At 42.2% G+C, this 144179-nt stretch overlaps 4 protein-coding genes across 7 annotated transcripts; 1 reads left to right on the top strand and 3 right to left on the bottom strand.

Annotated features, from left to right (window-relative positions):
* Positions 1-41239: 41239 nt before the first annotated feature.
* arhgef37 (Rho guanine nucleotide exchange factor (GEF) 37) lies at positions 41240-68708 on the bottom strand. 4 transcript variants are annotated; one of them, XM_041944759.1, is made up of 16 exons: positions 68656-68708; positions 64329-64506; positions 63864-63971; positions 61012-61505; positions 58429-58558; positions 57123-57270; positions 56786-56985; positions 56433-56563; positions 55104-55208; positions 53277-53390; positions 52922-53091; positions 52060-52207; positions 51665-51793; positions 49840-50035; positions 48627-48796; positions 41240-45261 (listed from the first exon to the last, which is right to left on the bottom strand). In XM_041944759.1, exons 4-16 carry the CDS (start codon positions 61492-61494, stop codon positions 45043-45045), a joined length of 2343 nt encoding a protein of 780 aa, XP_041800693.1. In that variant the 5' UTR covers positions 61495-61505; positions 63864-63971; positions 64329-64506; positions 68656-68708; the 3' UTR covers positions 41240-45042. The 4 variants fall into 4 exon arrangements, with proteins under 4 accessions (XP_041800693.1, XP_041800692.1, XP_041800696.1 ...); XM_041944758.1 differs by having other exon boundaries at positions 64329-64509; positions 68656-68707; XM_041944762.1 differs by having other exon boundaries at positions 63864-63966; positions 64329-64509; positions 68656-68707.
* A 1055-nt stretch (positions 68709-69763) lies between these two features.
* On the top strand, positions 69764-82919 carry elp1 (elongator acetyltransferase complex subunit 1). Its single transcript, XM_041944848.1, has 36 exons — positions 69764-69858; positions 70712-70913; positions 71008-71160; positions 71290-71371; positions 71763-71843; positions 72143-72228; positions 72356-72546; positions 72766-72889; positions 73009-73102; positions 73198-73428; positions 73509-73679; positions 73913-73991; positions 74143-74298; positions 74449-74555; positions 74918-75021; positions 75119-75172; positions 75270-75375; positions 75541-75656; positions 75854-75927; positions 76317-76395; positions 76677-76756; positions 76875-77012; positions 77450-77535; positions 77654-77802; positions 78584-78707; positions 79057-79154; positions 79818-80019; positions 80105-80166; positions 80316-80378; positions 80596-80656; positions 80784-80897; positions 81356-81455; positions 81557-81684; positions 81947-82098; positions 82485-82566; positions 82772-82919. Exons 2-36 carry the CDS (start codon positions 70764-70766, stop codon positions 82837-82839), a joined length of 3945 nt encoding a protein of 1314 aa, XP_041800782.1. The 5' UTR covers positions 69764-69858; positions 70712-70763; the 3' UTR covers positions 82840-82919.
* A 1768-nt stretch (positions 82920-84687) lies between these two features.
* Positions 84688-97926, bottom strand: LOC121612100 (probable carboxypeptidase X1). The gene is made up of 15 exons (XM_041944849.1): positions 97614-97926; positions 96108-96260; positions 92954-93063; positions 92708-92847; positions 92537-92621; positions 91272-91431; positions 91084-91175; positions 89866-89989; positions 86979-87175; positions 86690-86869; positions 86297-86494; positions 86108-86204; positions 85671-85810; positions 85288-85390; positions 84688-85018 (listed from the first exon to the last, which is right to left on the bottom strand). Exons 1-15 carry the CDS (start codon positions 97924-97926, stop codon positions 84714-84716), a joined length of 2397 nt encoding a protein of 798 aa, XP_041800783.1. The 3' UTR covers positions 84688-84713.
* Positions 97927-99213: 1287 nt separating this feature from the next.
* On the bottom strand, positions 99214-105044 carry smu1a (SMU1 DNA replication regulator and spliceosomal factor a). The gene is made up of 12 exons (XM_041944046.1): positions 104928-105044; positions 104185-104395; positions 103533-103685; positions 102962-103072; positions 102651-102779; positions 102381-102500; positions 102140-102256; positions 101837-101964; positions 101558-101684; positions 101246-101413; positions 100786-100938; positions 99214-100066 (listed from the first exon to the last, which is right to left on the bottom strand). Exons 1-12 carry the CDS (start codon positions 104951-104953, stop codon positions 99968-99970), a joined length of 1542 nt encoding a protein of 513 aa, XP_041799980.1. The 5' UTR covers positions 104954-105044; the 3' UTR covers positions 99214-99967.
* Between the last annotated feature and the right edge of the window lie 39135 nt (positions 105045-144179).

Raw genomic sequence — 144179 nt, 5'->3', positions numbered from 1 at the left:
ATAATCTCTTTTACAGGCAGGCTAGTAAATCTATTGTTTAATTTGATAAACAGGAGATAAAGTCCTCCAATAATGACTTGACATTGTTTCACATATAAACACTTACACCACCCTCTTTAACTCCTCAGGTGAAATTTTGTTTTTATTTTGCAACTTAAAGATTGCAAAGCTGTTACTCACAGGGTTTTACACTATTCCACTGACCTACCAGTGGTAGTAACGCACCACGACAATGCACCATGCAATTCACCAACAAAGAAGAAGACTGCAGGGTAACCTTGGATAAACAATGCTGGATTGAAAATACTGAAAAAAAAGGTCTTGCAAATGTTATGTAAAAAAGGAATGCACTCAACACGTTTGTTAGACCTCAAAGTTACACTCGCTAAGTTTTAGTGTGTAACACTGAATGTAAACATCCACCCGTTGGTTTTTCTTCCTCTTCCACCGTCCAGACGTCCCTCTAACCTGCAACATTTTCCAATTCCTCCTGGGGGATCCTGAGGTATTCCCAGGCCAGGTAACATATATAATAACTACATCATGTTCTGGATCTACCCCGGGTCTCCCACCAGTTGGACGTGCCCAGCAAACCTCCAAGGGGAGGCACCCAGGAGGCATCAGATCAGATTCCCCAACCACCTCAACTGACTCCTTTTGACGTGAAGGATCAGGGTCTCTTCTCCATGCTCCCTTTGGATGTCTGAGGATCCTCACAGACATCATGCTATCTTTAACCCAGCCACCCTACTGGGAGACTCATCTCAGCTACTTGTATGTGTGATCACATTCTTTCGGTCGCCACCCAAAGCTTGTCCCCATTGGTGAAGGTCGGAACATCGCCTGGTAAATCAAAAGCGTCACCTTGCAGCTCAGGTTCAACTCCCTCATTTCTGCTGACTCTGCACCAGTCCGCCTGTCCGCCTCACGCTACATTTTGCCCTCACTCGTGAACAGGACCCTGAGATACTTGACCCCCTTCGCTTGGGGCAGTAACTTGCTCCAAACCCAGAGGGGGCAATCCACCGTCTTCCAGCGGAGAGCCACGGCCACCATTCTGAACCCAACCGTTTCACACTGGGCTGCAAACGGCTCAGTGCTCGCTGAAGGTCACTTACATGGTAATGTAAACAAAACTGTTTGTTTACAAGGAAACACCTCAGGGATCCTTTTATTATCTCCTCACTTGGTTCAGCTCTGGGTTTCTTTATTTCTCATTGTTCAAAACATAGTCATGGCTACTATTGTATATTGTGTACAAGTACTTTATTTATTACAGTACATTTTATCTTTTGTTTTCATGTTCCATTTCGTATACAGCAGATGCTCATAATGTAGAGATTTTTCTAATTTTTGTTGTTCTTTTCTTATATAAACAATGCATCTGTTTTGTAGATCAACGTGATATAATAAATGTAGTTTTTACTGACCTGTTGGCAGTTGTTGGTGGTGTTTATATACACAACTGAGTGTAAAACACACAAAGCACACTGGAGTTATATAAAAATGGCGACACAGCCGATATGATTTTAAGGTTTTCAGTTTTGTTCTATCCTACAGAATAGGATGATTGAGAACAGGTGGTAAGAAAAACTGGTGGGAAACAGAACAAAGACAGGAAGTAAAACATACTGAATGCATGAGAAGGCTTCTACAAGATAAAAAAGGAAAAGCAGTTAACACGAGTCCATACATGACATCACACAATACATTGCATACTGAGTTCAGGGTCATTGCCCATTCACAAAATTATTTCCATGTAACATTTGATTTATGGGTAACTCAACATGACTGTCGGCAAATACAGAACAGGAAGTCACATTCGTGGCACACTTCCCACATTGTGGTCACTCAGCGCTAGTTTCTTGTAGCCTTTAGAGCCAATATCAAAGTTTTACAGCTTGTTTTTAGGGCATGTGAAGGACCGGCGCCTTCCTACATTGCTGACCTTTTCTTTCCATATGTTCCTCTTCACACTCTGAGGTCTGCTGACCAGTTGCTGCTGACAGTCCACAGTGCCTGGCAGGACACAGTTAGCAGGACGCCCCCGAAGATTGGAATAGCTTCTCAGGGCTTCTTTTGAATCTCTAGTTTTTCTCAGGTTTTAAATTGGCTTTGAACTAGTTTTGTGTGTGTGTGTGTGTGTGTGGTGGCAGGTGGATCAGTGTGACAGGTCAGACACTCCACTGATCTTAAAATTAAACTGCAACACATGCCATGCTTTGGTCGTTGTGACAGCACTCATAGCACTTCGTCTCTCTCTCTCTCTCTCTCTCACACACACACACAAATATGCACACACACGCACACACACACACACAAATCACACCCAACTGGCCATCTCATCACCTGCCCTTGGCTCTGATTGGCTGCTGCAAACACACCTGTCAATCTAAGGAGGGTTCATTTCTTGCTTGGTTCCCGGGCAACAGCCTCAGCCAATCAGGGTGAGCCAATGCGTCCCGCTCTGTACACCAGTGGTTTTACACACATTTCCACTGCTAGAATTCCACAGACCACTTGGTTTGCATTACAGTGCTTATATGGAGAATTTTTGTTTAATATCGGCTTAATTGACTTGTTTACTTGCTTTATTTAAGTGCTTTTTACTTTTACAATACAAATATTCTTAGATTAATTAAAAAGTGTGAAAAAGAAATTGTGAATTAACTTTTAAAACTACTGAAATGAACAACTTCAGAGTGAAGGTAGCAAATTTAAGAGAAAAAACACGACTTGTACAGTTTACCTTGGTATGATCGTTCCTTGAGTTACTGCAAAAATAAACTATTTAATATTTAATGATGATGTTGGAATTCTGAGCCCAAAATAAAATCCTCAGTGTGTGTGTGTGTGTTTTTGTGCATGTGCATGAAAATCCTGCATTCCTAATGAGAGACTTGTGTTACAGTATTACTCTCCAGAGTTTGCTGCAGTTCGACTGCACTCATACACACTGAATCAGATGCACAGCAGCAGGATGAGCTGCTCTGCGTCCTCGCCAGTCTCTCAGCACTGTTGCTTCAAAACTGTGAGTTCATATTTCAGACATGAAAGCCTGACCTGTGCAGTGTGAGCAGTTAATCTCTCTCTTACACACACACACACACACACACACAGTCTCCACCCTCCGTTCCATTCACTAAGCTTATCTTCGCTCTGTCACCTTGATAATGTCAGAAGTCCCCTTTTTAATTTCTCACTTAAGGGGCTTCAAATTTAGATAAAACATAGTTTGTATATACAGTTTATCAACTGCACATTTGGGTGGACATGTTTTCAGGAATGCCTTGAAACTTTCATTTAAAATAGATTTCTTTGGGTTTGAAAATGCTTCTTCTTCTCCTTCTTCTGGACCCAGTGACGGCTCTGATGTGTTGGCATGGGCGTGATGGCTACCCAGCATTTCCTGCTTTCCTTTGGACTCTCTGCCTCTTTGTGTTTCTCCCTCCTCCTCTCTGCACGTTCCTTTCCATTACAGCTGAACTTTATTACTCTAAATATTTCATCTGTCTCTTCATCTGTCTCTCACTGACTCTGGGGTTTTGGCTGCAGAGACTCTCAGCACCATTTAAATCCTGGTACTGCTTATCTCCTCTTCAGTGCAGCAATGACTCACACAGTAAAGCAGAACTTCCCTGTAAATCTCAAATGACTAACAGATACACAGAAGCCATGCTTTTCCTCTCCACCTCCTCCTCCTCCTCTTTTTCCTCACCTCAGCTCCCCGTCACCTGCTTTTTCCTCTCTGCTCCTCCTACGCCCAATTCAGAATGACAGTGACAGACAGAGATGCACAATAGCACGAACTACAATTCATTCCCTTTGTTGAGAAGTACAGTGAAAGCTTTTCCTCCAGCAAATATCAAGCAACCTCAACTGGCTCCTTTCACTGTGAAGGAGCTGTGGGTCTAGTCAGAGCTCCTTCTGGATGTTCCAGCTCCTCAGCCTCTCCCCCAGGCGTGAGCCCAGAAAAGCTATGAAGGAAACTCATTTAGCCTGTTTGTTGCAAGCTGTCAAATCATCATTAAAACAAGCAGGAAATTATTTTTATTATTTTTCAGCCTTTGTTGTATCTTAATTATTTCCTTCCTGACTATTGGTCATGCTAACTTTGTTGTGAAGATTTTGGAAATGCAGAATTTATCAAAATCCTCTCATGCACCGTCTCTGAGCACGAGCAAAAGTAAACATTAAACCCTGGATCAGCTATTGTACTTTACTGGATAAGGATCAGCTTCCAGGGCAACTTTCTAGCTAGCCAAGCTGACTCCACATTCATCTGCACGTGCCAGTGTGTTTACATGTGTGAGACTGTGGGTTGCAGGAGATGGTTTGTGCCTGTGAATTCCTGACATGCAAGAAAAACATGACAAGATACACAATGTGGCATCAACTGCAAGTCCTGTGCATGATTAAATGAGTTGGAGCTAATTTAGAACATAGATTCCCTCTCTTCAGTTATATCTTCATTTAGACCTACAGGCCAGGGGTGGGGCTTAGCTCCCTGAAAAAAGACCTGAGCTCCCCTGAAACAAAGTTCAAGTTAGGGGGGGATTTTGAAGAACTGCTAACTTGTCTACCATTATCTCATAATGTTTGTAGTGCTGTAAAGAGTCGTAGTTATAGATCTAAACCTGTGCAGCTCTGCACTGGTCGGTGTGTGTGGCTGTTATATTCGGTCTGGACATGTGATTATGTGTGGATTTGGTGTCAGACAGACCAGTGATTAGCAGCCACCACACTGCAGACTGGTCCATGCAGTCATGTCTACCACTATGCAAAGATGTTATCACAGCTATTGGATGTTCATAGCTAATAATCTGATATTATAGACTTCTCCTGCCCACTCACCACCATGATCTGCCAGTGCAACCAGTAATTGAAAACCTTACTGCTCTTCCCAACCACGCTCCTCTTTTAATAATTACTCTGCGGTATGAAATATTAGTTGCAAAGAAACAGGCTCTATAAAAGTTGGTATGAGGCAGCAATAGCCTCCCTCCCCTCCTGAAGCTGTCCATGGTTCTGACTCCCAACCCTCCCACCCTGTACAAAACAGAGACCCCCTTCCCAAAAGAGATCCTCGCTGTAATTCAAACACAGCAGTGGACCAGCACTTCAGGTACTTTCCCACAGCAATTCACACTGAAGAAGCCTTTACCTCTTGTCCACTTTCCCTGCTCCTCATGATAACCCCTCCTCCTCCTCCTACTCACTTCAGCTCCTCCTCATCTCGTCTGCAGCCGCCTTCTCACATCTTCATCACCTCCCCATGCACCTCTCTGCCTCTTCAAATTGTTCGCACCTCCTGTGGAGAGAAAAATATGCAGCATGTGTATCAAAGCTATGAACTCCTGCTGCACCTCCTCACTCACGCTGGAGATGCTGCAAAATGTAACATACAGGCGGATGCACAAACACACAGACTCAAACAGACAAACACAAATCACACACACTCACAAATGTGCTTATTAAGACTTATATGGCTGTCATTTTCTTTCACTCTCTCTCTCTCTCTCACACGCACACACACTTTTCCCCATAAGTCCAATCTATTATTGAGAAGGCAGCAGTCATTTCAGGGCCTGAAGGTCACCAACATCAATAACTCTGCTGGTAGCCACTAGACGACCCCACTATCCACACACACACACACACACACATACAGCAGGTCACATGACGGAAACTCTCAGCGCCAGCAAATCCTGATTCAACAAAAGCCCACTGTGACAGTAGGAAGCGAGGCTTCACCAAATGCAACCAAAATGTTTGAGCCATTGCTCAAGGTGATTTTATTTTGGACTTAAAATGGTGCACAGATTAAAATGTGTTCATACTGCTGACATGCTTTTCTGTGCTATTGGATTATTTTGAATAGCTTCAGCTCGGACCCTTTTAATGAGGGAAAACTTTTGGGGAAGAAGTGCTTTTCCCAGTTTGGTGTGGTCCAACTTGACTGACCTGCACAAAGCCCTGGCCTCGGTCCATCCAACACCTTTGGGATGGAAACCAGCCAGTTTCCAGTATCTGGTGGACAGCCTGAAACCAGAAGATTGGAGGCTGTTATAGCAGCAGATCAATGCCTTGGATTATGTTAATCAATCACGCACAGTAGATGCGGGTATTATGGTCCATATACTTTGTTCAGTGTCCACATATTTTTGGGTGGATGGATGTACAATAAATAAAATGCAGATTAAATAAATGTAGCTTTGTCGACACTAACTGACAGGATCAACATCATTCTCTGAGATAATGCTGGTGATTTGGACATTCTCCGCCGTCTTCCATCTGGTTTATTGTCGACAGGTAAATCATCACACTGCTCGTGTACAATAAATCAAATAAGTGAATAAAATGAATGAATTAAAAATGATCGAGCGCAGTCTTGTGGTGAGTAATGCTGATTCCTTTGGCTGCTTCTGTGTGACTTTGATACTTGTTTGAAGGCAGCTCAGGTCGATCGCAGCTCCTTATCAAGACCACACTTGATCTTTTCAAAGAGTCATTTGTGTGTGTGTGTGTGTGTGTGTGTGTGTTGGAGTTTTAACAAGGTGTAGCTCAGTTATCAGGCAAACACCGTGTGCCATGATGCTGTGTTACTGTTAATGGTTTGCCTTTGAGGAAACAGAGTGCTGCAGTAAGCATATCAGCAGCACGATGGGTGAACGACACGCGGCAGCAACGGCATGAAGGACAAGCAGGAGAGTCATAGAGGTCAATGGTGTGTGTGTGCATGTGTGTGTGTGTGTGTGTGTGCATGTGAGCACATGTGTGTGTGAGAAAGAGAGAAGGAGGTGGTTTGTTCATTAACTGCGTTCAGTGTAATGTAAGTTAACATACACACAGTAGATTAGTCTGATTTGTCCTCATTTACCTGAATTTTCTCAGAAATTAGTATTTTAAAAACAAATGATCAATAGATATTATAAATACTGAAGAACATGTTACATATTATTGCAAAACACATATTTGGAAAAAATATTCAAATGTAATTTTCAGATGCGGAAATGTTTTGTCTCCTTCCAAAAAAAATATGCTGCTCAAAGTGCTTGACATGAACGTGCCTTAAAAATACTTAAATTAATTAATAGGTTGCAGGCACACACTTCAGAATACAGTGCAGTAAATATAGTGAGACAGTGTGTGCATGTAAAGCTGAATATAACGACTACATGTCAAAGACTATCTGGATTCGTGAAATGAGTTATGGCTTCTGTGTGTGTGTGTGTGTGTGAGTGTGTGTGTGTGTGTGTGTGTGTGTTCAGGTTTCAGATGTGGGATTACAGCATCATCATCTGGCTAAAAAGGACAGAAGGTGAAACATCTGACTACTGCAGGAAGTCTGCAGATTAACAGCCCGACATACCGTCTGCTGTGCTTCCATTTAATACTGATACTACTGGTATTACTACTACTACTACTTGTAGTAGTACTCTACCACAACTACTAACACTATTACTTTTCCTACCTCTAATATTTCTAATACCAGTGCTAATGCTGTTACTACTACTATTACTACAACTACAATACACACAGGTTAGAGTTTGACGAGCTAAATAAGACAATTTCGGTTTTGTTCATTTAAATGAAGACAGTTTTGCCTTCTAATATTACACATCCTGGAGATAGTCAATGGATGATCTAACTGTTGTTTTTACTGTCACCTGTCTAATGGGAGGTATACCTGCATGTCATCTGCACAGGATTGTTAGGAGATATTGAATTTTTGAAAGATATATCCTCAAGGGAGCCTGCATAAGAACAACGATATGGGTCCGAAAATAGAGCCTTGAGGTACTCCACACACTACACTACACACTACAACTGCTTCTTTTTACTCTCCTACTAACACTATTATTATGGCTACTGGATCTACTGTACTAGTAATAGTATTAGTACTAGCACTACTAGTACTACTTCTGCCACTTGTTTCACTATTACTGTTGCAGATATTGATCCTGTGAATATTATGTCTGCTAATACTGTATGTACTGTTCAGTTTTAATACTGTAATTGGACAAATTGGAATTAATTTACTTAAGAAGGTGTAAACACTCGTCATGATCATCATCATTATCACCGTTGTCATCGTCATCATCACACCAGCAGAACTGGCCATACAGCAGACCAACACCTTTCGGTTTCAATCTTTGGTCGTGACACCCAGCCACTCGTCTGTCCGTCACGGCTGTCAGGCCGGAAGCTGTGCACACGTCTGGCCTGAGCTGTCAGCAACTGCAACCTTTGGCCCTGAATGTGTCATCCATCATCAGCACTGCAGTCCTCTTGTCAACAAGAAACACAACAAGACAAGAGCTTTAACACCTTCTCTCCTCCGCTTTTATTTCCTCTTCTCCCCTTTTTCAACATTACATAAACATTTTACTCTTCTCTGTTATCTGGGTGCTGAACTTTTAAGTGAATACTAGTCTGCATTGCTCAGTTATGTCCTCATTACTTGTACTGCATTTGCTTTCTCAGTATTTGATTTTCTTCTTCACATATTTGTTTTCTCTATTTTGTATTTATATTTCCTTTGCTGTCATTGATCAGAGTCTCACAATTAGTAGGATGTCTTAGTTTATTTTTGCACATCATCCTCCACGCACTGTAGTCCGAATCACTGCTAATTCTACTGCTGACCTGTGAAGGGCTGCAAGAAGACGTGCATCGTCTCTATGGTGCCACCTACCAACGCACAAGGGACTCACAGGAAAAGACGCACACATGAAATCCAGCATAATTGAATTTTATCCCTCACTGATTAGTGTTCACTGTCCTGCAGCTCAGAGATGTATTAAATTACCGCTAACGCCAACACAATTACTGCTTGTGGTTCACATTCAGCCAGCTAAACACACGCAGCTTTTATTGTGAAGCGGTCACAAGAACCGGGATGTATTTGTCACAGCAGTTAGTGCTGACTGTGACTGTTCATCAAAAATGTGTCGCAACAACAGGACAATGGTAGTTTTGTGCATTTTTTGACAGTGAATCATTTTGGGGAGGGAGGAAGTAATGGAACAAGAAGGAGCCGCCTCAGTGAGCTGTTAGATGAAGAGCTGCAGGAGACAGGCTGCACATGTCCAGCTCCTCAGCGAGGTAGCCAACTCCTATTACAGTGTAATGCTGCTGTGTGAAAGGTACTCACACCATGTACAGCATGGAATCACATCACATTATTGACTGACTTCTTATTTAACACAACATGAGTTTGTTTGGATGCACTATAAACAGATACACCTGCTCCTCTCTGACAAAGTCGCTGCAATCAGTGTTTGCTGTAGCATTAAACCACAAAGTTGTCCCCAAGTCTGATATTTAAAGGAATATAACTTCAAAAGATGATATAGGGAGGCAAGATTATCTCCTAATGGATAAAATACTTTGTAAAGTCTCTTTCTACAAGTGAAGAACTTAATTTAAAAAGTTTTTATCCCAGTTCTTAAGTTAATTTTTAACTTAACTGATAAGCACTCAGCAGCAGTTAGTGTTTCTGCTTAGAGTTTAACCTGATAAGACAATGAAACGTAAATCCAGTTCACATATTTAACACTGCAACACACACACGCACACACACACACGCACACAGACAGTAACACACCACAAAATCCATACACACAAAAACTCACATGCACACTTTGACTTAAACATAAACAAACATGCATGCACATACAGCACCACATAGAGATGCACACCAAACACACACCCAAACACACATGCACGATGCGCACACATTACAATATGTGTGTATATATAGATGCATGCTTATTGAACCAGGGTCACCATCCTGTTTCAGGCCTCACGTCAAATTTATAACAATATTGATCTTTTGGGAAGTAGGACAGCACATGCACACACACGCACACGCACATCTACAACATGTCTGATGTCACTGGAAAAACATACATGTTTATGGTTATGTTTGTGTGTCAGCATGTGTGTCCCATTCATAGTACATGTAGTAGAGTAACCCCCCCCACCCCCAGTCATCATCAGCCTGTTTACAACCAAACAAGGTCAAACAGAGCATGAAGACAGGCGGGAAAACAGCTATGAGTGATCCACTCTTTGAAATAAAGGCCAACCATATTTATATTAGAAAGAGCAGTGATGGAAAGTTACTAAGTACATTTCAACAACTACTGTAAGGACAATTTGAAGGCCTTTTACGTTTTATTCTACTTCATACTTCTGCTCCATTACATGTATTTGACAGCAGTGGTTGCTTACTATTTGCTGCTTTACAAATTATGATTTATATTTGAAAAAACCTAATCAGACTCTTAATAAAAATACGTTTGACCAGTAGTTCCTGCAGGGTAAGTACGTAAGATTTGACCAGTTGTTCCTTAAAATTTTTGGCATGTTGATATGCATCAAAATTATCCAACACAATGAAGTGTTTGGTTATTGTTAAGAGCAATAATCGAAACAACAGCTGAATTTGAAGACATTTTAAGGACATTTCTGGTTTATTACAGCATGTGACCTATTTTGTGTCATTTCTCTCACTAATGAGAACATATGAAAACACGACTGGGAACACGCCAACATGGCTACAAGTCTGATGAGTCAAGAAACATGAGCAGTCAGACAATTGGACGGGCTGTAAACAAGCCATCAGTTCATCCAGATTATATATAAACCAGTTTATTTTCAGGCAAAAACAAAAGTGAGCACACCTGACATGTGAGTAACGATCCTTCATCACACAGAAAATAATGCACACACAACTGTCATTGTGTGAACCGTGTAAGATGTTTATGATGGACAGATTGGGTGATCATTTTATTGTTCGCCTTCGTTTTCTCCTCCATAAAGTCTGTTTCAGCTAAAATACTCACTAAGCTCACAGGCCAACAACAGATCTGCTCTATAAGAAATTAAACGTGATTCGATTGGGTTGCAAACAGCAAACGCAGCCTGTCAGCAGCAAGAGTGAAGCCTCCTTTGGCTTTTCAGGAATATGAAGTAAAACCTGTCTCCGTTGTTTGTTCTTGCTGTTTTGATAAAATATGACAAAAAATAATAATTTTTCACTCTTCTCAACTCCGAATCACCTCATCACCAAACACAGCGTGGCAGCAGCTGGCAGCAGCTTGCCAGCCAGATACTGACGCTCATGTTTAATAGACGACCAGAGAGGAGCAGCATGAATTCAGTCTGAGAGACGAGAGAGCTGTTAGCATGAACACACACACACACACACACAGAAAGAAAATGTGTTCTGGGACGGCAGTGTATTGACTTTGGTTATAAATCTTGGCATATCGCATATCCACACACACACTTACACATGAACAAATACATGGACACACACCTACAGATACTCATAAATACCCAAACATACTACAGATCAGATGGATGGCATTTATCAGGGGTGAACTTCCTTGGCATTGAAGAAATATATATACGAAACAACAAGATGTGTGCACACAGCAAAAAAAGATGAGAAGCTAGGAAGTGAACGAAGAGTTAGGAGACAAAATAGGAGTAAAGGAGACTAAAGACAACAGAGTTTTTAGCCATCACCAGCAAACTTGTGAACACACCTTATCGTCACCTTTTTGTGGTGGACTGAGTCTAATACTCACTGTCTTGTAGCTCTGTTTTTGGTCTCTATTAAGATTTGGTTGATTAATTCAAACCAGCTTAGCACAAACACTGAAAGCAGAAAGAAAACTGTTGGCTTAGCTCAGTCAAAAGTTGAGAAAAACTCAAAAACTGCAGTAATAAAGGAATACTTAGGCATTGTGTGAAATATGCCCATGCGATTTTCCTTTGTCCTAAACTATGCCTGGTATAATAGCTTAGCGCTATTGACCTACAGACCAACACTGAGTCGAACTATGATGCAAATTATGAATGACCATCATCTGCTTGTGTAAATGTTTCTCTCTCCAAACACACACTCTGAGACCTTTGGCTTCATCAATGCATTCGCAACACTTTGAAACATCCTTTCACCTTTTCAAGATGAAAAGCACAAACTGGATTTTCCATCTTCACCTCACCCTACTGGCACAGCATCCTTAGTTTCCAGCTACACACACTGTGTGTGTGTGTGGGGGGGGGTAATAGCTCAGAAGACTGAAACATTAAATGATGCCTCCATGTCTCATATCAGGAAGAAACAGACACACACAAAGTACATTGTTTGCCGGCATACATCAATCTGTTAAGGGCAGGAATTTACAACTCCCCACAGCCCCCTAGTGGTGACAGCTGGGCACAGCAAGTGGACATTAGAGGAGCCAGACAGTCACATCAACTCAAGTAAAAACAGGAGGATAAAGAGATAGATAGACAGATGGATGGATAGCATATCAGACTATTTCTTTTTACCAACTCTTTGAGTAGGTCTGGTGCTGAACAAGCTCATCTGTCAATGTCGAGCCACTGTAAACACACTCACACACACACACACACACACACACACACACTCACTCTCAAAGACAGAGAACAGAGGGAGCAAACTCCAGCATCGTCTGCCTGTGCTGAAGGCCTACCAAGCAAGGAAATGTTTGTCTTGTCTGGTATCTGCTGATACTATGTGGAAAAACACAAGACTGGAATCACAGGCATGATGTTTCCACAGCAACTGTGTCCCTGCTGGATAACAAAACAACATATTCGATACCATGATGGCATTAACTTCGCACAAATACATCCTGTGGATGTGCGATGACTTCTGGGTTCCCAAGGGGAAAAATAAACACAGAAACTGTCTGTTGAGACATGATAATACAGTCTCAGTTCATTCTGAGCTGTGCCGGGTTCATTCAGTATGACTGTCACATTACGATCCTTGTATTTACCTCGTACAAAACCTTTAAAGCAATTGGCAAATATTATGGCCTCATACAAAACCATTCTTTATGATGATGTGCAGTTGGCCAAAGACCCTCTATTATATCTTAAAGTTGGAAGAAGCGTGCTGTATGACACATCATTGGGCCAACTTGTGGCTATATCCCTTTGGGGTTCAAATTGTTTTGACATGTCTACAGAAAATACATTTTCAACAGAACATTAAATATTGAATTTCTATTTGCTGGAATTCCCATTTGTGTGCTAATAACACAGTCTAAGTAGATGAAAATGGTCTTAGTTTACACTGTTTTGTTTGTATGATGCAAAACTTTCATTAAGCTCTGATGAGTCTGTAAACCAGTAACTTTCCACTGTCTCCCACACCAGGAAGCTTCCATGTTATACTTACACAACATGCAAAGACTTTGTGCCACAAATACCATCCACAGCAAGACCACTGCTACAACAGTGAAACATGGGATGTTCCCACCAGCCTGCTCAGCTCCAGTCTGTTGGTGTTGTTTACTTGACACATAATTAGCAGGTGGAGAACACATGAAATAATCAGAACAGCCAGCTACAGGTGTGGTGAGACGCACAGGTATGCTGCAGAACTGCATCAACATCTTATTTAAGTGCATGATGTCAGTGCTGCAAAACACAGCCATAAAACCTCAGTTTGACGCCGTTTTGATTTACATTCAGACAACTTCTTATCTAAGTCATTATATAAAATAATCTTTGCTCCATCTGGATCGCGAAGGCATATGTATCAGTGTCATAATGTCAGCAGAGTTTGGCAGTGCACACAGCAACACTTGGCTAGTTTCCGAGGATCATCTTTACATTTTTGTGGTTTTGCTGACACAAACAGCTTTACGGCTTTACAACCTGAAATCATCTTCACAACCTAGATGGAAAAACAATGATGTAGAGTTCACACTGTAGAGGTCGCAGCACTTTGGCACACTGTAAAACACATTCTAGCCTCTCTAAAGTCAAGATAGGACCTGAGCAATGAAGGTGCAAATTACTCTTAAAAGGAATTAAATAAGCGGGAAGCCTGGCAGCCACAATTCAGGTCCTTTGAAACAGGATCACTCTGTAGCAGAGTCATCATGTAATATTTGCTTATTTTGCCATGAGAAACAAAAAAAAAAACTCAAAATGTTGAGTCAATATTGCAGTGCTGCTTCCCATGGACTCCCATTAGATCACCATCTCCCCCATCAGGCTCAGCACTGTTTGGGTTTTGGTTGAAATCCTTTATGTTGGCTGCTTACACTGTAAACAGTTTTGCTGTTTAGAGACAGCGTCACTGTTGACATGTAAGCCTCATTATAACAGACCCTGGAACAGCAACCATGGATGTGTGTCCTCACATCTACAGTACATGTAGTTAAACAGATTTAGAGGAAATATGTTCCTAAGAAAGCAGCAGAGTTGAAACAGGTTGTTTGTTTTGATCAGAACATGTGGGTCAAATATTCTTGAATGTCTCTCATCTCTCACTGTTTTCTGGTGGGCAAGACTCAGTTAGAAAAAATGTCATTTAGAATGAGAATCGGATGTCAGTTGTTGTGTTTTGTTAACTGTTAATCAAATCTGATCAAACCACACCCACAGTCCTCATGAAGCAAATAAACTCAGGTTTCCAATGTTAAATTCTGATAAACGATACCAAAAATATCTATAATTACTTAGATTGTTGTTTATTTAGTCAAAAATTCTCAGTGTTATACTTCAACCTGCAGTAACTGATGTGTTTGGCCATATTCCCACTCTGTTTTTGGTCTCTACCGACTTGTGAGGGAAATATCGGGCTGTTCAGCTGCCTGCTGCACCGACATCAACGCTATGTCTCTGTTGGTCCATCACTACGAGCTAGCTGTCACATTGTTTTCATCTTATCATTAACATTATTATATGTACTATAACTTTATTGATTATAGACACTTTTGGTTTGAATTTGGGGAGTAAAAAGTTTCTCTTTATTTTGAAAATCCCTTTTTAAAAATCTACTGTATTTGTTTGTGTTTTGCTCTGTGTGTCTTCTTAATGTCCTTCATGTAATACAGTATGTGAAGCCGTTGAACCTTGTTGTGTATAAAATGTGCCACGCTTATATAATAATAATTTTTCAAATAATTTAAAGGACAGAGGTCTGGGTGTATTTTTCCTTTTGGCGGAAGCACTAAAATGCTACGAAACACATGAGCATGTGTTTATCTTAATAAAACTGTGTCTGTGTGCTGAGGTGCTTGCAGTATATCTATTTCCATCTGTATGGGGTCACATACCTACATGTATTGATGTGTGTGTGAGAGTGTGTGTGTGTGTGTGTGTGTGTAGTCTGGCCAGCAGCCAGTGGAAGCATGTGGCGCGGGCTTGTTCCAAAAAGCCCACCGTAAGGAACAGGCTTAGCTTTAAACACTTTGAGATCCATCTCAGGGATTATAGTCACGGTCTAACAGCTCCATCACCATCGCATCCAATAAACAAATTCCTCACTGGGAACTAAGACGCATCAGAGGGAGAGGAGGGGGGCGGCTTCTAAAGTGTAACTGCTCAGTGGGAGGTTATAAATGAATCTTCCTAACTAAAATGTAAGCTACTCTTTTTTTTCTCCCCCTTAAATAAAGAAACGAAAATGCAACAAAACAAAACATTTTTAACCAGTGTCACTTTGCTGAGTAGCACTCAGTGGGAAAGTGTGACTGCGTGCTGCTGAATCCAGGTGTAAGCAGACAGAATATGCTGACACACTGTCTGTGCTCACTGGCGTCAATCTGATAACATCCTTTAAAAGGGTGCAATGAGTTTAAAGAGTTTGGTTAAAACTGCAGTAGGCACTGAAGAAAAAAACCCTGTCTCATCAAGATAAACCCGAACAGGAAAGTTCGCCTTTTGTGGATTCAAATGAAATCCTGATGGCGTGTACGGTCACTTTGTACCTACAGTGAGTGACAAGACAAATCTCGTGAGCAAATTACGAAATGGAAACAATGAGCAGCAAAAATATATCTCCATCTGTGAACAGATGGAGATATATTTATGTCCCCAGGTGTCTGTCAGAGATGTGTCAAAAATTAAAAAGAGTATTTGTACATCAAAATCCCCGTCTCTTCTCTTCTCCTGGTGATGTTAAAATATTTTTGCTGACTCATCCTCAAACTCATGCACGCTACCATAACCATATGAGTCACTATATAGCGAGCACAGGTGACATGGGTCAGAGGTGACTCTTGCTTTACTTTGGTTTGTTAAGGCTAGTGTTAAAGCTGTCAATCAAACTCAGGTGCTGACTAAACTTCCGGACTGAGACGGCCTGGAAAGGTGCATCTCGGCCCACTTTCACGTCACCTGTGGTGCAGTTCGCTTGTGGCGTGAGAGCGAAGCAGGTCACTCACAAGATCTTACGATATGAGATTTGTGATTCTGGCCTGAATCCAAAAGTTAAACTACCACTAAATCCATCTTCTGCTCGTTACTGTCAAGGAGGCGATTGTACATATTTATGCATTTCATTTGGTAACCATGGCAACGTGTATGTGCATTCGGAAGTGAGCGCAGGGATTTACCATGATCAGTCAGATGATGAAAAGGAACAACAAAGGGGTGTTTTTCTGATTGTTTCCATGTATTTTTTCAGGCTCCTCATTAAAAAGTCCTCTTCCTCCAGTAATATGACTATAAAAACTGCCTTTCCTCCTGTTTCTACCTGGTTGTTGTTCGGCAAAACATGCGGTTGAGTTGCAGTCTTGACTAATAAAGATCAGAATCAGGTCAGACTTCCTGCCAGTCACCAGAATTAGATTTCTCCATGTGGGTCTATGTAGCGCTGATGATGCAGGGTGACGCCCACCAAAACTGTTCAAAAGAGTTCAATCTAGATGTAAAATACATTAAAAGACGCTTTTTGAATATAAATTTGGCATCTAAAGACACACCCAAAGCCACAAAGTAGAATGGAAAGACATTTCTGATGAGACCTATGCTGTAAATCCACAGGCTGCAAATGCTTGGTAGACCACGACCCACCAACACCAGGAATAAGAGCCCCATCCAGTTCAATGCTCAGTAAGAAATAGATTTTTTACCATTGTTCGATTTTTATAGTCTGGGTCACATCATGATACTTTTAGGGGAGCTTTAAGAGGACGGACACTTGCTCCGTCTGCCTGATGCTGAAGGTGCATCGAACAAATAAGCTGCTGCAAAGCCGTTTCTCTTCACTTGTTTTGTTTCTTTTGACAGCTTTTGCACTTCATATAATTTTTTGGCTGCATTGTCTCTGCCTCATCCTTACCCTTCTGTGCCTCACAGAAATAGAGCTGCTTGTAAAGAACCTTCAGCTGCTTTCTCGGTGTGAAATGTGCGATAAAAATAAAGTTTTATTACTACCCGGTGCATTAGGACAGTACACCGGGCACTTAAGAGCTATGCCGAAGCAGTCTGGGATCCTGTGTCCTGTTCAAGGGCAACTCAACAATAGATGCCGAGGGAGGAAGGAAGCGTTCCTCCTCGCCGACCTTGGTATTCAACCCAGCAATCTCACAGTCGTAAAACTACATCTACTGCATCTCCCCAAACTCGAGCCTGCTGCTGTTTGCTGATAAAACAAAGATTTTCTATGATGTATACAAAGCAATTTGAGCCACAAGCAACAAGATGTCTCTGGGAATCACAGGCGATCACAGGAGGACCGATATGAGTATATTATCGGGGTGTTTGTGGCTCTCCTGGGCCGGGAGCCAAAGTAAACAGCACATCCTAAAATGGCATGAATGCAGCTACTGTGACTGTTTTCTGCCCTCCTGACCCCCAGCTTCCTCAACACCTCAGCACCTCTACATGCACACTGGAGCATGCCCGTACCCATGCCAGCAGAAACCAGCAGAAACACACATGTGATCTACACACGTGACACCTGCTTCACGGACGCAGCATTCTCCACATGTCAGGCCTCTTATGGACTCAACCTTCGAGTGCTTGTCGACCTTGAACAACCTGCTTACCAGTTGACTCTCTAACTGGTATGTTGGCTACTTGTCTGTCAGACTGGGTGGGTGTTATGCGAGTCGTGGGCTGTTTGACTGGTTTTCTAGGAACTGGTTGGGTTAGACAGTCGCTTATAGTTACTGTAGCTTCTTTTGCTGGTAGCAGGACGTTGGTTTTAGCATCTGCAATTTTATCCCAGCCAAACTGGACCCCAAAGGGACTCGACGGTTCTGACCAATTTAGTCTTGGTTTGGGTATCTCATTAGCTTCACATGTTTTGTTTATGTCACCGAAAAAGACAAAAATAACTGTAGTACTTCCTCCATTTTTGTCGTTGATGTGTGCTTTCGATTGGACAGCAGAGAGAAATCTGCAAGGATGTAGAGCTTTTATCGAGTCAGAGCTGAACTTTTTTTTTAACTCAGGGTTCTCGGGCCCACTTCTCCAAAAATGCAAGAGGGACACAACTCAAAGTCCCTATAGCTACTGAAATAAATGAGAAAAAAATCACTGTTTCAAAAGGCAGATGTCCACATCCATGTGCACATCCTGCACAGGCCTGCCATCCAAAATCTGACCACACTGACTGCATACATGCAATACAGTACTTGCAGGATTGCCCTATAAATGCACTGCTGGCTTTGTCTATTTTGTAGTAGTAGTAGAATATCTATTGGCTATCCTGACCAGTTGGGTAATGATTTGGCTGTTTGGGTATCTGGTAATCTAGCTGAGTGGCATGTTGGGAACAAATTTTGCTGACTGATTATCTGTATGGGTCAATAGTTATTTAGCATTGTTGACTCAGCATTTAATAATCTTACTGTGAGTGAAGCTATTTGGTTTGTTCGTCGGCTAATGTCATGGTGCATCGGCAGATTGGGTATTTCTGTGCGGGGCTGGCAGGTTGGTTGGTGTCCTGTATAAGGACGCCGGTGGGTGGGCGGGTGCTGGTCTGTCAGCTTGATGTTTGCCGGTTTGCTGGGTGACCGACTGGTTGACTCGATGGCTGGATGATTCGACAGCTGGCTGTGGTGGAAGAAACCAGAGGGAGGAGGAGGAGAGAGAGATGCCTAAAATGTTCATGACTGCAGCGATGCAGTTTGACATGTGGAACACTAAGTGTATTAATCCAGCGCACTGCAGCACTGTCACCATGCATCTGTCTCCTGCGCCGACGCTGGCTATGTGTGTTTGAGAGCATGTGTGAGTGCATGTGTGATAAGTGCTTTTGTACAAGTGTGTGCAGTTTTGTGCTCGTCTGTGTGGGTGTGTGTGTGCACAAAAATGCCAGCATACATTTGCAAGTGTGTGTGAATGTATTCCAAATCAGTTCCACCACAGCTTGAGTGTGTAATGTACACCATGTACCCTTGGCAACCTCAGACATGAAACAGACACATTCTGTCTCTCACTGTCACACACAGACAAAAACTGTATGCTTTTCACCATCATTGTTCCGATCTGCGTTAACGCACGCATGACGTGAGTCATACACACAGTAGATCAGGTTACTGTTTTGCATCTCTAATCGAGGATTTAAATAATCAACATGATGACGAAACATGGCCACGTTATGATAACTGATGAAGCTATGAAAAAAAGAAACTGGAATACAGTGATCCCTCGCTATAACGCGGTTTACTTTTCATGGTTTTGCTACTTCACGGATTTGCATCGGGCATTGTGTTCTGCATTCTGATTGGCTAAAAAGTCACTCCGCTTCTTCTCTACCTGTGCGTCAATAACGTTGCAGTTTAATATGTACACGTACGTAAAAACAGCTTGCCAAATTTACATTACGTACGTGCAAATTCTCTTGCAATTTCGAGTTTTGCCTATCACTGTGTTCTTCTCCCGAACAAACACACCTGCACTGCAGGCTTCAAAAGAAGAAAACACCGCAGAGCGGAGTCAGGATGCAGCGGCTCAGTCTGAAGAGCAGTGAAATACACCTGAGTCACTATTTGTCCGACTGTACTTTGTATTTTTTCATAATCATTTTTAATTTTCTCCCGTTTAATCCAATTACTCGGGTCGCGGTGGGCGGTGCTAACCCCCGCAATTTGAAGCCTTCTGTTCACATTGATGATTAAAATTATTATTTGACAGTACAGTACAGAAGTTATTTGTTAGAAAAAAACGTTTCTAAAGTACTTTTATTTGTGAAACAAATGCTTGAGCCTGTAAAATGGTTTGTTCTTTCTTTTCAATGTATAATAGAGTATTTAATTGTATAATAATTGTAAAAAAAAAAAAAAAAAGGTTTCTACTTCACGGATTTTGCCTATCACGGGTTCTTTTTGGAACGTAACCCCCGCGAAAAACAAGGGTATACTGTAATCCCTTAAGATCTTTACTTGTAAAAACAGCAGCTGTTTTTGAGAAGTCAGCCTTGTTTTTGATCATTTTCCGGCGGCACTGTGGCGAGCAGAGCATCACACGTGTGCACTGCAGAGGCGTAAAGGTGGAATGGCAGTCACTGGTTTTATATGTCTGTTATATGCAGTAAAACGGTTTGACCTCCTCTCTTTCACCAGAGAAACGTGTCATTTATCTGCTGCTGGTTAAAGGATAAAAAACGATCACCGAAGCAGTCGGAGAGGCAGCTGTGAGTCAAGGCCAGCAGAAGAACATCTTATTGACAAAATCACTTAAGCCCCCCCACTCCCTCTTTCATATTGATATACTGAAATCCTTTACTGAGCTCCTCTGCTCTTTCTTCTTACCTTCCAACCCATTGAATCTCTTTCTTCTCTTGCCCTCCGTCTGCCCCCATCTTTACATTGACAGGGTCTTTATGGGTTCAGTGATAAACGTGACCTCCTCTTTCTCCTTTATCTTCTGCCTCCCTGTCATTTTCTCCTCCTTCTGCCTCATTTTACTCTTTTTTTCCCCCTCTTTTGACCACATAGTCCTTCAACTCCCCTTACCCCACTCCTTTATCATTACCTGTTCTTCTATTTCTTCTACCCCTATTAATCCTCACATTCCTACTCTTCCTCTTTGCCTTCTTCTATGCCTCCATCCATCCTCCTCTTCCTAATGTTCATCTCCCTTTTTTCCTCTTGCCATTTCTCCTCCACACATTTCCAAAGCATCTTTTCTTTTCAGCCAAACTCCACCGTCATCTCTTTTACTCTATCTTCCTCCCATCTTCCTTTCCTTCCTCTAAGCCAGATAGCAACTTATCGTTTCTGATTTCATTTTTTTTTTTTTTACAGCTCAGCGAGGTGGAGCTCAGAGGTGAAACAAGCAGAGCAAGGTCACAGCAGCTCTTTCTGGGAAATAAGGGGGAAAACAAAGGAGTGAGGGGAGGTCTCAACCTCTAGTTATTACCTTGTTGTCTATTTGCAGGCTTTACAGACTACAGGTAGCAAATCACGTCCGACTGTCCTCACAGGAAAAGTAAAAACATTGGTTGTTTCTTCAGATTTATTTTGCTGAAAAGCAACCTTTTGGTGGTTGTGCAAACGTTGACTGTCCTCTCTCTGTAGCAATGAGGTAGCAATGGATGCTTGGGTGGGTAAAGTGTGTGAGATGTTTCTGTCATTTAGAATTTTATCTTCTTATAGCAGGTGCAGCATAATTGCACTTTAAAAGTGTGCTTTTCAGATCGTTTTGCTGACACAGATTTTACTTCGCAAGCAGCTGCTTCATGTTACTGAGCCAAAACAATCACATCTCATTGGCAGTTACTGAGGATGCAGACTAACAGAGGATCTCTGTCTTTGTTGGTCTTAGAAATCTGACATGTTCACGCAACACAATCGATTTTGTGTTTACATCTCAGGCATTTCGTTGACACTCACTCACAGTACAGTGTGTGCGGTAGTAACAATGCGATAAGGAGGTCAAGGGTCCTGTTTCCTGGCAGTACTCCTTTCACCCTCTCATTTTTGGCAACTAAGAGACAAAGAAAAGACATGCAGAATAACAATAGTAACACACTTGTATAGAGCACCTTTCATACAAGAAAAGTACTTTACAACAAAAGTGGGAGGAGGGATGATTGGAATAATAAGCAACATAAAATAGATGCAAGCTGAACTAGATGACACTCACTGCACAAGTGTCAAGACATGTCAGCTCCACATGACATTTTCCCTCCAGTTAATTAGGTCTTTGTCGCCATCTGACCAACCTTTTCCAATGAAAATGTTTCTGATATTTTCTGCTGGAGTACCGACAGACAGAAATGGGTCTAAACCATGGTCTCTTTTTCTCAAGAGTTTTACATTTAGCTGATGCTCCCATCTGGAGAAATTATATCTTTATCTATCTGTATTCCAAATGTCAACACGTGTCAAGGGTAACTTGTTGTGCTCAGTTTCAGTTTGACGTTTTGAAGTTGAATTTAGATCAATTTCAGAGCAGATTTTTCTCAGCTGAGGTCAAAGTAAACAATGCGCCACACTCCAACGAGCAAAAATAAAGTTAGACTGCAGACAAAGTGGTGCACGAACATTCATTCAGTAATATCAAATAACATAACAACATTAAGCTCAGACTGTTTTTAGTCTCCTACATATTTTAACTGAGCCGCCATTCAGCTGTGCTCAATGTCTGTATAATGTAACACACAGCAAGCAGCTAATGAAGAGCGACAGTTCAGGCTGTAAGATGAGAACGATAAGTCTGTGTGTGTGTGTGTCTGTGTGTGTGTGTGTGGTTGTTTATGCCTTGCAGAGAAGCAGAGGAGGAGGTAGAGAATTTACATTAGTGTGTGATTGTGTATCCCAGTATGTCTGTGTGTCAGCAGGACACTTGTGTATACGTGTGGGAGCATGAGGGTCTCTGCCTAAATATAAACTGCACCACATCATCAGGCTGTTATGTTTTCTGGAGTGTGTATGTGTGTGTGTGCGTGTTTTTATCACATGGTGGGAACTGCAACGAGTTAGCACAGTCACGGTGTGGGTACCAAATTATTACCAAACCCACACAATGCCCTGTTACATTTTCAGGGTTTGCCCCACAATGCACCTGAACCAACAGTTTGTGCGTAGGTGTGCTTTGGAGACATAACTCAGTACCGGCCCGAGTGGATGAGGATGGTATAGCTTCAACACATACTTTTCAATTAAAGAACACACACTGGGCTAAACTGAACATGTGCAAGCAGCCAAATTCCTTGGAGGCTACTGATTAGCTGCCGATTAAGATAATAAGGTAAGGTTTAATGTTTTTAAATGAATGGGATAGCTGCAAAGACTGGCTAATTAGCATCAGTACTGGCCTAAATGTGGGTTCATTTTAAATCCATACAATTCGACCATAAAACAAATTATTTTTTAAGACCCTAAACTTTTGAATAGTTACCTGTAATCCATTCCTAACCCACATTTTCTGTCTACACATATTGCAGAGAGTCTTATGCTAAGCTAAAAAATTAGCCATTCTTTGATGACTGCACTGAACAGCTGCTAAGACGAGACAAGCTGGTGATTAATCATCTTAATATTAATAATGTAAGTAATTTAATAGATGAATCTTGTAAACATGTATTAATGAATTAAAAGCTGATTATAATCTTTATTTATGAATAAATGGCCGTGCGTACATGCCAGAATGACCACACTTAAAGGACGTGCTGACTACACATAACAAGTGCTAGAAGCACTCGATCGCAGCACTTTTGCACATGATAAAGTTATAAAGCAGCAGTATTTTTTGTTTTTTTCTTAATAAAATGCTCTCTGGGAGTTGTAGGTCAACTTCTCATATTTTTATATACACAGTCTTATGCCTTTTCATTCTTTTAATCAAGAACCAGATATTTTCTAACACTGTTGGTCATCTGTTTTATTAACGATTTCACTGAGAGACTTTTATGCTCACCCAGGCCTTGGACGTGATCCAGGGAAGTGATGGGCAGATCAATACCAGGAACATAAATACGGAGATGCCAGGGTATTTGTAGAAAGCCTGATGTTTCATAGGAGAGGGGCTCATCATATCTAAGCACTACAGTTTACCGTTTGTGTGTTGTGCAAATAAATTCTTACCCTATCACCTGCTTCCAGATTGCTAGATCCACTGTGTCAAAGGTCATGGATATGATAACTGCTGCAGCGTCAAACAGAAATTATGATAAAAATATCCTAATAGTGCAAGCAGCAAAATGCAAAAAGTACAATTAATGTTAATTAGAACAACGTCTATTTTATATACTTGCAAAAAACATGTGTGGAGCTAATGAGCTTGAGCTGTGTGAACCCCCCCAACACACACACACACACACACACAGAGTCATGTTTAAACTTAGTTGGCGTCTTGGTGCCACATGTCAGGGATGGCGAGAGAGAAGAAGATGAAGGTAGAGAAGCTGAGAGGAGACAGATGATACAGCAGAGCGGAGCCTCTGGAATAAATACGTGCGAGTGTGTTTATATCGGTTTCTGTTTTTGGTTGTTGCGTGTGTGTTTGTGAGGGAGTGCACTGCAAACACACACACACACACACACACACACACACACACACACACAGGAAAATAGTGAAGGTGAGAACCACTAACTTCATTTAACTAATGATTATTGAAGGGCTGTGTCACTTTCTAACATGTCACCACCCGTCTGGCCACAACAAATGGCGAAACAAACACACTGCAGTTGCTATGAATGTGTAGAGCTGTGACACTATGAGGAAATCAAACTAAAACACTGGCAATATAAAGGTTATTATGCACAGCTAGAGGTCCATCGATATTCGTTTTGAAGGCTAATAATGCCTACACCGTTTTCACAGCAGACATCATGTCACAATATGCTGGTGAGTCAGCAAAATATTATGTAACGCTTAATGAAATGCAGCCATAATTAGTGGTATTAGTTACACCTAACCCTCACTCTGGGTGTTCATATGCACTGATGTTCTGTAGTTGTGCACACAGTTTAGGTCTGTGGCGTCAGCAGCCTCATCAGGACAGCTGAGCAATCAACAGGTAACAAATCTGTGACTTATTTAAAATAAGTCTATTCTAATAAGTCCTGATTGTTAGTGGTTGTCTTGGTTTACACCTGTGGTTTCCCTGCTATGGCAAATCAAAGTGTCTGCAGTCTGCAAATGGCCTGTTTGAAGGTGGGGTGAGTCATTCTGGAGGGGGACTGGTGATCATCTCTCCTCCTTCACAATGCGTTCACACATTAGCATCCCAGATTCACCGTCCCTCTCGCTCCCTCGTCTCCCCTCCCTTTGTCCTGTGCACCAGCACGACCCCCACCTGTTGTTGACTGGCTGGAATAGTGTTGAATGGCTTTGTTCGTTTCATATTTTCAGAGCCAGGGCTGCGTACAAAAAACAGATTTGTTTTCAGCGCGCTCACGGAACAGACATCTAGCGGACCGAGAGGAGTAATCTGCTGAATTTCAGATTCAGCGAATGTCAAAAGTCTTTGTCCAGAATAACTCACCCCACCTTGAAAGCTGCAGCTTGGTCCAGGGACTGACAAGGACATTGTGCTTGTCTGCTCAGCTTTTATCATATATTTTATGCAGAAAACAATGTGCTTGGTTAGTTTCACAGGCCTCTTAGAATACTGATAAATGTTGTTTCTCCTCTAATAAACTGTCTGGAGCATAAAACCTGACTTCTCCATGAATCAGTTTTTCAATGCAGAAATGTTCACTTGTCAAGCACAGGTGTAAGTAATAGCACCAACCAATCATGGCTGCACTCAGGGCATTAAAGTGTCGGGTGTTGAACATGCTGGTAGAAGGGAGCCATCATTAATGTTATTACATCCGTGCATTTCCTGCTATGGCAACTTCAAATGTCTGCTTTGACAATATGTGCTGAAAGAAAAAACAAAGCCAGGAATCAAGATCAGGTGATCCACAGAGCTGTCAATCATCACAGCCACAGTCTTCAAAGGTTTTATCAGCCAATCCGCCGTGTGTGTGCCTGTCTAATGACTTTAAACTGAATCACCATGATAGACGGATGTGCACAAAACTCAGCCTTAAAACAGGCTGCTTTCTACTGAAAGGGGGACAAAATCTGAGCCACATTTCTCAGCACACTTTGAGGATTCTTTGAAAATGGGACAGGCATCTTCATCCCACAATGGTGTATTCATTTTTAAACAAACCCAGCCCATGAAATCCGTCTTTAGCATTTCTGCAAGGTCACATAAACACACACACCCTCTCGCAACTTCAGCGAGTGTAACCTCAAAGTGATTTCTCCTGAAAACAAACGAGGAACAAAATAAACAAGACAAAACGTGATGTGATACACTGATGATTTATTCATGATAAAGTGCTGCATGACGCGTCTTTAATTCCTGGTGACACAGATGTGGGAGACAGGATATCGGTGTGTGTCTGTGTGCTCTCATGTGTGTTTATGTGTGTGTGTGTGTGTCGTGCCAGCTCAGCCCAGCACCTCTCCATCTCCTCAGGGGGTTTGACTTTGGCTGCTCCTAATTTCAGACGTCAGCTGTCACCTCAAGCACACGCACACGCACACGCACACACGTACACGCACACGCACACGCACACACACACACACACACTTTACACCTCACTCTCACATGTGTGTTGTGACAGAGTTGTCTCTCTTGTGCTCCTCTTTAGTTATAAATCATAATATTCGGCTGTAAATATGGCAGCAAATGTGAAACACACACATTTGCTCTCACTCTTTATCTGTCACACACACACACACACACACACACACACAGACACACACACACACATACTTCTTGCATGCAGAGGCGCAGATGGCTTGCTCTCACCCTGAGGCTGCCATTAGCAACATGAACAGTTTGGTTTGCTGTTGTAAATCTGCACACACACACACACACACACACACACACACACACACACACACACACACACACACACACAAACATGCACACACACACACACACACACACACAGCATCTAAACCAGGATGAAGACTCACATGCTGGTGTGATGAAGATCAAACTACCGTCGTTAAACAACAACAAACACACAAACACCGAGGCTGTTGTTAACATGATGTGTGCCAGACAGGCCGTGCACAATAAGACGTGCACGTGCAGATGGGGAGACACTGCACGTAGATGGGTTTCCTGGGTGATCTCCACTGCACCTCCTCAGCTAAACTGCTTCCAACTTTTCCTCTGCAACAGAAAACACACCCACGCTGCACCGCTGTCTCACCCTGCTCAAACGCTGGGATGCATTTCTCTACTGAAATTTCTTTCCTGGCAACAAAAGTGTAAACAATAGCAGCAGGATTTTCTCTGATTGATTCACTGATTTGATTTAAAATCTCTTATATTAACTGTGTTTCCAGTATCACTGTCCATCCAAAAATGAATACAGACAGACCAGGTGATTTCCTGTCACTCATCATATGAAGGCATGAAATGTCCCAAAAATGATTGAAAAGGTATTCCCTTAAATTTACCAGCTTACAAAAGACTTCCCAGTGTTATAGTGATGTCTATGGTACTGTATCTATGCTGTCTTATGTCAGTAGCCAAATGGCTAATAACTATTTCCAGAAAAAAATAAAATAAAAAGACTTATCAACTCAAAATGTGTTAGTTGTATTAGTTGACAAAACCCCTGATGGCCACTTCACTGACAACTTGACACAACCAGCTGAGCCATAATGACTTTAGCCAAATGTCAACAGACGCTGCTATTTTCTGGCGCTTGAGGAGTAAATGTGAGCCAGTTCTGGCTCCCAGATTTGACCAGATTTTGAGGGTGTGATTTGGGCTGAGAATCAGAATTTGCAAATTTTATGACTTGGGGATGCTCGAAACACGCCTTTTCGTTGTTGTTGTTGTCATATTTGTACATTAGGTCTATTTTAAAGTTCCCATAAAGTCAAAGTCCATGATTGTTTTCATCACACGTCTTGCACTATACATCACCTATATGGCAGTATCTGGCCCAACAATGGCAAAAAAAAAACCTCATATCATAGCTTGGCCTATTACTAACAGTATTTTTAGAACTTGTCATTTTATGGAAAACAATTTAAAAAATGCTAATGACTCCTTCTGCACTAATTTGGCGTCCAGTGAAACCCTCTCTGCATTTTTATGATGCCATTGTGGGTGTATAAAGAGATGATTTTGGTGAAACTGGATCATATTCAGAAAATATTTTCTGGTTTTCCTTCTTATGTCCTCCAGCTGCTCTGGACAAATAGCCTCAGGGCTACTTGTTGCTAAAGTAACAGCTAACTGCTGATAACTGACAGCCTCCCAGTGAACGCTGCTGAACCAGGACCAAGCACAGTCCCCAAGACCAACAGAGGCCAGTTTGATGACACAGAGTAACAAGGTGATTTACAGCCAGACAACAACCAGACAAAGCAAACTGTAAGTTGCTGAAGCTGAAAACATGAATGAATGAAACACAAGCTGTGTTTCTGGAGATCTCACACCTGGGTGCAGTTCCGATGCTTTCCTCTAGGAGGCAGTGTGATCTGCACGTCTATTTATAGCTCAGCTTCAGTCAGCGACTAGCTATTTATAGCCTGAGATGTGTTCACTGTTACGCTGCTGAGGCTCAGCCACACACACACACACACACACACACACACACACACACACACACACACACACACAGAGAGAGAGAGAGAGAGACCAGTGAGATGCAGTCATTCACAGGATATCAGATGCCTGAAGTTGTTTTTCTGCATCAAACGCTTTGCGGTTGTAAGCATTAATGAGCACCACACACACACACACACACAATCACACACACAATCACACACACACACACATATGTTCATGCCACATGTGCTTGAATGGGCACTGAAGATGTTAACATGCAATTCGCACAGGAAATGTTTGCATCCACATACACATACTCAATCATAAGTTATTCATGCATGCATGTCCATTTTTAAACTGATAGACACAAAACTAGCCGTCCAAGTGTCCACGCTCATGCAAAGCACGCTCACAGCACGCCTCGACGTGCTTCCACACAAATACAGAGGCAGCATTCGTTCACTAAGTGGCACTCTAAAAGCCCCCGAACCACCTCTCCAGTTCACACTCCAGTGCCCACCGAAGCCGGCTAATGCTCCCTGTGGAGACACTCAGCGCGCACACACTCACACACACACACACACACACATACACACACACACACCCATCTCCTCAGATTCCACAGGCAGCTCCAGCCTTAAACACAGCAGACAAAACACACTCAGCAGACATGATGCTACAGCTGCAGTCAGCATGCAGCAGTGCAAAACACAAATATATCTGTCAGACTCAAAAATGAGTACTTCTTTAAATATGGATATTGATTTATTGGCTATGTTTCATTGAGATGGGAGACTAGAGACTGAACATGTTTCACAAGCTAAGCTGACATATTCACTTCCATTTTCAGACACAGTGTACAGGCGAGGAAGAGGAGCTTTTGAGAAGTTGATTAGTGAGGTAAGCACAGAAGATGAAGGAGAGCGTCTGAATCATTGTGGCCCAAAATAACCCTCTGAGTGATGCTCATGTTAAATGAACTGATCATTCGGAGAGGCACTCTGGGGCACCCTGGTACCTCAGGTCCTCCTCATGTGATCACAATGGGCCCAGACTGGCTATTGTTGTGTGTCAAATCTTCTGCCTCTCTGATAAAACGCCCCAAAAATACTCAAACAATAAGTGGTGCTCTGGTGCTCTGTGGAGTCACTGTTAGTGGCTGTATGAGCAATGTTTTCACGAGTCTGTCGCTGTTTGGTTTGTATATTGAGCTCTACTGGCATGTGTATGAGGACGCATGAGTGGCGGGGTGCGTTCGTACTGACTGAAGAGTGCATTTTCACAACGAAAGGTAACATCAGAGCACTGAATACAACACAGTTTGTCAAGTGTGACCCATTAAAACCAATATCTTCAGGCAGCTAACCAGGACGCCGGACTTTCTCATTTTCTGCCATGCTTGAGATGTTTATGAGTCTCGGTAAGATTGAGTCCATTACTTCATGAACTTGGAGATGCACAAAATTAACTTCACCTTCATTCCTCTCTGAAGTGAAATTGATGCTGTCCGTCACACCTCCGTCTCCCGCCACTGTCGAACTTTGGCCACAAACCCTGATGGGAAATCAAGACGGTGTGTGCCGCTTTCCCTCGAACAGCTGCCCGACAGAGTGCAGCCGCCCTCTCAGGAAAATAATTACTTTGCTCTGCGAAATGTTGCACTTGCACATTTGACAGCGGGAACGTGTCAAGAAAGCAGCAAATGCAACGGCGAAAGGCGTCGAGGGAGAAGACTGTTAGTCGATGTAAACACGGACGTCAAATCAGAACAATGCAGGTTTCGAAATGAGCTCTGCAGATGTTCTATGAGGAGGACGAGTGCTGAGGCCGAGGCTCTGTCCTGCCAGCAGTAACATGAGAAGATTGATATCAGTCACATGTGTATGAATTATGGAGCGGCAGTCAGGAGCGGATTAGCTTAGTGTAGCATAAAGACCAGAGGAAGGGGACACAGCCAGCCTGGCTCTGTGGGAAGTAAGCTTACTAATCAGCGTGTTGTATCCAAGATGTGGGTGGAAGGTAAGTCAGGTGGGCTGCCAGCAGAACATACAGGTGTGACCACTATTTTACTGCAGAATAGAGGCTCTGTGGCAATAATGACAATGGCACACACACACACACACACACACACACACACACACAGTGCCGACGTCCCGCGGGCGGACATTGGGAGACTTACTTGTTTATATTTCTTTCTGATACGAACGCTGTGTTCACATTCATACTCATACACCTCTAGAAAGCTACGATTGATGCAATTTCAACATACTGTCACAACAAGAAGCGCCAACGGACAGAAAAACAAACGCTTTCAAAATTGAGCAACATTGAGGCGACTCACAGATTCTGTCCCTCTGTGATCCACAGGTCGACAACACTCCGACAAAACGGTCCAGTACCATGACGAAAGTCCAGACGATCCACTGCTGTAAAAACATTTAGTCCAAAACATGATAACAATCCACAGAGAGAGGTTTTTTCCCTTCAAACTGCCTGAAGATGTGAATCCACTCCTCTTCTGTTGTCCATGCTACAACTTCCTAATATGTTTACATACAGCGCCATTTTGTCTCCAGTTAACACACCTCACTTGACCAATCATGATCTGTCATATGAAGCCCAGTAAACAGAGAAGATCCAGCCAATCACAATCAATTATGCAGATGACTGACGCTTCTAATAGCTACTTAAATTCTGAACAGGCCGATATGCAACTTTAGTGGCTTATTTACACTTCAAGAGATAGATAGATAGATAGATAGATAGATAGATAGATAGATAGATATACTTTATTTATCCCAAGCTGGGAAATTGCAGTTGGTATTTTATTATTATGTATATAATTTTTTACTGCTTGTTATTTCGATATTTTATTATATATAGTTTGTTCTTACAGTCACGGTACACTTTATTTTCACTGTCATTTGCTTTTGATATTCTTATTTTGATATTCATTTGCATTTGATATTCTTTTTTGTGCAATACTTTTACTACTGTTTACTATGTGGCTATTTTATTATTATTGTTATGTATATAATCTTTTTACTGCTCGCTATTTTTATATTTTTATTATGTATAGTTTGTTCTTTATAGTCTTATTTTCACTTATTTCACTGTGTGTAATGCTGCTGCTGCACTGCAATACTTCAGCTCAATGATTGAGTGCTAATAGAGATGTTACTAGGGGCTGCAACTAATGATTATTTTGTTGTCGACTAATCTATTGATTATTTTTTCGATTAGTCACAATTATCTTCTTTGTTTACAAACACCTATTTTGGGCTTCTGTTTAACCTAACTTGCTTAATAAACCTTGACAACTGTGAAAGTTACCCTGTTGTACATACATTTTTAAATATATTAAAATAATGACACATAAAACATGTATCTGTAACAGCTGATATATTTTTGAACATATAATATCACTGTGACCACAACAAAAAATAAACTAAATAATACAAACTTAAAGTGCAAGTGGTAGTAAATAAAAAAATCTCTGTAAACAACTAACTCAAAAAAGCTTCAGTATAAACGCTAGTATCGACAGGGCCTGAAATTAAGTATGTCAAAGCAGCTTCGCCTGTGATTCATTGATTTCTGCCGTAAAATACGCATTAACGTAAGTGACCTAGCGTTCCCTCAGCAAGCTTCCGGCTGATTGACGTACGACACAAACCTATTATGTACGTGCATCATAGGCGGGCGGTTAATTAACCAGTTAGCATTGTCTGGTTGCTTTATGATTTAAATAAATTTGCTAACCTCTACTACAAACCTGTCTCACCATTTTTTGTCATGACCTTCGAGCCAGGTCGTGATAAAGTAATTTAATAATAAAAAACATCTACTCGGCAACGTGTCGGCGTTTAAGGCGTTCGTGCATCGCCGTTGTGCTGCCATGAAATGATAGTTGAGCTTCACAGAATTTACATTTCACGTGTTTCGCTGTATTATTTTCTGTGAAATGTTCAAACTTTGGAAAGTTTAGGTCGGAGTTTTCGAGCCTCTCCTTCTGTTTGTTCAGCCATAATTCATTCATTCTTCTTCTCCGTTTCCTTGCGCGATGTAAAAGGCGAGCGATACTGCCCCCAGCACTTCCGGTAGTGCACTGCAGTTACAGATGAGCACGAAGCGGACTGTGTTTTAATCAGTCGACGCTTAAATTTTCGCGTTGACAAATTTTTATTGTCGACGTAATCGATTACACACTTCTCCTTCCATGAGGAGGGGGGTGTGATCCGTCTTCTTGGACCTCCTGAAATCCAGGAATCCAAAGTTTTTGTACTATAAGTTTAATAGTACAAAAACATAAAAATGAGCAATATATACAAAGAATGGTGAGGAAATAAACAATATACACAATGAAATGTACTGTTGGCAGTGACAGCGAGTGATACATGTACATGTTCAACTGCTCATTCATGGATGGAAATGGCCAGTCACTGGATGTTTTGCTGTCAGAGGGTTAGTGACACTGTGTGACTGCTAACTGTTCATCAGGGTGACGGCTGGTGGGGAGAAAGCGGTTGTTTTGGCGTTCAGTGATCTGTAGCACCAATCACAGGGGAGAGGCTGGAGCAGGGTGTGTCCAGGATGTGAGGGTCTGCAGTGACACTGTACTACAAACTGGACACACTGGATTACAAATACTTTCATAAACCAAATTACACATTCATCGAACATGCAGGTCAACATTTGTACCTGAAAATGAGGGTATTTGAATGAATCCTTATTTACTTTTTACTTTTTAAACTTTATTGTGAACATAAACACAGAACAAAGACAGGTACAAGAGATTGGAAGATGCCAGGGGGTGCATCAAATTAAAGTATTACATTACAGACAAATATTAAATGAAAACAGGAGTGAAATTATGAGGCCTTTGCAGACCATGTAGTATCTGGAGGATTCAGTTTCACTTTTTGATGTTGAGCTTACCCAATAAATGTTTCTTTTCTCAAAATGATCTCAAACTAATTGATACAGATCAAATCTGGGTCTGTGTAGTCTTCATCACAAGACAGTGGGGCAAAGAGGGGTCAGTAGAAGGCAACAGGAAGGCGTCATTCTTATAATCTTATAATTCTTATATCATTCTAAGTCTTATAATGTCTTTGGTGGCTTAATCAGCCATGTTCACTTTTCCCTCAGCTGCTTTGCACAGTGATGAACTCTCCTGGAACATCACAGCTTCAGACACGATGATACTGTTTCTTGGTACTGTCATTGCACTTCGAAATGCTTTTAATGTGCCTCTGAGTGACCCTGTTGGGCTGCTGTTCATTCAGAGTAATGTCACAAATGCATCCTCCACAATCTGTGGTGTTCCTGCTGCTGAACAGCATTTTATTCCAAGGTGCACAGAGTGACACACGAAAAATGGAATCAGATGTTCACAAAGTTTCACACTAGACTTTCTTTCCTTCAAACTTTTCAGTGCAAAGGAGATTTTTGCCCTCAAAGAAATGAGTTTAACCCCCAAAGACTGAATGATTATTATTATGAAGCATGGTATTAATAGTATGATGCCAATGTGTTATTTGTATTTATGACCATATCTGAATCAGGTTTTCAAATTAAACCTCGTACATGATGTACATAACACTGTATTTATATGTTGATTGCCATCATTTCTTACTTAAAGAAAAAAAAGTGTGATGATCATTGGTGCTCGTCAGTCATGTGTCTACAGCAGTGGAGAAATGTAACACAGGACTCTTACTCTGGTACTTCTACAGTCCAGAGTTGAGTTAGTTCTACTTAATCGAAGGATTTCCTAATGGAACTGTGTACCTTTACCTTTACTGCATCTCAGAGGCAAATACAGTTTGCCTGCTTCTACTCCACTACATCTGACAGCTTTAGTTACTGGTTACTTTTCAGACTAGTTTTTCATACCCTCCCTGTCCAGCTATTGTTCCTTTATGGCTTGAGAAACTTCTTGTTTTTCTCCAGCCAAATAAACTGTTCAAAAACCTTCTTGGATTTGCTGGAAACGACATTGTCACAAAGCTGGAAACAGGACTGTTTTTCAGAGCTCATGAAAAGAAGACTTTTTAGAGTCAACACTCATGTTGATCTTATAGAATATGATGCATTGCTGTAGATTCAACTACCACACAGCGTATAAAGGAGTTGAAATTAGCACAACTTTAAACATCTACAGCCACAAAAAGCGACTTAACCAGTAATAATCTTCCAGAAACATGATAAACCACCGACAGGGATCATTTTTTCTGCAATCAACCAGCAGGTGGCGCTCAAGTCCACTACATTTTATTATTGGCCTCATGCACCTTGTACTCGCCATAAAGGTTTGGTTTCTTAAATTGTTGCACTATTTGTCAGTGCATTCTGTCACAGAGTGGTGAACCCCTCCCCATCTTTACTTCAGAAAGACTCAACAAAATTTCTCAGTTTCAACATTTCAAATCTTAACTTCACAAACTGCTCTGAAAAGTGAATCACTGTTAAATGTTTAATCATTGGCTTGTACTGAGCTGTTTGTTAATACAGGAGGATTGGACCAATGTTCGGGGAGTGCGTTTGAACTTGACTTAATGTTTTCTCGTGTTGCATTTGAGTGTGTGAACAGTGGAGACATACCTCTCCAGACATAGAGGTATGCTTTATTTTTGCTTGATAAATATGGTTCTGATCTGTGAAGGTAAATCAAAGTCAAAACACCTGAATTCGGCTTTAATTTGTTGTCGCTAAGATATTAGAAAACATATGAATTCATTTTTTGAATACAGGAAGTTGGTGGGGGCTTTGGTTGACATTCTACACCCTCAGAGTTCGCTGTGTTCCACCCGTTAGTGGTACTATATAAGAGTCAGGTGTAGACTTTCTAACACTGACACGAGTGTAGAGCAGGGGTCCCTCACCCTTTTATCACCGCGGACCGGTCAACGCTTGACAGCTTTACCGGGAGCTAATTATTATATTGTAAATATAATAATCTAAATAAAGCTACACAACTTTATTTTTTTTATTATAAATGCCAGTGGTGAAGCAGTTTTGAGGCTTCATCGCCTCATCAGAGAGCCGGTCGCCGCATATGATGCAGAGTGGGCTCGGTGTGTGGGAATCGTTTTTCAAAATAAATCATCGTTTTTCAAAATAAATCATCATATCACATTTTGTTTTTTTCTGCTACAAGTGCAATAACTGTATGTCAGGCTTTCACCACCAACTGATTTCATTCCCTCACGCACACTTTTTGGGTATAATGTGGTGTTTCATTTCTCGTAATTCCACCTTCTTCAATTGTAATTGGAGTGTTTTTCATCCTTCAGCTTCATATAGATGTTTATAAAGTATATAGTAGCTTAGTTTTTCGACAAGGTCTTTGAAATGACTTCTGTCTGCGTCTGATCTTGTACTTCTGCTGCTGTGACATGATCCCTGCATGGGATCAATAAAGTTCATCTATTCATGAAATTGTAATTTTATTTATTTATTTGTATATTTCAAAAGTTATTATACTTCTAAGATCTCCTTCTTGAAGATCTCCTCCCTTGGGAAGTCACCCCATGTCGAGTGGGTCTTCTTCCCAGTGTGTTTATCATAGGTGGTGTGCTGGGAGAATCCGCCATGTCGGGGATGCTCCGTGTTGACCCGGCTCCTCTCCTCTCCTCCTCTGGAGGCTTTGAGTTCATCCTCTCCGATTCCTCTCTCTGAAGGCGGAGGCTCTGTTCCAGAGAGGTGATGTGCAGCTCTCTCTTTTTCAAGTCCTCCTCTGCTGTTTTGCGCTCATGCGTCCAGGAATTGATGGCCGCATCGAATCTGTCCAGCAGAGCAACCAGACTGTCTTGTAGAGAGTCGATCTCTTTGTTGGCTTCCTGGAGGTCGGCCTTCAACTTCCTGTTCTCTCCTTCGGTGATGGAGAGCTTCTCTCCACATGACTTCTTGAAGATCTCTCTGTCTGAGATCTCCTTCCTGCAGATCTCTTCTGTCTCTGAGAGCTTCTTCCTGAAGCTCTCCTCCCTCTCTGAGATCTCCTTCTTGAAGATCTCCTCTCTCTCTGAGAGCTTCTTCCTGCAGCTCTCTTCCGTCTCTGAGATCTCCTTCCTGCAGCTCTCTTCTGTCTCTGAGAGCTTCTTCCTGAAGCTCTCCTCCCTCTCTGAGATCTCCTTCTTGAAGATCTCCTCCCTCTCTGAGAGCTCCTTCCTGAAGCTCTCCTCCCTCTCTGAGAGCTCCTTCCTGAAGCTCTCCTCCCTCTCTGAGAGCTCTCTCTGGTGGCTTTGTTCTCTCTTTTCCAGCTGCTCTTGCAGCTTTCCCTCGACAGCCACACAGGTCGCTTGGCTCTGTTTTAGAGCTGACACTGTTTCGTTCAGCAGGGCCAAGGTGTCGATGTGAGCATTTGTGCGAGCTCGTCTTTTTTTAATTTCCCTGCTGACCTTCTTGTCTTTCTCCTCCAGGAGCTTTTTCAGCTGGCTGACCTCTGCCTGCCACCTCTCTTCCACGCCGCCCAATGCTCTGGAGGCTTTGAGTTCATCCAAAGAGGCTTTCAGCCTCTCTGATTCCTCTCTCTGAAGGCGGAGGCTCTGTTCCAGAGAGGCGATGTGCAGCTCTCTCTTTTTCAAGTCCTCCTCTGCTGTTTTGCGCTCGTGCGTCCAGGAATTGATGGCCGCATCGAATCTGTCCAGCAGAGCAACCAGACTGTCTTGTAGAGATCCAATCTCTTTGTTGGCTTCCTGGAGGTCGGCCTTCAACTTCCTGTTCTCTCCTTCGGTGATGGAGAGCTTCTCCACCAAGGTCTGTCTCTCTTTATGAGGCGCCCACTGCTGCGGGACCTTCGCCTTTGATGGGGTCCTCAGGCTCTCCTCCATTACTCGGGGTTCCTCCTCCACCCGTCTCCTTGAGTCCTCCATGGCTCTGTTGAAGCCCTGTGCAGAATGAGCAAAAAAATGCATTAGTCGTGCGTTCAGGACACTGAGTGGAAATACAGCAGGTCACATTTACATACAAGGAAAAATAATATTTTGTACAATCTGGTTGAATTTCATAAACATTTTCTTTAACGTTTGAAGATCTAATAATCACTAAAGCGCATCTCATGCAAGAGAACCAGTTCAAACTAATGGAATAGTCAGAGTCGTCATATTGACATTTACTGTGTGCTGATTGATTCAGCTAGAGGGATTTGGACCAGCACGGAGATATACAGTTTTTTGACAGTGCTTGCTTTGTAACACCTGGAAATTGTTTTTGAAGACTTGTTTTGTTAACCTTTTTCATTGGATAAAGTTTTTTTTTTTTTTTTTTTGATTAAGAACCCAGCTTGCTCGCGTCCATTCTTTCAATAGTGCTGGACTGAACGACACCGATATTGATCGGCTGCCGTAACAGCATGTTTGGCTGGCTGCGCCGTAATATCCTCAACACGATCAAACTATTCATGAAGTCAGTCTAACATCTGATCGTGAGCTCAGTTCTACTTGTCTATTATCTGTAAATCTGCCACCATAGAAATCAGCGGTTTCATCACCTTGAAAATGAGCCACAACGTAACGCGTCGTAGGTGCCGCAGTGCTGATGGAGCAGCTGTACACCTGCGAACAGGTGTGAACAGAAAGCTACTTTAACCGTGAAACAGGTCATTTCTTGATTGTGCATGACTTCAAATACTGTTTATCTAATACATGAGTTGTTTGCTGTAAACAACAGTAATCTTGTGTGTGAGTGCAGCAGTGAATAAAATGTGTCAGGTGTCTCTGGTTTGAAGTTCGTACCTTCCTGCCTCCGATCGCTCTTCTTGCCATCGTGGTCGATGTTGTATAACAGGATCAACGGTAAAATCACTAAACACAAGTGCTGAAACAAATCTGCAAACTGATATTCTCAAAACAATAAGCAACTCAACTCTCTCTCACTCCAACTGGTGAATCCGCGACCAGTGTATTCATGCTGGCTTCTATGACGTAGAAGATCAAAGCACAGAACTGGCTAATGACATCATGGATGTGTGTCCATATATGGTGTGTGCCCATATATGGAATTGGACTCTGCTTTTTAAAAAATGCACTTTTGAAAAACAAACAAACAAAAGACTGAACAATTCAATATTCAAGATTCTTTATTGTCATTGAGCATGGCATGTCAATGAAATTTGCATTGCAAATTTACTAAGATTAGAAAGAATAAAATTAAGATAACTACAATAAAATAAACAAACATGCAATAAAAATATTCGAAAATGCAATTAAAAATATACCAGAATGAAAATATACTAAGGCAATAAAATATATTAAACAGTAAACAATAAAATATACCAGTCAAATGTACCAACAGAATAAAATATACAAACAGAATAAAATATACACAGTGAAATGTACCAACAGAATAAAATATACCAGTCAAATGTACCAACAGAATAAAATATACCAGTCAAATGTACCAACAGCAGCTGAAATATACTCAAATGTATATGAACAGTAAACAATAAAATATACCAATGAAATGAAATGTGCCAAGATACTAAAATGTTTATAATTTAGTTAAGTTTGTGTGTGTACTTAAATGTTAAGTACACAGCAGGTGCAGGTGTAAAGTGCGGTGTGCAGTGGCTCATAGTTCTCACAGTCTCTCACTCCAGTGAGGGGCTGCTGGGGGTGATAGCTCTGACAGCTCTGGGGAAGAAGCTGTCCCTCAGTCTGTTGGTGGTGGTGCGGATGTTCCTGTACCGCTTTCCTGATGGAAGCGGTACAAACAGTCTGTGGCCCGGATGGCTGGGGTCCGTGGCGATGGATCTCGCCCTCTTCCTGACCCGGCCTTCATATATAAAGTCTAGGTCAGGAAGGGGGCAGCCCACGATGCCCTGTGCAGTATCATGCTACACACAATTTGAAGCATGAAGACGGTTGAAGACCAGCCATCAGTTTACTTTAGGGACGCCTTGTACAGGCGCTTTAGGCTAATTTTTACTGGACTGGAGTTAAAGTTATTACTGTTGCATGTAAGATTGTACGCAGCCGTCACGCCTGTGGTTTCATCTCATAAGTTTGATATGTACACAAAAAGAAATATAAAAAAAAAATCTAAACTGACCTTCATTTCCAGAGAGTCTGAACTCAGGCATGATGTTTCCAAAAAAAGCCAGTGACACATCTCCCAGAGGGAAAGTTTCTGTCTCCTCCTGTTTGTGCTCTCATGACATTAATGTTTGTCATGTTGTGATTTTATGTCTTTCGGCACGAATCGATACTGGGAGTTATTTGTCTCATTTTTTCCATTCAGCTTTTCTTTACTTGTCTCTTTATCAATAACTCTGCTAGAGTCAGCCTAAAAGTAAACAGAAATTATGCTAATGACAGACAAACAACCTAATTAAGCACCTGTGGCTGGATGTTTGCTGCGTGATGATGGCTGAGAGAACAGAACAGGTAAAAACAGACCTGCCAGCATCTGACAGCAGAGAAAAACACAAACTAACTGTTTATGTTTGGCTCCAACAAACACATGTTATGTAGAGCCCATAAAGAAACTGTCACTTTTTTCGCTCTCATTTTTCTGGGAAATATTTGTGACTGAGCTGCTTTACATTCACACAGCAGGTGATCGGTTCACTGAAGGCAACGCTGAACTCACCTGAAACACAAACAAAGCTAAACGCAGCACAGCATATAAATGTGTGCGTGTGTGTGTGTGTGTATACTCGCTGCTGCTTTCTATTGTGCATTTATTTTGCACTCGGCTGCACTGTAGGTGTATGAAGATGAAAGAGGTGCCTGCCTGCCGCTTCAAACACACACCTGCTGCTCTGGAAAAAAACAAAATGGCTAAGGTGGCTCAGAGAAAATGGAAATTTCAGCATAGTTTTTTTTATACGCCGTGGCGAGAAATAAGAAAGGGAGTCGAACGGCTGTGATTCTGAAACGATCCCAGGAATAAGATGAAGAGTTCAGGACAGTATGTGAGCAAAGACGACAGACCGAGAGGAGACGCACTAGGAGACAGTATTTCAGATCAGCTGCAGATGATGTAGTGACAGCTGCTGTGCAAAGAATCTGAACTATCTGACAGGCCTGTTCACACTGCAGGATCCAAAACATGTGAGGAGCTCTGTTTATTCTGCAAACATACAGGCTGTAAGAATCTGCCAGAACTACTACACAGTCTGTGGGGTTCTGCATCTGGCTGGAGGACGCCGCAGTGGTGGCGGTTGAGGAAGAAAAGACGCTTGCAGCTCTTGTTGCCAACTTCACAGTCCAGATTTTCTCAGCTGGTCTGGGATTCAAATTAGAAACTGGTGAGCTGAAAGCCTCCATAGTTTCTGGGAGGAAAATACGTACATTGAATTCATCAGTCGTCAAAATATGACTTTTATTAAGGCCCTGAACATATCACTTAACCTCCTCTGGCAGAAGATCAAAAGTTAGCTGACGGAGACTGAATTCTCACAAACATGGAGGTCGGTCTCAGGTTGTGCAACAGCCACGCACACCTGTGTGGAGCACATAACGTTCTTGTGCATCTCCTTGTTATTTTGTTGTCTCTAATATTTCATGTCTGACTTGTATTTTGCCTCCAGCGTTTCTAGAACTGCGAGACAAATTTTCCCACTAAGACATTTAAGTACGTTCTCTTAAATTCTTTTTTTTGAATGATTAACCAATGAATAATGAACATAACCAGCAGCTACATCCCCAGAAGCTGCAGCAAGAACACAAACAAGCACAAATTCTAGCAATATTAAAGCAAAAAAACATTAAAATTAGTTGGAAATTGTTTTCCGATGTCAGAGCTGTTATGATTTGACATTTGAACACCTGATCTGACCCACAAACCTCTTCGAGTCCGAGCCTCCTGTAAGCTGCTCTTCACGAGGGCAGGTCGTTGTTTACATCTTAATGTTTGGGATTTTCTAGCAGTGTGAAGTGATTTGAGGACACTGAGCAGGTTTCCTGTTCAGTTTTATTGAAGCCACACAGTCAGTTCACAGCTGCCCTGACAGATACTACTGCTGCATCTGCCATCTGCTGCGTGAATACGTGTGTGTGTGAGCGAGTTCAACATCATAACTTTGGCAACACTTCAAAGACGATTCATCTCAAGTCACAGAGCCGTGCGGCGTCTAATAAGTTAAAAAAAAAGAAAGAAACACGACCCAACACAGTAATAAAACAATAAATTATAATCAGAAATGCTGTCCAGACTCAGTGTACAACCAGATCATCCGCAGGTTAAAAATGTTACACCTCACTTTGTTTGACAGCTGGTTAATAGAAAAATCACAAAAATGAACAATATGAACAGAATGTGCAGGATTATGTTCAAGCTGTGATCTCATGCAAGCACTAATACTGCCGACGGTAAAGAGGTCTCACACACACACACATGCACACACACACACCAGTTCAGGCTCTCTCATCAAACACAACCGGTCTCAGTCTCTGACTCCCTCTTGTGGTGGAGAGTTGAAAATCTCCTGCAGACACACTCCTCTGTGTCATCAAGCTGAGCCTAAACTCTATCCAGTTTTAAAAACATCCACCCATCGCAACATGCACGTGGTCATATATAACCAGAATATCTCTCAACCTTTTCCAGGAGTCTGCAGTGAAGTAGTTCAGTTTTTACAGTATCAAGGTTTTTGGCCAAGTTAAGACAATACAGCATGCAGCTTCGCCAACAGCAGCTTCACACTGTTTGTCAATTATAGGAATTAAAAATACTAATTACTAAATACTGAATGAGCAGCCAACAGATCCTAAAATGCAAATTTTATTGCCATAACCTGTTTTAACATTTACCGGTTGAATTTGCTTCAGCCTTAAGTGGCCTTTGAGGAGGTGAGAGCAGGTAAAATGCTGTCAGGTGGGAGTGTTTGTTCTTTATTTTCCCTCCATCTTAATAACCTTGAGGACATTTGGTATTTTGGTCTGTTGGTAGCATCTCACACACTCTCTGGCCCTCCTGCTGCTCTGCTCCGTCCTGACATTCAGGCGGATGGGAACAGCTAAGCTCCAGCTGAGCAGCCCCGAATCCCAGCCCGCCTCCCTCTGCTTCACATCCGCAGCAGCTGATGCAGCACAAACCGGTGGAACACGGCTCAGTGTTAGCAACAACAACCCACTGACCATGCCTTTATCCAGATATCAATTTAGTGACTAAACAGCCTAATCTTTACATGCTTATGTTAATCTCTGTGATGGTTTTATGTTGAGCTGCACCAGCACTTTACATTTCATTTAGCCCATCGATGCTAAAATCAAGCATACGCACACATGTGAGGCAAATCTTTAAAACGTCCTTGATATCTTGCTAATCTGACGAGGCATTGTGCCGCGTTCATGTCATCTGGAACAGATGGTTGAGATGGGAAAAACTCCCACCATCATGACTTGCAAATGGTTGTATGATTACAGAGGATTAAAACACTGTTCACTGACATTATTACACCAGATCCATTAAATTAAGGTTTGATATTATGATATTGAACAGTGGACTTTGGCCAGTGTGAGGCCTTTAGGCTTGTTTGGTTTTCAGGCATGTCTGTATTAGGAATTGGATTACAGAAAAAGAGGTGAGGTGAGTCTTAATTACAACTTGAATGTTGGTGTGAACGCTGTTTATGAGCCGAATCTCGTAAAAGGATAACTCTGATATGACATGAAGAGGGCTTCTGTCTTACTTTTCTCCAGAGAAGTTGTTCTGCTGTGATTGGAGCATTAAGTGAAGGGGTGGGGCTCAATTGCAAAGAAACGTTAAGTGAAGTATGCGTCTTTCTTTCCGTCTCTTTTCCAACATGATGCACATTAGCAGCTTGTACAGTTTGGTCTTTTCCTTTAATGCTGCCGTGTTGAGACATGAGGCTCGTTTTTCGGCCTATTAGTTTGTCAGATATGAGATAGCTCAACATCATGGGTGGGGGTTCAGTGCAGAGTGCTTCCAGTTGTCTGTGCACCTCGAGAAAAGAAGATAGTGAAGTAGCAAACGTTCACCAAACTGACAAAAACAATTAAATTCTGCTGTCGCTGAGTGTTTTCACAGTCCAGCCAACTTGAGGAAATACCACGGGGAGACACGGCCTGCATTGATTGAACGGTATCCATGGCAACAAGCATCATCAGGTGCATGAATACTGAAGGAGGTCGCTTCAGTCATATACTATTTTACGTCTGTTTAAAACCCTTTTAAATCAAAGACCTTAAGGGGCAGTTTAGTCTCGTACTGTAACGAGGAGTGGATCTAAATCAGCTCCTGGTTAGAGAGGGAAGAGGAAGGAGGCTGAGAGAAAACACACATCCACACGGATAACTCTGCTGAGTCTGCTGCTTGCCTGCTGTTCCTCCCATTTCCCTTCCAACTCCTTCAGGTCTACTCCCTGTTCCTTCCTCTGTCTTCACGCCTCCTCCTCCTCCTCCTCCTCTCTCGCTCGGCCCTGGAGACATTTTACATTTACATCACATTACACAGTCTGAGATGATGAGAGCGCTGTGTACCTGTCAGTCCCGATACAGTACTGCTCCTGCCTCCAGGTGAGGAGGAGGAGACTCAACACACACACACACACACATGCACACACACACACACCTGTCAGCTCAATTTCATATCAAACAGATGCACACACACACACTTTTTGTTCTCTGAGTGTGTTGCCGTTAGCTCGCTAACACACGCATACTTAACCGAGAACATGCAGTCTATCGCTTTCAGTTCAAGCGTCCATTTGTCACGCTGAGGATCATGGGATATGAGTCAGCCTCCCTCTTCTCAAACAGCTCAGGTGACTCCCGTTCGCCCATCGTCTTCCGGTGCTTTGTAACAACGGCCACAAAAAAATTTGCAGTGCAACTTCAAGTGTGTCCTTCAGCCTTAGGACGCAGAGTGAAATTCCATCCCAGCAGCATCTGTCCTGTCAGTGCTCACGAGCAAGACACCATAAGACCACCAGCACCAGGGCTGCAGCTTCCTTCATTAGATCCGGTGGGTCACACATATAAACAGGAGCCAGCCCACAGTGGATGTATCAGAGGTTGTATATCCGGTTTACCGTCCACACTGAACGTATAAATGCTTTGAGGTTTCTGTCGTTTTCACGCTGCTGCACCGTCAAGTCATTCTTTGATCTTGAGCTGGAGTTTGAGTGACATTACAGTCAGATGTCTTGAATTTGTTCGTCCGCACCTTCATGTGACGCTTTTGAGAGCACTTTTGAAAAGAAACATTTTTAGTTTGGGTGGAAAAAAAGCTTAATTTCCAAATTAGTTAGTGCAGAAATGGCCTAAAAGAAGACAATAAGCCCTGACTTTGTAAGCGCAGTATCCTGCAATGACTGTAAGGCCATTTGAGGCAAATTTACGATTTCGGACTATAGAAATAAAACTGTTTAGACTTGACTTTACTTTCCCTTCCTTGCAACTTTGAAAGTCTTATTGCACTGAACTGCACAGGAAGTGTGAAGGAAAAGCAAGAAAAAGTTACATTTTCAAGCTTTCAAGCTTTTCAAAAATTCAAGCTATAAGATTGAAAAGAAGTAGTCAACAGAACTTGGCTAACACTGTGGCCACCACACCACAGTATTTCACGGCTCTAATGTCTGTTTAAAAACACTGATTTTGACACTGATGGTCACTTTGTAGATACATGCTACTGTTTGAGAAGCAGGTGGAGCCTTATTCCAGCAGTCGTGCTGTAAGCCTTCGAAAAGACAGAACTGGTGAAACCCCGTCATACTGTGCAAGCTGCAGTCTCTCCTTCCGCCCCTCCTAGCAGTAGGGCCGGAATGAGCCGGGTGGCCCAGGTCCCACTGGCATGATTGTGAGGTAGTTGGAGGGCACGTAGCCTCTCTGCCCACCCCTCGCCTCCACCAGACTCCACTCAGGGTTCCCTCGTTTGTCATGGGGCTCCAGTACACGAACGGGCTCGCCGGCTCGAACAGAGACTTCGTGGTTTCCTCTCGCTGCGAAGTCATAGGCTGCAATCACCTGGAAGAGAGGACGCAGAGTCAACAGTCAGCCAGGTACCCTGTGAGGCTGCAGTGATTATTCCACAGCAGAGAACAAACGATGGGACGACAGACAACTTTGTTTTTCCAATATTCTTTGTAATAGTCGAGGGAAAAATGTCAAATTAGGCATCAGAGGAAAGGTTGTAACATAACTGGAAAGGGTTTATCCTCTGTAAAGTGGCCGTTTTAAGGCATCTCAGGCTCAATTTGTCTTGTGGTGTTTACTGAAGTCCTTTGAGGTTTTTTCCCCTTCAGCCTGCTAATGTTGCAGCACAGCTCTCCTTTACCACAGTCTGAAAATGACCCTCGAGCACAGGTGAGCGGATCTCAACTCATACACTCAAGTCAGCAAAATAGAAACTTAACTAAACTCAGACGGCAATCATCATTAGCAAAGAGAGATGAAAAATGAACAATGTACGCCTTCTCATTTGTAGCTGCTTTCACCAGTTAAAAAGAGAAACATCGCTGGCAGCGGGTCAGAATTAATGCTAATTCTGTTCTGTTAATTGAGTCACTTCATGACTTTAAATTCAATTTAAAGTTTAAAATTAAATCTGTCTGTTGTCTGGTGAAAACGCTCCCAGCAGCTGGCGTCTGTACTCTGCCAAAGCTCCTTCGTGAGGGAGGAACCTCCACTCAGCACCAATCAGAGTGGACTATTTCTTTAGCCAGCCAATCGTGTCAGTTTCAGGAGTCTCCTTCTGCACTGAGTCTATGACTTCAGTAAATTAACTTAATACTTTTGAACAAAGACCATCAGGATTTGGATCAAATGACTTGTGGAAAATATGGTGTGTCACATGAAGGAGCCTACAGCTGTTAATCCAGTGTGTGAGACACACATTTCATCCATATTTATGGAAATATAAGCATCATTTTGGACGATTGGGACAAAACTTCATTACACAAATTCAAAAAAAAAAAAAAGAGCAAGCACAAGAGAAGGCATGCACACAGGTAGAAATGTGCACACACACACACACACACACACACACACACACACACACACACACACAAATCACTGTAATATTCTCTGAAAAGGTTAAGCCCACTAGTTGTGTCTTGACAAATCCCATCTCATCACCCCACACACACACACACACACACACACACACACACACACACACACACACACACACACGAATGAAGGCTTCCTAATGAGCCCTGTGTTGGTATGACAGAGGGGCCCAGCAGTGCTAATATCTGAGTTTAGCCGGCTGCTCGGTGTCATTAACAAACCCTTCACCTCAGCTCACCTCACAGCTTCGACACTAGCTCTGCCCTGACGGTCTACACCAATTAGCATTTAATTACCATTTTGCCAGGCAGAGACAGGGAGGAGAAAAAATAAAAAGGTAAAGTGACGGCGGCTATCTGCTGCGGGGCGATTCACGCTGTAGGAGCTGAGCGAATACTTGCTGCAGCTACGTTTCTGGCGGAAATGAAAGAGCAGCGAGGAGCGTGATGCAGCTAAACGTGACCGGGCCACAAGTGTGAGAGAACGAGGCAGAGCTAAGACGTCAACAGAAGCCAGACTGGCAATTACTGATAATATCATTGTTTTCCAGGACGTCTACAAGCTGTAATGAGAAACGTGAGGAAATGAGAGTTCCAGCAGATGTGAAAGGACAGTACTGAAGGTGTGATGTGAGACATGAGACGGAGAGGACAGACGTTTCAACAGACATGAACCTCACACTGCTCACACTGAGTGAGAGTCCACTGTGGACAGGTCAACAGTCTATCACAGGACGTCCAGACAGACAAGCATACTCAAAGAGTACTTCAGGTACGAATATGAAGGGATGGTCAACATACTGCATTCTGATTGGTCAACGGTAGGATCTTCTATAATTCGAATGAGATGAAGCTGCATTCAGTTCAGTGTTGTTTGTCTCAGATCACAGAGAAAAGTGCAGTCAAGACAAATTTGGCACCTTGAAGTCGCTGCTACACCTTCATGACGGCGATGCATCATCTGTATTTTCCTCAGCCACTAAAAGAACAGTCTGGTTTTTGAAAAACTACATTTTCTGCAGTGGAAAACAGCGGTTCAGTGTGGAAAGAACAGAAAAAGACTTTAAAAAATGCTGCCACACTGAGGACGGGGCCACACTGAGGATGGGGCCACACTGAGGACGGGGCCACAGGGTGTGTATATTTTGTATATGAGCAGACTCAGGGTCATGGGGGACGGATGGGGGGAGGAGGGGGCATGAAAACCCGCCTCTAAAAGGTCACCAGAGCAATCACTCACTTTAACAGGCAGCTTGGAGGCATATCTCTGACACACACACACACACACACACACACACGCGCACACACACACACACACACACACACACTTGATTGCTAACGCAATCCTGCTTTCTCATCCACTCACCTAAATCTTCCTCTGTCCCATGTGCACACCCACATAAACCATCACACATTTACAAGCCATGACACCCCCTCTCACACTCACATGTGTTGCTCATGTAAATCAATTTCAAACACACACACACACACACACACACGCACACAAACTATCTATCTCAGCCTGCAGTACTACGTCGCATAAATTAACTCTCAACCCTTCACACTGTAACCCACTTACAAGGTTAAAGAGCTAATTAGCAACCTTTCCATTAATAACATGCACACACACACACACGCACACACAAATCAATACACGTACACTACTGTTCCCCACACACACTCCAGTTTGCCCTTTTACAGCTGGGTATGCACATAATTACACTTACACACACCTAAAAAAACAAGGAGTGCCTCTCTCTCTCTCTCACACACACACACACACACACACAGACAGACATGTGATAGATTGATGCTTCCGTAGCAGAACGCTGTCACATTAATCAGTTAAAGCTTCAAACACACAGAGAGTGTGCCATGTTTAATTGCTGAACACACGCACACGCATACACACACACACACACACACACACACACACACACGCACACGCGCACACACGCGCACACACGCGCACACACACAGTTTGGAGTCTGACTGCAGATCATTTTAACCCGGAGCAGCGAGCTGAGGTCGCTGTCGCAGCCAGTCTAACTCTCATGTTTGGCCTGTGGTCTAACGAGCACCTGAGCTGTCGAACAACACAATAAACACTAGTGAGACCCTGAGATGTGCTGATTGATGCTTTAGTTTACAGAACATTAATGTTGAACTATTTTAATTCACATTTGCACATCGACCATGCATCTTAAGCATTCAGGGACTATGAATGAACATGAGCAATCTATTCAGATCCTCGGCCAATCAGAGGGATGATGTGGAGTGAGTGTGAAGTTTCTATCATGTAAATACACCTGGATCACTCACCTGGAAGCAAGGCTGGCTCATGACTGTCAGCGGCCGGGCCTCCGGGGTGTAGGAGTGCCTCCTGATTCCTGTCACGCCCTCGGGCACGGTCAGGTGTGGCGAAGGGGGCGGGTCCTCTGTTGGCTGGTGATAACGAAGCAGCTTGGAGGAAGGAGCGTATCCTCTTCTGCCTGCATGCATCATACACAGATAAAGCAGGTGTCGTAAAAGCTGTAAAGTGTTATCATGTTACTGCACATTCAGACGGTGAGTGACGATTATTTTCACATGGATTAATCTGCAGGTTTCATTGTTTGGACAACAAAATGATGGAAAATAGTGGAAATGCCATTATTCCAGAACCAAAGCTGAAACCTTTAACTTGCCTGTTTTGCTCAATCAAAGGTCCAAAACACAAAAGTGCTCAATTTACTGTTGTGGAGGACCTGGAACATTTGGAAAGCTTCTGGAAAATTTGCACTTTCTGAGACTTTATTTTACTCTGGCTGGGGATAAATAAAGTTTTATCTTATCTTGTCTTCTGCTTAAAAATCTGACTTCATTTATTAATCATTTATCAAAAATACAGTGTTTTTATTGACCTTTGTAACGTTCAGTCTGTAAAACTAGAACACACTTCTAGACATTTAAAACTGGATTTATAAACTTTAGTATAAAGTATGTATGCTAACTTCTCTTTTAAGTGCTTAACCCAACATATAGAATAATCTGCTGAAATGCCTGGTGTACACTACAGTGCCTTTGGCTGAATGCTGGTTTCTTGCAATTACAACAAAAACCCAAAAGATGGCGCCAAAAAACTGCATTTAAGACAAGCTGCACTGGCATCAGAATAGATTCAATAGCAATACAGTCCAGAAACAACCAAAAATCCCTTTAAACCTCAGACATCAACGAGACACTGCAGGTAATGATTCCTGCTCTCGACATCTGTAAATACAGACAATAAATGATTTCCATAATGTTTAACATGGTTAGCCAACAGAGCTTTATTTCATGTTCATTCATACCCCAAACCTCCACCTGTTAATGATGACAACCAGCTCTTTTTCTCTACTTGAAGTCCACAATCACAGATGATAATTTCATTAATGTCTCAGCAGTTTCATTGTTATTTTCATTAGTATGGTGACAGAAAAACACATTGAGACGAAACAAATAAAAAACCACAAAGGTTCTTGTGGAGTAACAGCAGCAAGATGTTGGTTCTTACCTCCCGCGTCGACCAGCCACCTTCGTTTGTCTCCTCGACTGTCTGCCTCACTGATGATGGCCACCAGCTCCCCTTTGGCCAGGTTCAGGTCCAGGTCCCGGCTGCCCACCACCGTCCCCGTCACCTGGTAGATCTTTCCAGAACCGTGCTTATCCGTTAGCTGCTTCAGACGGCGCTGAGACGACGGACTCAGAGGCTGACAGAAGAAAACACGAGGGAGAAGAGAATGTAGAGTGAAACTGAAGGAAACTGAGAATTAATTGGACGTGATAAAAATGGGCAAGACGGGCCCGAGCAGAACAGAAAATGTTAATGTAGTAACACAGAAGTCAGCTACTTTGGGTGGAAACATGACAAAAATCATGAAAACGAATAATATGAGACATATTTCAGCCTCCCAGACAATTTCACAGTCTTTCTCAGAATGACAGCTTAGCAAAATAAATTCAACGTTTCCTGGTCACTGAATATGGGAAGTGATAAAGAAAGTTGCAGAACAAGAAGAGTCAGATTCTTCTCATCTATGACTGATGTCTCGTCACGCATGAACGATGTCAAGCTGGAGAAACGATGACTCAGCTTGGACAACATGTTGGACGATCATGAGCAGAGTACAAAACAGGGCTGCAGCTTACAATCATTTTCATAATTGATTTATCTGCTGACTAATGTCACAAAAATGCTTATCACAATTTCCCAGAGCCCAACGTGATGTCTACAGATTGCTGGTTTATTTATGTAGGTGTCCTGTCAGGTGACCCAGTTCAAGACATCTGAGGTTGTCGAGCAGGAAATAGGAACAGCAGGACGACGCATCACAGAAAACAATTGGTTAACAATGACATGCGAAAACCTATTGTCAATCGTTCCGCTCATGCATTTAATAAACACAGCATAACACTGCTGCTATTCCAGAGCACTAACCAGCTAACGTTTGCATGCTAGCATCCCATGTTAGCACAGTTACACAGAAATATGGCCATTAGTTTTTGAAGTGTTTAATCCTGATCTGAAGTTCTGCACAAGGGTTAGGACAGCGGTGCAGGATGGAAAGTCAGGTATCATCCTGAGCATTCATCCTCTGGGACCATGAGTGTCAATGCAACATTTTTGTGGTAGCAGATCTGATAGCTGCTCAGATGCTTCACTGCTAGCTTGGCTAAAACAACATGTGCTAACTATGAGCTGTGAAGTAAACACACAGAGCTTCCAAAAGAGAGAGAGAGGATATTTTTAAACACCCTCTGCCTCTGTGAAGTGACGCCTGTGGTAACTGGTTATACTGGGGTGAAGGTGACCGCTACACTGGTCTGAAGTAAACATTACTGTACTGACAGACATGACCTACAGCTCCTCCTGACTCCTGCTGCAAGCACACATACGATCCAGTCATTTCATTTTCATTTTTAAGTCGGTAGAACTGTGTCAGGCAGTTTGTATGCAGTTGTTAAAGTGTGAACATCCTTTACTGGACTGTCTTATGTGTAGTACCACTCCTGCAGGACTTTGGTGTCTCCTGTGACATTTTGTCCCACCACATCTTTGTTTTGTGGAACATGAAGCTTGTGTAAATGCTGCGTTGTGAACGCGTGCCAGTTAAGCAGCTCAAATATCTCGTGCACCTGTCAGGTGTCCGATGACAGTTTGTTGTGCTGATTGTGGTTTTAATGATATTCTCTGTTGATCACCACCTCTAACTGTTAACATTTGCTCCATCTTTGATTTCAAAAAACAGGCCTGGGTTCCAGAGAGTTAATCAGATCAATTAAGCACACACAAGCCCAAAAACACATGGTCTGCCTCTGTCAGGTCTGTCTGTACCAACCTGGACAACAGGCGCATTGAGCGTGTCCTCCACACTTCGACACAAAGTCTCCAGCCTCCTCGCTCCTTCCAGCACTGCAGACTCCGCCCACCCCCAGAATGCACTGGGGCTGATAGAGCTGTGAGGGAGCTGGAAAATGAGTAGAGAAATTAAATGAAACCTTTACATCCTCAGTGGTTAGCGAGCTGGAAAACAGATACCTCATGGTGTTTTTTACTTGTCTGGATAATTGATTGGCCGTAAGATGCAAGTAATTAATTTCTCCGTCTCACTGAGTGACTAAACACCGTGCTAACATCTCAAGAAAGCTCAGCGCTGTCTTGAACAACACATCGGTTACAACCTGCATCCTTTCATCAGTGCAGAGGCACAGGTGGATAAGAGGAGGAGACTACCTGTTGCGCGAAGCTCTGGAACAGCTGCTCCATGTCTGAGGCGAGGTCTTTATGCAGACAGCTGAACGTCCCCAACATGCTCCAGATCATCTGCAGAGCCAGGCCGTTGAACTGAGGGAGCTCATTGAGGAGCAACGTGTTGATTGTTCTGAAAGAAGAAGAGAGGTTCACGTGAAAGTTAGCTACCACCATTTATTCTGACTTTTACACAACTGCACAAAACTCAATATTGGATTTAATTAACATTTGATCATTTCCTTACATGAGCTCTACAAGCTCAAACTGTGTTTTTAACACAACTCTTCTAAAGGGTGTAATCATATAGATTTCAGGGGAGGAGGCTGTAAAAATAGAGCCACTGTCTGGATTCACACTGACTGAGAGAGACTGGACTTTGTTAGTTGGAGTCAAACAGCTGAAAGAAGCTGCATTCAACAGTTCAAGCATAAAACTGAAGTGGATACATCTCTACTTAAACTTCATAAGACTGGTGACAAGGGCCAAAGCAAATTAAAACCACAGTGGAAAACTACAAAAAGCTTAGTAATGGTTTCAAAGTGTGGTGACTATGAAGGACACGTCTCCTCCTCTTTCAGAAAGAATTTAAGTGTTTTGGACAGACTGATCAAAGAAAGTTAAAAATGATCATGAGCTCATGACAGCTACATGTTTTTAGCTTTTATTACAGATAAGGTGGTATATGTGGGTTTGCACCTTTTATTTGCCAGGTGTATGTTAGGATCAGGACCTCAGTAGGACTCATATGGACTGATGCACTGACTCTCTGTGGCCTGACCCTGCGACACCCACTTCCCACCCATCAGTCCAGCCTGTGACTGTAAAACGATCCCTCCCTCTGTACCTGTACGTGTTGGCCACAGCCTGTTCGTCATAGCTCAGACTGGACTTGTCACAAATCACTTCATAGTCGAGCAGCTTGTCCAGCCTTTTCCTGATCAGGTTCCTCGGGCCCACCAGGAGGTCACGGAGCGCGCACAGCGGCTTGTGGATTAACGTCCTCATCCTCTTCTCCTATATGGAAGCAGAAATGATGCTCCCGGTTAATGCTGCTTATTAAATCAATCATTTCAGACCGGCAGGCTCCATTCTTCACAAAGAGACAGTTTACTTTTGATATCTGATGTTTTTGCCTTTTACTGTGATGTTGCTGCATTAGCTTAAGTAAAGGATATGATGAGAATGTCGGGTAGACTCACAAATGAAGGAAGAATCCACTGTCTGAGAGCTGTGGTGATCTCCTTGTAGCAAATAGGTGCTTTCTCTCCATCCATATCAAAATCAAACTCCTCTGTTTTGCAGGCCAGGAACCCCTGCAGACCAACAACAGAAGAGGAGCAGTCAAAACCTGCTCAGGTCTCTGATGTTTGTGATTCTACGAGGAGATTGTGGGATCACTGATTTCACCAGTGTTTGTTTTCAGTTTTCATGGTTCACACTGGTTGCCATGTCCAAATTAGAGCTTGTGAAAAGATGTTGTTTTGTGAAAATGCAAGAAAACTGTCAATTATCCCAGCAAGAGGACACTGTTACTGGCTTGGTGAACTGGCCTTGTTTTAGTAGGAAAATCTGAAAAAGAAGGAGGTTACAGTGCTGCTCCTGGGTGGCTGGGAATAGAAAGAGGAAAAACAAGATTATTTTAGAGTGGAAAGGTACACAGAAACTTCAGGAGCGTCTGAGTTTACACAGTGTGACTCATTAGCATCTTCAAGAATAAATATCAAGTTATGTTCCACTTGTTCCACTTCTCCACCGGTCACAAGTGACAAGAAAGTCACCAAGTCTTTGCACGGGCTGGTGCAACCGGACTGCAGGAAATGAATAAGATATGAGACAGAGTGCAATCATCAGCAAACTGTGTTCACCAACAATGGTTTTACGAAATGCAGCATCAAAACCGAAACAATCAAAGAAAGAGCAGCAGATGATTTGTTCAGTGTCTGGCTGAGATGTCTCAGTTAATCAAAATTCAAATTTACAAAATGTTAAAGGATAACTTTCATTTTTTACAACCTGGACCTTATTTGTAGCATTAAATACGACCATTTACCCACCCAGACAACTTTGGTGGCATTTGGGGTCGTTTTGAAGAAATTAGCCCCAGAGGAGCGGCCCGTATATCCGTATAATGCGAGTACTCGGGGCATCCATGCGCAGCCTCTATATAACGCATAATCTGCGGCGAAACTCGTTCATATTCCAATATTTTGTTATGATATGCTGGCGCTATTCCCCTCTGAGGTATCTTATCAACATCCAGCGTCTCAAGACAACTACCTCTGACGTGGATGATGTCATTACCAAACGCCGGGCGCTGCGAGCAGCCAGCCACAACACGGCTGACTCTGCGGCGGTCGGCTACGAATACGCAATAACGAACCATAGCTGTGCCAAACTACAGCTAAACTAGCCGACCGCCGGCTCAGAGGGGAATAGCACCAGCATATCATAACAAAATATTGGAATCTGAACGAGTTTCGCCACAGATTATGCGTTATATAGAGGCTGCGCATGGATGCCCCGAGTACTCGCATTATACAGATATACGCGCCGCTCCTCTGGGGCTAATTTCTTCAAAACGACTCCAAATGCCACCAAAGTTGTCTGGGTGAGTAAATGGTCGTATTTAATGTTAGAAATAAGGTCCAGGTTGTAAAAAACGAAAGTTATCCTTTAATGAGAAACACTTGAAAAACATGATGGTGTCTTCAGGCTTTACTTATTCTTTTCAAACATCTCTGTGATCTCATATGAGTCAAATCCTGGAATAGATACAAACACTCCAGTAAGATCTGAGCAGTAGTTTGTAGACACAGTGACCGATGACCTGCAGTGTAAAACTAAACAAAAAGAAAAAACACATTTACATTCACAGTTTCCTGAGTACCAGGGATCAGCAGCACTGCAGCAGTCTGGGGTTTAGTGACTTGCACAAAGGCCAATAATTTTTAACATATCAACAGCAAAATGTTAAATAAGAGGCATTTATCTATTAGTCCGCAAAATGTAGGAAGATTGCAACCCACCTGTAGGTGGTGCAGGTACGTCTCCACGTTCTCAAGCAGCTCCAGGATCCCGTGCTCCAGAACATAAAAGAAACCTTCCAGGGCGTCAAACTCCCCATCCACCAGCTAGAGCACAGCACACAGGGAGACAGAACAGAAAAAAAGATCCTTTTTAAGCCTTTATGTCACTTCTTAAAACAGGAATGGGATTTTGATCTGAGGGAAAATCACATCCACACTTTTGCAAGCTCTGTAATTGCTCTTATTTCTCTTTTTTGAGTTTTTATTAGAATACATTTAGGGTGGTGTGACTCTGACTTGGCTTGTGATTTTAGAGTTGAAGTATATTTTTTTAGTTGCATTAAATCACTGAAAAAGTGTCAGCTAAAGGATTCAAATATACTCTAAAAAATGCCAGTGGAAAACTTTTTCTGTGCACTTTTTATTGCTTTGGCTGTAAAGTGTCCACTTTCTTCACTCGGCTGCTGGATCAGCTGGATCAGCACCTGTGAAATGATGCTATACAAAGTTTAGGAGCCTACAATTTGAAATGCTTAGGATAATCACTTGTACCAAACCTCAGAATCCCTGTAAGCACCGCTTTCCATGTGTTGGAATACAGTCATATATTGATGCATCATTGCCAACATGGTTTGTGGACACCTCCTTCCCATTTTCTGTCCAAAGTCCTACTATGTTAATCATTCATTTCCAGTAATATGCATCAATCCTCCTAGGCTGTGGCTGCACCTGTTTTAATCACCACATTATATCAAATAGCTTTAAATGACAAGTGAATGCATAGAAATTTGGGTTTTGCAGAGCCTCAGGGTGAGATTCCTTTATATTCTAAGGATGTGCAATGCAGCTGCAACATACATACCGCACAAAAAAAGGAAAAAGATGAAGCAGCAAAATGTATTCTAGTCAGCAGCTATGAAAAATGAAATAACAGGAGACATGTGAGGATCCTCATGGAGCTGGACTCTTTGATCGGACCTGAAAAACCTCACTGGACCGAGAAGTGTAACCAAAGCAAAGCACAGTGGAGGAGGCCAGAGCAAACAGCAGGTTCAGTAAACAGTCATATCATATGTTTTCTCTGCAGTTTAATCACTTGTCGGATTAATTATTAACTAATGCATCGCTGCTGGAGGGAGTGTGTGTACTGGAGGAGATACCCTGAGGTATATGCATCATTAAACATTCCTGTCACATGTTGCTTCTTTCATTCATATGGGAGAGGTTCTCCTATCTGATGCCCAGGCTCCGTGATTGGTCAGGGTCAGTTACAGAACCGTTTGCAGGGATCCTGTTCTTTAAACTCGGACTCATAAACTTCTATCCTACCTTAGGAGCTATTCCAGTCTCATGTTTGATGTGCTGGCTGAGCCTCGCTGTCTTCTTTGCGATGCTGTGGGTGTTGAGGCGGTTGATCTTGTCCTTTATGGTCAGGGCTTCTGTCTTCTTGTATTTGTCAGCTACAATCATAGCATGAGGGACAGTTAATAGAGTCAATTAGAGAGGCACTGCTGCCTTCCTCTGTCTGTTGTGCTATAAAGGGAAATGAATCCCTGACTCTTGATGTGTCAGCGCCTTGCTGCACTTACTGGATCACACAGGTCTGCACCATGAAAGTGAGTAACTTTACATTTTCCATTATCAGCTCATATGAAAATAGGCTGAAAGGTAACTCGTCTCACCAACTTCTCTGAAGCGTTTGTATTCATTGATGCGACAGTTCAAGGCGATGGAGGTGTGAGCAGTCTGCTCCAGAAGGTCATAAGCTGGGTGACTTCTGTCCGTGTGTTTCTGGATGGTCTGCAGGAGGAGGGGGTAGCGGGCGATCCGCTGCACCGGCATCACCAAGAAGAAACTCAGAGAGGTGGCGTTTACTTCAGGCCTGGAAGTATGGAGGGCAACAGAGAACAGTGAATGTAAGGCCTATCATTTATCCACGTTCAGGTGTGGAAATGTTTTTCATTTGTTTTAAGTGCAGCTGGTCCCAGTGTGAGACAACAGAAAATGACAGAAACCTACGCTGAGGTCTTGATGACTCGCACGATCTCGTTCCAAAGTGCCTCCTTCTGTTTGTAGCTGTTCTCCACCACCGTGACGTTGTTGTAGTTGGCCAGGTATTCCCTGTAGGCTGCTTCCAGGTCAGACGACAGGCTGAGGAATGAATCACCTGTAGGGAAAAAAATCATGTATTTATTTATCTATTTACATATAAAAAATCATTCTCAGTGCACAACAGTGATAAAATAAAATATAATTCAGACACCAAAAAGATAACAACTTTAAAATGCCAACAGACGCAAAAATTAGCTGTACATTTTATTTATTTTACTTATCTATACAAACAGGAATAGTAGCTCATTAAAGAAAACTAGGATTATTGTAGAATTGAAGGCTTTGAAGGAATTTAATAAAAAAATATTATTTTTTGGTGAAATAGGGAGTTCTTATTATACTGACATGCATGATTCCAGTGAATAAGTGAGAAACATGCTGTCTTAACTTAGAGACTACTTGTCCGGAGGAGTGACAGAGAGCTTCATCACATGGTGCAACAACAATCACCTGAAGCTCAATATCAGCACAACCAATCAGCTTGTGGTGGACTACAATGGCTAAAATATGGACGCTGCTGCAGAGAAACTACAAACTGTAAAATTTCACATACACATGTTCAACCCGGCAGCACAGACAATCGAAACAATCAGCACAATTTCAAGGTGGACGCCCAAGATTAGAGTCACCAGTTCAGCATCTGACCAAATGGTCACAATCTGCCTTCTGTTCCTGAGTTATGTTGCTTAATAATGGCCAGAAAAATGTTTCTGCACAACATTATGATGTCACAGTGAAGCTGACCTTTGACCTTAAATACACATGCACAAGAAGAACATTGTGGCCCAGACAGACAATACTGCACATCTTTAGCTGGCCTTTAGCACATATACACACAGTAAAGTGTGCAGCAGACATTTCCAGGTACAAAGCACGACAGGAAACTCTGGTGTGTGTGTGTGTGTGTGTGTGTACGTGCATTAAACTGAGGATGCACCCATGACCACATCCAGAGGCCTTTCTGAGACGCTGTGAACTTGGTGACGCTCAGATGAATGCAAAAACCCCATCTGATAACAAGAGACAGTTTGTTTCCTGTCAACAAGTGTGATCAGAGCAGTTGATCAAAAAAAGCAGCGTTTCAGTGTTTTACAGAAAAAGCCTCTGGAAGGGAGCAACAATCTTAGCAAGCGCATGTTGTTAGGTTAAAAAAAAGGCAACAGCGGTATGAGGAGGGAGAATACTGGCAAGCAAAGTAAGCCTTATCTCATACAGAGTGTCTCCAGGAAGAGAGGGTCTCCAGGCTGAACCAGCTTCTGGTCCAGCAGGCTGAGGAGTCGACTTGACACGTCAATCACATCTTCTATGTAGAGAAACATGCTGTCCAGGTTGGCTGGAGGCGGCTGTGGTAAGCAGGCAGACAGAAAGCTAGACTGATTAAGACTCAAATATGCAGCTTAGACGCACATGCAGGAATCATTTAACTCCAGTGAAAGTCATCTCCCCTGACTGCAAGCTCATTTTTTTAAACTCACAAACATGTTTTTCTGATTTAATATCAATCAATCAATCAAACTTTATTTATATAGCACTTTTCATCCATTTAAAATGCAACACAAAGTGCTTCACATAATAAAAGGATACAACAACAGAAAGAATAAAAGCATAGTATGACAGACAATATGCCACTCCCAGATATATACACACATGCGCTCATACACACACACACACACACACCATGAGGAACCATGTGAGGAAACACCTATGGGAGCCAGCCACACCGAGAAGCGCCACAGCCTACGGCCACCGGGAGCGCCGCCACAGAGACCACCCCGACGCCGATGGACAGGGGCAGACTCCACACTTAATGCAGAGCCGCCCCAGTCCCTCGGGCCCAGGAGGCCTCCAGGGCAACGCCCCCCATGGGCAGACCGGGCATATATCCCAGTGTGGAATCACTGAAGCTAGAAACTAAAAGACTATGATTTAATGTGAATCATTTGTGGAATTATAATGTTCAGATGTTAAAAGACAAAACATTACATAAATATTAAAAAAAACAACATCAGTGCAAATTAAACCAAAAAAATAAATTCCCACATCTGAGTATCACAAAACTGCTGATAGCTCAAATAAAAGGAGTTAACTCTGAGTCACAACAGGTACTTCAGTTTTTATAGGATATTTAGCTGCAGAACTACAGTTCCTGGCTGAACTGTGTCATTATAAGAACATTAAATTTATTTACATATTCAAATGAAACATCATGTGCAACATGTGCAAGTGTTTCTGCTCCATTATAAGAAAAATGTGTAGAAGAAAAATGCAGAGCTGATAAAGAAGCGTTTTGTTCAGCTCCATTCTGTTCCAATGAGAGAAAGTGGGCACTGCTGGAACAATCAGCGCATTGCCCCCGAAAACAAACCAGCAACTTTCAGCCTCACAATGGCACCATTCATCCACATATTATTCCATTTCTCTGTCCAGTCGTCCTCCACTCTGCTGCTTCCCTCAGTCTTTCTCCTGCTGTCTTTCCTCCATCTATCATATTACTTGACCCACCCTTTAACACCCTTTTCACCTCCATCTTTTATTCTATTTCCACGCGTTTGCATTTTGTGTCTCAATTTTACATTGGACAAATGCCACATAACACAGACAAATGTCTTTCTGAATGTCATCAACCGTGCCTCCATTCACCACTTCAGTTAAATTCTTTCCCTCAACAGGTCATCAGACCATAATCTAGCTGCACTCGTTTCCCTTCATCTGCTGTTCCCTCGGTGTCTTATCATTTTCATGCTCATCCACAGCTCAGTCCTTCCATCCCATAAAGCCTGATTCCATTATGTTTTATGAGGCCTCATTTCATTACTGCACCGATAATAAACGACTATTTGGCTGTAATAAGGTAATGTAATGAAAAGCTAACGATAATAAACCACCAAGCAGCCTCTGCGTAACAGCTCCTCTGCGATGATTCTGCAGCGCCGGTTCAGCGTGGGGTGATTACTTTTTATTTAAAGGCACAATCAAAGGAGTCGTCCCCAATTAAATCTCAACACACAGAACAGTGGAGTCATGTGGTGGGGGATGAGATGGTACGCAGTGCGGAGGGTCCGCTCACTTTCTTCTTCCTGGAGCATTTGACAGCATCCAACAAGCTTCATTAGAACTGAGAAATGAATTCTCCAGCTGTGGCACTTGGTCGAAACCTCCAGGAATTGCTAAATGGACTTTATATTCAGAGTTTTTGCCAAAATCAAGAACGCACTGCCATCCTCCAGCTGTGATACTGCAATCTCACTATAAAATATTACTAATTACTTTATTTTATTAAAAATCAGCATAGTTTGTTTATTAAGTTCATACTGTACCTGATAATGAATGAACTACAGTAAAGGCAGTCTTGTAGCTGTGCTCCAATGTAATAAATTCAGTCTGAATTTTGCAACAGAGCAATTAAAAAAAATGCAATAAAATAATTTTATTTACAGAAATACTCCAAACATCCTGCAAACTGTCGGTCACATGCACTTTATTTGAGGAATTTTGGTAGTAAATGAACATCTTTTACATTTGGTTTCTTATCCCACTCGCCTGTTTGTGAGACTGAACTTTATAGTAACTGTTTCCCGACTCAAATATCTTGAGCAAGAATTTTGTTGTGAGATTGTTCAATTCATGCATCGACAAGTTTAAATCTCAAAATGTGAAATTTGCTGCCTGTCTTTGTTTATCATCGTACACTAAATATTATGTTTGGCATTTTGGACTGTCGACAACTGACAGCACAACTAATGTGAAGACCTCCACTTTGGGTTCGAGAGTTTCAGCCCGTTCCCAACATTCATACCTGTAGTTTCTGCAGGTTGGTCCTGATGGTCACCGTGCTGACTTGCAGCAGTCGAAGGTAGTTCCTCTCAGACTGGACCAGCTCCTCTATGGCCAGCTGTTGTCTCTGTGCTGCCCTCTCTTTAGCTGCCGCTTCCTCTTCTTCGGACTTCTTTTTGGCCTCCTTCTCCTCCTCTGCCAGCCTCTCCTCAGACACTGAGCTCTCCTCTGAGAAACCACCCTGTGAGGAGAGTACTGTGGGAGCGTTTGTATGTTCTAGTTCTGAGGCCTCTTCAAACACAACCGACTCCTCCTCTGTACCGAACGCCTCGTCTTCAAACTGATCTCCCTCCGCGGCTCCATCCCTCGTCTCCTGGAGTTTCTCTTTCATTGAGTCTTTCCTGGCGACCTTCTCCACAGCTCCGAGGGGAGACCGAGCAGACGAGGCCGGTTTAGGGAGAGGCAGTGTGAAGGAGGAGGGCTGAGGCCTCCTGGGCACCTCCATGCTAGAGATCACTGTCAAAGAGACAGGCAGTTTACATTGTAATTTTGCACTTGGAAGTAATATTATATCATTTTCATTGTCACTGCTAAGCATCTCTAATATTAAAAAAGCATTTTATTAAGATTTAGAGTTGAGCATGCTAAGTAGAAAAATATGAACCCCCTGGTTTTTAATTTGCAGGTTTCCGCTGCAGAGCACGGCCATGTTAACAAGACGTAAGCTTCCCGTCATTATTGACTGTGTGAGTGTGAAGGGAAACCGCTGCATGGTGTCACATTCTTCACTCCAGTGTGGAGCAGATGGACCAGATGTACAACAACACTGGATGACAGGATCACTCCAGAATTAACCATCAAATCGTGAGAAATTCAGTATCTTGGTCACTTAATGGTAAAGACATACATCAGCTCGAATAAGCAGCTTTAGCGTCAAACATAGAAATCAGCTGAACTTTTCTCAGTCCTCCCTCTGTTGGTGTCTTGCTTTAACACAGTTTAACGCTCCTTTGTTATCCAAACAGTGCAAGAGACATGTCAGCAGCGGCTCATTTACATGCCTGCATGAGAAAACACAGCTTGTACAAGCTGGAAACTGTCATCATGCTGTTGGAGACATTTAGTATCACGTAAAGAAGCTTTTCAGTTCATGCATGTATGTAGTATGAAGTGAATTATTGTGAAAACTCCATTTTCATTTTCTGCCTTCTGTTATCCACAAACCACCAAAGTGAAGCAAGAGCTCAAGATAAGTTTTTCTGAACATCTGGTTCCAGATTTATCTTCCACAGGAAAATTCCAAGAATTTGAAGCCGACACTGAAACAGTCCTGCTTTTGATTCAAGGTTAATCTCTTGGAAGTCAAACACGCTCATATGAGGATGGCATTCATAACTGCATACCCCTGCACACAGCAGCAGAGCTGCAGATGATGGCTTTGTGTGTACTGTTTACTCCACAGAAACTGCAGAGCGAGGAGATGTATTGTCATGCGTCATCTGGGCTGGAACACCACGTGTTGGCCCACCGGGAGGCTGGCAAGCTGCTTACAGGGCGACTAACGCCGCCACCGTTGTGACAATTAGCCATTACATGGCTCAGATGAACGGCCGTCTGTGGCTTTAAAGCTCTAATGACAGTTTTATTTTTGACTGATTCAATTCTAATGTCAGCAAGGCCCAGAGACTCTTCCAGGCATCACAGACTGAAGGGCTGTTTATTCTTCAATGCTGACGCTGGTATGACGCCAGAGTTTCACGACTGATACCAAAACAATCCTTACTCTGAGAATTACGGGACAAAACAAAACCTGTAAAATACAGTCACCTGTGGTGCAAACCACCTTTGTGAGGTTGACTGTGTCCAGATTCAGACTTCTGCATTCTGCAAAGTTCTGCATTCTTGTTTCATTCTTATTCTATTATTATTATTCGATTCTATTTGATTCATTATATTCACACAGGACACTCAGCAGCCAGTTTATTAGCGACACTTGTCTAAAACTGAGGCTGTCTAATGCAAGAGTGCTGCATGAATTCATGAAGGTTATGCTGTTCAGTGTTTGTTCTACAGTGCTGTTGATTCAGCTGTGTTTAAAGTGCACTGGGTTACGCTGACATTTGTTTCTCACATTTTCCACAAGATAAAATGTTTTCAATTCATTCTTCAGTCTCCTTTTTTGTTATGATTGCCTGTACGACTACACTGGATTGTATTTTCGGCTGTCCATCACCCGTGCATCGCTATTGAAACAGATTATTGTGACTGTCATTTGGATCTAATCCGACCACACGGATTTATCTTGAGGTTTAGGGGTTTAGCAGCACATGGTGACCCAGAGTTGGAGATAACTGAGATCTACAACTAGAGCTGGGTATCAAACCTCAACACTGTTTTGAGTACTGCTGGAAATCAATCTGCATTGCAACACTTGCTTGTTCAGCTTGTTCTTAACTATTTTGTTCAGCAAAAGTTCTTAACAGACTGTTTGTGTTCAGACAGAATTTAACATTTGAGACTTAATTTTCAGATAAAAAAAAAAGCAGCTTGTAGAAAAACATGTTCAGAACTCTAAAAATAAGAGTATATTTTGGGAAAGGAAACTCACACTGGCGCTACCCATAAGCTCTTTACAGACCATTATAATAATCATGGCTCACAAACACTCAGCAAACAGAAGACTCTAAGTCACAACCTCACGCAAAAGCTCTCTTTACATCCCAAAACAAGTGTGTCAGAGCTCCAGGCTGAGACGTTTGCTGCCCACAAGCTGCACCAAAACCTCACCAAACTCCACCATTCTGACGACAGAGGTGAGTATCGAGTGACAGTGTGTGATCGGAAAGCATTTACATGAGCTCAGACTATCATTACCTTGTGCAGAATCCCTGATTTAGCTGTGGTGAATCTCGATGTCCCCTCTCTCTCTCTGTCTGTCTCGTCCCAAGTGAAGCAGAAATCTGCTGCAGAGACGCTGCTGCACTGAAAACACACACACACACACACACACACACACACGCTGGTGTAACTTTCTCCAGTGACTCACACACATCAGTCTGCTGCTGCTGGGCCTCATGTGGCAGGAGTGTGTGAGCGATTATTCACGAGTGTGTGCGTGTGAGAGAAAAACACAGTGTGTGAGTATGTGAGGAAAGGGGGGATGGGAGTGGAAATGAGGGTGGGCCGGCTGTTTAATAGAGGAAAAAGAGGGGAGGGGGAGAAAAGGGTGGCCACACACACACACATGCACGCACACACACACACACACACACACACACACAAGCTGCTGAATAAGCTGATTGACTGCAGCAGCTGGTGGGAAGAGGAAGTGCTGCTCACCCAGGAAGATGCCGATTGGCTGGCGAGTCTTCACAGCGGAATTAAGGCCCAATCAGACGACACTTGGAGAGGTTTCATGAAACACTAAACGGACCAGTGAGGACTGAGTGTCGAAGTGATTGAAGTTTTCCTCTCACAGGAAACAAAAGCACCGCGGGACGGCCCATCCTCTTCCAATCTTCTGGTGGAAGGTAACAAAGAGAGATTTAGAGCTCACTCCTTTGGATTTTTTTCAGTCAGAAATAAAAGTCAGTCAGAAATAAAAGATGCATGCAGGTTGTATTCAAATGAAAGTTAAGGGGACAGCACAACCATACACATCCATTCAATACTGAAGGTTCACCCAAAAGTTCACCTAAAGGTATCCAGCCGTGCAAAATGATATAGCTTTACAGTATCTGGTGTTAAATAGAGACACGTGTCAAAATACAATGGAAGACAATGGAATTTCACTTGTGGCACTGAAAGCATTGATTGAAGAGATTTAGATCTATGCAGCAAATACTGAAACGATCTAAGTGTGCAGAAATCTCTTCTATCAGTTTGGACTCATTGATGCTTGGGGCAAAGATTTCCGTGGTCATCCTGCTGCAATAAGCATTTTAAAAAGGCATGTAAATGTGACAACGACGCTAAGCTAGCAGCTGTGTGAGCCTGTTCTTGGGCACAGCTGTGCCTAAATTTGTGCTAAACACTAACATCAACACTTCAACATGCAATAAAAATGCTAATATTTGCTGATTAGCACTAAAGCCAAAGTATGGCTGAGGCTGATGGGAATGCCATTAGTTTTGCAGGTATCTGGTCATAAAATAACGTGCTGGACAGATTAAAACTTTCACCTGATGATGGCACTAGGTGGAAGGTTAAGGGATCCCCAAAAAACAGACATTTATCTCTATAGTTGAAAATGCTTCCTGCAGCACGGTCAAATGCTGCTTTAATGACATGCACCTAGAAGAAGTCCTTGTGTCCGTGACCTGTGACCTGTCAAACCCAAAAACACACTTTAACTTTCAAAAGGTGTCTCAGTAAACGTGTCACTCGGCTTCAGTGGTTTCGTATAGGTCCATAACACAAGGTCAATCTGTCGTCGCTCACGATAAACCTTCCTTCAACACAGAACATCTGTTGTTTGATAAAGTGCACACACGCGATGTTGCTGCAAATCCAAAGAGTACGAGGGTGGAGATTTATTACTGACAGACAGGACAGTCTTCTTTCATCTTTACGTCGGCCATCTTTGTTTACATGTTTTATCAGAGGAGGAAGATGTCAACACTGGACTTTCATTTGATCGCTAATGACAGAATATTCTGTTTGATTATGTTTCCTCTCCTTTAAATGACTCAACTTTTTTTTTTTCCACTGTTTCTCAAAAACAATGAACACAGACTCAAATGGCCGTCTCAGTATGTGCTGATGAGTACAATGAGATGATGAGACAATGACCGAATTCAATGCAGTCAGACGCGATGAGTCTGGAATGAGGGAGGCAGGAAGGCAGCAGCTAATCTGGTTCATCAGATCAGCGAGTCGGGCAGGAATGCTGCAGGACGGGATTCTTTCACCAGCTGACTTATTTGATCTGACGACAACTTAAGGTGTGTTGCTGAAGTTTCTGCAAAGTGACGACAAACTTCAGGAATTTATCCGACTCCCTACAGTGACCTATGAGAGCAAATCTGTTCCTCAGCGCCAAAACCTGCTGTTCCAAGACAAAAAATGCTTGATCCCTAGAAACCCTTCAGCAAACCTGCCAACGCTGCGCAAAATATGTTTTGTTATTTGTGTGAACTCCTGCATGATGCATAACACAGCAGCATCAGCGTCTGATGTTTTAAAATACACATCAGGTGGCAAAACTGCTTTTTCAACAATAATAACGGTGGTTGATGCAAGTGTTGAGGTGATTTTGCCTGCTTTTTGTTGGTTTTTTTTGGTTTCTGTAGGTTAGCCGCTAACTTCTTCTTCTCCAGGTTAGATGCTAACTGCTGCTAGGAGCTTTTTTAACGGCCTGGTGGTGGGTCTCACACATTACACACACCTGTCCAGTCCTGCCAGGTAGTCAGACCAATGAAACTTATCAGCTGATATTAGCTTATTGAAGATGTACACAGTACAGTACAGTACAGTACTACATCACAGTACAGAAATTCATAACTAGGTGTGAGGTCCTTTAGAAAGACTCTCACCACCATGTTTTAGAGCACTGACAAGTTGATTTTTTTTTTTGTCCCACTCAGCTTGTGTCTTGGTCACAGTTCTCTAAAAACAAATCTAAGGAACCCATGTCATAATTTCCTGTTAATATTATGTGTTTATGTTAAATAAGTACTACCAGCTAGTTTGTTGTTGTCAGATGGTTTAAACAGTCAAATATCAACAACAGCTCTTGCCTCAAAACCAGGTATCAGTTGAGGTATAACAGACAGTATTTTTTTTTATTCTGATCTGCACTGGAATAAAAAAAATCTAAATCAAAAATGCCCTATTCATGTTCTCAAAAAAGGCATAAAGTTCCCCCAAAATACTTTTAAGAAAATCCTTGATTCACAGCAAAAATGAATCGCTCGTTCTCTGTCTGCCATCAAGTTTTTAAGATATCCTGCAAACAAACAGCACCAGCTGCATGTCATTGGTGGAGATGTTACGTGTTGTTTAGACTGTAAGACTTCACTAAAGTCCTGTCTTTGCAGTCTGAATGCAAAAATCCTTCGAAACAAAAAACAGGGACCTCAGATTATATGCCATGACTTTCTGTGGGCGAACATGCACAGACATAATGAGTGATTTAGTCTGAAAGACTGTGCAGTTTTCCATATCGAGTAGAATTGTGCCTCTTTGACAGGAGAGTTTCTGAGTTAGCAAGATGTCATGACTGCAGTGGGAAGGTCATTACAGCAATAAAGAACATGTAAAGTGTTGTGACTCAGTGCGAAGGCTAAATGCAGAACTGTGCTCACAGTAATTGCAGGGTTGGTCCAGTTCTTGGCTTGTGTGCATGTGGCTTTCACATAAAGGCTTAGCTTGACTTTGGTAGTGTGCTTAAAGGAAATTATTATATGACAGTCTTTGATATCAGACGTGTGATACCAGCTACAAGATAACAGAATCCTGCATCAGTACAATGTTGACATGTCCTGAACCGCAAACGTCCAAGTCTGTTAATAGCCCACATTAAGGTCTTCCAGCTGCAGACTAAGATGAGAAAGCAGTGATGGAAACAGTGATCCCATTCTGCCTGTTTAGTCAACATTAAACACCCTCCCAGTCAAATCTTCAGGCCGCTGCAGCATTAGCCACAGTGAGTGAGGAGTCGCTTCAGGATGACTCTGAGCGGCAGCAGATTAAGGGCGCAAACTCTGGCCTGAACTAGCAGCAAAGTGATTGTAGTGAGTTTATGCTAATGTGTGCTGCAGGGTGGACAAGAGCGGCTACATAACTCTGATTTTGAAGAAGTTAAAGCACTTAAAGTCATCTTATCCGAAGGGAAACATGCTGCAGGCGAGAGAACATAGGAAGTCACCGACAACTCAGTGTGCATCACAAATGCAAGCAAGTTATGCAAGATACACAAGAACTCATGTGACTCCAAACTGTCCACAAACTGAGTGGAAAAAGCATGTTCTTCCACAGGGGAGGATGCTGGATGCTGTACATTCATTTAGCAACTTCACATGACAGGTGTTATGGTAGGACAGGTAACAAGGCATTGATATACTACATATTAAAACAGATTTTAGACTGCACACAAATGAATTAAAGTATATTTCCATCATCCTATACACACTTAGATGTAGCTTATGTAAGACGTTTATGTGACATATGTGCACATATTCCCCATAATAAGTCCAGCTTCATGTGCAACAGGTGAGTATATTACAGGAATGTCATTTCTATACTAAATGTAGTTGACAGGTGTCCTTCAGGTATCTGTGAAACCTGTCCCCCAGTGCCTGCTTTCGTTTAGCCGTGAGGTAGCTAACAGCACAGCTCATCGTTTGGAGGGAACAGGAGATAAAGGAGCATCTACCTGTTTTGATCACATGATGACAGAGAAGAGACGGGGTGGAAACCACTGAATACGATACATTGAATTTGGATGTTTTAAAGCATTTTCTGTACTCACGCTGTCACCTGTATCAGTCGGTGGACACATGTGTCGGAGGATTTTTAAACAACAGAATCTCGTTGGCAGCAAACTGCCGAGCAGCGATAAAAAGCCTCGTTTGGTTTAAGGTTGCGGGATCATGCGGTCAGTCTGGTGTCGTGTGTATGGATAAAGAAAGCCGAGAATGAAGAAGAAATTAGATAAAACGTTCACCTGTCTGTTGCCGCCCTCTCCTCGTATGTTTACTCCCGCTGTGATGCACGTCCTCTGCGTCTCTGACGCTGAACTCCCGTTCACCTGTTGTCACTCAGCAGCCTGTCAATGTCGCGACAACAACAGACGAACATGACGTATGCGGTGAATACTTTACAAAATAAAAGTCCCATAAAAAGCAGCAACTTCCGTGTTGTTTTCAGAGTAAAAGCCGAGCAAGAAAAATACTTCTTGTCAATTTAACAATAACACCTGTGAAAATAAAAATAAGGAGCTTGGAGTTTGTATGAAATATAAGTACAGAAGAATGAGATATTCCAGTGGCGTAAATTTTGCATAAAGTACCAACACCAGGGGGAATTTAGCATTACAACAGCTCAAAAGTACAACTAAGAGAAAGATAAGAATGAGAGTAGAAAAACATACATGATAGTAATTTATAAAATATATACAGGCTATAAATCAAAGTCAGAAAGCTTTATACAGCACAGCACATTTCTTGTATTGTTTGTATGTTATGACATTCCAGATCAAGTATATTTGAAATGAGTATTTCTACATTACTTAACTAGCTACTATTAGCATTCTATAAAAAAAATGTTTGCATAGCCTGATTAGTCTACCTGAAAATGCTTTAAAGTGAAAGCTGGTAATATCTGAATGTTTCTGTCATACACAGATGTTGTCTTATATTAAGAGCAAACACATATATGTCGACATGATCAAATAGATGAGAAAAAAAGAGAAAACATAGTGCCAGGGAATAAAATCAAACAACATACACAATGTACAGGCAGCTTTCCATGTCTTGTAGAAATACAATTGGAAATTCTTTAGACGCAAAGAAGTGCATTCAAGAAGTTTTAATTCATGATCAAGACACTTTGGCTCCTGAGTCTTTTCTCACTTTGCACCTTATCCAGAGTTGCAGTACAGCCGAATAACAGAAATGGGTCGTCGGTAAAGTTAGGATTTCTTTCTGGCACATAGCATTTCTTTCCAGGTCATTTTTCTTAGATTGAAACTCTATTTACTCTGATGGGTGTATATTCACTCCACGGCGCCAGGGGGCGACAGCGCCATTTCCTCATACAACTCCATAACAGGTGAAAGGTTAAGAGTCTGACAGCGCCACATGCGTGATGTTGTGTTGTTGATGCTGGACGTTTAAAAGGTTTTGTCACTTCAAGCTCTTTCTTCTCGGTGGGTGTTGAAGTTCGATTTCAGTAACTTTCAAAGCTTGGTCGTTTGTTTAATTCGATTATTGCAGCTAAATATCATGTCGCTCTTTCCAGTTTAAAGGTAAGCTAACTTACCCAGTTCCATTGTCGGACACATTTGGCTAACTTAGTCTTCCCTTCTACAGCCACCAAAACTGCTAAAACAATTTATTAACACTGATAACTTTTAAAGCTAGACCGTTATTATCGGTTTATGTAAACTGTTTCCGCAGATTGATGTACCGATCGATGCCTTGTGAATAGCACTGAGAAAAGGCTCAACCGGCTAAAAGGCAAAGTTAAAGTTTTCACACAGCAGTAGCGTTACATGACTATGTAGCGTTAATTCGAAATATGATCATGAACCTGTTTTTGACATATTTGCTAATTTAATAGAGGCGTTGCCATCGAAATGTTGGTCTCGGACAAGACTGTCCGATAATGGGCAAAGAGAGACAGAACGGTGTTTTTTCCCGAGTACATGGTTACATGAAACACAGGAGAGTTTACTTTATATATTACTGAAACGGCTAATGTTAGATTTCTTTTGTTTCTTCTGACAGCAGCAGTCAAATACAATCCTCCAAATATGAAACAGCCTTTTACACATGTGATCGGTCAAACAGGTAGAGATATTAACTGTTATGTGATGTTGATGTTAGATCAAGAAAAGACAACACTGAAGCCACTTCACACTTACATTAACTAAAATCCCAGAAAGACTTCTGGTGTTTTTGTAGCAGTATTGATATTCTACTGATGTATCATCCAGGTACATTAGTCAATGGTTTCAGTGGTGAACATGTTTAATTTGTACTGTTTCTGGTGTTTTGCAGGATTTGGGTCCAGACTCGGGCTCGGGGTGTTTTCGGTCTGTCCTGAGGTAAAATGCGGAACTTGAAGCTACTGAAGAGCCTGCGGAGCTCAGAGCTGCAGGGTCCAGGCTCCCCGCAGTGTCTCGCTGTGCGGGCTGACACCGGCTCACTGCTGTTCGCTTCTCAATACTCCATCACAGAGTATGACCCACGAACTGGCCAGGTGAGCTGGTGATGATGTACCGTACCTGCGTACCTGGAGGAGACAGAGAGAGTACTGATGGTTCACTCATCATCTACTTTCCTCCTTTCTGCAGGTAGTCAGTGAAGCCTCATTGACCGCTGATGGTTTCCTCCCTGAGGATGGCAGCGGAGTCGTGGTTGGAGTTCAGGACCTGGCAGAACTCGAGTCGGCGTGTGTGGCCACAGCTGGTGGCGATGTCGTCCTCTTCAACCTCAACACCTGCCAGGTTAGCAGCACAGTTAGGAAGTTTGACAGGCTAGAAATAGTTTTAAGTTAAGGCTAGGGTAAGAGGATAAGGATCAAGGGATGCACTGTGTCTATAAGTGTCTTCACAAAGTGTGATCATGTTCCACAGTTGGAGTGTGTTGGCAGTGTGGATAGCGGTCTGACAGCGATGAGTTGGAGTCCTGATGAAGAGCTTGTCGTTCTCACTACTGGTCAGTATGTTATAAAAATGTCAAAAACATGTTTCCATCTTAAGTTTAATGCTTAGAATCAGAGAGAGAGAGAGAGACTGTCAGTCAGTCAAACAATAGAAGCTTAATCCACTTAAACTTTTGTGAAGCTGTTATCATTAAGTGTCTTCATAGCGAGGTGGGTTTTTAGTCACTGGTCATTGTTAGTGGAGAAATTTGAAGACAGCACCATTTCTTTGTTTGGAAATTCTTAAAGATGAACAAAAATTTCAGTTTACTCTCTCTCTACATGTTCAAGATATACCGTTGCTATAGTTAACCTTAATTAAGCTGAATGCGTAGTTAATTAGTTCTTAGTTAAACATTAAGCAGTGTTACAAATGAATTAATGTCTAATAATTTATGCTCACAGGTCAGGAAACGATCATCATGATGACCAAAGACTTTGAGCCAATCACTGAGGTCGGAATCCACCAGGATGACTTTGGTGAAGGTACGGTGGATTTAAATGGACTCTGTTTAGATTCATGTTTCCCAAACTGAGGCCAAGACCCACAGAGGGACATGAGATAATTCATGGAATATACATTTGAATATATGGTGGAATGATAATATTTATTTTCAACAGACATCAGTAGACCAACATTTTTGATTAAACCATAGTTTAAAATTTATAGTTAGCTAAGCTAAATTCTAAAATCTCATATCACAAACCTGAAATCTAAAATCTGCCATCATGCACATGAAGCAGATTGGTGGTCTCTGTTTTACTGTTCATCATGTGCTTTGCAGGGAAGTTCATCACGGTGGGTTGGGGAAAGAAAGAGACGCAGTTTCACGGCTCAGAGGGGAAACAGGCAGCACAGAGGAAGCTCCAGGTCAGTGTTCAACTACAGAAGCAACAAAGCTTCAAAACAAAGAAAAACTAGTCAGATTGTTGAAAATGAATGAAAAATTAGTTTGATTTGAAAATATCCTGAATGATGCAAACATGTGCTCCCACAGGAGGTGCAGGCGGTTGCGGCCTGGGATGACCGCAGGCCGCGGGTGACGTGGCGAGGTGACGGTCAGCTGTTTGCCGTGAGTGCCGTCTGTCTTCAGACCGGAGCCAGGAAGGTCCGGGTCTGGAACAGAGAGGGCGTCCTACAGGCCACCAGTGAGCCCATCAACGGCCTGGAGCAGCCGCTCTGCTGGAAGTAAGAGTGCTGACAGAGAAATTTTCTTTCAGGAAATACTTTCTGTAAACTTCAGTTTTTGTGAAGAACTGCCTAAACATGTGAAAGAACCTGATGTCTTTCCTGAATAAACAGTATTTACATTAAAGATAAGCAGCAGCTGCCTGTCTGCTGCTGTTTAACTGGCTGAAAGAATATTAGCAGAGTGAGTTCATGTTAAATCTTCGGCTGGTGTTTCAGGCCCTCAGGCAGCCTGATCGCGAGCACTCAGCGCCATCCCAACAAACACAGCGTGGTTTTCATGGAGAAGAACGGACTGCTGCACGGAGACTTCACCCTCCCCTTCAGCAAAGACCAGGCCAAGGTACGTTCAGCTAAACCTGACTCACACTGAGTTTAGAAATAGCAAATAATGAACTCCAGTTAGTGATTTTCAGCTTTCAAAAGCAGGACGAAACACTTTGATTGGTGTGTGTGTTGCAGGTGAAGGATCTGCTGTGGAACAGTGACTCCACTGTTTTAGCTGTTTGGTTGGAGGACATGACTGCTAGAGAAGACAAACAAGTCAACACTTCCAGTACGTTCAGCCAAAGTTATAAATGATTATGATTTTACACGATGAGTTGAGTGTATGCATGATCCACCTTAAATGTCTCCATGCTTCCTCTGCAGTCCAGCTGTGGATGGTGGGGAACTACCACTGGTACCTGAAGCAGAGTCTGGACTTTGGTCGAGACTCTCAGAAGGCTCCAGTCTGTGTCTGCTGGGACCCTGAGCGGCCCTTAAGGCTCCATGTGGTGACCCAGGGCTGGACCAGCATCACCTACGACTGGGGCTTGGCAACGGAGAGGAGCCCTGGGCTTGATGCCACCGACAACGCCAACGTGGCTGTGATTGACGGAGGTGAGAGCCAATGAGATGATAGGACATGGAACAATTGGACGATTTCAACCTGTTGTTAACATCTATTTAAACCCCCTCAGATAAAATCCTGGTGACATCCTTCAGGCAGTGTGTGGTCCCCCCTCCCATGTGTTCATTTGAGCTGCAGCTGGCATCACCAGTCAACCAGGTGACCTTCCTCTGCCAGCCTCAGAGGACCAATCAGCTGGCAGCATTGACTTCTGATGGACAGATCTCAGTCTACAACCAAGGTGGGTTCTGCAGTGTTTCACAGAAATCCAGACTAACTCCAGGAAACACCCTGAACATGCAAAGGATTCTGGGTAGAAGGAGACAGATGCTGCACAAATGAAGTCTGGGCTGATGCTCACATTTAGCTTTTTTACTTAATGTGTTTTAAACTGACATAAACACTGATTTGTTCTGGGACTAAATATTATTCTAATCAATTTGCTCTGTTTACTTCACCCATCAACCTGTCCAGATTCACGAGAACAGGCTGACAAAACAGCCAATGGGTTCCGCACAGTGTCTCGTCCCCTGGTCCTCCAGAAAACCTTCAGGTAACACGACATCCTGCAGAGCTGCAGCCAGTACTGCATGAAGTTTGGTGCTGGTAATAAGCTTGTAGGCTAAAGATGCTTGTTGTTTTTTCATGGTTTACTAGTGTTTCTCCGATGTTCCCTTCCAATGTTTTCTCTGATGTTCCTGCAGAGTGACGGTTCTCCAGAAAGAACCTCTTGCCCTGCGGCAGCTGCTGTGGCTGGAGGATGAGCTGTTTGTGGGCGTGAGCTCCAGTCTGCTGCCAACCTCCTCCACCCTGCTGATGCTCCGCCCTGCTCACGATGCCGATGACACGCTCACCGTCAGGTCAGCAGGGCTGAGCTGAAAACGCCTCAGCAGCAGCCTCCTTTAGCCCAGCCGTTGTCCTGTTAAGCTCACAGATGAACTGAATTGCTTTGAATCCATTCTCTTGAATTATTCCAAGACCATGTTGTAAGGCAGAACTTCTTGTTTCAGCTCTGAGATAGAAGTGGAGGGTGTTGTGGTCAGTATGGTTCAGTGCTCCCAGACCGGCACTGTGGCACTACAGCTGGAGGATGGACAGATCAGGAAGCTGCTCTGGGGTCAGTCACAAGCACTCTCTGCTGCTGAATTATGTGTTTTGCTAAGTGAAGTTTTGTTGGAAATTTGATAATTCAGAGAGACGTAGCACAGCATGATGATTGTTCAGAGGCCCCAAACAGGAGATATCCTTTTGGCTGAAAGACCATTGAGCAGAATAATAATGTGCTGCCTGGCAGTCTTTAAACAAACAAGACTCGAATGAGCTGTATGAAAGGACTTTAAAAGTTATTTTTTCTGCAAAGGAGAGATTTTCTTCCATTTTTTTCCACTTCCATTTTTCTGGCAAATATTGAAGCTTGCTTTCATAATAACATTACATGACATTACAGACACAAAATCATTTTTTAAAATTTCTGTGTAGATTGTCCTGAGCCGTCAGTGGAGGATTGGCGTGACTCCAGCGGATGTAGCATCAGCTTCCCTGTTCCCTGCGTTCAGATGGCCCTCTGCAGCATCAGCGGGGAGGTAGAAACACATACAGATAGAATTACATAACTAAGTGAGTGCTTGTGTGCAGACCTAAATGCATATGTTCCTCTGTGCTTCACCTTTATGTCTTCAGGAATGTCTTCTCGGCCTGACGGACAGATCTCACCTGTACGCTGGAGACACAGAGGTATGCTGCCGTCTTTGTTTTACCAGCTGCCTCAAGGTGTTCATCGTGACGTGGAGCAAACAGGAAGTGTGTTCATTTATGTCTCCTTCGCTCTCAGCTTGCCTCCAATATTTCTTCCTTCGCCGTTTGCAACGACTTCCTCCTCCTCACCACGCACTCCCACACCTGCCGCTGCCTCCAGCTGAGCACCCTCAGTGTCAAAGGTAGGAAGGAGACACATAATCACACACAGACTGATACACTGTGATTCAACGTTGATGTTATTTAGCTCAGACTGAAGACAGTTTGACATTTTTACTTTGGCAAAAGTGTGTGAATCCTGGTATATTTTATGATACAGCTGAGTTAAGTGACCTTTGACCCCACAGGGCTGCAGGCAGCTTTGGCCTCTGATGGAGCTCAGAATGACGAGACGCTGCGGCGGGTGGAGAGGGGATCCAGAATCGTCACAGTGGTCCCACAAGACCCCAGAGTGATTCTGCAGGTCAGTTTAACACACACAGACACACACAGACATGCACACACACAGACATGCCACTGTTTCCTGTGTTAACACCACATCAGCGCTGCAAATTTCATACAAATCCAGCATCCAGATGAAGATTAAACATGTCTGAACTTTTTCTATGATTTATTTAGAGGTTTGTGTTCTCTGACATATTTTGGTGTTTTTGTGTCCAGATGCCTCGTGGGAACCTGGAGACCGTGCACCATCGGGCGCTGGTGTTGGCTCAGCTCAGGAAGTGGTTGGACAGGTGAGTTTGATGTTCTGATGTTCTGTTTAACTTCTTTCTTTTTGCACTACCATTTACATTTGCACTACTACATTCTCTTAATGTTTCATTGTTTAGATTGCTTCAAAACAAAGATCTGTTTGTCTTGTACTGCAGAATTGACAATAAAGCTGACTTTGACTTTGACTTCTCTCATGTTACCTGCATGTGTGCAGTCACGTCACTTTTGAATCTAGTCTTAATCACAGTGACTAACCTCGCAGACCAACAATGGTCTTAACTACACCGAACCCATCTGATATCTTATGTTGTAACTTTGAAGTTATGCAAATGTCGCGATTAGCCTGATACTGGAAGCAAAGAGTGAGCAAAAGTGTTAAAACTGCACCATGCTGTGTTATATTTTTCAGTTTGAGGTTCAGAGATGCCTTTGAGTGTATGAGGAAGCTGAGGATCAACCTGAACTTCATGTATGACCACAACCCAAAGGTACGTAAAAGGTTTAATGTGTGTTTTCTGGACATACATTTGTCCATACAGGTAATTGGTAATTCTATAATTTGGAACATTTGTAAGGTTGTAAAGGGTAATGTTTATTTATTTAAATGTCTCAGTATTTAAACAGTTAAGTGCACGTCAGTAGATATTTTTCAGTATTTTGATGTTTTCTGTCTCTTGACGTATTACAGATTATGAAAAGGCAGTGCATGAATTAAAGCGACAGCATGTGTGTTTCTGACTGGTCATGTTTCAGCGATCTCTTCCTGCAGGTTTTCCTGGAGAACACAGAAACCTTCGTCACGCAACTCGGGTCAATCAACCACATCAACCTCTTCCTCACTGAGCTCAAGTAAGACTCTTCAGATCTACCAGAGTAGATTTTCAGATTAGAGAAAAACTTCTTGTTTTAATGGTGTTTTACTGGTACATGTGGTATATTTTCACACTGTTTTGTCTGTGGTACCCAGGGAGGAGGACACGACCAGCAGCATGTACCCCCGTCCTGAGGGCAGCCTGGAACAGACCCACACTGTTTCTGGGCAGAAGAAGGTGGATGTAGTTTGTGATGCTTTACGGAGCACCATGGAGTCAATGGGTCCAAACAAGTCAGTGATACTGAAATTAACTTATCTGCTTAAAATGTTGAATAAAGTCGTAGTAAACACGTTAACATTGTCTTCCTAAAAAAAGGTTTGGTGTCCTGCCAATTTTATCCAAACCCTTTAAAAGCTTTATGAAGAAGAATCCTACAAACACAAGGCTGAAAACACAAACTCCATTTAGTCTCCTGAGGGAAGACAGTGATTCAGAGGTGTAGCCCTGGACTTGTCTGCTGTGAGACTCGACATTTTTGTATGTTGTTCACTGATGGACTGAAAAAACTTTGGACTTGCAAGTCTTAAAGACTTCAATCGGACCCTCTAAATACTTGAGACTTGACTTGGACTTGGTTGAAAAGAGTTAAAAGCAGCTCTGTAGTCAGTTTTTATCAGTAGATCGGACATTAGTGGGATGTAAAACAGTCATTTTGTCAACCGTCCAGGTTCCTTCTGTCCATTCTGACGGCTCATGTGAAGAAGACAGTTCCAGAGTTGGAGGTCGCTCTGCAGAAAGTCCACGAGCTTCGAGGTGAGTACACCCAACACACCTCTTCTCTCTCACTTTCACTCTGCCACACACACACACACACACCCACACCCACACACACACACACACCTGTGGTGAGCTTTGTTGTGTCTTTGTCCAGTGAACCCTCCTGAAGCTCCCGGGGCTGTGAATGCTGAAGAGGCACTGAAGTACCTCCTCTTCCTCGTCAACGTGAACGACCTGTACGAACACTCTCTGGGAACGTACGACTTTGACCTGGTGCTGATGGTGGCCGAGAAATCCCAGAAGGTACAAGACAGCAGGGGAGGAGGAGGAAACATCCTCATCATCTTATTTTACTTGACCAAAAGACAAAGTGCTTTGCAGCACAAATAGGAATGGAAATCCAAAGTCATTGTGTATCAGACACAATCAGTTATCAGTTATAATGAGTCTAAGTAACCCCTCATTTCTATTCACGTACAGTCTGTGATACTTGTGACCTCTGTATCTTAAAGACTCCAGAAAAACATTTTGTCCTCATTAACGTGCAGATTTATGCACCAAAACACGACAAGAGTCGTGGAGTGAAAATGAAACGAGGTGTTCAAGCTGCTGCACAGATTTACTCATTAATGTCTTAACTGTCACAGAAAAGGTGCTCAAAACTGAATTAGATGATCAGCTCTGACAGGGGGGGAAATTTCTGTAAGGTGTTAGTTTGGAGTTTTTTCTGTTTGCATCTTTGCTTTTCTTAGTGGGATCTTTTGTGTGTGTTTCCCATAAACAAAATTCACAAACAAGTCATGAAACTGACTGATGATCCAGAGAGGAGGGTGTGTAGAATCAGTGCACCATGAAAATGCTGAAACATATACAGGATATGAAGAGAAAAGTTTCAATTAACCACAGATTGTGTTTGGTTTACTTTTTCATGTCCACAATTTTTTGATTTCCAACATTCCAGACAGGCAAAAATAGGAAAACACCAGCATAGCCCATTAATTAAACATCATTGTATAACTAAGCTGTGATTGGTGGGTGAATTTGTCAGTATTTATCTGTAATTTTTTGTCGACGATCCCTGCAGGACCCCAAAGAGTACCTTCCTTTCTTAAACATGTTGAAGAGCCTGGAGCCAAACTACCAGCGCTACACCATCGACAAGCACCTGAAACGCTACAGGAAGGCCCTGCATCACCTCAACAAGTGTGGTCAGTCTAAATCAGGCATCTCAAACCGGTTCCATAAAGGGCCGCGTGGCTGCAAGTTTTCATTCCAACCAAGGAGGAACACCTCCTTTGGAATGAAAACCTGCAGCCACGTGGCCCTTTATGGAACCGGTTTGAGATGCCTGGTCTAAATGTTTCTGTCAGCTCACTGGCTCAGGCTCACTCCCCGAAAAGCTGTCACAGAACGGATCTATCAAAACGTGGAAACATTGACAGATGTACCTCAAGATTATTGGCATATGGATCAGAGTTATTAGGAAGTTGTTGTCCTGCCTACATGGTTTATGAAAGAGTAGACGGCGAGCTAACCTGTGCTGTGCTTTGTGTTCAGGAGAGGAACATTTCCCTGAAGCTCTGCAGCTTGTGAAGGAGCAGAAACTCTACGGTGAAGCTCTGCGACTGTACACAGCAGACAGTGTTCACTACAAGGTACAGCGCGCGCACACACACACACACACACACACAGAACTCACATTCTTACCCAGAAGTTAGTCCAGCTATTTGAATGCTCTATATTTACTCTTTTCAGCTGCTTGTGATGGGCTACTGTCTTTATTTTTTTTTTACATTTTTAATTGCGTCATTATTTGATTAATAAAAAAAAAGAAATTTCAATTGAAGGATTTTTTGCGTATTTTCATCATTTGCTCGTCATTTTGCTGCATCTGGAAACAGTAAGGTTGTCAAAGAACTATCAATAGTGTTTAAAATGATACAGCCTCCTTTCATAATACATTTGATAGTGTTGAGCGTAAAGGAGCTATAAAATACAACAGATCTGTGATCAGATTTTCAACCCTAAACTGCACAGATGACACAACAGGGAAGAAAATCAACTGGTCCTCAACTATTAACATTAATACAGAAGTGCTGGTTCAGTGACCTTTTCTGTACCAGCACTGTGTGCAGGTTGTTAATTAATAAAAAAAAAAAATTACAACATGTGTATATATACACACAATCTATAAAATACTTTTTTTTAAAAATCAGCTTTGCAGATGTTTGTGAAATACAAGAAATATGTTTTGATGTGTATTACAAAGTAAACTCCACAGTAATTTGTGATCCCCTGCTCTGACCTTTGACCTCTAGGCTCTGAGCTGTGCTTACGCCCAGCACCTGGTGGAGCAGCAACAGGCGGAGCAGGCCGGCCTGTTGCTATGGCGATGCGCAGAGCCAGCCAGCGCCCTGCAGGCGTTCGCCAGCAGCTCCAGCTGGAGAAACGCCATCTGTGTGGCCCAGCAAATCCCACTACCTCCAGACCAGTTAGCTCTGCTGGCCAGAGACCTGGCAGGTAACCATGACAACACGTAGATGGACTGACAGATAAAAATGTTGATCATGTAAATCCTAAAATAGATTGTGTCGTCCACTTATAGAGAAGCTGACTGAGCAGCGACGGTACTCTGAAGCTGCTCTGCTGTTGGACCAGTACGCCAAAGTAAGACCCCCTGCTGCCAGAAGCTGCTGACAACACGAGGCGGCTGCCAGCTTCAGCGCAACAGCAGAAATAAATGTGACGAACGATCCTGAAAGTTTGGTTTTAAACTGTTCTAAAAATCATCCTACGACGTCTTGTCTGTCCAACAGGACTGTGAGGAGGCCATCTTGGCTCTGATCACTGGTGCAGTCTGGGAGGAGGCGCTCCGATTGGTCAGTCTGAATAATTACAATTTTCTCCCTTACTTTCATTGTTTTTGACCTTTCCATTTTGAAAAAAACAGAAAAACTTAACATTATGTTGAAGTACATTTTGTAAATTTATCTTTGGAGATTAATAAAGTATCTATCTATCAGCACAGTCTCGTAATATGTTCTTCTGTTTTGACGTACTGAGGCTCAGATGAGATGTTTCCTTTGTCTGCTGCAGATTTACATGCACAACAGACAGGACATCACTGAAACCAACCTCAAACCTGCTCTGCTGGAAGGTAAGGAGGATTCAGACCGGCCTGTTCGGCCCTGCAGCCTCTTCTGTTTATTCCTGAACGGACCAGAAATAAATGAGTTGTTGAGTTGTTGTGTCGCTATGGTTGTTGCCATGTTTTCCTGTTTCAGCTGTCAGCACCCAGACTGCCTTCCTGGAGGCTCAAGTAGCGACATTCACGCGGCACAAGACCCGACTGGCTGTGGTCCGAGAGCAGAAAGAGAAAGCCAGACTGGACATGCTGGGTGAGAATAAATCAGAATTATTCTCATGCGAGATTTGAGCAAACATGTTGAATGGTTTGATTTGATGTCTTGATTTTAGGTCTACTTTGTCCCTTAAAGTCCCACTTTTTTTCTTCTTTGTAGTGCCTCCCATAGTCCTGAGAGGAAGTTCTAAAAAGCTTAATCTCATTGAGAAAGAATTAAAGAAAAGAAGGATGTTTTTAAAGGTCAAAACCTTCAGAAAAATGCTCAGCTCTTTTTGGTCTTGGCATCTGTATGCTTCGTATGTTTTAGTCATATTACCACCACAAATTGTCTAAATACACCTCTGTTAACAGCTGACTGGCTTTCTTTGTGCATTATAAAGTTTAAATATAGAAGCCAAGAAGGAAGGAGTTAAAGTTGAAACTGTTTATATGCTGCAGGTGAAATCATAATTAAGAGCTGAATTTGCTGTGACTCTCCGTCTTCTTCCTCAGATGAGGACGGTCCAGACTGTCCTGATGCTGAGCTTTACTCTGAAGCCAGCAGCGTGATGACCGGCTCCAAATACTCCCAGAGTAACTCCCGCATCTCCTCGTAAGACACACACACACACACACACACCTAAAAACTGTTGTTCAGATTCTGGTGACTTCCACATTCTGGTTACTGGTCTGCTGTTCTTGCTCTGCCTGCAGGAGATCATCAAAGAACCGTCGCAAAGCAGAGCGGAAGAAGCTGAGTCTGAAGGAAGGAAGCCCGATGGAGGACAGAGCGCTGATGTACGCTCTGGGTGAGATCATCACCACTGTGGACAAGATGAGAGGTACAAAAACTCAAAGCTCTAATCGTTTCTGCTTGCTTTGCTTATATTTTGATCAGCTTAACAATGTTGAGTCCATCTGTGCTTGATTTGGTGTAAAAAATAAGTTTTGTCTGCTAAATGGTAGGAAGCAGTCAGGAGTGTCTTGTATTTACAAGACATGCACTCACAAATCAGAACGATATGAAAGCGTTTAGTTCTCCTTGTTGCTGCATTTCTGTATAGTCACAGAGGTTTGACTGCAGGCTATTTGCGCCCCCTGCAGAGGAAGTGCACAGCCTGCTGAAGGCCCTGGTGCTGTTCCAGTTCGACAGACAGGCCGAGAAGCTGCAGCTGGCCTACGAGGAGGCTCTGCAGATGCTGGAGGCAGCAGCTCCTGAGGTGTGGCCTGAAGGCCTGCAGAACAATCAGGCTCCGGTAAATAAAGCGCAATCATATATGTAATATGCTTTTTTTTCACACTAATTTTAGGTCTGTTGCTGTCTGATTGGCTTAACACTGGCAGGTTTGTTGGGACAAGCGGCGAGTTTTCAAAAAGATACATAAAACGTACGGCAGACATGCAAGATTAAATTTTTTTCTATTAACTTCAGATGACTACGAGGGTGAAACAGTAAATATGTTACATTAAAACATTAAGCAACCAAATAAAATTAAAGTAAAGAGGCCCGTGTTTCTACACCCACTCTGTGTTCCGGCGAGGAGGACGCAGTATTGTTCATTTTGTTTTGGAGTTTTAAATATTCTTTGTGTTTTTTTTGCATTTTTAATTATAACTGTGGTCTCATTCTTGCTTTTTTCAGCTCACTGGTCCGAACTCGACTGCAAACAGCATCATGGCTTCTTTCCAGCAGCAGCAGCAGAGACCTGCAGCTTCGCAACAAGGTCAGCAGAGTTTCTGTTACAGTTACGGTTAAATGAGTGTTTGTAATCTCATCTCATTATATGAACACGCACAGGTCACCATTTGCACAGCTTCGTTTTATTTTGTACGTCTGATATGAGAGCAAACAGGCTGTAGAGTTTAAAGACGAGGAAAGAAACAACAGTTCTCTGTTTCGAGTGATTTTTCTCATCTTTCTCTCTGTAGCTGCTGACGTCCTGACGCCACCAAAGATGAGAAACGGTGTCAAGTGGAAGCTCACCGTTCTTACATGAATTACTTTTGTTTTTGTCTTTTTTTTTAAACTGTAAACTTAAATGGTATTTATGTAACAAATAAAGATTCAGTTAATGTGTCCTCTTGTTCATTCTCTGGAGGCCAGAAACTCCAACAACATGATATCACTGCAGGTATTTGTAGAATATACCAGAAAGATTGATCTCAGAGAGTCTGTTCCGACAGCCTCCGACACGACCGGAGCAGGAATGCAGTAAATAACAGATACAGTGAGTTTTTTTATTTTCGATCCGGTTTACTCGTGCAAGCTAGTTCATTACATGTTCCGTTAGTGAACATAAATGTGACAGGCCTCGGTTCAGGTTTTTTTTTTTTTTTTTTTTTAAATTGAATCAGTTCATTGTCCCACATCTTATCTGGTGTGTGTTGCAGTCCGGGCCTGAGGAGTCAGCTGGGACACTGAGTCTGGGTCTTGCCAGTGGTCTTCCTGCAGGAGTTTGGGATTGTAGGTGAACTTTTATGATACCGGTTTGCAGCATAATTTAAGGCCTGAAGGTACTGAGAGCTAAACATAGTAAGCAGTAAGCAGTAGGGGCAGTAAGGGCCCAATTTTGTGTAACCAACACTACAAAATTAGTTAAGGCTGTAAAGATAAGAAGAAAATCACCAGGGCAAATGTAAGTTTGGCAGATCTTTAGTTCTCTTTAAAACACTTTTCCAAACACTTCAACCAAAATTCAGGACTAAAGAAATCAATGTAATATTTTAATGAAACTGTTCAATCTCAGAGGCCCTTTGATTTACATGTAGTTTATGTTACTGTTTTATAAAATTAACGAACATCTCATCAAAACTGAGTTATTCAGGGGAGTTATTCAGTATGCATTGACAATGTGGGAAAGTCCAGGTAAAGGGGGGCGTCTAACAGAGGGCTAAATATGAGACAGTTTCATGTTCTTGAAGTGGGAGGCAGAGCAGAGTGGTAGAGGAACGAGGAATGAGGATTATTTCTTAGTATTTCTCAGTTTTCAGCATTAGAAGACAGAAGTGTGACCAGATCAGAAAGAAGATCTGCCTCACAGGTGAGGTCAGTCCTCTGCTGTGCTTCACCCACTGCCTCACAGGTGAGGTCAGTCCTCTGCTGTGCTTCACCCACTGCCTCACAGGTGTGGTCAGTCCTCTGCTGTGCTTCACCCACTGCCTCACAGGTGTGGTCAGTTCTCGGCTGTGCGGGAAAGGAGCAGTTTTCTGTTTTTCTTGATACTTCCTGGATCAGCCTTGTGTGTTTTTACAGTTCATGCTGTTTGTTTGGTTTGGTGAAATCTTTTGGTGACAGCCTTCATGTTTTTAATGAGCATAAAAGTTTAAACAGAACATTATTTTCCTCATCTGCATTGTGTGGACAGACAGTGATTCAGTCATACAGTACGATCCCAAAAGGTTTAGACCATGAGATGTTTTTTGCTGTAGCTCTACTCCTGCACCCTGGATCTGAACTGAAACAGCGAACACGAGTGTAAAGTGCCGCCTAATGTGAGCGTGCTTACGCTGAGATCCTGTTTCAGTGTATTTATTGACTTTGCTGACAGCAGATTGATTCAGCCTGAAACATAGAAAAGACTTTAAACAGCGGCCTGAAGGAAGCATCTGTTCCCTCAGCTGGTCTGCTGCTCCACAGCAGAGGATGAAACTGTTCGTTTCTCAGGTGTGTGTGTGTGTGTGTGTGTGTGTGTGTGTGTGTGTGTGTGTGTGTGTGTGTGTGTGTGTGTGTGTGTGTGTGTTGTTTTTTCCTTCATCAATAACAGCATTTAAAAGAAGAAGCGTGACCTGAATCCAGTGAAATGAGGTGTCTCTGGACCCAGAGTGAACTGAACCAAGTCCTGCTTCGGTCTCATATCATCTTTTACCACCATCACACCCTCTTCGCCCGTTTTGCGGTGGCAGCACGCCTCTGGTTCAAGGCCTTGGTGCTGACGCGGAGCTTACGCAGGCGTAGCTGTCGCAGGCGTAGCTGCAGGTCTTTGGGGATTTTCCCCCCCTTGGCTAAAATCTCTTTTAGCCTCTGTTTGGGCATCTTGGTGAGGCGAAAGTCGCAGATTGTGGGGTAGTGGTCGTACATGACCTGGCAGGTGCGGGATGAGGGGTAATAACCCTCCGCGCTGGCTGTCACCCGGTACTCGCCGGGATTCAGCAGCCGCCAAAAGTCGCCATCGGCAACTGAAAGAGAGCAGAAGTTGACAGTGAGCAGAAACCTGAAGCAACACTCAGGACATGATTAAAACAAGTTAAATAAAAGACACTTCATTCAGCTTATTGCTACAACATATCAATTAAAATTGATTGTAGGACATTTTTTGCAGTAGTTTCATTTACAATGTGTTTATTCTGGACAACAGCTGAGAGAGAAGAATAAAATATTAAACACCTTTAACTGTAAATGTTGGTTAAAGTTGATTTCCCACCACAGATCTTGATTTGATTCATACCTGATCGAATATGATGATCAATGTCATCAACTTTAATGATGGCATCTGCTATACCAGCCTCTGTGTCTTTGTCGCGAACCACACCTTTAATTCCACGGTGGACCTAAAAAAACAAGAGAGAGACATTTTATTGGTGCTGTAGATGCACTGTCAAAAGCAACCTGAGATAAGGGATGGTCTAACATCTGCTCCCAGAAGTGGTGCCTCCTCTTTACCAGGAATTATCATGTTCGCTTGACTGAGACTGTTTTAAAATCATAGCAAGAAGAAGAATAATAAGAACAGTGATTTTAAGATGCAGAGAGAAAAAAGGGAAAAGCGAAGAGGAACAGAGGAAAAGGAGATTATTAAGATGATGGAAGAATCCACCAAAGCAGCCAGACCTGCTCCATGTAGACCAGCAGAGACTCCCTGTTGTTCTCCCACTCGATGGGAAGCTCACTGGCGTGAGGAAACTTATCGCAGGACAACTCCACCGTCACCTCGAAACAGTTTGTGTGCAGGTAGCTGAAATCATTCATACCTGCAGGCAAAGAAAAGTGCACAGAAGTTGATATTTTCAGTAAAGTTGTCCCATTTGATGGAGTCTCTGATGGGTTTGGGAAATATCAGCAGCTGATTTGATAATACATGACTGAACGCTTTCAGTCTCAGGCCAAAAACTGCGTTTTCTGTGCTACTTCAAAGTAGAAGAAAGTATCAGAAAATGGAAATACTCGCATACTTGATTCCATTCCACCACTGCACATGAATATAATATTTCTGCTTCAGTCACACTGGATCAAGTTGAGTTTGCTTTAAAAAACACACACATTCTTACTTCCTGGTACGTTGTGCCAGTCGGCTCCGTTGATGATGTTGTTGTATCTGAGGAAGTCCTTGTTGTGGCAGGGCCGCCGGTCTGGGTTGGACATCACCTGGTTGAATAAGACACAGGAACATGTTCAGCACACAGTGGTGCCAACGGCGTTCAGTCGAGTGAGGAAGTGACAGCAGGAGCAGGGTGAACCTGATTGGTGCTGGCGTACGCTGTGGCCAACCAGCGGAAGAAGCTCTCGTCAGGAGTGGGCGTGTGCTCGCGAGGCGCCCAGTCCTGGGTCATGTCGTACGGATAGGTGACCACCAGCTCTCCACCATGGAGGTTCGCGCTCAGAACAAATGGGATGTTCTGCATCCAGTTGATGACAGCTCGGGTCTCGGACGCCACCTGGAGTTGGAGTTGGAGACTTAGTGCAAGTATGTAGGTATGTAAGTACTGTCAAGAGGTCAACTCACCTCAGTCAGAGCAGAGCTAAGAACAGAAACAGGTTACAAAGGCAGAATTTGGAGATATGGTGCTGATTTTTAAATGACACAGTTTTTTCCACTGCATGTGTGTGTGACATGTCTGTATGAAACTAACAAAGGCTTCCTCGGAGGTGTACTGCTCAGGGATGGGAAAGTAGTGGTTGATGAGTTTGGAGCGGTCTGTCTCCAGCTCGATGGCGGTCCACATCCCCGAGTTGAGGTCTGCAAAATTGTGGTTCATGTCGATACCTTCGTAGCTGTAACGACCCAGAGCCCAGCCCGCCAGTTCTGAGCCCTGCAGGTGAAAGAAAGTGGGATGCAGTCTTTGCTGTTTCATTATGGTCACCAAGCACTCAAGTCTGGAGATTACAACACAGTCTTGCTCTAAATGCGTTTCCAGGCACCTTTTTGAAGGCCATCTCATATCCGTCAGGGTTCATGGAGGGCAGGAGGTGGATGCGAGTCTCTTTGACCAGGCGGACGATGCGCTGGTCCCCCCGTTTGTACTCCTGGCACATGTACTCCATTAGATTGAGCAGAAGCTCTCGGCCCAGCACCTCGTTCCCATGCATCCCAGCAACGTATCGGAACTCTGGTTCTCCTGCAGGGGGCGCCAAAACACAGACACAGGAATGGAGGTCAGAGCACCGCCTCTGGTCCGTTTTACCATTTGACATCTTTAATGTTTTTACTTCTGTTTTTCAGAGTCAGACTGAGTTCATACCGACAGAACGAGACCCCAAAAGGCAAATCAAATGTTTTTTACCAGATAATATATCAGCATGAAGTGTGTGTGTTTGTTAATTTAACGTACTAGAAGTCCTTCATTTGCAGATCGTATCGTATTTAGCGAGCATGACGAGTCCTCAAAAACTTTAATGCTCTAACACAATCAGTGCTTTCAAAACACCTCCTGCACAGATCAGCCTCTGTCAGTGGTCCCACTGAAAGACCTGACCTGCTTCCTGTTTGGTCTGCATACACTGCACTGACAGGCAGCTCTGAAATCTCACACATCTTCCTCACAACTGTTTATGAGGAGGAGTTTCAACTCACTCTCCTTCTAAAACAACACTCAGCACTGAGACGAGTTCTGTTCTGAGAGAATTTAGATTGTTTTGTGTTTAACAATCAGTATGTGTGCAATCACACACTTTTACTGACGAGGTCTGTGTCGTCAGAAAATTCAGATTTATTCAGCTGTTTGTGTTTGAGTTTGAGCACAACATCTTTTTCAATATTTGGAGCTTCCCAGGCTGCTTCAGGAGCTTTGAATAATCCAACGATCGAGTCTGATTATCAGGTACGGCTTCAGAGAGTGACTCTGTACGAATATTTTTCTTGATTTACTTGGAGTTTACTTGAATAACTGCAGCTGCAAACACTCCCGAAGAACTTGAATCAGTGTTTTGGTTGAGCCAGGAAAAAAACTGATTCAATACTTCAGTGTACTAGAAACATAATTAAAATATAGAAAAGTCATTACAAGCACACTGTTTTGTGCCTCATTTAAAGTATGTTATATATAAATGTACTCCTGAATAGATGTCATTAAATTCTACTTAAATGTGTTAAAATTAATATACTAATCCTGCAATACCTAAAGTGGTATTTCAAAGTACTGAAAGTGAAAATAAAGTGTACTTTATTGTAAGTGTACTATACATTGTACCAAGATGTACTTTTAAACAGTGTACTAAATTACAAATACTCTTAATAGTAATAAAGTTTACTTATTTGCAAGTCCTTCGTTAAAGTGGACTTTAATCTTACTTTATTTGAAGTATATTTAAGCATCTTTCCAACACATTGGTGATATAATACAATTGTACTGCAAGTACGTTTTGATGCTCATGAGTCCTGATTTTCACTGGTGGACTTCAGGACACTTAGAGTTTGTAAAGAACTGAGCCAAACTATTTCACTACAAATGGTACTCAAGGACTACTTGAGTCTACTTAAGTATACGTCAAGGCGACAAACATAGTACAAAGTGTACTAAGTACATTCTTCAAAAAGGATGGAAAGCGCGTATTCAGAGAGTGTGGAGGTGCTGTAAAGATTTTCAGGTTTCGTTTTTTTCTGTTACTTTCTTAATTTCCTTGCTCCTAATCTGTAAGTAAATATATGGAGATGCATCAATACTAACATGAAAGCTTCAGTCGAACAGAGCACATAGCAGCACAGAGAGAACATTCATACAAGTTACATAACTGTGGGAAAGTGAAGGGGGAGACCGAGGCTATTTGACTACACTGAAATTCCAATTATTCCAACTGTAACCACCGAGATGGCAGAAAACACTGAAAAGTCAGTCACATAAGATTGTTCAAACACATGGAACATAAGATCAGACCAAACCAACGCTGATCCCTGGAAAAAAGGCTTTGAGTCGGACAAAATAATCAGGTTACAGTCTGAGCGGAGGGAAAAACTGACATTTTCCTTTCTCTAGGCTACCAACTCTCTACCAACTATCAGTCCTGAGAGGAGCAGAGGAAGGCGCAGCAACAAGCTAGTTTTGGTGATTTTTGTGTCTTTACTTGAGTAGAAGGGTCACGTGTTTCTCTACAGGTAGAAAATGACTCAACAATCTAGCTTGAAACACGCTTTGGTGGAGTTTTTTTTTGCACCTGTTGGAGGATTAGATTTGATAACTGGATAGAAATGTGATCTCCTCCCTCTGCTCCTCCCTCTGCCTTCTCCGCCGTGTGCTTTTGGCGGGAAAACCTCTCCACTCTGCTGCCATGTGGGCAGAGCTGAGGAGGCCAAAGACAACATTTGTACACCTCAGAGCAAACAGAGGGACTCTGGTCTGTGTGGGTTTATGCTTCACACAGAGCTGGACTGTCTGTGTAGTTGTGGAGGGTTTGGATCCAGGGGCAGCCACTGTAAAAGACCCCTCAGATTACTGTGATCATAAAGCATCTGTCCCTCATTAGGTGAAACGATCCCTCTCACTGGAGCAGAAGCAGCGTGGCAGAACTGAAGTTTTAATTAAAGAAGAATTTCTTTGAGGTTGAGCAGCTTTTAGCTTTTCAGCCTTCGACCCTTAAAGAGTTCCCCTGCTCGAAAAATATGGTACGCATTATAGTGAAAGACTGATAGATAATGAAAAATACTTTAACGAAATGCAAAAAGACAACAATTTTTAGCCTTTTCCCAGTCGGATGTTGTGCATATTAGAGCTAAACCATGACGAAGCTTAGAATGAGATTTTTCCTTTAAAACAGGTGTGGTTCGCTTTGAAAGTTTACTCTTCACATCCGTCTCCAGCTTGTCTTGTCTCACCCAGTTCGTGTTTTCCAGGGTTGTCGGAGATCTCCATGACGTAGAGCTTCAGACCGGTGTAGCTTTTCCCGATGCTGTAGATGCGGGTGATGTCAGGACAGGCCTCGTTCACAGCCTTCATCAGCTGGGAAACAACAACAGAGCTTATGAGCTGTGAGGAAGAATCCTGGCACGTTTAGGCTTTTGCTCGTGTGAAAATGTTTCAGGCTCTAAAAAAAGTCTGAATTTGTGCATGTAGCAGCTCCCTGACTTATTGAACTGCTTCTTCTCTGCGCATTCATGATGCTTTTCTGCAGACTCCTTCTTCATTCCTGATATGTTTTTTTCTCATTTGTTATTTGTGGTCATTATCGGCATTAGGCATTAGATCGATACCAGTCTAAGTCTGAATGATTTTACACATGAAAAATAACTATAAAAACGACAAAACACCTTGAAAAACTTTAAAACATGCACACTAACGCTCAAACTCCAATTGCCTGTTCATCAATGAAAGAAAAAGATTCCCATCTCTTAAACCGAGTCACTGCGAATAATCTGTACAGTGATGCTTAAAAGCATTTTGTTATTGATAACTGTGTAGAAATATCATGAATTCACCCTGAAAACAAAGTAATGACATGTGGAACACTTTGATTTAAGGCATTTTAAGGATGTGCATCCATTCCCACGTGGACGTAACTGCAGAGAACAAATGATTGACATGAAATTACTGGTGTTTCGTCTCCCGGTCCCCCCATAAACTTGCACTTGTGTCTGACCCATCGAAGTTGTGTTAAAATGCAGAACGTATTCCCACATGTGGAATGCGGGTCTGTGTTTGTTTCTGTGGGCTGCTTTCTGACCGTCAGATGCAGGACGGCGTCTCCAAACAGACCGCTGGTAGTGGCGGCACAGTGAGGACGCCGCCATGAAGGAGTGAAACCTCCCATACTATTTGTTTTTTGGTCAGAGTGAGAGCAGACCACACACACGCTGTGGGAGCTTCCTGGACTCGCTGCCAAAACCAGAAACTGGTGCATTTGTCAACATGGGACTGGAGGTTTATTTCTAAAAAACATACCTTGATGGCAAAGCTTTTCTGCACAGGTTAAAAACGTTCGATTGGTTGAGTCTCAGTGAGCAGATGGAAGAACATCAACATGAATTTCATCAAATTATGACAATGACTAATATAATCATTAAAAATCAGCACATACACATCAGACTCTGTCTTACTTTTCTCATCTCTTTGTAGTTGTGGTGTCTGAAGTCCAGCTTGTCTCTGGACTCTGTCGGCCCCGTCTGCCACGCGTAGATATTATTTGGATCTGTGAGGTAGGAAAGGTGTCTGTAACAGCAACCAAACATGACACAAACATACTCAAATTAAATCCAGATCATTTCCCGCAGTTGGCTTCCTGCACCTGGGAGAGCGCAGCCCAGCACCTCGGCTCTCAGGCAGATATCACCATCCGTCCTGTTCTGGTACCAGGTCTGTGGGTTGATCCGGATGTAACGGGCCACCGTGGACGTGTTGAAAAGGGCGAGGACTGGTGTCTCTGAATCCTGGTTTCCTTCAAACACCTGCGGCACGAGGACATGCGGTGAAATACAGAATCGTGTAGTACGAGTGGTTTGAAGCACTGAAGGGGGACCTCTGCCATGGTGCCGTCCTCTTTCTACCTGCCTCATCTTACCTGCCCACCTGCACTGTGGATATATTTTTCACTGGATCATTAAAGCCAGTCTGATGCCTCATGGAAACATTCTTTGCATGACTGGCACTTGGTGGTCAGCTGTGGTTGTGGCACACAAGCCTTGAAGACCACTCATATAAACAAACCTAACCAAGGCGGCAAAGCTTCCAAACCTGTTTTGGCATCTTGAATAACCAAAAGGAGAAAGTTTCCTAAACGTAACTAAATCATGCAGCACTGTCGCTGACGATGAGAAAATAAAACAACATTAATGCCACTTACTCCAACAAACAAAACGAAGGAACTGCAGATATTTGTTCACTGTTCGATTGTTTACTGCTGTAATTGAAGAACTCACAAACTTTGTAATTCAATAAATTTTGATGACCAAATATTCCTTAATGGGCCTTTGTTGTTGTCATGGTGACAGTTGGTGGGTAAGTTACACTGTGATGACTTTTCTCTTCCTTGTCTTCTTCCATGAAGCTTCTATTAAGAGTCCACAGCAGGAGATTCAACATGAAGCATTGACTGAGAAATGTAACAGGATGTGCTATTTAACCATGATACAGCTAAGATATTAAATAGAAAAATGAACTGTTTAAAATGTTCTGTTGATCAACTCATCAGTAGTTTTATCTCTATGAAAAACAGCAGCAACAGGTTGATGTTAAATTGGCATCTTAAGCACGCAGAGCCGGACACTGTTTACTCATAACTAAGCACATTCCCATCTTCAGCAAAGAGTCAGGAATCATCTGACACTCCTCCTCGTTTCTGTTTTCAAAGCCACAGCGGCGCTCCATAACAACTGTTTCCTGTATTGAGTCTGAGCAGCTACATGCGACCCCAGGCGATTACTGGTACCAGTGATGTGTGATATGGAGCCTGGAATATGAGACCAGCTTGTAAAGTGAAATGCAAAGGTGGGAAACACGCACGTAGAGAAACAAGTCTAAATGTTGGAAAAGAAGAACAGCATGCTCACTCACAGCCTCTTCGGTCCCGTTCAGACACGGCTTCCACACCAGCGAGTCGTTACTGAACTGCACCTTGTAGGTGTGCACCAAGTCCCAGCTGTGTGTGAACAAGACACATGTGGTTCTATAGAGCACATCATATCACATGTGGTGCACACAACAACTTTAACCCTCAGCACTGACCTCCAGATGGAGCTGCGGCCCTGCAGGATGACCCCGGTGAAGCGAGTCAGTCGGAGGGCGTCGACCTCCAGCCACTGCTTCTTGTCTCTGTACTGAGCGCACCAGGCTCCATCGTAGATATCACCATCCTCGATCCCAGACTGCAACACACACACACACACACACAGGAAACACAGTGATATCGCTGCTCTGTTCGTATCGTAGAGTAGATCATGCCTTGGGTTTGCTGTTCGTCTCTGTTGCTACCTGGATGTTGAGTCTGCCGCGGTGAGGGCCCAGGCCTCTGCGCTTGTATGATGACGCTCTCAGCTGGGTGTCTTTGACCTTCAGTGACTCCAGACCCAGCGGAGGACATTCTGACACAGTCAACAGGGATTTAGTCACCATTTTGATGTGATTATATCGAGACAGAAGAGTGCAGAGAAGCAAAGTAAGAAGGAGCCAGCGTTCCAGAGGTAAAGTTGCGTTTCTGCACCGTGTTGACAGACCAGTCGTTTCAGGATGAACTTCAGTTCAATCATCAATGCAAACAATGTGACAAAAGTCAAGTTATAAGAAATCCACTTCCTGTGCCTCTTTAATGGCAGAGTGACGTTTGTTCAATGAATTCTGCTTGAATCATTTCCAGTCATTTCATATATCACTTGGATCAATTCTGGATCCACTCTGGTGCAATGTTTACCTCCTGATTGTGAATCTACTTGCAGATTTTGCAGCTCTGACCAGCATCTTTTCCAGAAAGAGTTGCATTTACCGCCATTAGAAAAAACACACAGTAGGATTTTTTTTTTACTGTTTTGCATGATAGTTGAGTTTATTATTAAGTAAACTTTCAAACTGCAGCTTATCTCAGCCCACTTTGCTCCTCAGTATACTTTAGCAACACAATGAAGGCAGGTTTGCACACTACATGCACTGCAGTTATACAAACACATAGATTCACATGCACATATACAATCATATATGTGTACATGTTTGAGCTTGTGAAATTTAAGAAATCACAAGTTAAATTTTCAAGAGCGTGTGAGTACAAATGAAATTCATGGGAATTTCTCATGGGAGAGGAAAGGAGAAAAAAACTTGTTTGTTTATGTCTTTTAATGTTATATAATGCACATGAATTATATAACACTAAACTTGATTTCTCACATTGTCTCAATGTTACAAATGACAGGTGACAGATTCAAGCAAAAAGCAGAATAAATGAGTGCAGAAACAATAAATGATTGTTTTTCAGACTGAAGTATTGTGACTTTTATGTCAGTGAAATACTTGGATGGATTTCGGGCTCAAGCCAAAGAAGCAAATTGAAAGAGAAGTAAAAAGGAGGGCAGGAACCAGAGAAAGCACAACTCTCTTGTAGATGGTGGCATTTCTTTAAACCTGTCCAGCGTCCTCTGCTGCTGCATTAAAGCCTCAGACAGACTCACATTGTCTGGAGGGTTCAGCCTGGTTCAAGCTGCCTCTTCCTGCCAGGAAGCTTTACTGGCTGGGAAACAGTCTAGTATAGAAGAAGCGTAAATAGATGCTAAATGTAGGTGGCATTTCCTTTAAAGACCCTTTCCCCCTTTTGCCTTGTAGTCCCGTTGGATCTCTGCTGAGCTGAATGTTGCTCAGCTCTGTAAACCAATGTCTCTTTGTTGCCGCTGACCGGTGGCTTCCTGCCAAACCACAAACTTTTTAAAACAACTGAAGCCGAGCCAGAGAGACTTGGCAAACTGACAACGATGTCCAGAAGAGAAAAATCAATTTATGGTACATGAAAACAGTCCACAGCCCAGCTGATTATCTGGGTAAATACATCCACTGTGAGAGAGAATAAATCATCATCATGTGGTGGTCCTGAAATCCAAACAAAGAAAAATGTGGTTTTGGTGTTATTCAGTCTCCTTATTGTTCTCTGCCTAAAGATGAGGACCCTCTTTTCCTCTAAATAAAGTTTTTCTAAGGAACAAAGACCATGACTCATACTCAGACCTGCAGTAGTTAGGTATATCCTCCCTCCTGTTTCCAGTTTTCACATCCACTCCCCCCAAAACCTTCTTCATTTCCTCTCGCCTTTTTTCTTCTCTTTAAAGGAACAACAAGGAAAAGATAGAGCGCCGAGATGAGTCATCAAAGAAACGTTCCCCCACCCTGAGTCTCACCTCCCTGGGTTCCTCGATACGACCCCGTGGCTTTATGATCCGTATTTATAATTCAAGGAATGCTGTCGCGTAATATTCAGGCTTTAACGAAGGATGAATCAAACTAATGATGACTAAGTAATCTACACCACCTGCAGGCAGAACGTCATCAAATGAGCAGAATCGGTTGTAGCTGATATGGACACGTGTATCTGAATTTGGTAACAATAGCAGAAAGTGTTCCACAGTTAAAGCAGTACATTGTAACCCAATACAGGAAAACTGTGGAAGCCGTTTGTTTAGGGCTCCTTCAGGTCCGCCATCTGCCAAAGCTGCTGTAGATTGGAAAGATGTTTTTTTGAATGATTCAGGATTTAGACGCTTTCAAAATGGACCCATGCTGCCGCTAAGTGCACCAAAAACAGATCACTGGTTCAACGCCAAACTTTCCACTATGTGTTTAGATCTGATAAACGTTGTAGAGATATGCTGCAGGGTATATGTCTTAACCCTGAAGAGAACAGAAGCATCTCTTTGTAAAGTCGATTCTAAACGCTCACGTTGTTTCAGCTTTTGTTGTCAACCCGAAGCACCGTGAACTGCCAACAATAACATCATCACTATCCGAAATGCCTGCAACAGACGGTGAGCGGCAACTCTTCTAATAACAGCACGTGCACACAAGCACGCAGGCATACAGTATGCTTGAATGCAAGCATTAGCAAAACATGAGATATATGTAGACACACGCACATTTAAAAGAAAACAGACAGACTCTCAAACAGAAAACTCAAACTACACCAGTGCACCAATACTAGTGATCAGTTGTGATGGTTAAAGTTAGGGTAAGGGGCGGGGGAACGTATCATGTCATTACAGATGACTTTGATTTGAAGCAGCAGATTAAATTAATTTCTTCATAATATAAAAGTTTAGATATACAGTATGCACTGTCTCGGCAATGGGCCCACATGAATAAGATCAGGGTCTGAATTTAGTGCTAAATTAGCAAATAGCTTCACAGCTTGATGCTTTCCTGGGTGGGTTTCCCTCAACAGACAATTCAGTGTGTTCCAGTGAGCTTCAAAGTCCCGTTTACACCTTCAGAAGATGGTGCAGAAAGAATTAACAGGTCACGAAATGATCTGAAACCACTTTAATTGTCCTGACACAGTAAACCCCTCAGCTAGTGAAAGCACCTGAAGCTATTTGCCAGTAATATGTGACCCTGTCTGACTGACATACTGCACATCAGGGCTAATCCCCATACATACGTGGAGTCTCCGCGGCCACTGGCTGGCGCGCACTTTGTTTCGCCTGAGGTTTGGTTTTCTTATCAACCTTCGGCTTCTTGGTGATGAGTTTGGATTTCCTCTGGATTGTTTTGGGCTTCTTTGTTATCTTAATGCTCCTGGCGGACCTCCTTTCTACAAAAATGCAAACCATTTAATGCACAGCAGGAAACATGGTGACCTCGTAGGACATGACTTCACTCTTTTGCATCAAACTTGGCTTTAAAGGAAAACAGTTTGGCATTTTGGGAAACACACAGAGAGTTAGATGAGACATTCTCACAAAGCAGACTTGAGTTTCTGTTGGATTAAACAAAAATCATATTAATTAGCCAGGTGTGCTGCTTGATGGATGTTTGGACAGGCTTGCTGTTTCCTCTTTATGCTGAGCTAAGCTAACCGGCTGCTGACTGTGATTTAATGTTCAACATCAATATATGAGAAAGGTCTCAATCTTCTTATTTAACTCTTGGCAAGAAAGCAAAACGTAGAAATACTCCTGTAACATTGGCTGGAGAGCTCTAACTTTATTTTCCACCCACAGGGGATGTCACAGAGAGCCACAGCATGCAGCACAACCCAGCTTTCAGTCCTCAGACTGATTCATGTAAATGCTGCTGAGCTGGAGGCTTTGGCTGTAAATGCTTACATGTATTTACATTAAAGCCATTTGGCTGCAGCCACAGTTTCAGAGAGCCGACAGATAAATGAATGCCTGCATGAGCGACGCCACACAGTTGGATTTAAGGAGCGTGAGGGGTCTTGTTCTTCGTTTTGTTTTTTTTTTTCTGGTCTGAGGCGTCACACAGCCCATCTGGTTCTCATCAGTAGAAAACAGCTAAAATGTCTCACTGCGGACGGACTAGAACGCGGAACATCCTCCCCCAACCCTCGGACACTGACTCTCTGACCGCACATATGCAACAGCCATCAGAGCTCTTTCCACTCTGAAAATCTGTCAGGCTTTGAGGAACCCTAAAAGATCCTCTGAGTTGTTGTGCAGAGGCACCTTCACTGACTGAAACTCCTTCATTAAGGGGTCATGGACCTTTGCAACCTTTGACTGGAGTTTGGTCTGAGGGACATTTCTTGGTCCCACCAGGTCTGAGTTTGCAGATTTGTTAAAACTCAGTCTCAGAGGATGTTATGTTTGTTTCCACAGTAACAGATTACAGAACCTTTAAAATGTTAACTCTACCAGCATGGCTGTTTCTGGTTCTGGGAGCAGTAATGAGATGCATGTAAAACCAGTGAACAATTAGTCAGGTTGTAAAACAGAGATCTGTTCTCATGAAGATCTTTCCAGAGAAGTAAAAATCCTATCACAATTTTCACAAGGCCACAATATAATCCCCACATTAAAAACTATAAAACATTATAAGAATGTTTTAGAGATTCATTCGATCATCATTAATTACTGAATACCATAGACACACTGCAGCATAAAGCAGCATTAAAATTCCAACATCAACAATAACATCCACTCACCTAACTCCAAAGGACCTTCTTCTTCTTCTTCTTTGGTGTCTTTTCTGGACACTCTTCTCTCTGCTGTTTTAACAGTGTCCTCAGTCAGCTGTTCAGCAGTTGTGGAGGTTTTGGGAGGTTTAGTTGTTGACTTGCTATAACTGGTTGTGAATCCTGTGGTGGGAACCCCAGTGGTGATGGTTTTCCCTGCAGAAAAAAGGCTCTCAGTGGTAATAAAAGCTGCATCTGAATCCGCAGTAGTCGTGTTATGATCAGGGCTGGCTGATCCACAATGTAGACACAAAAGCAGAATGAAGTGCAGAACTCCTGCCATAGTAACTGTTCCCAGCAGAAGCCCCTCTGACACTAAACACTCATTCAACCTCCCTGACCTGCCGCTCCGCAACAGTCACATCATCCGCAATGAGAAAACAACTTCCTGTCACCGACTGAAAAAATAAAAGCTGTGTTGATGTACAGAATGCTCTTTGGTTTGCAAATAAGAGGGTTAGTAAACATTACAGCTGCAAATCAGTTGATCACATTAATTTGCAATTTACATAATTTTTCATGCAAAATGTGAACACGCGCTGCCTTTAATGTCATATATGATACCAAACTGAATACATGTTGGTTTAAACAGATGGTTCAATAAATGAAGGAATCTTTTGGCTATGGAAAATTATGATTGTCATTTTTCACTATTTTCTGATATTTGGGCTGCTCAAAGTGGGGCCCATGGGCCAAGGTTGGCCTTCGATAGGGTTCAATCTGGTCCACTAGATGTTTCTAATGAAGAAGAGAATAATCAGTAGAGAGAACTTTGGATCCTTGTACCATTTTGCATCTTCATCTTGCATCAGGTGTTGGCTTTTGTCCTGTGGCCCACCATTAATTTTCAGTTTTGTCATAGACATTATCAGACGTTTAGTCTAATTCTTACGTGCCAAGTTTGAAAGTGGTGACAACAGATGCAGCAGAGGTGCAAAGTCAGTCTCCAACACTTTCAAACTGTAAAACGTGTTAACGTTTACAAAGGTAAAAGTGACAAATGCATGCTTTTATTTTGAAGACGTGATCAGAATCCTGGCATTTGTCTTGTTGGCTGACTTGACACTCCTCTGTGCTGCGCCTGCACCAACAACCAGAGTTTATTCAGGGATCAAACTCAGTCAACTCTGCTTCTTCCTGCTACACAGAGGCAGCATGCATGGCTGGAAATTTAGTTATCCAGGGACTTCGAAAGTGTGAAGATGGTTAGTAACGGTTGTATACTGACACCTTGTGTCCTGTTAATATCCTGCTGAAAATTCACATTGACTTCAATTATTCCAGCTCTTTAACACTACAGATTAACACAATTAAAAGATGCTAACTTCACTGTTCTGGTTAAACAGCTTTAATAGATACAGATACATTAATGGGAAATGTTTACAACCAGCAAAGTTAGGTCTCTGACAATGACGTCATTGTTAAACTGAATGTATTATTTGGTTCCCAATGTTGAGAGAACTAAATAATTTCTGGAAACAAAATTAATTTCTAAAATAATTTTGGAGTGATGCTATTCAACTCTTGTTGGAACTTAAAAAGAAGGAAAAAATGACACAAACAAGCAAAAACTATTCAACCAGGTCTTCTTGGAAAAAAAACACAAATGCAAATAAAAAATATATTTACAAAAAAGTGGAATTTTCAATGAGCGCTCCTCAATTTGAACATCTGCCTCCTCTCTCTCTCTCTAACGAAAGCTGAAGTTACTGAATGAGCAGCAGAACCTGATTTATTTTGACTGCGACTGAAACAGTATCATGGATGAATGAATGAAGTGGACAAATGTGGAAGCACCTCTCTTCATGTGTGTGATGGACAGCTACAGAGTGTTTGTACCAATCAGGTCTGGGTCACATTTTGAAGAGTTCTTTCCAAAATCATACCCACCACAACAATATGACATCAACTCCTACAAAGTCACAAATTGCATACAAGTAGTTGCTTTGTAAGATGCACTTTAAATAATTTCTTTGTTCGACAAACAGTTTCTCAGACCTGCTTTTTTTGTAAATGAGGATCCAAACTAGTTGTCAATATTCAGCTTCATTCGGCGGCTTCAATGGTAAAAAAGATCCTTAAATCACTTGTACACATTTTGAAACTGAAACATGCAGCTGAATCTACTGTATAAAACTTGGTGTTTTTGAGATCATCAACATGGATACCAAAAACTTGAGCTCACAGTGACCTGAAAGAGAGCGACTCCTCCAGAGATATAAAAGGACAAACAAACAGACAAAAAGAGGACGGGAGCAGAGTGTCCAGAGTGAGGAGAGCGGCTGCTGTGTGAGAACGTCCAATCTCAGTTTAGACCAACAACCTCACGGCTTCCACAGCTTCAGCAGACCATCCTCACTGTAGGTGCCGATGAGGTTCTGGTGGGGGTGGTGGGCGATGCCGATCACGTCCTTCTCGTGGACCTGGAGGGAGGGGGAGCAAGACGTGAACAAGAGCCGATCTTTCCAAATTAAGGAAGCTGTATAGTGTGTGTGTGTGTGTGTTATATCGTTATTTAAAGTTAGCAAAATTCAGATCTAGAAATTCTAGAAATTAGAAGTGACAGTTACATTTTAAATCTAAATTTAATGATCAATCAGAATTTTACCAAGTAGGTGCAATAAAAAAAATCAAATTATGCAAAATAACATCCCTGGCTGCACGAATTGCTCATTCCATCCCAGGTTCGGTTTCCAGCTCCTCTAATGGGCGAATGTGACATGTGCTTTAAAGCACTTTTGGTGGTCAGAGTAGACCAGAAAAGTGCTGTATTAATGCGCTCCATTTACCACTGCACGGTGTTCACTTGTGTAATAATACTTGCATTATAAAGACATGATGTGTACATAGGCTTTAATATTACCTGGTAGGTGGTAATACAGGTACAGTATACCTTCTATTAATGTAGGATACACACAAAAAGTTATGTGACTTGATCTTCTCGAAACTGGCAAAAGATTACAGAAGGTTTGATTCTTCTTTGTCTTTGCTTGTTTGTTAAGTAAAACAAAAGAGCTTCGCCCTCACCACAAAACTTAAATCAAAACTTTACAGCAGGCCAGTTTGAAGCAGAAGCAGAGGAGGGAATGTGCTGTGATATTTATGGACACTTTCATCTGTGCTCCTGAGTGCACTAACGTACCGTCAGCGTTCTCTCCAGCTTGCCGGTGACGGTGCTGAAGCAGTAGAGCACAAAGTCTTCGCCCACGCAGTAGATCCACTCGCCGCGGGGCGACAGAGTGCAGCACACAAAGTCACCACCTTCCCTCTTACCGGAGCTGAAACTCCTCACGATCTGCACGGCGAGAGCCACAAGAGCGTTTAAACACAAGCAAAGCATGTACTGTATGTAGCGGGCAGGTAGGCAGGCTCAGTTTCATAAGCAAACGCCTTCAAATCCTACGGTACTCCATGTTTATTGGTCAAAAAATATTACAAGCTCAAGCTAACAAAACTCATGTAACAAAGATAAAACCACAGTTTATGTAATGGCTCATGAGCTGATTTCAGCAGTCTGCCATCACTCCTAAAAGCTCTTGTGGAGTAACGCTGTGCCCTCTTTTCCTGCTGGACTGTTTCGCTCAGTCATGAGTTGAACTGACCTGTCCCTGCATGTTCATGATGACCACCGTGTTGGAGCGGTTACACACTACGAAGTGCTCCGGGTTCTTGGGCAGCAGGATGACGTTGTTGACTGTGATGTCGGTGCCAGCTGACGTGCCCAGAGGCTTGAAGGTGTTGGTGCACTCTGTGGTCTTCATGTTCCACACCTGAAAGCAGGTCCAACACCATGAGATGAGACGAGCCAGTTAGATACACAGCATCCGCGCAGGCACGTTATTTACTGTGTAGTTTGAAAAAAGACAAGAGAAAGTAACGGAGGGACGTCTTATTTTTGCAGCTGCCACACTCACCTTGACCGTGCCGTCCGAGGAGGCGCTGATGATGTGGTGGCCGTCCGGTGTGAAGGTGGCCTCGTTCACAAATGAGGAGTGACCGCGGAACTCCTTCAGAGTTTTACCCGACTTCAGCCCATGGATTCTTAGCAAAAAGAAGAATTTCATTCAGGTTAACAAAATGATCCTAAAATAGGTGTTCAGTAAAGAGTTGAAGTGCTCCAACTAAAATAATGTGTTGTTAGGTCTTTTTTAAGAAGAATAAACATTGAAGGTGTAGGTCGGACAGGAGTTTACCTGATTGTCTGGTCGAAGGAGGCGCTGAGGAGCTGGCTGCTGTCTTTACAGAAACTGACGCATGTCACTCCTTTACTGTGGGCACGTTCAAACCTCCTCAGACACTGACCGCTCTGGATCTTCCACACCTACACACACAGACTTTCATTTACTTTTGCAACATGGCACTGTGTCTGCAGGCAATCATCAGTATGCATACAGAGGATTGTGTTTGCTGGAAATAATATGATTCAATAATGTAATCATGTTTTTGTACAACTGAGAAGCTAAAAGGATGAAACAGAACTGCTGTTTCTAGTCTACCTTGATCTTTCCATCCTGAGCTCCAGTGGCCAACATCTCTGTGTCTCGACTGAAGCACATACACAACACTGCATCGTCCATCATCATGAAGTTATCCTGAGCCTGGTACTTCAGATCCTGTAGGACACAATGCAAACAATGACTTCAAGTCAGCAGAGGTCATTTTGAAATGCTGAGTGTAAATGCAACGTTCAACCAGACAGCGAATCTGATTAATGTGCGTTTATTTTGGATAAGCTACCTTTCTGATTTTGCCGGTGGTGAAGTTCCAGACCTCGATGAAGCCGTCCACAGAGCCAGTGACCAGGTACTGACCGTCAGGGGAGAATCGGGAACACTCCACATGAGATTTCTGTCCAAACTGTGCAAGGAAGAAAAACAAGTCACATCACAACACTTACAATGTGTAAGTCATGAAATTTAAGCTAACTTAAGCATGCATGGCTGAAAACAGTGAATTCGCTCATTAATGTTGCTTTCTACCAGCTATGCTTTGGGACAGTGTGGGTACCTTGATGTGTCTGCTAAGCTGGGTGGGGAAGCGCTCCTCCTCCACATCTTTAACGGCAGCTTTACCCCTGAACAAGTCGATAGTCATACCAGGAGGCAGGAGGCCCTGATGCTGCTGCCACTTCAGAGACTGAAGGAGGCGAATGAAGACAGCGGGTAAATCATCATTAGCACTTTATTTGGGTGGTAGTATGTTTGTATGTTCAGCAAGAGACACAAACATGTGATATTACGATGCAAATTAGTTATTTTATGGTGAGTTTCCAATTGAAGAATGACATTCATCAAACCCGCTGGTTTCCCGATCATTACCTGTCCCAGCAGAGCCATGAGACGAGAGGGCGGCACCACGCTGACTTCCCCTGCCAGGGCCAGGGCGATGGCCGCCCGCCGCTTCTCCTTACTGCTGCCGTCTGGGTACGCCTGGACAAGAGCAACACAAACATCAGAAACTCAACACATCTGGAATCATAGAGACGGTTTATTTATGCAACATTGAGAATTTAACCATTATCAGGTTTGGCAGATGGTCTATCTAGACTTACATGAGGAAGGACAATCCTATTAAACAATATACAGTGCAAGACTAGAGCATATTTGGGCCTTTTACCGGTTTTCACTGAAAAAAGGCTTTTTATATAAGAAAAGGCTGGGTTTTAATTAATTTCTTGTCCACATGCATCCAAAATCTGGTGTTGCAAGAACATCTTTTGTTGTTGTGCTTTTGCCTAATATGGGTGCGACACACATCTGATGATATTTGGCATTTAGAAACCAACAGCAAACTAACCAGCTCCACCCACTGATAATAAAACAATTAGATAAATGGATGAGCATGGATGAACAAAGAGTGCATCTTGTTAAAAGTTTAGTTTGGACTCACCTCTCTGGGATCGAAGTAAGAGCGAGCCAGCAGGTTCTCCAGGTGGATGTACCTCTCTGGCTGGGTCTGTTTCAGCATGATCATGGGGTCGGTCTGCCTGAGGAGTGAACGGGCTGCACCCAACTCTCTCAACTCGATCAGCTCTAACACCACCTGGTCAGAAAAGAACAAAGACATTCAGATTCGTTCTTTTCACTGAAAGATCTGCTGACATAACTAATAACAGCAGAAGCAATGCTCAGTCTTCTTATCTCAGTTAACTGTAAACTAAAACATCTGGCTTAAGAAAGGCTTGAAAGGAACAATAGACTCAACATTGCTTCCTTGAATAGAACAGGAATGAAGTTTGAGACATCAGAATATATTTTAGAAATGAGACAACAATCATGTACAAAACCAACAACATTATGCAAACACCAAACCAGAGGCAAAGCTAGAAATGAGCAGCTCGATTGCTAAACTTGCTAGTTCCATAAATACAAAAAAATGAAATATCAAACATCTAATTTGTTAATTAGAAGAAAATGCAAACTAGGGAAGGCAATAATATGTCTGGATATACTGCGAATGCATGAGGATGAAAATCCTGCATAAACACAGTGTCAAGTTGGCGATCAGGTTAGCTGCAGACCACGATTTACCCAAACCTCACCTGTTCATACAGGTCTATCAGGGTCTTATCTGGCAGTTTGAGGGACTGGATGGCTTGCAGGACAGTATCCCAGTGGCCGCTGTTTATGTCTGCCACGAAGCTCTCTATACTGTCCACAGTGTTCAGAGACACGGTGGTCTCCTCCTGCAGGGTGACGAGAGTCCGGTGCAGATTGTTTTCCTTCAAGTACTGCATAATCAGACGGATCACGCTGTGGAAAACACATAATACCCAAAGTCATTTGGATAAACAGCAGCAGCGATTCAAATTCTATTTTGTTATATAAGAAATGATTGTCCATTAAAGTCAATCACTATAAACACCCATCAACTGCCTTGTGCTGCCTTAGTCTGAAAAAATTACTTTTTCAGTCAGAGTTTCATCTGTGACAACTGGTAGTTAAACGTTTACTAACGCTAATGCTAACTTATCTAGCTAACACCCGTCTCTCAATTCTGTTAACGCCACAGAAAAACACGGGAAATACGACGGAAGTGTGCCTTTCATAACACAGCTATACTTCAGACTAAATTTACTGTTACTTCGCTGACAAAAAGAGCAAACATCTATGGCGATGTCTGTATGTTAGCTTGCTAGCTTAGCTTAGCGCGCTAACGCAAGTGAACTGCAGCACAGGATGAGACAGGCCTCACTGACAGGAAATATGATAAAATGTGAAGTTATTAGCTGGCGATTTATTAATCAAATTGCCCTGCCTAGGGATAGTTAACTAGTTTACTTACTCTGCGGATTCCACCTCCAAAGACATGGCTATTTATCTCAAAACAGCAGCCACAAGACACTCTAAAGTCTGCAGCAAAGGCAAGAAACACGCAGGACAGGACGCGCAAACACGGAAGTGCCGTGAGGAGCCAGGGACCTTCAAAATAAAATGCTCATTGTGTGAAGGTGGGGACGTTAGACTTTGAATTATGGACAAAAAAATCTCTAAAATGTTCCAACAAATTGAAAGCAGGTTTATATTACATACAAAGGTTTTTCCCGCTGCATCCAATATCTACCCTGCATTAGGCAGGTGGCAAGTGCTGATTTCATTCCCTGACTTTATGTGTCAATTTATTTAATTTGAGGTCATTCTTATTCAATTTAACTAAACTCCATCCTCTGTCCATCGACAATAGGGAGTCTTCATAGTGGTTATCATGTAGTAGATTTAATATACACCTGAGATCAGTTATTCTTCAAACTGAGTCCAGGGGAGAACACAGGTTCTTGAAGAGCCTACAATGGACACAAGCAGGATCAGTTTTCTGCTAGTGATGAAAAAAGAGAATATACAGTTTTGTTGATAGTGGTTTCATGGGATTGGTTTTCTTTCTACCTCCTTCTATATGAAGTCTTAGCATAGATCTGTTTGTGTCCTCCAGCTAAATCAATAAGAGGACATATAATGTGATTGTTATGAACCTTTCATGCTCATAGGCATCATAAGCCTCATCTGCTTTGAAGTTATTTGTTTTTTCTTTTCTCCAAGCTGCTCAACAGAGGGCGCTATGTGCACAGCTATAACTCAGAGGCCCTCTTAACTCGCTCCTCTCTGCCAGTGAAGGTCTTTCAAGGTTATGATGATGATGATGTTCAGAGCAGCACCACTTCAGTCTGCATTCCCACTGCCTGGGTTTGATTGTTTTGGGCAATCATGACATAATTCCACTGTGAGCCCCATCCACATTGGAAATGAATTTGGCACCAGGAACAGAGCAGACCTCGCTCGGTTTCATTTGTCCTTGCAGATGGAGAAATATATTGGGAAGCGATGAGGAGAGGCACAATGGATGGGGAGGGCAGGAGTGCTGTTTTCACAATACCATAACAACGCAGTCACTCGGAATATATTAACATAAGAGCAGAAGAAAGATGTCAATATAATTTTGCCGTCTTCTGGCATGACAAAGCAGAGGCTGTTTGGAGAATGCTTACCAACGAGGGAGATGCCACCACGCTGGAGAAATGACAGCGACACAAAAGGCTGTAATGTAATCACTTCATCCTTCTGAGAAAAACAAAGAAAAGTCTAAATTCATGTGAGGTACCACTGCTGGTATGCCATAAAGTTACCATCTCCATCATAATTAGAACACATTAGCACCACAAAGAACTGAAGGCATTCTTCGGTCTGTCAGGAAGGAAACTAACACTTTGCAGGAACAAACATGCATAAATTCCACCTGCTCAGTGATGGAGGACGGTGTTATGAATTAATGTCGGACATCAAAACGCTTCCCAGCTAAGATTCCCAGGTTTCCAAATCAAAACAGCGAAAGAGAAAGTAATTTCACAGTGTGTCATTTGTTTACGACAAAGCGACCTAATCCTGACATTCACGAACTGAACCCTGTTCAGGATTCTGTGAAAATATGAGCATTTGTCTGTGATTAACTGCTTCTGAATCACATTTTTGTAAAACACAACAGATAATTCTGCATTTCTGGCACGATCCTCACAATCCCAATCTCTTGTTCTCATGGAAACCATTTAAAATGCTAAACTGAAATGACCATTTGGCCACACTGAATACTCACAGCTCTGACAATAACAACACATCAAAGCATAGAGCCAACTTGTTTAAGAGGTGAACAGATGAATGATTGAATAGGTGACAACACTGTAGAGTGAGGCAGAGGGCGAGGATGAAGAGGATGAGGAAGAAATGGAGGAGGAGGAGCACCCAGGGATCCATGTTAGCCTGGATCTGTCATGACAAGACATTTTTCCAGCAAGGGAGAACACATCTGGATGGATCCAGTGACAGGAAGTCTGGCTTTCAACTTATATTGTGACGTCAGACAGCTGCCCTACTTTCTAAAAATCTACTCTGGCCTTGTAATATTCCCTAACATTCCTAACTGTTGCCACAAATGTACACGGCTGTTGCATTTGTGTTGTGTTTGCCCACAACAGAAACAGCATGCACTCTAGGAGATGCTCATCAGGACTCAAAAAATAAAATAAAATAAACTAAGAGAACAGCTAGTGAACCAGTTTTAATGAAAACACAAAGTAATGGAGCCTATAGGCAAGTCAAGGCACTGCAGTCTATTAATACACGCTTTATTCTGCGTTGTTTGCTTTATTTAAACATAAAATTCATTACTTACATGACTTAACAATGATCTGAATGTAATGATCAATTTTCCTGCAGCTTTGTTTTAAAAAGCAGGAACTTTTTCATCTGTGTTTTTGAGAGAAGGAGATAGACTCAGACACTCTGATCTCGCCAATTATAACAAAGAGATGCAAATAGATTCACATGGGGAATAGGAATTACTGCTGTTAATGGGGATACAATCAGATAGGAATAAGTTACACAAAATAGTGAATCTTTGTGATGTCTTGCCAGCTGTAGAGGGGATTACAGGTGTGCTGTCGGAGTAGGACGTGCAGGCTTTTTAGAGATTTGAGCAGCAATCATGTTTTGTGTGCATTCTGATTTTCAGCTAAGCTCTGCACATTAACGAACGAGATGCAGACGCCAAAAAAACTCCAACAAAACTTAACTCAGGAGTAGATCTTAGATTCACGATCCAGAAATAGACTCAGAGTAGAGAACTTGATGCAGTTTTTTCCAGTTCGCACTAATTGGATTGTAGCATATTGATAGTTGGATTGTTGATATCAGTGGATCCTGTGTAGAGCCACAGCAGGGGAAGTGTGGATGACTCGGGGAAAAATATGGATTAAAACAAAGTTGAATGGAGATGATTCATGCAGGGAAATACACAAACAAAAGTGATGCTACCCTGCTGATCTTAAGGTCACTAAAATTGAACTTGAAGCCCTCATTAACTGATTTTCTTATTATCGTTAACGATTGATAAAAATTGTGGCTTCTGAAGGGGAAAAGGGTGGAGAATCACTCAGTTAAGGCAACTTAAACCAGTCTTAAGGTTATGGAAAGATCTGGAATACAAGAAAGCATTGTTGACTGGACATATGAGGCAAACTGTGTCCTCTGGTGTCAAAGTCAGACACTTTGTGTGCTCACTCATTTACCCCTTCATCCCCTATAAAGACTTTTTGTGAAGGTTTAAGGTCACACTACTTCCTGCTAAGAGGGGACAGTCATTACTTGGTCAAGTGGGACTTTCTGCTGCACATCAATATTTCTAAGCACCAGAACACTGACGCTTCTCTGGTGAAGACAGTCAAAGAGATAAAACAAACAATAAGCTTCTGGAGGAAGATACACACCAGTCTAATCTTAGCATGAGCTAGAAATTGAAATCTGATTGGCAGGACTTGAAGGCAAACACATCCCAACCATCATACTATTCTTGTTTCTGCCGCGTCTCTTTTACGAGAACTTGCTCAGAGCATGTAAGCTAAAAGGTTATTTGCATTTTCATACACTGCTCATTTCACGTCATTTCCGCGAACCTGCCGATGCAGAGAACATTGCATGCTAAAAGTGTATGAAAACAGCTAAATCAGGCGACAAAGCCTCATTGCTTTGTTTGGTTTTGCTTATGTCTCTTTAAGAGCTTTGCCCTTGAGTGTACCCAGCGGCTGAACACAATGAGCAAAGGTCCATTAACTTGCCGCTGAGAAGCTACTCACAGCTCGTTGCCAACGGCTGATTTCTCCACCAGTCTGTCAGCCGTTGAGTCATGAGTGGTAGTGGGTGGAGAGTGTGTGTGTTTCTGAGAGGTATTGGTGATGGAGGTAGCGCCGGTGGTGGAGGGTTATCGTCCAGGTGGAGGAGCCTATTGGCATGTCGATTATTCTCAATGGACACATTAGAAAGCCAAAAGGGATTATTGATATTCTCAATCTTCTTGACACAAAAACAGGAATACGGATAAGCATCCTAGCTGCAGAGCTGCATTCAGTTTGGGGGAGAAGAGGTGCACAAACCCATTCAGAGACATACAATTCGGTTCATTCATGCTATTAGAGTGTGGCGAATGAAGGGTCATCAGGGTGATGAAGCACTGTGCTGGAAATGGGATGGTGCTGGAAGGCAGCACACACGTAAACAGATATATGTAAGTCCCTGAGCAGTCTGGATAAGAGAGGAACGCAGCAGGGCAGGTTTCCACCCGTGACAATGTAAATAGAAGCTATCCACTTACCCAGTGAATGCAGCTGCCTCCCCTCAGCTGAAAAGCTCCCGGGCCGGTTGTATTTACAAAAAAGGAAAAAAAAAAACACCCACAAAGTGCTGGCACAAGTGGATGCTTCTGAGAGGGGGTAAGCTCTCTCTTTTCAATTACTGGTCTATCTCTGCTTGTTCCAGCGCCTGCATTCGTGTAAGTCTGACATCTACAATGTGAGGCATCCTCTTTGTCAGGTTGTTGGGGAATTCACTGGAGGGCTTTATGGACATACATGCAATGTACCGAAATCTTTTTCAGCTGGAGTGGGGATGAAAGGCGTGCTTGTGCAGGCTTTTGAAGGCTTTTTGGAGGGTCGCAATGTCTACGATGGGCTTTGAGGTGTGAAATATCAGCCAACGCTTAGTTGTTCAAGGCACAATAAAAGCTTGCATGACGATCTCTTGTTGCAGTCTTAAGAGTTAGAAAGTAAGAGTAGTTTATGACTCCCTGTGAGGCTGTTTTATTGGAGGCTGCAAAAAGCAACATTATTGCTTGGAAGAGTACGCTGTGACGTACTTGTTCTAAATGGCCTCACTCACTCGGGGGGAAAACCTGGCATCATAGCCTCTTCCTGCTGACTAAATGTCCTCTTATCCTACCAGGGAAAATCTCAAGCAAGGCAGAGAAAATCAGCAAGGATGAGGGTTAGAAGATCAGAGTCCACAATTTCACTCTGATGTAGCCTTTAGCTTTCTAGCTAGCTGCTTCATTTCATAAATGGGGACACATCATTTTGTAATCTACCTCATGCAAACTATGTACACTTGCATGCTAAAGGAAGGTAAGGATTCTTTAAAGGCCATTAAGCTGTTGGAGGAAAGAGTGACACATTCTACCTTTCTCGCTCTAACCTTCAAACCGGTCTCAAGACTCGAATTGACAACCTCCTCTAACCTCTGGAGAAGCGCATTCCTTATATGACACTCCAAGGTGCAGAGCCACAAACAGGCTTTGATCATGCTGTTCAGGATCACAATTAAAACCTTTAATGGTGCTCAGAAACCCATTCAACAGAGCGCACAGTAGGCAGATCCAGTAGGATGAAATTAGGTTATTATGCAAAACATAGAAGACAAAGGGAGGCTATTTGCAGTTAATTAACACAGTAATTTTCTTAGTAACTGTCTAATAATTTACATAGCCAATAGAAGGATACTTAGGCCCCTCTGCTTACTTTTACTGGAGCGATTGCCTCGTTCGTAACCTGGCTTGACCGAGCATTTGCATGGCCCTCGCACTGTTGCAGGGGAGTTATCGATTCCCCATGTCTCGCTCATTGGCATGCACAGGCACAATAATGAGTAAATCCATCTTCAGTGAGTCCCTGCTGAGGGGAATGCAGTCCTAAGGGGAAGAGGCCAATATATTCAGGTCCAATTTTCCTGTCTTTTGTTGAGGATTATCATCGTATTGTTTTCTCCTGTTCGGCCCCAACGTGCCGCACTGAGCTGCACCAATGCACGAAGGGGACCCAGACACATCTGGGACACTCACAAGCAGAGAGAATCCAATAATAGAATAAATTCATCCGTGGTGGTTTAATTAACATGTGCTGTTGGAGTGGAACAAAGCTAGTTGATGGGATATAAACACTCAGAGACATAAGTGCACTTCATGGGAAATATACACCCAAGCTGATGTGCTGGCCCTCTTAAACATGCACAAGCTACGAAAAGACCAAAATGTAAGCATTTAATGTAATTCAGTAGAAATTAGCCTCATTCTTCACATCTCTAGGCGTCTTCCTGAAGTACATCCTGGGCTTTTATGTAGCATGTTAGCATACACGTCAGCGGCCCACTTGGCCTCTAAGATTCTGTTGGTTTTAAAAGGAAGTTCATGACATTTCATTCTTTGCTGACTGAGGCTATTTTCACTGCTCGACAGTAGATGTCTCAGCACGGTGCTGGTTTCAAACTGAAATAATGGGCCGTGGACTGTCACCTTGCCCCATGGCAGTTGTCATCTATAGAGACAGGACTGGCATGCATGGCTCCTTTTCAAATATTGGATCAGGCTCGAAATCGGATTCTTTAGGGGGTCGAAGGCAGAAATGGAACAAGGACTCTGAAATGTCACTGCCTCTCCTCATCTGTTCCATAGCAACACCCTGTGTTATATTAATTTTTCAGTGGCATTTTGTCTCTATAGGAACAGACCTGGCTGTCACTCTTGAATGTAAGGGAATAGTGCATTTGCAAAGGTCACATCCTGATAATGAGAACTGCGAGGACTTTTATATCAGCATTTCAGATTTACTGTCAATCAAGCAGAAATGAAATATTAGCACTTATATTTTCAGGACTGGAGAACTGTACTAGAATATATTTCTTGTTTCTCGGGTGCTGCACTGCATATTTTGTTGAAAATACCTTTATAATAGCAGACAATGATCTCAGGAGTGTTAGTATCAAGAATACACGTTGTCATCAGACCATTTTCAAAAAACACGACCAACACACGCCTACAAATTCATGGAACGTTGGTCACCAAGTTCTTCTTCTTATTTACATTGCAGTGTGCAAAGGAAAGTTCAGGAAAAAAACCTGTCTGGATTAATAATGTTCCTGCCATCTATTTGTAGCATCTAGCATTTATCTAACCCGGTGTCAAGTCAAAGTCTGTGATACACCCACCGTCCCACCGTATGCATGCAGTTCTTTAAAGCGCATATGTATAATGAGAAATAGAATTTCTAGTTTCTCCTCTTATTTAGCCCCTTAAGAGGAATAACAGGCACTATTATCTTTAATAATGAGATAGTGGTGACTTAAAACAGATGGTCTGTCCAACATTTAGTCCAGTATAGCATATGTCAACAACTACTGTCCAGACTGCAATGGAGTTTATTGTGGATACTCAGGATTCCTAAGGGATGAATCCTAACATTTATGTAAGCTGAGCCCTCGGCCTTTGCTGCCATTTCAATCATCAGGCCATTTCTACTGGCATGTCAGTATCATCCCTCCATCACTTTCCTACACCCACTCATCCCAACATCCGAAAGCACATTCTGCCACAGAATTGATCAAATGATTAGGTAATTTCTTCAGATTTTCATGGTATTTACCAGGTACATTCGGGCTCCTGAACCCTTTTCATTTTAATGATAATGTGTTCTTGCCTCCAGTAGTGCCACAAACTTAACATTTTCAACCTACAACTGATACCGCTTTATAGCTTCAACGTTTTGCTCTTACTCTGTGTAATCAGTATTACAGCCTCTAGGGGGCGTTAATTGGTCTTTATACTGTTATTCTGTCTTTCTTTTCTTAATAAAAGTCCCTTCGAGACTGGAACAGGAACCTGTTGGTCATTAATTGAGGGGCAAAAAGGCATTTTATGTCTTTTGTGCTCATGTGTTGCTTCTCTATCAGGCAAAAACTGAAATGTAGCTGCCGACTGTTGACTGCTGTATTCTTGAAGACGAATGCTTACTGATGCAGAGGAAACAGCTTTGAACAAAAACATGGACACATGCACACAGATGCAAATTTTTCTCCACTGCTTTCACAGGTATTCAGACACACACACACACTCAGATGAACACACACACACACATATACCCAGGTGGACTGGAGTGTGAAGCAGAAGAAGCGGAGTGTGAGCATCCATCAACTCTCCCTACCCCGTCGCTGAGCTTCAAAGGGGAGCCCGATCTGCAGGACGTGAGGAGAAAGAGAAGCATCGCACGGCATTATCCTCCACAGCTGTGTGCTGCAGCCGGGGAGGCAGCAGACATTGGTCGGTTTGACGTGATCTCACACTATGACACATTACACTAAATCTAATAGGTGTCTGTCTCCCAAGCTGACTGGAAACAATGATTTCTAAGTCTGTTTTGAGATTTTGTGTCAGAGATTGCATCATTCATGGCTTTATTCTTCTGAGTTTACTATATTAATTAGGGTAATACATATTTAATCCAGGCACTGAAACATAAAACATATTCTGTTCATCAAAGTAAAGGTGGATGGTGAGTTCACTTTGTACTGTGTGATCTGTGGGGGGGGGGGGGGGGTTAAACAGGGGCCAAGTAACGAGACGCAGGAGCAGAATTTCTCAAAGTTTCTGAAGCATAAACATTCGGCTCTTTCCTAATTGTGCGGGTGGAACAGGCTGCACTCTGTTGTCTCAAGCTTCTGCAGCATGAATGCTAATTACTGATTGAGAGGCAGACTCGGACGAAGCCTCGGGAAATATCTGAAACTTTAAATTAATGTTTTGTTATATAAAGTCATTAAGTGGATGCTTTTTATCTGATACGCCGTATTTAGAGTCGTACTTCCCCATCAACCAATCAACCTTTAAAGCTTGAGGGCTTGTGGAGGATTTAATTCTAATCTAAAAAAATCTAATTTAATTGAGTCCTATTTTCAAAATTAAGTGCATGGTGTTAATATAAGTTGTCTGTGATTTAAAGCACAGTAACTCCACCATTTATTACTGCAATATTTTACACCAAGTTTAGTTTTTGGATCAGTCACAATCAGAGGATTTGCTCTCATCAGCAAAGTAAATCCTTGTGGAGGTTTTGTACTTTGGAGGACTTTCATTCCATCAACAAACAGCAAACTGTGTTGCTGCTGTTGACCTCTGGCTCACAAGGGCAGAAGCCGACCTACAGCATATCTAAACTAGACAATTCCGGCGCTGCCGAAATTTTGACAGTGGCACGAGGGGGCTGCTGGTGTTATCTATAACACTGTTTCTCAAGCCTGGTCCTGGAGTACCACTGCCCTGCATGTTTTAGATGTATCCCTGCTCCAGCACACCTGATTCAAATGAATGGCTCGTTATCAGGCCTCAGCAGAGCCCAGTAACGAGCTGAGCATTTGAATCAGGTGTGTTGGAGCACACCTTACATGGAGCATGGAGTATTGGAGCAGCAGAGCAGGGCAGCTGGTGCAAAATCCCTCTTTATTTAAATTTGGTGGGGGCTAACCCTTTAAAATTGAAATCAGAGGCGAGAAGAGACGTTTGTCTAGAAAAGGATCCAAAAATTATGTGTCTCCTATTCACCGTTTGGAGTTTATGGCAATTAAAAAAAAACAAAATTCAGGCGATTTCTCACTGCCTCTCGCACTCTAGCTGATGACATCACCCACTCTAGGGGCAGAAATTCTGAGCATTTTTTGAGAAACTTCAGATCTTCAGATGATCAGGGATCGAAAACTGTAAGAGATACCAAAAAGTGAGCCGTGGTTCATTTTGAGCAGACAAAATTATCTACGTTTTAAAGTTTGAATGAAGTCTCGAGGAGAAAGTATGGCAAGGCAGCGGAAACTTGAAAAAGGCTGAAATTTGAGGAAATTTCCCATTCATTTCTTATGGGAATTTTTTCGCAGTTTTTTGCGAATAACTTTGCGAATTATTAACAAATCCTGTCAAAAGTACAGAGCACACCATTCCCAATCGAGCCGCACGTTTTGATATATAGTTTGCGGGGGTTTTCTCAAAGCTGCGGGACTAGTTACACTCAAGCTCGAGCATTGCCTCGTGCCACTAACAAGGAGAAATTCTCATAGAAATGTTACACAGCCATCAGATGGTGTGACCGCTCACGTCCCCTGTAAACGCTATCATGCCACCTCGAAAACTCTCCCCATAATGTTAAAACATCTTTAGAAATATATGATTTATATCACATGCACTGATGTGGCAAACCTGTTCATCATGTGCTCTGTATACGCCTCTGTCTTTGGAGCCCGTCTCTCAATCGATGTTGTTCTGTGCTGCTCTTCACAGAAATCTGCAGTCAGTCAGATAGTGTGGTTCGTATTTTTCTTCATTTTTTGTTGTTGTTGTTTCTGATGATGAAGTCTGAATTCCTGCAAATGGCAAAAATGTTTTGTCTGCCCAACAATGGCTATTATATGCTCGCCTACCTCTGCAGATTTTCTTCTATTTATTTCAAAGCAAACTGGGAAAGAAAGAAACCCTCAGTACAACAGATAAGAGCGAATGTTCAGCACAGCAGAAATGCATAACAAATTGGATATATGTTTAATTACTGCTATATAACAGACATTTATCGATGTGAAACTGTTGCAGAATATTATTTTTAGACACACAGTGAATCAATTCCTCAACCTTTTTCCTTTGCACCGAACCATACACTGAATGCCTTCAGCCTGGCGTTGAAAATGCAGAGTGCTGGATGCACAAGCTGTTGCTCCAAGCGACTCTCTACATTCCTTTCAGTCAATACTTATTCTGAAAATCATTATCAATCCCATTTCCTTGATTTACATCCGAGAAGAGGCGTAAGAAAAAAAAATATCCTCGGGCTTCTTCTGGTGAAAGGAGAGATTATGTAACACTAAATGTCTTTTGTGGCCGAGGAGAATGGAAGGAACAGATGATGTCAGAGAGCAGAGGTGTTTCCAAACCTCCATTCAGTGGAGTAAAAAGCTTATACAACACTAAAACCTACACAGACCAACACCAAAGAGCTGATAAGACTCATAGGTGAATCCAGCACAGCAAGGTGCCAGTGCTGGTTTTTCCTGCAGAGTGTCCACAGTTAATCAGACACGAGAATCACATGTAGTCCTCCCTGTCTGTTGAAAAAAATAATGCCAATAATAATGTATTGCTAACAGTTTTCTTTCCTTATTAAAACAAGCTAACATGTGCTGACGTGTAGCAGGCACACCATGTTCACCATCTTCGGTTAGCGTGTTAGCATGCCAACATCTGCTGATTTCACAGTAAACACAAAGCAGAGCTGAACTTTTGTAGGTATTTAAATTACTGGACAAATTAACATTTTGCTGCTGTGATGGCACAAGAGGGAAAGAGAAATGATTCATTTTCATCCAGTAGTTCTGAAAACATTTCTTGCAAAACAAGGATCACCAAAGTCAGCAGGATTCAGCCTCTGGCGACCATGGCAACCAAATTTCATGTTAATCCATCTGGTAGCGACTGAGATATTTCAGTGTGGACCAAAGTTCTGGACTGAAAGAGCAGCCGAGTTTGCCATATTAACACTTTGCAACAGCCTGATAGTTTTGGTCTCTATAGCTAATTTTCCTGTTTTTACATAACTGACTTATTTAGATTATATTAAGGTTTAAAGTCATGCATCATTATGGGCATGCTACCTGTGAGTGACAGCTAGCCACTAGATTTCAGCAACCAGGCTGCCTCAGCTCCACCCACGCTCCACCTCCCTGCCAATTTTTGGATTAGCTGTTGTTTGGTCTGTCAGGAAGGGATGGCGACGGTTGGAGCCATTGTCACCGAGCTTCACAACGGCTCTTCAGGAACCTGTGGGTGATGGCATGGAGACTACGTCCATGTTTTATCCAGTCTGTTCTCAGGGTGTCAGGGGAGGAATCTTGCATGCACAGGGTGTGGGTGCAGGCTCAGGCCGGGTTCAGGTCTTCGCCACGGCTCGGCAGCTCACACATACACAGGGATGTAGGCTCCAGCACTACATACACTCCCTCTATCCTCTGTCCCCTCATTTGAACCCACTCTGTTTAGTCAGTGTAACATGGCATCATATCATTACATTTAGTTATTAAAATCAGGAGGATCTTTAATATATTTTCTATTTTATTGCATTCTCATTGCCTTTTCATTCTTATTTCCTTCTATCTGTCTTTCGATCTTTCCTTCATGAACTGACATCTCTATTCTTCGCTGCTGCAGTGAGCCTCTTCTCCCTCAGGGATCAATAAAGTTTATTCTATCTTATCTTGTTTTTCCAGGGAAAGTCGACTGAGCATGAATTGTCTCTATCGTTAACGTGACCAGACTCAGTCACAGTTAAATGAGTTCAGTCTGTGGAACAGTGACTGAGCAGCTGCACTGAAGCTGTTTAACGTTTGGTTTGACAGACGAGTTCCTGAATGAGGTTCGTGTTTCTCAGCCAAGTTTTAATTTTCTTATTTCAAGTTTTTGATTCAAATTAACTTTAGTTGTTTACAGCGTTTCTCTGCAGGGCAGCTGGTCGCTGTCTATGTGATGTGGCTGCAGCTATAAGAAGAAAACAAGTTGCAATAAACTGTAGTTTTCCTTTATGCTAGATTTTAATTATTTTTATTCTAATTATGTTTTTGAGGAGGTGCACTTTAGCTATAATGTAGTGTAACCCTGTTGAAATCCTTGACATTTAATAAGTATTTTCTTTGAACATAAAGGATAAATATTGGTTTGACAGTGAATCTGATTCTTTTGTGCCTGAATTGTGTCGGAATACCGAGAGAACAAGGACATTAAGTGTTTGTTTGTTACATTTAAGTGAAAGTTAAGAATTGATTATTGATTTTTTTAAACAGAGTCTGGTGTAATATTTCTTATCATTTCTTGAGTTAAAGGTGTATTTAGTAATCTTTTTGCCTGTGGGTTTTCATCACTATTATTCTTATTTAGGTTATTGATATAAGATTAAAGAAACACAGGACAATCAAACAATTAATAGTAATCAGGGGAGGGTCCCACATAATATTTCAGGGAGTTTATTGCCAGTTGCAATAGGTTTATTTACGAACTCAGGGCCCCTCTCTGCTGTATTCGGGAGAAGTGGGCTACAGTAGCTTATGGTATAGCTACAGCATTTACTTGCTGCATAACCTCCTGATGCAAGTCGTTTTGTGCACAATCAAATAAAGTTTAACAGTTACAGATGTTGACAAAGTAGTCCCTGCTTTTATTTGCTCTCACTTGCACAATTATAATTCTCTTTGCTCAGGCCTCAGCCACATGTCAAGTGCTCACCTCCAGCCAAAATCCTCCCACTCGGCTTTTTTTAGAAACTTTAGGAAATTAGATCCCACTACTTGGATTCTTGCATTTCATCAGCTGCGTGTGAGTTTAAGAACTGATTTTAAGATTTGGCTTGTAGCTTTTAAGGGTTTTCAGGGTCAGGCTCTTGGTCTTATTGCTGATGAAGTACTAATGAAGTACAAATCCAGCTTTACACAGCACTGCCCTTTTGCTGCTTTTTCTTCCAAATATACATTTTGGCTGCAGGGGAAACAGTTATTCACAAGAAGTAGAACAGATGTTTGAAATGGCACCATGAATGTAAGGTAAAATAAGCTGCGAGAATATTAAATAGCCACTCACTACCGCGTGCTTAGTTCTAGGATGGATTTTTAAACTGAGCGATGAACTTCAATTACTGCTCCTTTTCCTTTCTCCCCAAATACTTATGCAGTATTTCAGAGTACAGCTCCTAAAAATCTCCTGAAATCCTGTCAGTGTTGATAATTTGGGAACAGATGTGGGTTTTAAACTTGATCAGAGTCCTCCCAGTGCAGCTCAGTCTTGCTGTGGTATTGTATTTGTTGTCTGAGACCTGATACTCTGGGAGACTCTGCAAAAGACAAATGTAGGATGTCACAGCCTGGTCTACTGGTGGTTAAGTGTTTCTGCACTCACAGTATATGCTGCATATTAGATTCCAGTCATTCAGTATTATAAGTCATTGAAAGAGAGACGTTTTTCTGCCGCCTTCTCAACAACCCAAACAATATACAGACAGGGAATTCATATGCATTTTATCTTGCTGCTAAATTATTCAAAATGTAATTAATCAAGATGAAAATGCTGAGCCAGTCACACTTCCCGACAGATCATGAAGGGTTTAATAAACTTTTAGGCTAGCCTCTAAATCAGAAGAATGACGCATGGTTTGGGATATGTAGTTCATCTGTAGACTGCGATCCATTCTTTAATTTGACTTTCACAGTGAAATTGTGCAAGAAACTGCGATGGCACACATAGTGCACACACGCACGCACACATGCACGCGCACACACACACACACACACATACTTTCACATGCACTTTCAAAACCCTAAACTTTCCACCTTTATTAGTGCAAATGAGATCAAGCCCTGAGGCTCTCTGCTGGGCTTCGATCTGACCTCCACAGTATGACATTTCCCCAAACACTCAGAAGAGTATTTCTCATTAACATCAGTGACATTTAGACTTTTTGGGGTTAGCTTCTCTTTAATGGCACAGGCTGTATCAATAATTTATAAGTGGAGATGAGATTTGCATCTAGGGCCAGATTCAGATAAATGAACTCGGTCCTGAACTCAGGCTGTAGCAGCATGTGAACCTGAAGTCAGACGGACCTCTTTTTAACTAATAATGAAGAGTTTACTTTAAGTTTTGGCTCATTTATGTTTTTATCTCTGAAACTGTCTTATTCACAGAGAAGTTTTACATCATTTATTGGTTAAACTGTCTTTTCTGGCACTTTTATTTGTCACATGCAAATTTGCAACAGCTGTTGTTTTGCATCTGATTCCAAATTAGTTAAACTCAGAGTCTGTCTGACTTTCTTCATCAATCGCTGTTCCTTTCAGGTAGGCAGCTGTGATCTATCTGGCAAAGCAAACAGAGGATGATTCGACGTTCGGGGGAGGGCGCCTGTTTGCTTTCTTTCTGTGAGTTAGATGAAAAGATCAGTTCTCTCTTGTGTGTGCATTAAGTGCGTACAGTAGCTGATGCTGGGACTTCATTAGCGTAACTTAGCATAATGATTGGAAGCAGGGGCTAGCCTTGCTCTCTCTTGTTGAAAAGGTCCCCACCTTAAACCACAAGCTCTCATTTATATTTCTGTTTGTGTTCAGATTAAACAAATAAGAGACTGTGTAAAGTAGTAAGCTTTAGATGTGCTCATATACATTATTCATCTATTAAACTTTTTTGACTTGAGTGGCCTGACAGCTAAAACACTGGGCTGAAACTCAGATAATTCTCTGTAGGTTCATCATGACCAGTGCCTCCTTTCAGATTGTGTCTTTGGATTTGTTGTAACTATCAATTAAACCAGTTTTGAATTTGTTGAAAGATGGATCACTAAAACTTAAAATTCTGCAGTGCACCTCTCCAAATGGAAACTGTCTAAGATGCTTCATTAGTAGACCTGGCATGCATCTGTGTGGGCTGCTAATGGCAGCCCTATTAGCACACATGGGGCTTTTTTTTTTTTGCCCTGATACTATTAATTAGTGGACTGAAATCTTTCAAACCATGTCTGAAGTTCAAGCCCCAACTCTAAAGCTGTTACCTTTACCAGTATAACAACTTAAACCTAAAGAGATTCACATTTGATCACACTCCTGGTGCACACAGCTTCAATAGACCACACCATAGCACTCAGAGGGTGAAATATAGCATTCACGGGAAAAATAAACCACTCCATTAGATAACACTCTATCAGAGCCAGAAAAGGCATAAACAAAAGCTGCAGACATCGGTGGCAAATAGCCTCCTTTAGCTTTAGCAGATCTTATCTGAAAGGATGAGATCTCATCTTCTCGCGTCTTTAATCGATGATCAAACTCATTTTCCTGAAGTCTGGCTCTCAGCAAAAACATGACAAACACAATCAGAGCGGGAATTCCAGGGCATGATATTAAAGGTCATCTCATTTTGCTCTGATTAACTCACTCCCTTGTCTTTTATACTCTCGCTAGGCAATAAATCTTTTCGTCCTGCTTTCCTGCGAGCACTCTCTCATACACTCACACGTACAGTTTTAATCAATCTTCCGTCTTGTGAGTGTAATGGTCGGATGTGTCTGAATTGCTTTCCCCCCTTTGGAAAATGTTACAGCGATAGGATATCACCTTTCTCATTCCCCAAAGTGAAACTGAATTAGTTTAAGTCCAAATACTGAGCATTGGTATAGAGGGAATCCCTCTCATAGCTCCAGTGCAATCAGTCCTGGCTGTATGTTCGCTGCCTCCACTCCATTACGCTTGATGATAGACTCCTAATATCCATCTTGCTGAAAGGCTGCTCACAATGAAAGCATGCATTTGACTGTGCAATTTATATCGAGGAGTCAATGAGACTCAAAGTAGTCCCTCGGACAAAAATCAATATCATTTTGAGGGCTGTGCTTTAGTTTGTGGTGTGCTGCATTTGACAGTGTTCATCTTCAGGGCTGGCCAAGAAAAGCTTTAGATGCAATTCACAATTTATGTGCATCATTACACGTTTTTAACATCTTAAAATCCCAGTCTGATTCCATGCCAGCATTATATGTACAACAGCCTGAATGGTGTGACTGCAGACTATAAGACTGCACTCAAACATCAACTGAATTACTACATCCGCAGCTTAAACAACTGACTGTAAAGATAAATTAATAAAACATACAAGAAGAGCACAACACTAAGCAATCCTCTAACTTGCTGGTTTTTATATTTCCCATCACTTGTTATTTTAGTCTGTATGAATTCTGCAGACCCTGTAGACGTGTCTATGATTTGGAATCTCGTCTTTATCACTGTTTAATAGTTATGGTTAAAATATGCTAACTGAACATATCAATAATTACATATATGCAACCATATATTTCTGAATATACGAATTATTGCCACCTCTGTCAAAATGTTTTCTCCATATATTCCCTTTTACTTTCTGTCTGACATGTATTTCAATATATCTGTGTCTTTTTATATCTTTGCAATAAATGGTGATTCTCCAGAGAGGGTGTGAGATCAAGCCTCCCAGCATGCTCTGGGGCAACAGAAGGACTGAAAGAAACACTGTTTTCTAGAAATGATGTTTATGCACCACACATTTACTAAAGCAAATATGTTTTAAAAGAGGCATTATACCACTCAGATTGCTTTTTTAAATATCATCTTAATGACGTCATTTTGCTTAATGAATTTATTCCACAGTACTGCAATGCAGTATCCTGTCTGCCTCTTTAAAGTCTGCTTTCTAATACAGGCGAAAATGCAAACAAATAATCCTAAAATACAAAAATTTGTACATGAATATCTCATCTAGGGAACAGGATTACATGTTGTTGCTTGTGTTCCTTCATGTCACTGCGGTTATTGTGTTTCATATTGTTTCCTGTGCTATCATTGTACAAAGGGAAGTGAACACATTTGACTCAAGTACAAATGGCACCATCATCCCCAGTGTGAGTGGATGGAGAGAGTTTTTTCCTGGGGTGGTAAACACTGATGGTAAGCCTGTGTCTGGCAATACAATTATGTCTAGCCCACCACTACATTGCATTATTTTTTCATTGCATCTGTCACAACCGATGTGCAAGCGGGGTAACAGGAATGCAGAGAAAGGACCCAAATGCAGACCGCAGAGGCGAACCTGGTGCAGCTGAGTGATTTGATTATATAAGTGGAGACACACAAGCTTGTGGAGTCAGTCAGGCAGGCAAGGGTCAAAACCAGAAAGCAGTTCAGCACCAGCACATAAATCCAATAAGGAGCAGGCAGTAATCTAAAGTCCAATAAACAGGCAAAAAGGTCAAATAACACAAGTCAGGCAGGCAGAAACAGGTTAAACATGCTGGTGTTAGATTAACAGAAAAAGCAGAATACAAGCTGCAGAGCCACAACATGAAGCACTGGTTTCGCAATCTGCCAAGCAGCAATGCAAGTAGACCAGTATGTACAGTGAGGCTGATGATGGAATGAGATGCAGGTGAGGAAGGTGTGCAGGGAAGTCCAGGTAACTGCAGGGCAGGTGAGGGAGGTGATGGAGAAAGGAGAGAAAGTCAGAGAGCTGCTGGGTTTAAACATTTAAACATGTTCTGTTAAAGCAGATAGAGATTACTGTCATAACCTTTTCACAAATATGTGTTCAAACCAAGGCTGAACAGTCGACTTTGTACGTTTTTAGGTTGAAAAACTTAAATTTTAAACCTTATACAACATTCTAGCCCTTGGTAAGACCCAATGACACAGATTTCAGAGGGCGTTCATCCATCTTCAGCCACTCGTAATTGGAGTGTTTTTCCATGATGCCATTAGAGCCTCCTTTACTAGCGTGTGTGTAGGTGTGTGTGTGTGCATTAAGTCTTCCATCTCTTCCTGGTGTGGGTAAACAGCCGGAGACAACAGTGTTGTTCCTCAGCCATCAGCTCCCTCCCTGAGGCGGGTCCTTCCCCGAGGATCGCCACTCAGCCTCGGCTTCCTCTGGCTTCCCCGCGCCCTGTGTCCTCTCATCCTGTATGACAATGAAATAATGGCTGTTGAATGCTGGCTGATAGCATAATCACACGTTGCCTTGGGATGTTGCACACGCGGCTGGTCTCTGGCGGCCAGGTTAGAGCAGCAGATAAGTGAATGTGTCCCTCTCAAAGCGTTCGCCGGGATGCAGATTGTGCTCGCTGTTGAAGTGCCACTTTATCTTGCGGCGGGGTGAGGAGTCGTGCCATGAAATTCACTCGGCTTTTACTGAGATTTGACAAAGTTTTGTTTTCATGGCGATTTAAAACACTGATCTTACGCTGCGATTGTGCGATTTCACAGTGAAAAATGAGTCTGACGGGAGTCACAAGTTCACAGCTGTCGTGTAGGGAAACTTTTGCTGTATGTGCTGATTCGCCCACAGAGGATTAAAAGTGTCATCTCAGTATCTGCTTTCAGAGATACAAGGCATAAAGGATTTCACAGAGAAATGTGGTTCCATTCAGACTCCATTAGCCTCAAGGCCAAACAAACGCTGCACTTGCTTGGGGCCAGTGCTCTACTGTCAGGTGCTCACTGTGGTCGAGCGTCTTTTTTTCAACCCTGTTGTTTTTTGCTTCATACTAATATAATTTCAAAAGGTAAAAAAATATATATTAGAGCTTATCTAGCCAAATTAAAATCACAGCAAAGCAAAGCAAGCAGAGCAACCCTGGTCCTAAAAGAATTATATATTTGTACATGGTTTTGCCAAATATATTTAAAAAATAGGTGATACATAATGAAAAAAAAGGCCACAATCTTTCTTTAAACTTAAGAGCTTTGAATTGTCTGAACATAAATCCTGCTTTACTTGCACTACAGCAGATACTGTCAGGAAAACAAGTGAAATACACTGAGATTAAACGTGTGCAGATGCTTATGAACATGTTGTGACTTTCCAGATATGTTCATTAATATGTTTCAGGATAGAAAAAAGAAATATATTTTAGGTGCAAATTGGCTGCAGATTAGTTGCATATTAACAGAATGTTTACATGGTAGAGTTGCTGTGGAGTTACATGTCCTTTGGCTAAAATGCCGCCTTTGTGCCTCTAATTTCGTTGTATAAATTAAACTTTACAGCTGTGTCTCTCTCATCCCTGATCGGCCAGCATTCGCACCAGAATGCACACACACAACACACACTGCTGCAGGTGGTTTCATGCTGCACCGATAGGTGACAGGTGGTGATAATGCAGATAAATGCAGCAATGCAACAACAAACAGGAAAGAGACAACTAAATGAGCACAAACTGAAAGTTCACAGTTCACAGTTAATCTTTATGTCATGTTTTTAATCACAAGAAAGAATAAATTCACTCTTTCTCAATTGATACTCAGTTTTTAAAGATTTTTTATTTTTTTTTATTTTATTTACTTTACTCATCCCAAGCTGGGAAATTATTCTCTGCTTTTAACCCATCACTGATTCAGTGAAACACACACATGCACCATGCAGTGAGACACACAGGCGCAGTGGGCTGCATTCAAGCACCTGGGGAGCATATTGGGGGGGTTAAGTTCACACGGCCCTTCTCCAACCTCTTGGCCACGGCTGTTATCTGGGAGCATTAAATCTCTATCTGTATGAAAAATATTCATGCTCTCCTTTTATTAAAAGCAGCAGTTTAGATTAGATCAGAATAGAAAAGATTTTCATTGTGGGTTTCAGTGCCTTGATAAATCACATGGGGCTAACCTCGGTTCTTTATTTTCTGCCTCCTCCTCTCCTGTGAAGGACGACTCAATTCCTAAAATGCATGTTGAGGAGAGAGGAGAGAGGAAGCTTGGTGGAGGAGCTATGAGTGAGGATGCACAGGTGTGCCCTTTGTGGACGTCTTTTTGACATATAAAAGAGGTGTGACACACAGCTGGAGTGTGCAAACCATGGCGGGAGCAGGACTCTCTCTGAGTCTCAGTGTTGCTTTTGTGTTCATAGGTTGTGATCAGATGCATGATGCTCTGCCCAGCACTGTTCTAACCACATTCCTTAACAACAGTTCACCTTGATATTACTTAGGCTTCACCCATTCAACAGCTATAATCATGACATGATGTTTACAGCTGCGAACGTCCAGAACATTCTCTGCCAGTCAGCATTAATTTGCTGTGTTTCATCTTGTCATACGTTAATCAGTTGCCCATTACATAGTCTGTAAATGTCATTTCAAACAGTATAGTCCTGTGACGACAGTTGTTATTTGGCCTTTGGGCTACATTTGAGATCAGTTTTACTTTGTCACTTCATGCAGGGACTGACGATGAAACGCTAACCCTTAACTGAGGGCTGAAAAGAAAAGAGAGAGAAAATATTGACCTATAAATATCCATAAACATACATACTTATGTGTGTTTGTGTGTATATAATATATATCACTCGAACATATATCTGACATATGTCACTTTTTTTTTGTCTAGTACTTTTCATACAAATTACACATGAAGGCTATGTGTGTGTGTGCTAACTGAAAACAATTAAAAATGCATGACACCTGTTAATTCCTGTCATATTCAGCCACATTGTGAACTGACTTAAAAGTAAATATATTAGTTGTCGTGACAAACAGCGGTAGGCTGTAACAAAACGAAGGACAGATGAAGCTGTGCCACACGTCGTATTTAAAGATGCCTCGACTCCTCCCTCCTCGCGTCTCCCCCACTCGCATCTCAAGTGGGAGGGACTGAGACGAGAGGAGAGGAGTCAAGGAAAGGAACTGAGGATGCAATAACTGAGAAATGAGAAGACTTTCAGTGAGAGACAAAGACTCAAGACGCTTCAGTTGTCTCTACAGAGACTTATGAGAGACTTTCATGTTGAAGCTACAGCCTAGCTGAAGTGAAGCTCTGTGTCTCCAAGCAACTGCCTCCCGCTGAGGGGAGCTGACCATGAGCAGTAGTAAGAAATCAAGTCACTTGTCCAAAAGTAATAAGGCCACAGATGAATTAAACATGAATGTGTCTCTTTTGCTGGCAGTCCACAGAGAGACACTCTTCCTTCTGTCAATGAGACAGTTATCACAGCACCACTGTTGTAAAGAGGCTGCTGAGATTGTGATGCTTTGATAATGTCACAAGAATCATTTTCAACCTCCAATCAGGGAACTCAATCTCATTATCTACTAGATGCGTTTTTGTGTTTCTACTTTTCAGTGGATGTTCTCTGCTGCTCACAAGTTTGGAATCTGCTGCCACGAAAGTTGGATTCAGTGCAGTCTGAGAGGATTAGTCCGTGTTCCTGAATGGTCTTTCATGCTTTCAGGTCGAGAGAGTCGTCTTCACAAATAGATGTTATTTTGTATGAAAGGTTTGGAAAAGTGGTTGTAACTGTTCTCTCCTGCCATGCAACACTGTGGGGATAACTGGCTTTTTTAATCTTTTCATTATTCTTCTTTCTCCAAACCTATTTCAAGTGTAAATAATACTTTGGTGTGTTTTTATCTATGTTAAAAAAGCCGTTACTAGAGGAGGCGATTCCAGACTTTGGAACGGGAATAGCAGCTGTATCAAGATATTTTCCTGTCAGTCATGGTTGAACAGCCACTTTTGTGTGTTATGTGCACCCGGAAAGAAGAGAGAGTGTCTTTAATCCCAGTTTTTCTTCTGTTTAGTCCACAAATCACTTCCTGACAGATGCAGGATTTTCCTGGAAAGAGCCACTGCACATCGGGGTCTTGCCCCGGTCCTCATCCTCATTCACCTTGTTTCTGAGGAGTCTGAAAGGACTTGAGGCTGTCCCACTTGCAAACCAGCCAAGTGCCCGGGGGCTCTCCCTCATTTAAACACACATCCTGCAGGTTTGCAATGCTGACTTTGCTTGAAGGGAAAATCACAGCTCATCGTGTTGCCCAGTGTGTGTGTGTGTGTGTGTGTTTTCAGCTTATTTGACAGAACATCACTATTTGCCTCACAAATGGGGCCAGAAAAGGGAGTGAACAACAAGCACTCAGACATAAATCAAACATGAACCATGAGGCTCACTTTACTCGCCCCCGCTTCTGTTAACAAGGCTTTGTCCTGCTCCTCGTACGATCGTTCGGAGCTGCCACGCCTTCGTAAATCACTAAAACACACCAAACACGCAGGTGATAATGATAAAAATGGCCGAGGGTTTAGCGATTAGAGCACAGGGTGAAACACTGGTTAGGCCAGAGTGCTCCGAGCAGCAAATGTAAAAGCTTTTATTGGCTGGATATGAATAAGTCATGTATTGCTTTATCACAATGGTCTTGAATCCCGGTCCTCAGGATTCAGAGCCCTGCTGGTTTTAATTCTGACCGTATAATCAAACCGATGAGCATCTGGCTGTGGCTGCTATGTTCAGTCCTTCACAAATGAAAAGAAGAAGAAAAATGTAAAAATCACATCACAAAGAGGACTTTATGACTCATTTTTTTTCCTAGTCGCTAGTTCAATATTTCTTCTGATATGGAACATTTGTCTCCACCTTGATAAAATCAGTGGATTGAAACACTGGGAGCTGCAGTGGAAATAACATCTGTTCAATCTCATTAACTGATTTGGCTCTTGAAATTCATTTAGAGCATTTATTTGGTAATTTGGGATTCTGAAATCTTGAATAGTGTGCTCTTAATTTGAAATATGCATTGCTGATTATACGACTGCAGTTATATGAGAGAGGCAGGGGGCTAAACCTCCCAGCATGCACTTCCTGTTGTTATTTAATTAGTTGCTGTGTTGTTTGATTCCAGTTGTCTCTTCAGTTGAGTTGTATGTGCATCATTTTTGCTTGTACAGTGTCCAAAACCAAATCAGTTTCTTTTTTAAGTGAATCTTTTTGATTTGGTCGTGTATTTTATCATAAATAGCTGTTTTAAATTACTATTGTTTCACATCACAAACCTTCTTTCTGCACTACTGTGTTATGTTTTCTATTGTGAAACGGTACAAAGCCACTGTATTACCACTGTGAAACTATCCTTCACAAGGTTATATTATTTTTATACTCTTTCAAAATAAAATGTAGATATATAATTGATTTTATTTTGTGTTCTTCTTATTGTCTATTTGTTCTTTTCTAACCTTCCTTTTCATTCTTCTGTCTGTAACAACTAAATTTCCCCTGCGTGGGATCAATAAAGCTTTCATCTTATCTCATTTAGCTCTTTATTGTGAAAACTACAGAGAGCATAATTCTTTTCAAGAACCTGCACATACTCATCCAATAATAAATCATAGTTTCATTATGATGATGATTATGAAAATGATTTCATATGACCCATTTTCATGTATGCTTCAAACGTCTTGGTCATGAACCAGCTAATTGCAAATCGGACTTCATTTTTGCAGGTTTGGGACTTTTTGCTAGAAAAACAACTGCAGACTTCTGTCAAATCATCAATATCAAATGAAGTCAGGTCTCCACATACAAAGCGCAGGGCCCAGGACTGCTCACATGTTGTAAATATGTCAGAATTTTGTCAACAAACTAAATCAAAGGCGTCACTTTAAAGCACATAACGTCTTCAGTGAGGCTCCACAGACTGCTGAGGAATTGTGGAACTCATCAGGCCGCCGCGGCCGGTGGATGAAAAGGTCAGTTTCTCGCCCCCGTGACAAAGCCCTCAGTTCATCGTCTGGAACGACAACTGCACCTCCATTGAGACAGATAGATGTGTAACCTTTATATCAAGGTGGTGCAGAATGACGAATGAGAGCGGGGCGAAGATGGAGCCATCAACGATATCAGTGTTGTCAGTCCAATCTCCCTCCATCAGCGGTCTGGGGAGGCAGACAGCTACCATTAGTGTGTAATTTCCAGTGCTGACCATGGGACTGCTGAACAATTATTTAGCTCAGAGGCCACTTGAGAGGATTGGGATTTGTTCTTTGCCATTTGAACCAAACCCTGTTATCATTTTTATATAACATTGTGTTGAGGATTGATGCTGTTTGTTCTCACCGTCCAGTTTACCTCCCATCTCCACTTCATTTAGTCTGATGTTGAGTCGACTTTTCCATTAGAAAAAGCAAAAAACTCCTGCAGGTGGAGACAATTTTACATTTTTCTGATGCACTTTTCACCTGTTTTGTGAATTCTTACTCACTACACCTCAAAATCAAAACCCTATTCCACATAAAATAACTCCCTTCTGTTGTTGTGCAACATATTTTTTAATGGAGTTTCTGTGTTTCACCCGCACTTTCTGTTTTTTATTCATCTTTATTCTTTTCATGTGCAAATAAACTTGAAAAATTCAAAACTGTCTTTCCTCTGCAGAGTTGCATGGTAAAATATTTCATGCTGCACCGACACTGAATAAAACCAGACACAGAAAGAATAAATGTAAATATATTTTCACACATTTCATGTTAGAATAAAAAGGCAGCAGAGGCAGATCAGACATGGATGTCACTGCAGATGCGTGGTTACATTATATTGTCAGATAAAACACACACACACACACACACACCAGGGCCCTGTCTCATGTCCCTGTTGTGATGGACAGGCAGAAGACAAACCCAGTTTCTCTCTGCCAGCCTGAATCCACTCAGTGTTCAGAGACTTCATGTCACAAAGAGGCTGACATCATCCCGCTTGCTGTTTGAGAATTCATGTCTTTCACCCAAAAAAACCCCCATCTTTTTCAGGTGGATTTTCACTTGTTTCACCCGTAGAGGGTCGAGAGCAGACAACGTATAGGCTGTCATGTCCCAGCACTGTCACAACTTGAGCTGCTATGAAAAACAACGTGAGCCTCCATCTCTTGTCAGAGAGCACACACACTACTGCCATTCGCCCTGGCATTTCTCAGTGTCACCGCATGCAAGCTACTGCGGCGTCGTGGTTGGAACAAATGTCAGGTTTTTATAACCTTTGTATAGCAATGGAAAGGTGATTCATCCCCAGGAACATGCTTCGTACACACACACCCAGAGCTATCGAGTTTTAATGCAACCCCTGGAGCTGCTGCAGGATTGTGGATGCAAGCAGAGCACTCCAAACGTGACCGGGAAGCTTTATTCCTTCAGAAATTCCCTTTCAGCTCAGGTTCTGAAGCCTGACGTGACAGTTCGAAGGTCGGGATCAGAGGCAGCGCCACTGGAGCTTGGTAAGATTGAGGAGTGTTTGCTCACAGACAGTGTGGGTGCTACCAGACACATTGATGAGATCATTATGGAGGCAGCCTTATTGTCAAAAGTCATTCAAAGGAGCACCCTGCACTGCAGCTTCAGTTTAACAGGAATTCAGATGTGCACGTTAAAACCTGCTCCAATTGCATGCATTAATAGGAACCGATGACGCTACAACAATGTGTCATCGTGATTTTATGTTTATATGTAAATGTATAATGCATGCACACATCAACCAGTATGCATATCATATGTAAAAAAAAAAATATGTATAAATGTATGTGAGTGAGTGCACATGATGTTAATCTGATCACCATAGTTACAATTCATTCATAACCTTGAGGGCAGATTTGTTAATTTTTAACAGTGACAGTGAAGGCAGCACAAAATCTCACTTGTGCTGTTAATTCCTGCAGCTGTATCTGTACTGCACAATCCTTAATGTTCATGTCAGTGCCATCATAAATATCACAGGCTCTGTTTTTACAGAGTAAACCTTGCTTTTACCTTACCTATACTATCTATGTCCATGTTTCCATCAGTGTGTTTTTATGCATGTTTTGAAGTATCGTAGTAGAAAAGGTTTCACTGCAAAATTCAAAAAAATCTCCTCAAATTCACCAAAGGTTTTCATGCTCGCTTGAGGTAGTTTCTGCCTCTTTCCAAAAAAGATTAAATGCACTTAATGAGAGATGGAAACACCTTTTCATAATATGTTCTGACATCATTTAACTCACATGTGCTCCAAGAGAAGAAGAAGAAGAAGAAGAAGAAGAAGAGGAAGAAGAAGATGAAGCTGTTTCCACTGTCAGTCTCTTCCCATCATCAACATGGCTGGTTGTAGCGACAACACGGATCATGAGAAATTATTTTGAGTCCACACAATATGTTGCAGAGCTGCTACAGTCAGGGGATTTCATGTAAAAGAATTTAAAACTATCCATCCATCCATCCGTTATCGATAGCTGCTTATTCTTTGGAGCATCTCTGGGGGCTGGAGCCAATCCCAGCTGACACTGAACCGGTGGCGCCACTTCATCAAACCAACCAACTTTGCCCTCCCGTCAGGGGTTGAATCAGAAAGTCACAGTGTGCAACCAAAGAGCATGAACATAGTTCATGAACATACACCAATAAAACACATAACAGTTCTACACATCATGGCTTTAAAATGAGGCTCAGCTTCAGTAAATTAAAAGAAACTTTCAAGAAAACTTGACTGACAGCAGAAAACTGGTCACATGAGTCAGGAATTTAACTCGAGGTTGTAAAAGCTGACAGACAAATTGTCCTCGCCAGCTCCCAACGCACCCACCGCCGCTCTCCACCCGCCTCCTGTCTGGTCCATGGAGCCCGCAGGCTTTCACATATTTCATGCAATTTTATTTAGACATCAAGCTCATTTCAGGAAGATTACTGAAAGCAGACTGAGACAGGAAAAAAAACATGGGTGAAAATGGGTTTTCTCAAATGAATGTCTTCTTATCTAAATAACCTCAAGTCAGAACTCTGTTCCCAAAGACCTTTTTAACCATTTCACTCAGATATACTGAGATCCTCCCTCGGCTTCCTGCTCACATCATGACTCAGCGATTGTCTGCTGTATAACCACCTCGCTAATGATGAGAAATGACATGAAGTGAATGACACAGCATGTCACAAATGGCTCAGTCCTGCTATTGGCACAACAGCCTGTGATTTTACTAACAGCCTGTAATTTCTCCCTCGTAGCAAGCTGGGGTAGAGAGAACAAGTAGGACCTGCGATTGGCCTATTCATAGTGAGAGTATGTGTGATTTGTGTGCGCTTGTAATGAGAGGCGCTTCAGCTGGGTGGGATCACTCTCTGCCGCCATTAGTGGGAATGTCAACAGTGAAGTAAAGGCCCTGAATTATTTAATACCACCACTATAGACAGAGTATGTTTGCAGTCACGCCACCCCCCTCCCTACATCATCACAGACAGAATACGCTGCACGCACAAACCTCCTATACTTTATCTTGTCATGTCACAGGCAGCTCCGTTGGCTTTGCTGGCTTTCAGGCTTAAGCAGAAACACATCACTCATCTCGGTCAACGATCACACATCTCATCTCTAATTAGATGTCTTGGAGAGATAAGAGCGATGCAGTCAGCTGTTACTGCTGTGACCGCGCTTCACCGCGGCTCGCAGACAATCCAACGTGGCATTCTGTCCAAGATGGGCAGCAGAATCAGCCTCTGGTGTTTGGTCCCGAATCAAGTTTTTGCCAGCAATTCTGTTTTCCTTTGTGTTTGCATTCGTGTGTGTGTGTGTGTCCCACATATGAAGCAATTTGAATATGCAGGACGAGGGAGTGCATTCAGCTCTGCTACTCTTGGTTCAGACAAGAGGACCACAGGATGGTTCATAACAGCTTAGTGCTTTATTGTGAACGACCACATCGATATTATTCAAACAGGATGTTATTTGCTGCCAGATGGAAGAAAAGAAAAATAATTTTTGCAAACACATAATGTTCAGTTAGTGGCATTAGTCCAACTTTGAAGGATAATAGCTCCCCAAATTCTTTCTTTCTTTCTTTTCTAATCCTATGTTACACTCTATCCTCTTTTTCAAATATCTGTATATATATATATAATATTTTTTTACATTTTTTGTGATTGCTATAACATTTTTGCAACTATTTCAGCTTTTAATAATGTATCTGGAGGGTTGTATTGTCATTGTTACTCTAGATATTGTTTGTAACATCAGTTATGTGCCTGTACAACATATACAGTATGTATAACTTGTCATCATTTGGGTCGAAATGATGATTTTTTTTTTTTTTTCAGTTTTTGTCCCTTTTAACCATGTTTTTCATCCCCACCAAAGCCATACATGACTGTGTCTGATCTGTAACTTCTGCACCTGGGAGTGATGAAAAAAAAAAAAAAAACACTATTCACAAGTCCTGTAACACCACATTTAATGGCTGCAAAACAACAAAGACTGAACTGAAGTTTCCAGGACAACAACCAACTCCCCTCTCAAAATCTCATGCAAGGGGATGATAAATAAGCAGAAGGTGCTAGCATTCTTCAGGATCCATGCATGGAATGGAATATCCAGTGAATGAGTGAATGCATAATGTGTGAATGAATGAAATGCACACACAAATAATCTAGAAAACAAACAAATTCAGATTCCTGATTCCTCCAAAAAAAAGAGCTTTTTTTGTGATTCAGTAGATGTAATTGCTTCTTTCTCTCATCATGTTTCATCAGGCACTAAAAAAAAAGAAACCGCATTTGGCCTCTCAGCACAATATCTCAGCCAGAGCAATGAAATAACACTGTTCGATAATGAAGAAATAAAACCTCAGAGGTGGAAGCCAATATCCTCCTTATAATTAATTTATTTTCACCTTAAGACACTGTGTGTGTGAACCTATTAACACAGCAGCTTAAAGTCAGTGGTATTACAGGAGATTTTCTATGGTGCTGTGCTTTTTTTTGCAGCAGGAAAGCAGAACTTTAGGATTTGTACTTGCTTTAAGAGTTGAAAAAATAACATCCTCGCATAAACAAGTAATTCTCACAATATTGGCAAGCAAGCTGTCTAATGAGAGCAGGAAAAAAACAGGTCAAGAGCTAAAATGTCACCACGGTGCCTAATGAAATAATCAAAGTGCTTGTCATTTGTTTTTTGCTCTCTTGAGTGAAACGTCTTATAATGTTTGTTGCTCACGGAAACGTCTGTCCTTCATTAATGAAACATAGCAGTGTGACCTTTAAAGGCTGTAAATCTCAGATACAAGCCAGTAATTTTTGAGTCATTGGTGTTGATCAATAATCCAATCAGCTCCTCACAGATATACTACGCCAATTTTGTGACATCAAAACATCATTGAAACAAAGCTTGAAAGTCACACACACATGCCGGTTTTGTTTTGTGACAATACATTAATGTCCATAAGTCTTCCTGTGACCATCTCCTGATCACAAACTTGAGACTAACTTTAGCTTGAACTTAACTCCAAGATAAACCAAGAAGTCTTAACCCTAAAACAAATGAACCTAACCTAAGTCCCTGCAATGTAAGAGCCAATTCTGGTGCCCACACTTTGATTAATGCCATGTGCACATACACACCACCACTGACTCATTACAGGCACACATACACGCATGCAGTCAATGAATATGTACAACTTTGTCACCTACAAATTACACTCATATAAAACTAATTTGCACTGACTAATACATTTTGGGAGGAAATGTGCTGCTGCCCAGATTGTGTTCACTGGCAGCGACGTGTTCCGGTGAAAAAGTGTGGTGCTGCCTCACAGTAAATCCTGGCTTCAGTACGTTTCCATAAAAAAATATCAGCCAGTGCAAATTAGCTTTATGTGAGTGTAATTTGCAGCGGACAAAATTGAAGTGTTGGCACAAATACGTTCAGTCTCCAGTTCATTACCGATTGCAGTCTAATACATTACTGAGAGATGTTTCTATCATTTTGTCCACCCTATTTATATCAGGTAGGTAACAGAAACACCTGTCTGTACAATGCAATACATTTCAACAGCAACACAAACTGCAGCCTCAAAAGTAAAGCTGCATCAACACATCTCAAACGGTCTCAACAAAGAGAAAGAGAGAAGGTGGAACTCAGAGGGAAGAAAGTGCAGCTAAATGCTGTGAAATTACAGCTATGATCACGAGCGAGGCACAAGAAACACACACTGCACCACCACCAGCGCGCCGATCCTTCCATTCCAATCCATTTGTTGTAATGGGTAAAGCTGAGCAAGCTAATTAAGCTAACCACACCTACCTGTCCAAAAACAGGCTAACTCCACACCGCCCTTCATCCCCATCCTCTCCTTCAGTGCTTGCCAGCAGGTAAAAGTCAACCTCAGATTCACTCTCGTTTCAGAACGAGCTTCGTCTGCTTCGTCGCTTTATTTTACATTTGTTCTGCGCTGTGGCTGCTGTTTTCGTAGCATCCTCTTGGATGTGTGCTGGTTACAGTTTGGCACCTGGTCGCTACCTTTTCAGAGAACCCCAGTCTCACCTGTTATTGGCTTGAGGCTACACACCAACTGGCCAAAGGTTGCAGCCCAGAAACGTGCCGACCACGGCAAAATGAGACCTCAACCCTTACCCTAACCTTCAACCCATTTCTAAAGTTAACCATAAAACTGTTTCTGAGCAAGTGAGAATCATATAAATTGTCTTAACATTCTGAGAACAATCCTCCATCTTTAAGGTTGAAATATAATAATAATAATCATAATAAAATACGATAAAATAGAATTTTAAATCATGCTGAGGGAAACTGTGTTGGACCAAATGCAGTACAAATATACACAATGCCAAAAATATAAAACAGGTTACCGATAAGGATGATAAACAAGTATTCTTGTATGTACAATAACAAATCTGAAGTACAGGTAGGTTCAAGTTCCTTACATAGAAATATAAGAGCACACATACTGTACACACACACTTTCTCCTGTTCTCCGTCACTCTTGTTCCTTTTTGTTCACACACAGTAACTCGCACAGAGGAAGTGAATATCCAACTCACAGCAGAGCGGCACTGCGTGTTTGTGTGTGCTGAGGAGGGGGTGGGCGATCACATCAGACATGACAACAGCAAATGAGGCTTTTAAAAGCACTTTGTCCATACTGCATCTTCAGCATCTCACCGTCTAACTCATCACCCGACGTCCAAAGAGGAAGGCCAGGAACGCGGCGTGGAGGCTAAAGTCTCATTAGTGGGCGACTAGTATATGTAGCTGAGATGGAGAGCGCGGACATGAAAGCTTTCTGGATAAGTTTTAAAGCTTGTTAGAGCCCTCTGACTTTGAGCCAACTTTCTGTGGAAGGGCTTTGAATTAAACAAGACTGGGTGTTTGCCTGGAGAGCAGATCCCCGTCAGCAGCTGCCAAAAGCTCGGGCCTTCCCATCGTCACTATTTGCCACTGACAACAGCAGTGTGTCCGTCACACACAGAGCAACAGACTGCAGCAAAGTGTGGCGTCCGCTGAGGCATGGAGGCCTGCAGGCTGTTGTGCCTTTGTGACAACAAGGCTTCCTTCAAAGACAGCTTCTGTGACAGGACCTCGTACAGTGGGTTGCGACAAAGAAATGACAGGCTGTGTGGCTGCAGTTTGCTTGAAACGAGAGCGTCCACTGGGGTACAATGCTTGAAGGCTGCTTGGCCACTGTGACAGTGGAGCTGCCTTCAAAAATAGTTTTTCCAGCCAAGTCTCCCATGCACCATATACATGCACAAAGGAAATGTCTGAAACTGTGGGTCCTCATGGATACAAAGCTAACACTGGCTGATGCACAGCAAAAAAAAGTTCATTTTTGGCCTCTTTTGGCAATTATGAGCCAGTTCTGCTGGAGAAGGCCCCGGCTGAGCATGCTCTGTGGACCCCAAAATGCAGAAGCATGAGGAAGCCTGTAGAGGCGTTTTTGGTGCACACGGCCAGAGAGCAAGGGACTGAATGGGAAGCCCATCATCAAACAGGCTATCAAGGTCACTTTAATACATCGATGTGTTCCCAACTCATCAAATAAGAGCTCAGGACCCCTTGGCACCACTTTTGAAGGCAGCCTCAACCAGGAGACCGGCGTTTGTGGCCCGTGTGAAATCATGAGTGAAGGTTGATTCCTTTGGCAAATGAAGTAATATAATATATGTAAATCAATGTATGTGAGTAACGTATGTAACTAATACACTTATTTCAAGCCAAGCCGCAATTTTCCTGAACCTAGCCAAGTAGTATTGTTGCCTCAAAGCTAATAAAAGTGTGTCATGTTAACCACGTCTCTTATTATTCACAGCAAGCTTTATTTTGACATTGCTAACAGGATGCTGTATATATATTATTGCTAACTTGACCGTGGAGCCCTGCATGTTGCAAAATTATGCTAAAGGGGTACAGGGTGCCTTAAAAAGTCATGCTAAGCATCCTCTTGTGATGTGCTGGGGGTGAGAACATGTGTACAGTGAGCTCATCAGCTCTTATTGGTGCCTGCTCCTGCTGGAAGCAACACTGATGAGAGCAGTCAGGCCGAAACAGAACGATGAAGTGAAAAACACTGAAAACACTAAAACATGTCTGTCTTTCTTGGTCCTTACAAATATTGTCTATATAAAAACGTGTATTAGTGCTGCTTTAATTTTCATAAATCAGGCCCTCTTTAAATTTAAGGATGCATTTCTTGGCTAAAATGAGCAGGTGAGTTAACAAGCTTATTAGAAAGCTCTGGACACTCTGAGCAAACCAGATGATGTCAAACTGTCTTATTGAGTCTTTGCCATTGTGAAAGGAATTTACTGACAAGATCTGGGCTTAAATATGGCCTGATTTAATGGGACATGTGCCTTTGACAACAGCCTTAATAGAAAAGATGGTTTTAAATTGACAGAACGAAATGAGTTCGACGTGAGGATGTGACGGCAGGCTGGAGCGCAGAATTCTCAGGAGGATCAGAGGTTTACGTCAGCAGAGCAAACAGACTGTGCAGGGGGGTGCTGAAAGAAAGCAAAACCATTCAAAAACATTCGCAACTCACACACACACGCACACACACTGGAGGTAATAGATTTAACCCTTATGTAACCAGGTAAACTGACTGTCAGAGCAAAAGCAGTTAACATGAAATAGTGGTGAAACATGCAACAGTTTCACGATCAACTAGCAATATCAACTAATAATCTGTTGAATGTTTTTACTGCATGCAGTAACTGTATGACCTCCAGTCTCAGTCTAAGTTCAGCCACGATGTCCCATTTCTCTCTGCAGTGAAAGTTAAATCTTGTGCCCACTGGTGACTGAAAATCTTGCTCCTCAGAATAATAACACATTATTTGTTTACACTGAATGCCGCATTTAATTTCTGTCTCTTTTCTGAGTCTGTGAAAGACGCGTTTATAGCTTTAATCCTTCAGTTGAAATTAAAACACAGACATCACATCAAGTGCAATTTTGAGGTTTGTCACAAACAGTCCCTCTGCGGGATGCAGCACATCCAGCCTCTTCCATATGCTACACAACATGTTCCCCTGATGGCGTGTTAAAAAACCTGACGGGGTGAGTGTGTTGAACAGAAGCCCTACTGGTGCTACACGCCCCTGTCAGACATGCTCCACTTCAAATTCAGGGTATTTACTTTATTGCAAACGTTCATTATACCAGTTCTCGTTGTGTTCAGTGCCATTTAAGGTAAGTTTGTACACCTCAAAATATCTTCATTTGCCTCAACTGCAAACATTTATACAAAACAGACATCTTACAAAGAGTCGTTGGTTACTAATTTTACCTGTTCTATAGTGAGATACCTCCCTGTCTGATCTGTCTTTTGAATGTAAACTTGATAAATTTAAGAATAAATAATGTACACTTTGCTGTTTTATTGTTCGCTCCTCACCAACTGACACTCGACACTTAAGGATTTAAGATTCAAGATTTCTTTATTGTCATTGAGCATGACATGTCAATGAAATTTGCATTGCAACCCCCATGTTAGAAACAAGATAATAAGAGAGATAAGAAAGATTATAAAATAAAGATACTAGAATAAAATAAACCAACAAGCAGTAAAAATATTCGTAAATGCAATTAAAAACATACCAGAAATTAAAATATACTAAGACAATAAAATATACTAAACAATAAACAATAAAATATACCAGTGAAATTTACCAACAGAATCCTGGTCAGATATGTCAGTTAACGGCCTTCCAGTGGCTCAAAGGACACAATTCTTCTCTGTCATGGTTTAATGTGATTCAATCTGAAATACAAGTCTCTTCCACGGTGGGGTCTGAGATTATTTCTGGGTCCCTAAAAGACTGGAAACCTACCGGATGACCCTCATGAAGGCAACATGTGTGACATGTTTTAACTTTCAAATGATTTACGTTGAAGCTCACACTACCATGCACATTGCTTATACATTATTATTATTATTATTATTAATTATGTTTTATTGAAAGTATTTTAATTTGGAGCTTTTGTGGGATGTGACGGAGTTCTATTAGAAGTTAAATTAAATAGAAGATCAGCAAACGAGGAGTAAATGAAATTGTGAGTGAAAAACATTCTTTCTATTAAAATGGCACAAGAATATGTGAGTTGTGAGGAAATGTAACCTATATTATAAAGAATTTAGCATGTTAGCCATTATGGTAAAGGTACAATTTCCCCCATGAATTTGTATATTTGTGTATAGAAACCCTAGTGAATACATCTCAAAGTAGAATACACGTTGTTGCCGGCTTGTGAATGAGGTTGACGTCACATACTGTCAACCTGTCATCTCAACTAAATGTCATGCATTTTCCTCAAAAGATGCACCAATTACTTTCAATTTCTCCGAGTGTTGCGCCACAAACAAATGTGAATTAAATGTCACAGTCTATGGACCACATTATGTGGAATGAGCCTGCTGTGTGGATGGCACAGCTGCACATGCTTCATACGTACACGTTAAGGCGCCGTCACGGAAAGACCTATTGTGATTTTCTTCTCTCAGAAACATGCCAGCCTTCACATGCTGGCTTCGAGTTAGTGTATCATACTGAGCTGCTGGACCGGCAATGAGTTTGTGTGTCTGTGTGTACCTGGAAATGTGTGAGTGTGTAGGTGTATGTAATGTTTTGGTGGTTTAGAGACTGGAGCGTGTGTGTGCATTTAATGGTCCCACATTGGCTGACCTTTAGGTACCCACAGGAGTCCTGCGAGGCTGCTGCGAGGGGGACAGGAGGGGAGAAATGAGAGGAGGAAAGGAGGGGAAGGAGAGACGAGACGAGATGAGGAATATACAGAAAGTGAGAAAGAGAGAGAAAATGAGAGGAAACAAGAAAAGGGTGGAGGGGAAGGAGGTAAAAAGAAGGGAGGAGAGGACAGGAGGGGAGACAAGATGACAAAAACCATAAAAAGGCAGAAGAGAGGAGAGGAATGAAGGAAAAAGTAGAGAAGAGAGGAGAAAGGAAGCCAGTGAAGGAAGACATCTACACAGAAATTAATTCATTCAAAATATTTAAGAACAATAGGGTGACTAACGGGGGAAATGAGTCACGTGAGGGGCAGATGTCTGACACATCCTCAGATATTTCAAGGTAAATCATGCAGAGGATGATCGTAAGTGAAAACTAATGAATGGAAATTCAGTTCCAGGAACTGAATGATGGGAAATTCCAACATAAACACAGCCTGACCTCGCCAGCTAATTATGCAGGTGGCTAATTTAATCTGGTCATGATTCGGCCTTCGGGTGATCTTTGACTTTTTACAGTCGAGCGATCGTCCTATAGAATCGCATTATAGCAAGCGCAGGGCGCTTTCAGTCATGTTTCGCTGGAGGATGTCTCATTTTGAAAAGCCTTGGCTTTAAATACTGGCGGTGCATTTTGAGAGTGGGGTGTAAAAGAGTCTGCTTTGGCTGATGAAAGTGACTGCAGCCAACCGAGATCACGATTCATGAGGATATAAAAACGCAATCTGCTGCAATGCCGGTTCACTCAGGAGTCAGAAATCAGGAGGGGAGTAATAGTACTCCCGTTACTGCTACTAGTGCCAATCATAGGCTTGGTGGATTTTTCAATTCACATGTATAACATATGTTGTAGTAAGACTATTTAAAGCAATGCAGACTAGCAGGAAAAAGTCAAGTTATTATAACTAAGGATAACATGTGCCGAGACCCAATGACCCTTGAAATGATTCCAGCTAGAAACAAATTAAAAATATAAGTGCAGGAGAACCAAGTCTCTCACAAATGGAACGAGCTACAAGGACTGAAAGTGGATCTACTTTGTGTCACCGCTGAGGCTCGTTCCAATGGGCGGCGAGAATCGGCCGTGCTTGAAATGAATGTTTTAACACCGTTATCTCCACATCGCGAGTTAATTATTTTGCTTTCTCAAGAAAACAAGCTTCGTTATTTCTACATAACGAGATAATCGACCCGTTATTGTGAGAAATCAAAAGGTTGTGTCCTCTTCCTGTTTCGAATGTCTATCAGGGATCAGGAGGATCACTGCTGCATGCAGAGACGGCGTCTTCACAACTGTAGCAACTGATTTAAGATGAAGATGTCAGATCAAGGAGATCCCATTGATCAACGCATCAGACGTTAGTTTGTTGAAATATTTCAGAGTCATAACTCCTCATCAATCGTGAGCGGCTGCGAGGAAATAAATCTTTCCTCTCCTCAGCGGGTGTGTGTGTGATCCATTTTCATTTGAATGTTGGGTTATATTTGATGTCTTCATCTGGGAAAACTATAAAATAAGGCCTTGGTGCAAAGAAAGGATTGCTGGTTGAAACATATGTAAACCTGGTGATACAACATATAACAGGTCTCGTTTTGTGCAATAAAATACGTTGCTGATGTGTTTTGCTGCTACATTAAGTTATTAGCACGTGTGTAAATGTTGTGTCTAGGAGGCATTGTTGCACATGCGACACACATACGAAATATCTCTGAAAATAGATAATACAGTTGAAAGGAGGCCATTCAGGAGCTTCTGAATTCTGTGTTCATAAATCTTCTCCAGAAGATCTTTGCTGCTTCTTCTGGTGGCCCACAGTTGAACTGCTAAAACAAGGAGATCACTGAGGCTAATTAACACGAGCTAATGTTTTGACAGGAGGCGGCAGGTGCCCCCTGCTCATCGTGACGTCCCACAGCGAGGGATAAAGGCTAACATATGATCTTCACTCCTACTCATTAGATGACCTTTCAAACGATTGCCTTGATTAAGCTGCACATTAGTCACGTACTTCCAGTAGAGCTGCTCAGTAAGCCCAGTAAGCCGGAAAATCGACCTACGGGACAGAAGTTGGATCACAGGAAAGTGTTTCCGGCAACACGGTCAAATATTTTCAGCTGTTAAGCATAAAGGGAGTATTTTTTTTCTTGTTATCCAGCTGATTTGGTGTATAAAATCCTCATGCCTTCTTTTATTGTGTAAGATCCATCATGGACGATGGTTCAACTCTCAAATCTCAGTTTTGTGGAAAATGTTCATGCTCCTTACTAGATGAAAACAACTGAATAATATCACATTCAAATGTGGTTATTTTGCAGGGTGTAACGCTTGTATATTCAGAGAAGACAATGTGAAATGGACTTTTGGTTTGCTGCCCTGCAAAGGAAAAGCCTGGTGTTATTCTGTAGCCCTTCTCTCAACACTTTTTGACTTTCCTGTGGACTACCCTGTCTCTGGCTCTCAGGCCCAAGCCCATTGGTTCCTATTGAAGACATAAATCCAATTTAATCCATGAAAATCCAAGTTCTGAATGCACATAGAGTAATAAATTTGAAGCAGGCCTTTACTGAAAAAGGCTACCATAAAAAAAACTTCTAATCTTCTAACTCCATGCATCAGTGCATTCACTGTGAAGAAACAAACAGAAAACTCAGACCGGTATACAGAAGAAAATGTACATTTGCTCTGTTTATATTGGAAATAACAAGCTGTAATGCCTCTGCAGGGGCAGGGACACACAGGTGGTCAACAGGGAGACTTCAGCTGTTTTTATTAATCTTTTCTTTCAGGGACAAAGTCATAGCAAACACACGCTAAACAAACTGTTTAGCTTTCCAGGAGCCTCTGGCTTGTTTTTAGGCTTCAACACTGAAACAAGACAAACAAAGTAAGACAGATATGAGGATATTAAGGGCCGGTATATACGAGAGAAATAACAGTAATATCTGGAATTTATGATCGTAGCGTTGTCTTGTGGGGTTTAAGGTGCACACATTGTAATTACAATGTTCCTGGTGTCTTTTATTGCTCACATTTCCTGTTATTGTCTGCTATCATCTATCTAATAAAAGCAAAATGCCAGAAATGCCATCTTAAAGTTAGTTTGTCTTTAATCAAAAAGAGATGTATCTTAGGGACTGTGCAAGTATAAGTATTAATACTGAGCACATGAGAAAGATTTTGGAAAAGGAGCTCAATACTCAAGAGATGTGGAGGAGTCCTGGATGTGTCTGTAAAAGGACCACGCAACTGAAGGCACTGATCTCTGTCAGGAGGTTCATCTGTCATCATGTCCTAAATGTAAAATAGACATTTATTTTACAAGATTCAAAAATTTGGACAAAGATCTTACTGTGCACAATCCAAGCCAGATCTTTGGCGTTGATGTCAGGTTATCCTTACAGTAGGTTATCCTTACCTTGTCTTCCTTTTGTGTAAACAGATGTATGTTATTAACTTGCATAACAGCGGCTGGCACAGAGTATGTTTGAACATGTGTCCCTCAACTGTCTGACAGACTGATCACATTCAAAAGACTGGTATCCCTCCTTATCGTGATTGGAGCAGACATTGCTTCCACTTTAATCAGGGGATCTGTTAATCTGCTATACATTTATTTTGTTTCACAGTACAAATGTGTGTGTGTAAATACTGTATATGGGAATGTAGAGGCCTCCTGTTATTTTTTCACGTTAGATTACTGAGAGCTGTTGGGTTTTGTCTTATTTTTCCTTTTGATTTGTTAAAATCTTGTTGCAGACAAATCTTGTATTATCTTGTATTTGAAGAACAGCATGTCGAGGCATCTCTGGATTACTGCAGTTGGTCATCTGTCTTTATTTTTAACTTGGTCTGTGTCTCTGTATGATATGTAGCTAATGAAATGTGATAAACATATATCCCTCTGTATATCAGAGCTTTGCTTGGACTGTGCTGATAGTATGATTTGAAACTTTGTCCATCTCAAACCTACAATAACTGTTTTTTTGGCCACATGGTGGCAGCAGAAACAAGCAATTGCAACAGAGATAAATTATTTATTTTATATATATCC

Source organism: Chelmon rostratus, chromosome 9 (assembly GCF_017976325.1).
Source record: "Chelmon rostratus isolate fCheRos1 chromosome 9, fCheRos1.pri, whole genome shotgun sequence".
NCBI lineage: Eukaryota > Metazoa > Chordata > Actinopteri > Chaetodontiformes > Chaetodontidae > Chelmon > Chelmon rostratus.
Note: the sequence above shows the minus strand (reverse complement) of the source record. Positions and strands in the feature narration are given on the sequence as shown.

Bases quoted from the DNA above. Each gene is read 5' to 3' on its own strand.
- elp1 (XM_041944848.1), top strand. From the start codon at position 70,764: ATGCGGAACTTGAAGCTACTGAAGAGCCTGCGGAGCTCAGAGCTGCAG. The intron at 71,372-71,762 runs GTCAGTATGTTA...TTATGCTCACAG, and splicing joins GCTTGTCGTTCTCACTACTG to GTCAGGAAACGATCATCATG. The intron at 75,376-75,540 runs GTAGGAAGGAGA...TTGACCCCACAG, and splicing joins GAGCACCCTCAGTGTCAAAG to GGCTGCAGGCAGCTTTGGCC.
- LOC121612100 (XM_041944849.1), bottom strand. From the start codon at position 97,926: ATGGCAGGAGTTCTGCACTTCATTCTGCTTTTGTGTCTACATTGTGGA. The intron at 93,064-96,107 runs GTATGTATGGGG...TGACTGTGTCAG, and splicing joins AGTGGCCGCGGAGACTCCAC to AATGTCCTCCGCTGGGTCTG. The intron at 86,495-86,689 runs GTTAGTTTCATA...CTCCAACTCCAG, and splicing joins ACACCTCCGAGGAAGCCTTT to GTGGCGTCCGAGACCCGAGC.
- smu1a (XM_041944046.1), bottom strand. From the start codon at position 104,953: ATGTCTTTGGAGGTGGAATCCGCAGA. The intron at 104,396-104,927 runs GTAAGTAAACTA...TGTTTTCCACAG, and splicing joins TTGGAGGTGGAATCCGCAGA to CGTGATCCGTCTGATTATGC. The intron at 100,939-101,245 runs GTCAGTTCAACT...CTCGCCGTGCAG, and splicing joins TCATGAACATGCAGGGACAG to ATCGTGAGGAGTTTCAGCTC.
- arhgef37 (XM_041944759.1), bottom strand. From the start codon at position 61,494: ATGGAGGTGCCCAGGAGGCCTCAGCCCTCCTCCTTCACACTGCCTCTC. The intron at 57,271-58,428 runs GTATGAGATAAG...TTTTCCCTACAG, and splicing joins TCTCTTCCTGGAGACACTCT to GTGATTCATTCCTCAGCCTG. The intron at 55,209-56,432 runs GTAGGATAGAAG...GCTGTGCTCTAG, and splicing joins AGACTGGAATAGCTCCTAAG to CTGGTGGATGGGGAGTTTGA.